Here is a 144,179-nt window from a genome sequence, read left to right as displayed (position 1 = left end):
AGAAAGTCAATTGAATTGAGGGCGCATTAATGTGATGAGTGGAAAATAGGCGGCTGGTCCTCCCGATTTCCTCACTAATTCTCGTCCACGTTTACTGGACACCTGTTTGCTGCTGCGTGCTGTGTCACTCACCTCATGTTATCTTTTTTTCTATGAGCATAACACGTGTTTCTATCTAGCATAGCTGGCAAGCCCAACCCAGCCCAGCACGGTAGTGCCACGGCGGCCAGGCGATAGCTGCTCGGTTTGTTCGGTCCAAACCCAATGATCGAACCGATCGATCGGGGCACCGCACGCTCGGTTTCATTAATAGCTAGAGACCGATCGATGCAAGTTTCTTGGGAACCGAGAAAACTAAAACACCGAAGCACCGAACCGTTTGGTTCGGGGGAACCGAATGCCCACCCCTAATTGCCGGACTCCCCTTCCCATACCACGGATGGCTTGAACAGCCTTTCCAGGAATATGTTAGGTGGGACAGGGTCGCGTTAACGCCGATGCGAGCAAGTACATCTGCCGCTTGATTGTTTTCTCGAGCCACATGGTGAAATTCGAGCCCCTCAAACCGAGCTGACATTTTAAGGACGGCATTATGGTAGGCCGCCATTTTCGGATCCTTGGCATCAAAGTCTCCGTTTATTTGGGATATTGCAAGGTTTGAATCCCCGCGCACCTCTAGGCGTTGAATGCCCATAGAGACTGCCATCCGAAGACCGTGCAATAGAGCCTCATATCCGGATGCATTGTTGGAGTCTGTGTATAATATCTGGAGGACGTATTGGACCGTGTCTCCGGTGGGAGACGTCAGGACTACGCCTGCTCCCAATCCGGCCAGCATTTTAGAGCCGTCGAAGTGCATGATCCAGTTAGAGTATGCGCCGTACTCTTTAGGGAGTTCGGCTTCCGTCCATTTGGCGACAAAGTCAGCTAATACTTGCAACTTGATAGCCCGCCGAGGCTTGTATATTATGTCGAACGGAAGGAGCTCAATGGCCCATTTAGCGATCCAGCCCGTGGCATCGCGGTTATTTATTATATCGTTTAGTGGTACTTCGAAGCCCACCGTAATCAAACACTCTTGAAAGTAGTGTCGTAGCTTTCGGGATGCCATGAAGACCGCCTATGCTATTTTTTGATAGTGTGGGTATCGGGATTTGCATGGGGTGAGGACCATGGATACGTAGTAAACCGGCTTTTGTAGCGGGAATTTGTATCCGTCAACCTCTCGTTCGATGACGAGTACTGCGCTTACCACTTGATGTGTTGCAGCTATGTACAGCAGCATAGGTTCGCCGATATTTGGCGCTGTTAGGACTGGATTATTGGCCAATAAGGTCTTTATTTCATCGAGTCCGGCCGCGGCTGCATCCGTCCACACGAAGTATTCGGTGCGCCGAAGAAGGCGGTAAAGAGGCAATGCCTTTTCTCCTAACCTGGAGATAGAGGGGCTCAAAGCAGCCACACATCCAGCTAGTTTCTGGATGTGTTTGAGGTCTGTTGGTATAGCCAACTGTGACAAAGCTCGGATTTTTGGCGGATTAGCTTCAATTCCTCTATTGGAAATGATGAAGCCCAGCAGTTTTCCGGAGGGGACGCCGGAAACGCATTTCTCCGGATTCAACCCTATGTCGTATGTTCGTAGGTTGTCGAACGGAAGCCTCAAGTCATCTATTAGGGTTTCGACGTGTCTTGTTTTTATGAATACGTCGTCCACGTATGCCTCCACTGTTTTGCTGATTTGCTTTTCCAGGCATGTTTTAATCATGCGTTGATAGGTTGCTCCGGCATTCTTGAGCCCGAAAGGCATAGTGTTGAAGCAAAAAGGGCCATATGGCATTATGAAAGCTGTAGCAGCTTGGTCGGACTCTACCATCTTTATTTGATGGTATCCAGAGTATGCCTCGAGGAAACACAGCGAGTCGTGTCCTGCTGTGGCATCGATGATTTGATCGATGCAAGGGAGGGGAAAGGGAACCTTGGGGAAAGCCTTGTTAAGGTCTTTGAAGTCGACGCACAGGCGCCAGGATTTGTCCTTCTTTGGTACCATTACTAAGTTCGCCAGCCAATCCGGATGTTTGATATCTCTGATGAATCCGGCCTCAAGTAGCTTGGCTAGCTCCTGCCCCATGGCTTGTCATTTGGGCTCTGAAAATCGCCTTAGGGTCTGTTTGATGGGTTTGTATCCCTTTAGTATGTTATGGCTGTGTTTGTCCAATTCGCGCGGGATGCCCGGCATGTCCGATGGGTGCCAGGCGAAAATGTCCCAATTCTCACGTAAGAAGTCTCACAGTGCGGCGTCCATAGTGGGGCTTAACTGTGTCCCAATGGAGGCTGTCTTCATGGGGTCCGTAGGGTGGACTTGGAATTTGACTATCTCATCTGCGGGCTTAAATGAGGTGGACTTGGGTCGTTTGTCAAGTATCACGTCGTCCCTGTCTGTGGTGGCGCGCATCGTTGTTAATTCTTTCGCTGCTAGGGCTTCGGACAGTGCTTCCAAGGCTAGTGTTGCGGATTTGTTTTCGGCGCGGAGTGCAGCGTCCGGATCACTAGCTAGAGTGATGTTTCCATTGGGTCCGGGCATTTTAAGCTTCATGTACCCGTAATGGGGTATAACTTACAAACGCGTCCCGCCCTAGAAGGGCATGGTATTCGCTGCTGAAAGGGGCCACTTGGAATACGATTTTTTTGGACCTGTAATTCTCTGGGGTGCCGAATACCACATCGATTGTGATTTTCCCAGCGCAACGTGCCTCCCAACTAGGGATAATTCTCCTGAAGGTCGTGCCTCTTTGCTCAATGCGGCCTTTATCAATTTCCATCTTCTTGAGTGTTTCTTTGTAGATCAGGTTTAATTTGCTTCCACCGTCCATGAGCACTTTAGTGAGGCGAAAGCCGTCCACTATTGCGCAAGGACCAAAGCGGCTGGTGCCCGGGCGGTCTAGAATTGGGGCTCGTCACTGGCATTGAAAGTTATAGCAGTGTGGTTTCACGAATTTACTTTTGCCACATGGAAAATTTCACTAGAGCTTCGATGAGCTCGCTTGCGCCTATTGTTTGAGGCAAAAGTCTTGAAGACTGTTAGTATCATAATGTGTTCCTTGGTGAGGTGCTGTTCGGCTTTATGGCTCTCGAGGAGATCCTCGCCACTTTTAGCTACCTGCCGGAGTATCCAACATGCCCTAAGGCTATGAGTTGGTGTTGCATCCGGCGTACTGTGAAGCTTACATGGCCCATTGAGCCATCCTTCCAATACGGTCCCACGCCCTGGGGCGGGTTTTGGTTTCTTGGGAATTGAATTGGTCGACTTACGAGAGTTCGGCCGTTTAGTTCAGACCAAGGTTCTAGTGAGGGCCATACTATCCCAAAATTCTGTTTGGGTTTTCCAGGCGCTTTCCATCGCACAATACTTCTGTACTATGGTCGCTAAGTCCGCAAAGTGTGCTATGTCATGGCGGCTTATAGCATTAAGGAGTCCTTTGTTCGTGCAGTTTTTGCAGAAAAGTGAGACTACGTCCTCCTCGTGGCAGTCCTCGACCTTATTAAGCGTGAGGAGGAATCTAGGCCAGTAATGGTGTACAGTATCCAGGGTTCCTTGCCTGATGCGGGAGAGATTGTTTAAGTCCAAGCGAGCATCGTTGGCCGAATCCGGATCTTGATCCGATCTGACACCCAGGGGCACGGAAGGTTCCGAGCCCGACAGTTCGAGGTCCGGAGTATCACCCGATCTCTTCGGCCCGATGCCCGACTCTAAGTCCGGGACTTGGGTCATGTCTTCCTTTGAGTAGGTGTTCGACTTACTGAGTTCGGTGATCCAGACATAATTCATCCTCAAAGTTGAGGGGCGACCCGTGTGTGGTTCCTCCACTACCACTATCTCATGGGTGGCCGGCGGGGATTTAATGTCCCTCTGGTCGGGTTTAATCCCAATCCGGTCATAGTCCGTAGCGACTCCCAAAGCAGCGATGCGATCCAGGAGCTCATTAAGAGAGGAGAGTTCTACCGGATCCATCTGTTCGGCAAGCTCCGAATTGAGGCGAAGGTTATGCGTGATGACCCGAGAGGCCATCGTTGGCGCGACAGCCAATGGGGCGGCCATAATGAAGCCGCCAAGTCGGAGGATCTGGCCTACAGCCAGCGTTCCTCCAGAGATGATGTCGTCCTTGACAATGAGACGAGCCATCAAGCCTTGCAGCAACGACACATAGAAACTCTCAATGAAAGCACCAATGTCGGTGTCAAAACCGGCGGATCTCGGGTAGGGGGTCCCGATCTGTGCGTCTTAGGCTGATGGTAATAGGAAGCAAGGGACACAATGTTTACCCAGGTTCGGGCCCTCTTGATGGAGGTAAAACCCTACTTCCTGCTTGATTAATATTGAAGATATGAGCAGTACAAGAGTAGATCTACCACGAGATCGTAGAGGCTAAACCCTAAGGGCTAGCCTATGATGGTATGATTGTAATTGTGATCATCCTTCTAAGGACCATCCTCTCCGGTTTATATAGACACCGGAGAGGGCTAGGGTTTACATGGAGTAGGTTACAAGGAAGGAAATATAATATCCGGATCGCCAAGCTTGTCTTCCACGCAAAGGAGAGTCCCATCCGGACACGGGCCGAAGTCTTGAGTCTTGTATCTTCACGCTTCGATAGTCCGGACGATGCATATAGTCCGGCTGTCCGGATACCCCCTAATCCAGGACTCCCTCACCTGCAAATCCTTTCTGATACCCAGGTGTGTCAAATCAATCCTAGATTTTAAGGTATCTTTCATCTTGCCTTCAATATTAAGAAGTGTGTTGATAATGCTGTCACATATATTTTTCTCGATGTGCATCACATCATGATTATGCCGCAGATCCAAATCTTTCCAATACCCCAAGTCCCACAAAGTGGACCTGCGGGTAAACAATAATCTCTCTTCTACCCTGCCACGCTTCCTTTTCCCGCTACCATTACCAGGATGGTTTCCTGGTGTAATATGCCCGACCTTCTCTAATTCCACTTGCAACTCATCGATGTTGAGACTCTTTGGCGCATCACGGTTTTCATGCTTTGCATTGAAGACATGTCTTCGGTATTTTCTAGGATGCGGCTTGTCCTTGGCAAGGAAACGACGGTGTCCAATGTAACAGATCTTGCTAAGTATTGCGTATAACAGCGGATTCCTCTCACCACAAACACATGCATTGTAACCATGTGTCGTTCTCCCTGACATAGTGCCGAAAGCCGGATAATCATGGATGCACCAAATTATAACATCATGCAAAAAGAAATCAGCTGGTGGTCTGCTGTAAAGGTCTTGAGTGAGAACACCCCTCCATAGCTGTTGAAGTTCCTCCACAAGAGGCTCCGTGAACAAATCAAAATCCTTACCAGCACTTTTTGGACCTGGGATGAGCAAGGCCATCATGTAGTTTGATTCTTTGGTGCAGACATTTGGAGGCATGTTGTAAGGGATAGCAAGCACTGGACACATCCTATATGTGGCGCTCTGGTGGCCAAATGGGTTAAATCCATCTGAAGCTAAGCGAAGTCTAATGTTTCTCGGGTCACCAGCAAACTTTTTGTGTTTATCATTGAAGCTTTTCCACTCACTACCATGAGATGGATGGCTCATTACATTCTGATCTCTGTACTCCTGGTTCCTAGAATGCCACAGTACACCCTCTCTTTTTTCAGCATCATGAAACAACCTCTGTAATCTTTGTGTAATTGGAAAATGTCTCAAAACATTATGAGGAATCCTCTTCACAGCATCACCATATTTCCATCTTGATGATTTGCATTTCGGGCATTCACTTAAGTTGGCATAATCCTTCCGGAAAAGAACACAATTATTCTTACAAACATGGATCATATCATATCAAATTCCAACTGCACGAAGGAAATTCTTCATTTTACTGTAGGTGTGTGGCAGCTCAGACGAATTTGGGAAAGATTTGCGGAAAGCAGCCAACATCGCATCGAATGATTTGTTGGTCATCCACTCAGATGTCTTCACCTGAAGAAAGGTGACCATAGTTGATAATACTGACAGCTTATTTCCTGGGGTGACAGCCACGTTGCATTGTTCCAACATGCGGGCCCACCGTTGTTCTTCTGCAGGTGAAAGTTCACGGAATGCACGAGCATTTCATAGCATTGTTTCAATGGTGGTCCAACTCACTGTCTCCGCCACCACCACCTCCTCCTCCTCTTCCACCTGAGCATCAGGCAGATCAAGATGGTGATCTGCTGCTTCCACGTAGTCCATAACATTAACGTTGACAATTTCACCATGATGAACCCACCTAGTATATGTGACCGACATCCCATACAAGTGTAGATGATTTTGCACAGTTGACTGGGGTCTTGTAACTGAATTCATACAACTGCTACACGGGCAGAGCACTTCTGATTTCGGACCACCGTACTCAGTTCTGATAAAGTTCATAAAGTTTTCAACCCCCTCGACATATGCAGCGGAGAATCTTCGAGCAGAAGTTATCCAAGTCATGTCCATCTGTTAGACATACAAATTAGTTCTTTTACTAGATATTACAGGAAAAACATATATGCTTTTTTATGAAGTACAAAAAAATACCTAGGTCGATGTCTAAAGCTATGGCAAGATATTCGGACGAGCAGATCTAAGTAACAAAATATATGTAAAGCTAATTCAGCAAACAGATTTGAGTGCTAAATTATGGCAGACTGTTTCAGCAGTCAATGAGGCCGAGCACACAGCCATCGAACTATCGAAGGCCATCGCAGCAACAAAGATCGAGTATAAAATAGTGTAGATCTATTTCACCTAACAAATTGGCTACTAGACCATGGCAATCTACGTCACAATAAATATATGGCAGGATATTTTAGCAACTAATTGGCCTTGGCATGCCATCTCAGCTAAGCAGATTGAGTGTAGAACAGGGCAAGGAAGCTTCTTAAGCACATCATATTGACAGTAAACTTCTTCGGTAAACAGTGACATTAACAGTGTCTATCAGCTAACATTCAGTGCTACACTGACATGAACGTGGTCTCAGTCTAGAATGCACGTACCGTGGGAGAAGCTGATTGCCGTGCATCTCCACACGAACGTTGCCAGCAGTGTCGGCGCTAACCGCTGTGCGCCTCCACAAGAACATAGCCAGAGGTGGCGGCGCGGCTAGAGGACGGTAGTTTACGAGAGCGTACCGTGGGAGTGAGAGGATCGCCGTGTGTCCCCTCGACAAACCGCGGTGCCGGCGTATCAGCGTGGCAGGGAGGGCGGCTTTGGCGGAGCGAATGGAGTGGAGAGGGACGGGGGGAGGGGGGTTTGTGGAATATTATTGGCTAGTTGGCCGAAGGGCGGTTGAATCGGATTTGGGGGGAATTTTTGTGTGTGTGTGGGGGGGGATTTTCGCACGGTGGGCGGCGGGGGGGGGGGGGGGTGGCACATGGTCGGTTTCTCCAAGTGCAGTCCCACGTGTCAGTGAAGAGGCAAGCCGAAGTGCGTTCCGTTTGCGTGAGCCGTGTGCAGGACCGAACGTGTGTGGGGTGCAATGCGACCGCGACAGGAGTGCTGTGAGTGTACCGCCTTTTTTCCTTTTAAACTAGGTGCTTCGCCCCCTCAAAAAAAAATTGTCGCTTCTCGCGATCCATCGATACTACTTACTAGTAATCCGGTAATCCTGACTAAAATTGCGTGGCCGGGTCTTTTCCCACGCGATATGCTGGGAGGTTGGCTTAGTTTGGTTTTTTAGGACAAGTAATGCTACACCTACGTAATCCCAGTTATGTAATTAATGTAATGTGAAACGTGTGAGCTGTTGATTGTAGACTGGGGGGAGGGAGGGGCCCACCACCATGAAAATCAGGGGAGGAGAGAGAGAGGCAATTTACGTTAACCCTTTCGTAGGTTCGCGTAGATGTAGAAATATGTGAAATGCGTGAATGTGTAGTGGACGTACTATTGGAGTGCCTAAGATAAATTGTGTATGTATAGACCCTATGTGTTTATTTTACTTCGCATGTTAGATTTGTCTTGGTTCAATAAAAAGCAGAGTTGATGATGATGGTGTGCCTGTCATCCTGCAATATAGGCCGTCCGATCTATATCTAACGGATAGGAAGGAAACTATGACAATTTACCCGCACTCCTCTCCACATTTGTAGATAAGGCTTTCCCTCGTTCATCCTTTTCTCCCACAAGATCTTGATCATCCGTGCAACGCACGGGCATCTTGCTAGTACTCCTACAATATGTACTACCTCCGTCCGGGTTTATTGGTCCTCATTGTATTTCGTGCCAAATTTGGACCATAGATTAAACTAACAAAATGTTCACGCATGTCACCAAACATTATAATTTTTTAAACTATGTTCAAATACGAATGCAATGAGATAATTTTTCTTGACATGCATTAACATTTTGTTAGTTAAATCTTTAGTCAAAATTTGGCACAAACTACAAAGGGGACCTATAAACCAGGACGGAGGTAGTATATTATTGTGAAAGTTCATATACACCGACCGAGATTAATGCAAACACGGCATATTTTCATTACATTTCGAACTTTTATAGGACAAAACAATAAAACAAACCTGACCCTAAACCTATTCTACGGCAGCGACCGACGTCCTCCATCTGCGATCTCTATGTACAGGGCGGGGTTCAAGACGTGTGAAGTGAAGGTGCGGTCTCTGGCGAGGAAGAGTAGAACACGGGATACAGACCGGCCAGTTGGCACACCATGCCCTGCCGCCTCCCATGCCCTACTCATCATAGGAGGAGTCCCCGACCTCGGCGGTGCCGGACGTTGGATGGCGGCAAATAGGACGCGTGGCTGACGGTGCTCCCATCGTTAGCCGCCAACATGGCCACCGCTTGTGTGGTCGCGTCCGCGTCTGGCTACGCCACTATTGCGTCGTGAGAGGCGACTTGAGCGAGGGCGGCAACCTCGAGCTTCATCCCCGAAGACAAGCTCTCACCAGAGCGTTCGCACTTGCGGTCATGGCAGATGTGGTGCCAGGTAGGAGGACGATGCGCTATCGTGTGGAGGTTAGCTGGGCGTTGTCGCTTTAAGTAGTGCATTCCGGTGAGGCCAAGTGTCCGGGTGCGTCATTAAGTCGCCAGAGTTGGTTCCTCGAGCACCGAGCCTGTTAACGACGACATACGAACGGACGGCATGAATGCGGGCAACTGGCGCCTGCTGGGAGCGCACCGTGCGACGGCACGAGGGACGAGGGTTTTGGTGTGCTAGGGTAGTCAACAGCGGTCGTGGCAACAAGGGAGATGCCCTTTGCTCACATGCGATCCCCGCATGTTATTGAAAAAGCGAGACGACCCGACATGGTCTCAGGTCCTGAGGATGTAGTTGGCCGCGCTACACCACTCCGCGAACGCGTCGCGGTGCCCCGTGCATCCTCGACGAGCTGGGTGTTGGGGTGTGTTTGGATTGTGGCCAAAGTGCACCTTACCAAAACTTTGGTCATGACCCAAAGATTGGTCTTTGTTTGGATGGTTGCCATTTTTTTGGCATGCCAGTGAACTCTAGCCAACTCTAGTTCATTTTTCTTGCCAATGTCGGCCAAATCATGGGCAACCAATACCTCAACCAAAATTTTGGCTACCCAATGCTTTGATGGGGAAACCTTGGGCATAAACCAAACGTATGTTGGTCATGCCACAGCACTAACGCCACCCTCGGCACACTGAAACCGACCGTGTCTAGCGACAATATGAGCGTGTCGCTCACCGCGGTCGCCGTGTCCAGAGGCGGTGTTGGTGCTGCGCCCCGTTGTTGGCCCCAACGACCCACATGAACAGTTGTCGCTGGCGAGGAGGTCATGGGCCAGCTCCTCCATTGGACTAGTCTGCGCTACATCGTCCCGACGGGTGTGCCCCACATGTCGGTTTCCTTGTTTTCCCGGCCATATTCGAGCGTCAGTGCTCCGCGTTGCGCATTAGGCCTTTCACTATGTAGGCCAAGCGAGACAAATTATTGTTTATTTGAGCTGTTCAAGTATAATCATGTGGCATTTGCTTATTTCTCATTCCTCTCCAACCCTCTTCTCCATTGATCATGTCGCCCTCCAGTCGAGTCCATCCTCCCGCATGCCTCATTTGAACATTCCGCCGAGTATCATTCGCATGTACCCACCCTAGTCCTCTTTCAAGCAATCTCCGGACCCCGAGATGAAATCGAGAGAGAACGAGTGGGGTACGTGATACCTAAGGTGGATTCAAAAGTTTGAACTGGTGATCATAGCATCCGCAAATCATATATAAAGGGTATTCAATGTTCGTTTCGTTTTTGAATGTACAATATACTCCCTCCTATCCTTTCTAGTCTACATATAAGTTTTATGTGTAGTCAAAGTATCTCTACTTTGATAAAAAAGGTATCAACATTCAACAACACGCTCAATCAATATTGTTAGATTCGTACGTACTCCTAGATTTGTACTTGAGATGGTTTCCAATTTTTTTTCAACCACGTGAATGTGCTTGTTCTTGCGCATGCTCTTCCTACTAGGATTTATCCACGTATAGCCAGTCCAATAGTAACTTTTTTAAGCTCCCTGTCCAATAGTACACGTGGAGTACTGACAACATCTGTACTCCCTCCTTCCATTTATATAGGACCTATGTGGAGGAGAGAGATGTGAAAAAGTAAGCGGAGTGAGCTCTCATGCAAGAGCCTTAGCTATATACGCATTCCTAGTTAAATACTAGTACAATAAATATGAAGAAAGAGATAGAGAGGAGATGGAAAAAGTACTAATACAATAGCCAACCTTATATATTTTTTTGCAGGAAATAGCCAACCCTATAGCCCACACTACCGTATGAGTGCATATAATAGATGATGGCTATAGATGACATGGCAGTCCCTCATAGCCATCGATTGGCTATATTATTAACCATGCTGTAATGCGTTTTTAAAACCGCATTTGACTATTGACAAGATTAATAGTACATGAGATGTATAATGTGAAAATTATATCATTGGAAACTCCTTTCACATACGAATTTGACCGTATGCTTTGTGTAACTTGCATGTCATATATTATTACTCTAACATTTGGTCAAAGTTAGCCTCGAAAAACGCATTAGGCCCTGTATAGTAAATGGAAGGAGGGAGTAGTAGTGGAAGTGGATCCTCTGACGTAGGTATCCCTGCCTTACCCTCCCTTTTGGTCACTTACTGGCGGACCCCATGCTTGCTAGGCCCCGCATGTCAGTTACTCAATGGGTTCGGCCACGTCAGGGGATCCTCATCCGTAGTATACTCCCTCTGTTTTTATTTACTCCGCATAAAATGGAGGGAGTGGTAGTATAATAAATGATGCAGGCGGGGGAGGGGGAGGGATGTCGGTTTGCTCTCAACTACAGTCCCACAAACGAGCGAAAATGCAAGACAAAGTGCATTCCATTCGGTGAGCGACGTGGAGGGTCCAGCGTGCCGGGCTGCAACGCGAACGCGACAAGAGAGATGTACAGTCAAAACCGATTGACCGGTCGTCACCGGAACCACTATTCACACCAGAACCTTCGTTGCTCGGCCTACGCCAGCCACTGCCCTAAAACCACACCTAATCTCTAGCCCATTCCCCCACCTTTCGATCCCCTAGCCCGCATCAAGCGTCCCCTAGTTCGCCAGAAAGCCATGGTGCGCCGCAAGATCACTTACTACAAGATGCTGACACCGGAGCGCCGCGTTGAAATCGCGGCGGCGGTTGGCGCCACAGTCCTCCGTTCCCAAGCTCTCTTTGCGGTGGGCCAATCCCCGAGTTCTCTGGAGCCAAGCTACGAGGAGGAGGAAGCCGATCCAATGTTCATGGCAAAGGTTGTGGCGCAGAAGGCCCCCGATGGGTATGAGATGATGGACGTCGACTTCGTGCTGGCGTCCGAGTCCCCCATGGTGCAGGCGGACCAGCGGTTCAACATGGCAATACTAAAGGAGGACCGGGAGGCAGAGGCTCAACTCGACGCGGAGTGTGCGCATGCCGTTGCCATCGAGGCTCTCCTGCAGGCGGAACTAGATGTCGTGGATGTGAACTGGGCGGCGGAGGCTCAACTTGAGACAGAGCGCGCAGATGCCTGTGCCATCGAGGCCCTCCTGCAGGCGGAACTAGACATCCTGGACTATAACCGGGCGGCAGAGGCTCGACTCAACGCAGAGCGCGCGGATGCCGCTCCCATCAATGCCCTCCTGTAGGGGGAACTGAACGTCCTGGACTTGAACCGGGCGGCGGAGACTCGACTCAACGCGGAGCGCGCGGATGCCGCTACCATCGAGGCCCTCCTGCAGGCAGAACCGGACGTCCTCGACTTGAACCGGGCTGTGCTCTCGTCCGTGCAGAGCGACCGCACGCTCCGCTTGAACGAGTAGCTGGAGGCCGAGGACAACCACGGTGCAGAGACACACATCGGCAGCTATGGCTGGTTCATGCCGACAGCCAAAGACGACGAGGCCGTCTTTTTCCACGAGCAGTGATAGTTTTTATTTATGTTGTTGTTTTTATGGATCATTTGCTGTGTAAAAACATATATTTGTTATGCTAGTCGCCTGACTTGGGTCAGTCTACCATTTCAGGCGGTTGGATGAATATCCTACGTCTCCGAACCCTTCTTTCCTTCTTCCTCACCTCTTCTTCTTCCCCAACAGACCACCGCACGGGCCGTACGGATACTCCCCAACATGCGGTTGGATAAACATACTCTATGAACTAAAATTATGTGTCAGCGATAGGATGGCCGAGTTTGGTTTGATCACATGCGACAACACGTGTCAGTGAGGGGAGCGTTCCCTTGGTTGGGTTTGCAGCATGCAGGAGCGACTGTGTGAGGGTGCGGTGCGACCGCGGTGTGCAGGAGCGACCTTGTGAGGGTGCGGTGAGACCGCGACAGCCGTGCGCAAGTGTACCTCCTTCTCATTTTGAAAACTTTAGGCAAGCTTGGCAACAATGTGTGGCGAAGTTTGGCAATGCAAGGCCTAGACCCAAACAGGATAAGTACGTACGTACTAGGAGTACTAGTGTCAAAAAAGAAAGGTGGGGTTTTCCTTCACGGGATTTAATCGATACAAATCCTCGTTTCACGTGTCAATTAATGCGTATTTTTTTCTCCAAAGACCAAAGAGCTAACCATCTCACTCCTCATCGCTTGATTAATGCAGCGCCATGCAAACCAACCTTCTCACTTCCGCATGCATGCAGGGGATATTAATGTCCTTGGTTGCTAGTATACGAGGCAAACCCCATCAATTTTGCCTCGATTAGTGTTAGTGGCCCTTTGCAAGTTGTAATTTTGATATACTGGCCTTGTGTACAAAAAAATGGAGGTAGTAACTATATTTGACTACCTTCCCCATTGCGGTGATGTCGACGATATCTTTTTTTTTGTGGTTTGGCGAAGTGCGTTCGACGGAGAACACCATTGAGGGAGACCACGGTAAGTTGTTTGCAAGTGCCGCCTGCAAGCCGAGACAACCGCCTTATTGGCATCCAGGAAGTCCGTTGAACCAAAGGACTAGTACTACTAGGAGTACACAATAGCGTCGTCCGTCTAGCTTAGTGCGGTGAGATGGTTTCTCGAAGAAGATGATGGAGAAGCGGAGTCAGCGAAGAATGAAATGATGGTTTCTTCGTCCGTGCTTTTGTGATTTGACGCCTCACTGTTTTGTGATTTGTGATAGAAGGGACATGGGAGTAGACTCTGTGCTCTATACTGTACTACATGCGTCCAAGCATGGGAGAAAGAGGAGAGACGTTGCATTTTTCTATTCCTTTAATCAATCAATCAGGGAGCTTCGGTTCCAACTTTTTGGTTTGGCAACACCGTCCACAATGGTTCCCATGATGCCAAAGCTAGTTTCACATTTGGCTACACATTGTGGATTCCCTTAACTGTACCACTTGGTTTTGCTCCTGTGTGCTACCTATACAAATCTCAATTATATTGATCTAAAAAATTATAGAATCAAGATTAGTAAAAAGGAGGTGATTTTGCCGCATGGATGGCGGGGGAGGATTCTTATTTTGGGAGGACGTTGTCCTGGTGGTTTTCTAACATGTGGTCCCACGTGTCAGTGGTTTACCAAGCCGATCCGCGTCCCATATGAGGCAAAACAACGGCAGAAGCAACACGTGGTTAAGTTGAAGAAGATGAGGGAGAAGCGGATTCAGCAACGAGTGAAATGATGGTTGTTACGTCCCTCCAACTTCTTTTTTTAGCATTATTACTCCATCCCTTCAACTTAACTATGGGAAAGGTGGAGCTTTGTGATTTGACGCCTCATTGCTCATTACTGCGCCGGCGCCATGACTGGGGTGCTTCACCCCGGCTGCTCTGCACTGTATTTCAGTATGGCACGTGGACCCGGTAGCTTGATGTCCCACATGTCAGTGAAAGAGACTAGAAGATTTATGAAAGCGAGCGCTCCACTCTTATGATGGAGGAGTACACGACACGACGGCCCAGTGAACTGTCACTTGTACCGTATAGTACTATAGTTTTGCTGTTTTGCATGATCCATTGATACAAACCCGATTAAACAGGAAATGGCGGGATTTTTTCCGTGCAGTAGATGATACTGGCCATACATTTCAAAGGCAATTTTAATGTATGCAAACTGAATAATTATAAGTAACAATATGATATCTAGTAAAACTAAAAACACATATGATTTATTGTGTTAGAGTGTAGTAGTAGTGCTGTATTGCATAGTTGTTAGATGTAACATGCGAGAATGTGTAGATATGTAGTTTTGGAGGGCCTACAGAGACAAAAGCATAATACGGTCACCGAACTTCAGAATAAGCTGATTACGGTCACTATATATGTTTTGCGGTGATTATACAGTCACTTGCTCACGATTCAGCATCGTATTACACTCTGTTGATTGGCCAAATAGTCTGCGTGGTGCCATGTTGACTAGTTAAATTGACCATGTTCCTTGTGGGTCCCACATGTCAGTTCGCATAGGGAAAAAGTCAGATAAACACAAATTTACGCAGGCGTGACAAGACTCCAACCTGTGTGCGGGAATCACCTGGTTGTGTATGTGTCTGTCAGGGCATGATGTGTGCGCATGCACGTGTAGGTTGAGCACTTGAGTGTGAGAGTGTGTGTTGGTCGTGTGGTGTACTGGTGTGTTCATGCATGTGTGCGTGTGTGCGCGTGAGTATTGCGTGCGTGCGTGGCTGCGTGTGTACGTGTGAGTGTTGCGTGCGTGCGTGGGTGCATGTGTTTGTATGAGTGTTGCGTGGATGCAGTTCATGTGCATGCGTGCGTGTGTGTATAATCACCACACCAGCTCATGTGTGTTAAAACAGACGGCTCAGCATACCAATACAAGGCCACCTTGTCCGCTGTGCCCGCGGTCATGACTTCGAACCACCGTCCAAATATTTTTTTGTCGTTTTTTTCATTCTTACTAGCAAGATGCCCGTGCGTTGCACGTAACATCAAGATGCATTTGTATGACTAGTTTATCTTGTGAGAGAAAAGGATGAACGAGGGAAGGACTTATTTGCAAATGTGGAGAGGTGTGTGGGTACCTTTTTGCAAAATTGTCATAGTTTCTTTCCTATACGTCAGATATAAATCGGACAGCCTATATTGCAGGATGGAAGGCACACCATCATCACCAACTCTGTTTTTTATAAGAGTGTATTGTATGTATTTTATAAGAGTGTAGATGTAGAGTAGATACAAGTCGACAGGTGGGCACGATGGTAGTGAGATAATGTGATGCAACACTAGAGGTGCCATGTGGAGCGTTTAACTGGTCAACTAGTCATGTCATGAACAAATACAGAGTTGTATGATGAGCCCGTGACTGTATAATAACCACTAAACGTAAATGGTGACCGCAATGAGTGGTTTCTGAAGTCCAATGTACGTATCGTGCTTTCGCTTCAAATACAATGATCGTCATTGCATATATCGCGAGAGAAAGATGAAACATGCGTGAATTTTCTGGGGGCTTACTTTTAGAGGACCTGGAGATAGTTTTGTGTGCATACGTGAAAGGGGCGTATAGGTGGGGTATGCGATGGAGAGAGAGATGCTCTTCGTTTCTCTTTATTATGACTAACTTTGTATATAGTATAAAAATATACAAATTCACAGTGCGGAACAAAAATCATTGTGGGCACCATGCAATGCAAATTAGCGTTCGTACTCCTCCATATAACTTTGTAATGTTGTATATATGTAGAAACTCTAGAATAATTTTTTGGCCACACTTTATTCAAAAGGAATGTTGTATGCGAAATAAACGTGAAGATAGGGCTTTTTAGATCAATGGGGTATGTGATGTAACATCAATGAATGTGTAGTTGATGCATTTGGCGTGGCCTAGAGAGGTATGTGTGTGTATTACGTATTCGAGAGAGGCATGGATAGAGGGGCCGGCGGGGGGGAGGCGTGGGAGAGATAGCACGAGAAAATGAGAGTGGTGTAGAGAGAGAGAGAAAAAAATATGACCTCACAACAAGAAATTCCATTCCCTTGAGTGTGTATATGCAAGGGGGGAGCGAATAGAGGCACCGAGAGAAATTTTTTGTGTGTGTGGTGTTTGTGTTGGTATCTGTGGGTGTGAGAAGATAATGAGACGTGGGGGCAGAGGGTGTGTCACCGCATGAGGTCCGGTGGGTCGAGGTGAGGCCCTTAGTTCGGTTCCATCCTGGGCCACATTGGTCGGCCCGTGACGCATTTAGGAAGACCCATGGATGACTAGTCGTACAAGACAAAGATAGCAGAATTGTGAAGGACTCTGTGTCCACTGACAAAGCCGGCTAGGATTTTTAAACCTAGGTTCTCGGACTAAGGTAACCCCTTTATCTCTGATATTAGTATTCATCCAACCTAACTTTAAGGGGCATCCTACAGAATGCTCTACTAGAATCATACTTGTCGATTAGGAAGAGAGGTGTGAGACAATGCGTGAGAGACATGCCTAAAGATAATATGCGTACATGAGACACGTAGGCAGGTCCATGTATATGAAAATGGTCGATGGGGATTGTGCATGTGTATGTTTGCGAGAGGAAGAGTGCTTGTGATAAAGGTTAGTGAAAACAGTTGTAAATGGTTATGAGAGGGAGGGAGGGTTATATCTAGAGCATGTGTGCGAGAAAGACACCTCGGGAGAGAGTGTGTGAGCATGTGTGAGAGACCACCGATGGAGAGTGAAACTACACATAAAAGACTGATGTACACATTGATTAAAGATATAAATTGTATCCAAATATTAGGATGGGATCATGATATTTGCAATTCGCGTAAGGAGCGGTCATTGATCCATCAGACATCTAGATTCTATCGAATTTGAGCATGTCTATGTTATTATTCGACACAATTGATCCACATAGTTAGTATTTTGAACTCCAGACAAGGCATCACTTTAGGAATCGAATATAAACGTGAGTATAGTTCATGTTGTGTGTGTAAAGCACATTATACATACCAAAGTTACACAATGAACATTATAAATAGCTACCTATGAACTAGCATATATTTGAATTCAACTTAAGGTGGTTTAAAAAATTGAATTCAACATGAAGTCCATTCAATTATTTGAATTTGATATCAAGGCATTTGTAAACCATACCAAAATTATGGGGGCACCAATCTTTGCTCTGATTTTGTACATAATAGCATATGTAGTCGTGTACAAAATAGATTCAAATTTAGCTCCTCCATTCCAAAATAATCGTAGTTATAGGATTTTCAAGTGTCAAAATTTCAAAAAGAAGAGGATAATTTAATGAGGTTTTCAAACATACAAGGTCAAATATAACGTTGTCTATTTAGGTCAATCCTCATAGCTCAAGAGTACTCTAAACGTGAATGCTTGTGTTTCAAAATTTCGAACGAAGCGCCAAAAGAGCCTCTACTCGCCCGAAACCACGTGAAACCAATGTTTGGTAGTACAAGGAAATTACTTTTCTAATAACTCCGACCCGTGAAACCTACCGGCCCGACGTCCAAAGGTCTAAACCGGGGTAGGTTTGTAGCTTCATCTAGACGCCACGCAACCGCCTCCGAAAAACATTCATACACAATGGCCGCCTAAGCACACATGCGCGCGGCCGAAATCTCTCCCGCCCACTATTTGGGACACCTGGGATTACCATCCTACCCTCGACCCGCAGTAGGTCTGAAATTTAAGAGGGGGGCAAAGTTTGTACTTTTCCCAAATTTCAAACAAGCGCGTCCCATCTTCTGTTCAAAAAAGCCAAAAACAAGTGTGTCCCAGACCGAAACATTGTTCCCCCCCACCCGTCTGATTCCACCACTACAAAAAAAAGTCACATCCGTGACATTTTGGGCCAAACGAATTTTTTTTCTGTCATACATATGACACTTCTATGACGATAATTGTGACAAAACCCGGTATCATCATAGATGTGGTGGGCTCCTACTTCTATGACAAACAATTATGACAGAAAATGGGCTTTTCATACTGGGCGGGCCGGAGACGCAGCTGCATGACATTCTTTGGGCGGTCCATGACGGAAAAAATCATGGTAGAAGCCAGGGGGGAATTTTGGGGAGTTGCCGGTTACGGTGGTAGGTCGGGGGCCGAGCGATGCGTGTTTCTCTCATACACGTACACGCGTGTGTGTGAGGCGTTGGCTCTAACTGAACCCGAGCAGGCGGTTGGGCTCTAACTGAACCCGAGTGATTGCACTGTTAGCTACGCGTTACTGAGCCCGGGCGATCGATCGATGGCTGTTAACTGAACCCGATCGAGCGATTCCTTCGCTATTGCTGCTAACTGAAGCCGATCGATGATGCCTCTGGGATGAACAGTGAGCGTTGGGGGGTGGGGGGTTGGATGAACAGTGAGCGGTGGCGTTGCCTCTGGATGAACAGGACCCCGTGGTGTGGAGGGCTGGATGAACAGTAGACGGTGGAGGGGTGCCCATGGAGGGGTGGTTGAACAGGACCCCGTGGTGTGGAGGGCTAGATGAACAGTAGATGGTGGAGGGGTGGTTGAACAGTAGCTGGTGGAGTAGCGCGCGGTGGAGGCTGGATGAACAGGAGCTCGTGGAGGCTGGAGGAGGTCGACGGTAGCCCATGGAGGCTGGAGGAGGTCGACGGTGGAGATGAACAGTATCCTGTGGAGTCCCATTTTGCGGTATGCCACACCCCTCCCGATGAACAGGACCCCCTTTTCGACCGTAGGAGGTCCGTTTCATCTGTTTTGCGGTACGCCACAACGCTCCCGATCAACGGGACCCCCGTTTCGACCGTAGGAGGTCCATTTCGTCCGTTTTGCGGTACGCCACACCCCTCCCGATCAACAGGACCCCCGTTTCGACCGTAGGAGGTCCGTTTCGTCTGTTTTGCGGTAGCCACACCCCTCCCGATCAACAGGACCCCCGTTTCGAATGTAGGAGGTCCGTTTCCTCCGTTCTCCGGTACGCCAGGCCTCGTTTCCATCGCCTGTTCCGTGCAAGCCCTCCCGATGAACACGATGACGCATTCCGTTTCGACCCAGCCTGTTGGCTCTCACGCGTTCCGTTGCCTCCTGATGAACACGACGCATTTCGTTGCCTCCCCATGAACACGACGCATTCCGTTGCCTTCCCATGAACATGACGCATTCCGTTGCCTCCCCATGAACACGACGACGACGCTGTTTCTCCATTCTGACCCAGCCATGTATGGATGCGCGAGTAGGCATTCGAGACCATGCCCGTATGTACGTACGTGGCCGTATTTTCTTTCTTGCACCCTGGCTACTGTACATACGTGTACATGCTACGTGCGCGCCTCTACTACGACACGTGCGCGCCTCTACATCGAACAGTATGTATGTACACGTTCGCGACCAGAATGACAAAGCTACGTACGCTTCGACCAGGTGGGTCCCGACTGTCAGGCACTTCCTTGCGTGCGAAGATGTAGCTGGTGGGTCCCAGCAGTCAGGGGGGTGAATCGTCTTTTTGCCCGGACGCACTTCCTTGCGTGCGAAGATGTAGCTGGTGGGTCCCACCAGTCAGGGGGGGGGGGGCGAATCATTTTTTTTGGCCGAACGCACTTCCTTGCGTGCGAAGGTGTAACTGCTGGGTCCCAACAGTCAGGAGGAAACATTTTTCCACAAAATACAGTGGCCCATCCAGTGGGGCCCAGCTGTCAGGTGGAGGAATAATTATTTTGCGCATAATAAGGAGGCACTTCCTTGTGGCTGCCGTGGACTGAGCTGTCAGCCTCTCCACGCACAGTACTCTTCCAATGGAAGCTGTTCCTTGACCACATTGACCACGCCACGCCTAGAGCACCACGGCGGTGGACGATGGCGAGGCCTAGGAAGGGGACAACACGGAGCCGGGGAAGACGCAGCAGTGGATGCCCACGCGAAGAGGAGTATGAGGGTTCACTGGTTCGACTGCAGTGTGAGGCTGTCGTCACCGCAGAATAACAGGGGGTGTGGGTGAGTAGAGGGATGGCCTGGCTAGCGGTGGGAGTAGTAGGGGGCGGAGAGGCCTCCGCGGTATTACAGCCAGCCACGTGAGGCAGGAGCATGCGGCACGACCGATGCTGCTTTTGGCGGCTGGAGAACGAAGACCAGAGGTTGAAGAAGCACTACGACCGTTGGATGGACATCGTAAGGTCACTGGAGTATTGACTAAGTTGACAAAGCCCTCTGTTCCCGTCAACTTAGTGGGCCCACAAGTCAGCCTGCCACTATACTGGGTCCCAGCTAGCAGGGGGAGTATTCATTTTTTTGCGTAACAAGGAGGCACTTCCTTGCGTCCGAAGATATAGCTGGTGGGTCCAAGCTGTCAGCGGCAGTAACGTTTTTCTCGCGAAATACAAAGGCCCTTTTGGTGGGTCCCAGATGTCAGGTGGAGGAATCATTATTTTGCGCATAATAAGGAGGCATTTCCTTGCGTGTGGCCGTGGACCCAGTTGTCAACCTCTCCATGTACAGTCCACTTTAGATGCATGTCGGTCGTTGACCATGTTGACCAGGCCACTCGAGAGGACCAGGGCGTTGGGCGACGGCGAGGCCTAGGAAGGGAACGACATGGAGGCAGGGAAGACTCGGCAGTTGTTTCCCACGCGGAGGGGAGTACGACTGTACGAGGGTTTACTGGTTCGTCTGCCGTCGCCGGAGAATAACAACAGGTGTGGGTGAGTAGAGGGATGGCTAGGCGAGCGATGGGAGTACGGTGGGGCGGTGAGGCCTGCGCGGGAGCACAGCCGGCCGCGAGGAGGAGGGAGCAGGCAGTCCCGCCGGCGCTTGTTTGAGCGGCTGGAGCAGGAAGAGCAGAGATTGAAGAAGCACGACGACCGTTGGATGGACATCCAACAGTCACTGCTTGTGCGTCAACCTCTTTTTTACGAAAGCCTCAAATTTGTGGGAAACCGCATATAGCCCATCTGCCATTATTTCTAATAATTTACAGCCCATTTGCTAATTCATAAGGTTTTTTAGCCCATATTCTTTTTGTTAGCATTACAGCCCATATTGTGGCCACGTTTAAAAAATTATATGAAATTTTGCATATTTCGGTGCGGTCCGAACTATTTTTAATCCCGAAATTTTGACTCACATTCAAACTGATTTTAAAAATAAATGTATATCAATATAAAATCCAACAAATTCTCCACGCATAAAAAATAATGTAATTTAAAATCTTGAAATGAAAAAAAGATATTTGAAACTAATTGCCGGTTTGATGTGTTTTAAAAATGTACAACCCATTTCTCATTACTGATGGGCCATTTTCTCAGCCAACCAAATGAAAGCTCTCCTCGTCTTGAAAGATTTGCAGCCCAACAGGCCTGACAAAGCGACTTACTTGGCAAAGCACAAAAAAACTAGGTTGTGGCCGTGGACCCAGCTGTCGGCCTCTCCACGTAGAGTACTATTTCGATGGAAGTCGTTCCTTGACCACATTGACCACGCCGCGCGGAGAGCACCACGGCGGTGGACGACAGCGAGGCCTAGGAAGGGGATGAAGCGGAGCCGGGGAAGATGCGGCAGTGGAAGCCCACGAGGAGAGGAGTACGAGGGTTCACTGGTTCGGCTGCGGTGTGAGGCTGCCATCTTCGCAGGGCCTGGCCAACGGTGGGAATAGTAGGGGCGGTGAGGCCTCCGCGGCAGCACAGCCGGCCATGGGAGGCAGGAGCATGCGGCACGACCGGCGCTGCTTTGGGCGGCTGGAGCAAGAAGACCAGAGGTTGAAGAAGCACTATGGCCGCTGGATGGACATCGTACGGTCACTGGAGCTAGAATCGTTCATCTTGACTAAGTTGACAAAGCCCTTCATCCCCGTCAACTTAGTAGGCCCACAAGTCAGGCTCCCACTAAGGTGGGTCCCAGCTAGCCAGGGGGTATTCATTTTTTTGTGCGTAATAAGGAGGCACTTCCGGTGGGTCCGAGCTGACATCGGGGGGAACATTTTTTCGCGAAATACGGTGGCCCGTCAGGTGGGTCCCAGCAGTCAGGGGGCAAACTTTTTTTTCACAAAATACGGTGGCCCGTCCTGTGGGTCCCTGCTGTCAGTTGGAGGAATAATTATTTTCCGCGTAATAAGGAGGAACTTACTTGCTGCGGCCGTGGACCCAGCTGAAACTCTCCATGTACAGTATACTTCCGATGGAAGTCGTTCCTTGACCATGTTGACCTCACCGCGTTCCATTGCATGCATGCGTCCATGGGCGTGGTGCGTCCCCACTGTCAGCCTCTCACGTACAGTCATCTTTCGATGACTCTCGGTTGTTGACCACGTTGACCACACCGTGCCGAACGCACCCAGACTGGAACGATCCGGAGATGGGGAAGACGGGGCAGTGGAGTCGCAGATGGAGAGGAGTGGGAAACTTCACTGGTTCGGCTGCGTGGCAGCACAGGAGCGGTGCTGCCCACGGGAGACATGAGCAAGAACAGAGGTTGAAGAAGGAGCACGGCTGTTGGATTAACATCGAACGGTCTAGCTGCTAGAATCATTTGTTGATTAAGTTGACAAAGCCATGCGTACACGTCCGCTTAGTAGGCCCACAAGTCAGTCACCAAATCTGACGGATCCCAGCTGTCAACGGGATGAATAATTTTTTTTGCAAAACAAGGAGACACTTCCTTCCATGCGAAGATCACTACAAAAAAAGACACAACCGTGACATTTTGGGCCGAACGAAAAAAATTTCTGTCATACATATGGCACTTCTATGACGATAATTGTGACAAAACCCGATATCATCATAGATGTGGTGGGCTCCTACTTCTATGACAAAAAATCATGACAGAAAATGGGCTTTTCATCCTATGCGGGCCTGAGACGCAGCTACATGACATTCTTTGGGCCGTCCATGACGGGAAAAACCATGGTAGAAGCGAGGGTGAGGAAAATTTCGGGGAGTTTCCGGTTACGGTGGGAGGCCGAGGGCCGAGCGATGCGCATCTCTCTTGTACACGTACGCGCGTGTGTGCGAGGCGTTGGCTCTGACTGAACCCGAGCGAGGCGTTGGCCTCTAACTGAATCCGAGCGATTGCACTGCAGGCTACGCGTTACTGAACCCGAGCGATCGATCGATGGCTGTTAACTGAACCCGATCGAGCGATTCCTTCACTACTGCTGCTAACTGAAGCCGATCAATCCTGCCTCTGGGATGAACAGTGAGCGTTGCAGGGGGGGGTGGATGAACAGTGAGCGGTGGCGTTGCCTCTGGATGAACAGGACCCCGTGGTGTGGAGGGCTGGATGAACAGGACGACCTCGTGGAGGGCGGGATGAACAATAGATGATGGAGGGGTGGATGAACAGTAGCCCGTGGAGGGGTGGTTGAAAAGGAGCCCGTGGAGAGGGGTGGTTGAATAGTAGCAGGTGGAGTAGCGCGCGGTGGAGGTTGGATGAACAGGAGCCTGTGGATGAACAGTCGCAGGTGGAGGCTGGAGGAGGTCGACGGTGGATGAACAGTAGCCCGTGGAGGCTGGAGGAGGTCGACGGTGGAGATGAACAGTATCCCGTGGAGTCCCATTTTGCGGTACGCCACACCCCTCCCGATGAACAGGACCCCTATTTCGACCGTAGGAGGTCCGTTTCGTCCATTTTGCGGTACGCCAGAGCCCTCCCGATCAACAGGACCCCCGTTTCGATCGTAGGAGGTCCGTTTCGTCCGTTTTGCGGTATGCCAGACCCCTCCCGATCAATAGGTCCCCCGTTTCGACCGTAGGAGGTCCATTTCCTCCGTTTTGCGGTATGCCACACCCCTCCAGATCAACAGGACCACCGTTTCGACCTTAGGAGGTCTGTTTCCTCTGTTTTGCGGTACTCCACACCCCTCCCGATCAACAGGGCCCCCATTTCGACCGTAGGAGGTCCATTTCCTATGTTTTGCGGTACGCCAGATCCCTCCCGATGAACAGGATCCCGTTTCGAACGTGGCCGGTCGGATACAAGGCCGTTTCCTCCGTTCTACGGTACACTAGGCCTCGTTTCCATCGCCTATTCCGTCCAAGCTCTCCCGATGAACACGACCACGCATTCCGTTCCGACCCAGCCGGTTGGCTCCCACGCGTTTCGTTGCCTCCCGATGAACACGACGCATTCCGTTGCCTCCCCATGAACACGACGCATTCCGTTGCCTCCCCATGAATACGACGACAACGCCGTTTCTCCGTTCCAACCGAGCCATGTACACGAGCCCTGGCCGTACGTATGCGCGAGTAGGCGTTCAAGACCCCGCCTGTATGTACACATACGTGGCCATATTTTCTTTCTTGCACCCTGCCCGCTGTACATACGTGTACATGCTACGTGCGCGCCTCTAGTACGACACATGCGCGCATCTACATCCACCAATATATATGTACGTACACATTCGTGAGCAGAATGACAACGCTACGTACGCTTCGACCAGGTGGGTCCCGACTGTCAGGCACTTCCTTGCGTGCGAAGATGTAGCTGGTGGGTCCCAGCAGTCAGGGGGCGAATCATTTTTTTTTGCCCAGGCGCACTTCCTTGCGTGCGAAGATGTAGCCGCTGGGTCCCAGCAGTCAGGGGGGCGAATCATTTTTTTGCCCAGACGCACTTCCTTGCTTGCGAATGTGTAGTTGGTGGGTCCCAACAGTCAGGGGGAAATGTATTTTTTCGTGAAATACGGTGGCCCGTCCGGTGGGTCCCCGCTGTCAGGTGGAGGAATTATTATTTTGCGCGTAATAAGGAGGCACTTCCTTGCTGCGGCCATGGACCCAGCTGTCAGCCTCTCCATGTATAGTCCATGTCCGATGGAAGTCGTTCCTTGACCACGTTGACCGCGCCACGCCGAGAGCACCACGGCGGTGGACGACAGCGAGGCCTAGGAAGGGGACGACTCGGAGCTGAGGAAGACACAGCAGTGGATGCCCAGGCGAAGAGGAGTACAAGGGTTCACTGGTTCGGCTGCGGTTTGAGGCTGTTGTCGCCACAGAATAATAGGGGGTGTGGGTGCGTAGAGGGATGGCCTGGCCAGCGGTAGGAGTAGTAGGGGGCGGTGAGGCCTCCGCGACATCACAGCTGGCCACGGGAGGCAGGAGCACGCGGCACGACCGGCGCTGGTTTGGGCGGCTGGAGAAAGAAGACCAGAGGTTGAAGAAGCACTACGGCCGTTGGATGAACATCGTACGGTAACAGGAGCTAGAATCGTTCATATTGACTAAGTTGACAAAGCCCTTGATCCCCGTCAACTTGGTAGGCCCACAAGTCAGCCTCCCACTATGCTGGGTTCCAGCTGGTAGGGGGAGTATTCATTTTTTGTGTGTAATAAGGAGGCACTTCCTTGCGTGCGAAGATAGCTGGTGGGTCTGACATGTCAGCGGGGGGCACGTTTTTTTCACGAAATACAGAGGCCCTTCCGGTGGGTCCCATATGTCAGGTGGAGGAATTATTATTTTGCGCGTAATAAGGAGGCATTTCCTTGTGTGCGGCCGTGGACCCAGCTGTCAACCTCTCCACGCATAGTCTACTTCCGATGGTTTCGTTCGTTGACCATGTTGACCACGCCGCGCCGAGCGCATCCAAGGTGGTGGACGATGGCGAGGCCCCGGACAGCAACGAGCCAGAGATGGAAAGACGCGGGAGTAGAGTCGCAGACGAAGAGGTGTACGAGGGTTAACTGGTTCTAGTGCGGTCTGGTTCGGCAGTCGGTGGAGAAGAACAGGAGGTGTGGAGGGGTGGAGGGATGGCCTGGCCAACAGTGGAGTAGCACTTCATAGCGAAGCGTGCTAAGCAGAGCTGCTAGCAGCAGGAGGCGGGAGGTGCTCCCTGCGGCGCTGGAGGAAGAATACGAGAGATTGAAGATGGATGCCGGTCGTTGGATGTAAATCCAACGGCAAACATGTCAGAATCATTTGTTGACTAAATTGACAACGACTTGCGTTGGCTTCGACCTATTGGCCCACATTTCAGCCTCCAAAAATGTGGCACGTATTCAACCTATTTTTTTAGAATTTACAGTCTTTTTTTGCGTGGTAGAATTTACAGTGAATTTGATCTTTTTTTTGAATTACAACCATTAGCTGGGCTGGGTGAACAAATAATGTAGCGTCCATGCGGCCCATTTATTTTATTTCCTAAAAAATTACATGCCATTTGCACTTTCTTGAAATACACGATTTTGCTGGGCTGATTCAAATTATAATGTTGGGTTGGGCCAAAAATGTTATCAAAAAACAAAAGGGGGTTGAGCATTTTGTTATAAATATATTTAAATAATAAGTGATATTATTACATTCGTCCTTAAATCTTACCAAGCTTTTGTACACAATCACTAGGATATTCGTGCCAAAACAATCCAGGATTTTATTTGTTCAGAAATTATTTTTATAAGTTAATAAGATGTGGGATATTGTTTTCTTACATATGTAAGTATCTGTTAAATATATGATGACAATAAAAATAATATATAATAACATATAAAATAATTTAAATATATATAATATGGTTAGAAGGGAAACATAAGTTGGACCTGGCATTCCTATTCTTATATAGAAAAATAGAACAGACCTCTGCGTTTTCTTGAAAAAAATACATAAATTGGGCTGCCAAAAATAAAACCTTGGATGGGAGGTCCATAGGCCGGTCAATACATGACGGCCCTAAGAAAATACAAACATGCCTATGGACCTCCCATCCAAGGTCGTGGGCTGCGCATGTTAAACATGAAAGCCTATATGGGGCAGCCCAAAACCACGTCCAACACTTGCCAAAACTTAGTCCCTCGTTTTCTCTGTGTTTCGCACACTCGACATTGTGTGGGCATTTTGACTGTGCATCATATGAAGATGTGCTATGCATGAATGTTGATCAGCATGATGTTAACTGGCTGTTAGTTCCATTTTTGACCATGAATAAAGCTTCCAACATGATTTTAACCCTGTTTGAAAAGGCCGTGTTAATATAAATGCTCTGCCTCTGAAAGTTGCAGTTTCTTATTTGAAACGGAAAGTTGCAGTTTCTTATCTGAAACTGAACTTGCAGTTTCTTATCTGAAACTGAAAGTTGCAGTTTCTTATCTGAAACTGAACTTGTAGTTTCTTATATGAAACTGAAACTTGCAGTTTCTTCTCTGAGAATCACATTGTCTGCACTTTTATACTCCTATGAAACTACATTTTTTAAGTGCTAAAAATAGATCTCTAGAATTCATAAAATACTTCATATGCTCAATACTGCAAATCTGAAATGCAAAAGACATTCATATCTGAAAGTACTCTCAAAATACACAACACAAAACACAATTCACAACCTGCAAATACTGACAACCCTAAGCTCCTCCTGACAATTCACAACCTGCCGACTATTGTGCTGGGGGGGAGGGGCAGCCCCCTCCTATTCCTCGCCGGCCGACAGGCGCCCCGTGAGACGATGTGAACGGTGAGGGAGACGATAGCGGGGAAGCGTTGTCGGGCCAACTGCTTTTATCCTCTTGCAGTTGGGTTCGATCGACGAAGACTCCACCGGCTCGCTCTGGCAGGACACCCTCACAAAACGGCACCCTGTAGATGCTCGATCCTTCAATCTCTGGTGGATGCTCCATCTGGGATCGATACTCCCACCACCGCTCCCTCACGATCGGATTCGGTGAATCTGTTTGCTCCATGGCCCAGAGGAGCAGCTCTATGTACTCCGGTGCGACTCCCTCTGGGAGTATCGCCGCCCTTTCGCTCTATTGCAGATATTTGGCCATGGATGTCGGCGTCGCCGCTAGTTGGTCCTTGTTGTCAAACCAAGACTATATCTCCAACATCCTAGCTAGCTTCACAGGGACGCCGTCTACGATCCTCACGTATCGTTTGTACTCCTCCATCGTTCTACTTCTCCACAGCACCTTCACTCACCGGTGGTGGTTTTTGAATGGAAGAGGAGAGGAGCATCGCTGGTTTTGGATTAGAACGGGAGAGGAGCGACGCTGGTTTTGGACCGGAACATGAGAGGAGGGGCGGTGGTTTTGAAATGGAAGAGGAGAGGAGCGGCGCTGGATTTAGATTGGAACATGAGAAGAGCGGCGGTGGTTTAAGAGGAGAAGAGAGGAAGAGCGGCGCTGGTCTTGGAAGTATTCTTTTGTTGTTTTGCGTATTTTGGGTCAAAGTTTGACCACGTACCCCATGCAAAATGTGAATGCATGTCACCAAAAATTGTATTGTTTGGTTTGTATCTGAATGTACTTTCAAATTATATTATTTTTGTAACGTATAACATATATTTTATGTGCAAAAATCATGGTCAATTATGACCCAGAATAAAAGGGAGACTAGTTAATCTGGGGTTGCTTTCTTAATTGAAGGGTAAATTGATTTTGATTTTGATCCAGTCACAGCGCAGCGGCCTTCTTGTCCAATCCTAAATCGCTGCCGCACGCTCCTCTCCCTCTTCTCCATTGCAAAACCACCTCCTCTCCTCTCCATCATCTCCATTCCAAAACCACCTTCTTGCCTCTCCCTCTTCTGATCTTCTCCATTGCAAAACCACCTCCTCTCCTCTCCATCATCTCCAATCCAAAACCACCATCTCGGCTCTCCCTCTTCTGATCTTCTCCATTGCAAAACCACCTCCTCTCCTCTCCATCATCTCCATTCCAAAACCACCGTCTCGCCTCTCCCTCTTCTGATCTTCTCCATTACAAAACCACCTCCTCTCCTCTCCATCATCTCCATTCCAAAACCACCGTCTCGCCTCTCCCTCTTCTGATCTTCTCCATTCCAAAACCACCCCCTCTCCTCTCCATCATCTCCATTCCAAAACCACCATCTCGCCTCTCCCTCTTCTCTATTGCAAGACCACCCGTCTCTCCTCCCATCTTCCAAAGCTAGTACCGGACCACTCAGAAGGACATCTATGGAGAGGATGCAGCAGCAAATCAGGCAGATCGCCGGCGGCGACCAGACAAAGTTAACTAGGTTGAAGGAGATCCTTAGTTGGTTTGACAATGAGTGGGAGATTTCGAGGACGGTGCGGGCCATGTGGGAATGTATGCGAAAGAGCGAGACGGCGGTGATGAGGACGACGATGTACATGTACTCCTCGGCGGCAGTCACACCGCAGTACTCCAAGTTCATCGAGTATCTCCTCTGGGCGATGGAGCAGACAAATTCGCCCGAGGCGACAGTCAGGCTGAGGTGGTGGGCGTACAGGTCGAAGGTCGAGCACCCAGAGGATCACGAATCGATCGAGTATGGTGTGCCGTTCGTGAGGGGTGTAGAGCCAGCCGGAGCCACAGGAGTATTCGTTCTCCCACCGCAAGAGGAGGCCGGATGGCGCGATGTTGCTTCCCTGTCGTTCTCCACAGTTCCCTCGACGCTCACCTCATTTCAACGGCGGCGGTAGGGTTTAAGGTAAGCTTTGCACTAACCTAATCTTCCACCAATTCATGCTTACAATCAGTGTGACAGCTAATGAAAATCATGCTTATAATCAGTCTCCGAGTACTACGCCAATCACCCTAAAATAGCTCTGGACCTTTGGGTTAAAGTTGTGACACGGTGTACAAACAAAGAAAAATAGATTGGTGCTTCTTTCAGAAAAGAGTACTCCCTAGAAAACTGGCAATATAAGCTACTAGTATTTGGTTAGAGGAATTGCTGCCGAGAAAGATCCGTCCACAGAGAGCGCCACACATCCCACTGGTGGTGGTGGATGCCAATGCGTGCATGCAGCATGGTTGGTGTTGGTAATTTTTACTTGGCACACCTCGCACTCTGCATATATGCCAGTTCCATATGTGCATTTGTGCAGTTCCACTAAAATGCAGCTGAATAACCCTGTTTGCACAGATAATGGAAAAGCATGATTACATTATAGTGGCACTAGTTGATGAAACACACAAAATAAGTAGAAGAAAATATTGCGATAGTATCATAGTATAACATGCTGCAAGGGCGAGATGGGCCCTGCGACGCCTCATACGGTATGCCTCATACTGGACATCATCCCAAGTCTCCCAGATACACCTTCTGCCAGTGATGAACATCAGTGTACAGCGGTAGTACAAGGAAGTGCCTTGAGACATTCAAATCTCTATTTTTGTACATATCAACTAAAATTAAGCACCCCAGTTTGCAGAAACGCTTAAACATTAACAATGGGACTAGTTGATGAAACATACATTAACAAACAAAAGCGCTTTCTTTATCTACATTGGAAATGAAATGATAGAGATGACACTCGCTCTATTTTAACTGTATTATTACTTCATTTTATCAGTGACACTAGGGTCGAGCAGGTGGCAAACGAGGTGTACCGTGCGTCGCAAGGATGGAGGCCGGGGGTGCTTAGACTGGGATGCTGAAGCTGGCTCTTTTAGTCACCAACATGGATGATTCAATTCATGGGACCTTTTGGTGTAGTTCACCTAAAATGAAGCAATGTCCCGTGAGCTAGCAGCTTCTTCTTAAAAAAAATTAAGAAAAGGGCCCTAGCCCCGGTTCCATTTCCATCAGAAAACAAAACCCACAGAGCTTCTTCTTCATTAGTTGCAATAAAATTAAGCAACATCAAGGTTGGTTGTGAAGCTCCTGGAATGCTCAACTATAATTTGGATATCATTTGTGCAGTTCAACTAAGATCAAGCGTGAAATGTATATCTCTGTTTGCACAAAAAAGGTGCAAAGGAGGGTGACTAACAAGTGATGAAACATGCATCAAATGAAAAGAAGCATGTTCCTTATCTGAATGGCGATCCTACAAGGACATTAGTAATTTCTAAAGCAGTGGCATTGCTAGATATTAGTGTGGGCATTAGGATTAACTATGACAACCGTTAAATACGACATTACTTTGGGCACGGGAGAGTAGGCGGACCAGGACAGTTGCATTTCTAACGAAAAGAACCAACTTATCTTAATGGGAAATTTTAGCAGGACATGTAAAGAAGTGCCATTGATTCATATTACTAGAGGCATTACATTGAAAATAACATTGCTTTAACGTGTCCTTATTTTTAATAGTGTGACTGCTACATTTTACCAGTGGCATTACATAAGAGTGGCACGGGGCAACAAACATCAGAACAGGATATCTGGGTTGGTCCCATTTTTGTTCGGTATAGCCACCTTATACTGTGTGAGGCTAACAAATCTAGTGCTCGACTTACTCTGTTGACTTGTCCCCTAGTCCCCACTTTCCTTCCTTTTTCAACCAATAGATCGGGTTTATATTGAGTTCGTACTGCGTTTCCCTTTATTTTGCTATTAGACCTAGAGACCAGTTGGATAGCCAGTCTCTGCTACTTTTCGCCCCCATTATTTCCTCTTTCGACCAAGTCCTAGATTCAGGTAACAAATCCTCCTCCACCCCCCACCCCCTTTCTTCCTTGTTTGAACCAAGTAGTACTGGATTCGAGTGCATGAACTAGTTTTACCTCTTAAACGTAAAAAAATAGGTGGTTTTCGAACAGCCGATCGATCCTATCTACGAGGGGGCCTGAGAAATAGTAAAAGATACAAATGCAGCGACGTCAAGAGCTCGGGAAGTAGAGCAAGGCCAGTTTCGAAGGAAGTTATACCTGATGGCTGCTGGGATGTCGCTAGCTGGGTGGCAGGAGGCCGGATCTGCCCACACTATGGCAGCGAGGCAGAAGGGGTCGGAGGCCCTCCCTCGCCAGCGGTGCTTGGGATAGGACGGCAAGGCAGGCTGATCGGGACGCGCCCAGCAGTGGGTAAGAGCCGTCGCCGAGGATGACCGTGTGAACGTTGCACCTTGTCACCTTCCCGACGGAGAGGATCTGACTGGATCTGTGACCAGCGGTGAGCAGAGAGAAAGAGAGAGAGTGTCCACCGCTGTCGTGTTTAGATCTGGAGAGGCCGAGACAGTGTGAAGAGAGCAACACTAGCAAGCAAGCCTGGAGGCTCCTGTCTATATAGTGGAGTAGTACTAGTTTTCTTTTGTCTACTGGAGCCGGCTTGACCTCGTCAATGACTGTCGAGAAGTCTTCATGCACGTGGCCCGGAGGCGCAGTTGTCGTCATTTTGATCTGAAGCGCCGGATTATAACATATAACACGAAAAAACGCCACATGACAAGAAATCATAACCTCACTGCCCAAAGGAGACAACATGAATCCTGACGGACAAACTAGACGAGGAACAAAGCTCAAATTAAAGATAAACTCGTAGAAAAGGGGTCCGTCAATAGATGTCCTAATTAACATAGCCGGCTTGACCTAGATGGCAGCCGAGTAGTCACTGTTCGTGCATGTGCCCCCAATGACTAGCCCAACTCAGTTGTTGCTATTTAACCCTCGCAGTGATCTGAAGCACATGACACCTAATTTTGTGAGATGACAAGAAACCTTTTTTTAGATTTCTCACCACAACTACAGCCATGTACAACACAACCTGCACGATATGTAGACAATAGCCAATCCAGGCGTGTCTGCTGGAGTCTGGTCACATGCATGGACGAACTAATCTTCCGTGTCTTGCAGGGATCGTCCAGGCACCAACGTAGTACAACACTTCTCTAGTACTATCGCTCATCTCCCTCTTCTATTAAGTCACCCGACTTGCGGGGCCAGGGAGTGTGCCTATGGTCGGTTCTCAATTTCCGTCCCACATGTGTGTGCAAACGCAATATGACACGCGTTCCATTCGGAGAGCAACGTGCGAGACCGACCGACCGTCTGGGGTGCGACACGAACGCGAGGGCATGCTGTATACTCCGTACATGTGTACCGTTGTTGTCTAGACGTTTTGCTCCATGGCGTGGGTGCAATCCATGGATACAAAATTAGTATACTGTATACTATTTAAAAGTCGAGGGCGGGGCTTTTCCTGCGCGGTAGGCGGCGGGGCAGTTCCGCCTAGTCGGTTCGACAGAGACGCGAGAAGACGAGGGAGTAGGCTGCTGCAAACATAGGGATGTGTGATTTGACAGCGAGTTACTGCTGGATAGGTGGGGCCCTGTGATTTGACTTGCCATTATCATTTTTACCGCGGAGCTACGACCGGCGTGAGTCTCCCGATTCCTGACCACCTCCATACAGGTGCCTCTCCCAATGCTCCACCTTGTAGTAGAGGCCGTCTCTTGCATGAGATCCCACTTCTCCACTTTTTCCTTGCCTCTCTTTCCTCCACATATGCAAAAATGCCATGTAAAGCGCACTATTGTACTTACTTTTACTTGCTCCTACAGGTGCTAAGCTTGCCACATAGGCATAAAGTCTGATGTGGCAAGTTAATCAAGAAGAGAGAGACTAGTTTGGTGACCCAAGGAAGAAACGGTGCTAAGCGCATGTACATAGGTGAAAAGACAATTTTGAGTCGCTAATTAAATGAAGCAAACTTAGCAACACCATTTCATTGGAAGAGGTCACTCCTTGGCTAACCTTGTAGTATGAGTGACTAAGTGATGACTATGTATGACATGCCAACATCAGATAGCCTAACGCACCGTGTTAAATCTCCAAGGGCGCGACCGCGCGAGCGACGCGACGGTCGTGGTAGGTGCCACCATGATACGGGCTGCCGGCAACCCTTGGATCTGAGATCAAACGGTCGCATGCTAAGTTGCTGAAAATTTGCAGAATAACCCTCCAAGATAGGATATTCACCCATAGGTCTAGAATCACGCCATGCAACCATTCGATCTCAGATCCAAGGGCTCTCGGAAGCCCGTATCATGGGAGAATGGAAAGCCACTACCCTGCCGTTCGCACGCTGGCAGTTTGCTCCTACTCGTCCGCACACATCCTTCAGTACTACGGCGGTTCGCTCCTAGTCGTCCCGTCCATTCACATCATGGCAGATCCACTAATCCTAACCCTCCTCCCAAATCCATGGCGTCCCAAATCTCCACAATCGGCGGTGAGTACAAGGTTAGAACCATCACCAGCGATGAGTTCGACGTCATCTACGCTTGTTCTTCCGCGATGATGAAAGGATGCCTTTCTCGCTTCAGACACATGTTCGAATACTTAGATGATGAGTGGGTCGCTGGGCTAGATGTTGAGTACACCACAGTCCTGGGATGAGAGAAGGATCTAAAGGACAAAGAGAGGAAGAAGCCCGCCGTGATCCAGGTTTGTGTGCATGACTTATGCTTGGTCTACCACATATGCCATGCCGACGTTGAGTGCCAGGATTTTAAGAACTTCCTCGAGAGCAACCTATTCAAATTCGTTACTGTAGACTTTGGTAACGACAAAGAAGTCCTGCGTCGGATAGGCCTCGTTGTAGGCAACACCTTCGACCTCTAGAACAATCGGCTGTTGTCCTCTCGCCAGCCTTCAATGTTGACCCTGGCAAGAGCCATGGTTCATCCTTCGTACGGTAAACTGGAGAAACCTCATTACACGTTTCATCGTTATGCATGGCAGCGGAATGTACTAGATATAGACCACATCCACTATGCTGCAATGGATGGCTACCTTTGCTTCAATATCTCCAAGGGTTGGATGAAGAGCAACAGCCAAGTGTGCGGTTCAAGCAAAGAAGTATCGGCCAAGAGGAAGAGGGACAAGGACGAAGTCGAGGACGTGGACGAGGACTCCGAGTAAGGTGGCAGTGTCGTTGCTCATGGTTGTTCTAATGCACTATCTACTGGAATAGTTGCAAAGTTTAATTTCAGGTGTGCTTAATTTAATTTGAGGGGTGTGTTGTGGTGAGCCCCCTAGCAGAACTATGTTATGTTTCTTCTTGTTACTTTAACTCTTCAGTACGTACATACTAGTATTTCTTACATTTCATCTTTTAGTTGGTATATTACTACCACTCTTTTCTTCACATTATATACGTACAATATATATGGCCAACATCATATAGCCAGCAGTTTAGTTGTCAAAGAATTTCAGGGTGCTTAGTTTTGTCAAAGAATTCCAGGGTGCTTAGTTTTATTTGAGGGGTGGGTTGTGCTGGACACCATTATTGTGACTAGCCTTTTTAATAGTACTATATGCATAATTTGGCGACGAGCGCTCTCTATATGTACCACCTTTTTTTTAATTTCAAGTTTTGCTCCATGGCGCAATCCATTGATACTACTGCTGTACAAAAGTATACATTTTTTAAAAGGCTAGAGGGCGGGGCAGTCTAGCTTGGTCGGTTTCACGAGTGGCGAGGGCATTTGTGATTTGACGGCTCATTACTGCAGGAAGGCGGGGCCTTGTGATTTGACTGTTCATATAAGTGCGTCGACGACCTCATCGAGGAGGAGCAAACAACCGTGCGGTATACTCAAGTTTTCCACTGAAGTAGTACTGCGACGGAGGAGCACGAAACACGGAAGCCCAATGCCATATGGCGATAAAAAATGATCTAATTTGCTAGTCATCTCATTAGCATTGTTCTATTCAATCCCTAAAAAAACCATTGTTCTATTCATGCCTCGCAGAGAACGTGACACGTGCGGCGAAACACCCGAAGCAAAAGATGAAACACAGGAGCAAAAGAAGAAGGAAGATTATCACCCCAAATGATCTAATTCTCCGCGGAGCCGTAACTGCTTCTTCATCGCCTCCACGACCTCCATTTCCTTGCGTGTCTCCTCCGCCATCTTCTTCATTCTGTCCATCACCAAGCCGACGGTCAACTCCCCCTGCTGATTGAGCTCAGCGGGCATGTCGTCGAGGCTCTCCTGCAGCAACTCCATCAAGCCTTGGATGCACTCCTTCTACTTATTTAGGTGCTTCTTGAGCTGATCGGGCATGCCGTCGAGGGATAACGACTCCAACTCCGCCGGCTCGGCATGTTCACCTCCGCGGCTAGGGCGCTCCTGGGAGCCATCGCCTGTCCGTGAGAGATCTTTCGAGGTCTCTGCGTGGCGGCGAGCCCTCTCTTTTTTTCCACAGCCTTGGTTGCCGCTCCCTTGTTACGAGTAGTTCTTGACCTAGAGCTCTGCTCACCGGCCATGGCAATGACGGACGAAGAAGAAGCACTTATGAGGAGGAGAGGTAGAGTAATTTTTGGTTCGGTAGTTCCCCTTTTTATAACCTAAGTACTAGCACTAGTACTAATACCTGCATAGTGGGAACACATTCAGGTTTGGTACGTACTAGTAGGTGTGAGCAGGCTTTCGAATGTGATGGGAACAAGGTAAAGATTAATTGATGGTTTTGGTTTCGAGGCCCGAAACAGCTCCCGATGAGTTTAGCGGAACATAAATTTCAAGTACTACACTGCTCAAATGCGTAAATATTATGTTATTGTCAAAAATTGGCACAAAATACGAAGGAGACCAATGGAAGTACTACTAGCAACCCACAATTTAACTACTCGCATGCGCGCAGTGGAGTAATATTGTTTTTCTTCCGCCCTCAACTCCACTCAATTTGCATGCGATGTATTAATTGACCATCAATGAAGTGAATGACTTTACAGGTGTCAAATTATCACATGGGGTGGATCTTGGTACAAAATAGCATCCGCCCGTGTACCCGCGTGTGTGTGTGAGGGAATGAGTGCGTGTGTGGCATGGGTGCACATCTTTGCTTCTTGCATGTACCGCCAGTATGGCTCAGGGAGGACGAGTACATTCTTCTGGAACCAGCAGCATGTCACTGTGATCAATCCACGCAAGGAGGTCGCGAGAACGCCTCCACATGTGCCACGTGGCTTCATGAACTGTAAGAGAGACACTGTTTTGCACATACTCGAAGTACTAGTAAGGTACACATGCATTGCACGCATCAGATTTTGCAACCAAATTATGAATAAATACCACACTATAGCATGTAAGCTCTGAGTCATATATGCCTGATGTAGCCCTTCGTTTAATTCTTATAGTTCATCTCATTCAAAATCAATTAGTTTTTATAAAAAAGCTAAGAACGCGGGAATAGGAAAAATATGGGATTATAGTGGAACGTCGTCTTGAATCCTACAGGATTGTATGAGTATTTCATTGTGCATAGAAAAAATGCAGAATTCTTCCAAAGAGGTTTGAGTGGATGGGATGTTTCCTATGAAATCTAGTGCAAATGAATCATATGGAAAAATTCCTATGGTTTACAATCCTACGAATCAAACAACCAAGATAGGAAAAATTCCTAATGATTAGAATCCTCCAAAATTCCTTTGAGAATCCTTTGAATCAAAGAAGCCCTTAATCTATTTTGTGATTCATGTAATTGTGCATTGTAAAGCATAAAGTAAAAACAAATAATGGCAATTCAACTAGAAAAAAAGTTTGGGCAGTTATGATACGGAAGATTCTAGAACAAAAGAGAACAACTGTTGTTTTGAGGTTTGTGCATTATGCTTAAGTTCAACCATGGAGTCTGCTAGATTGTACATGTGGCAAAATCCGGTGGGGGCTAGAATATGGTGCGAGGGGCCGAGTGGAGGGAGACTATGAAGGAATGCACAAGTGCGAGATCGATATTTAGAGAGAGGGGGCGAACATGTGCGTTGTTGCACGCAATGGCGGAGCCATGAAAAATAAATGAGCTAGGGGGCAATCATTGCTAATCCTTTACGAGGAGGGTCAGTTCATGAACTTAAACCATTTTAGCAGCAATTGTCTAATGATCACATTCATATTAGCCTTGATATATAGTGATGTTAGGGGGGGCAGGGCCCTTACTGCCCCCCGTCTTCGCCATTGTGCACGCGTCTGAGAGATGAAGCGGAAGGCATGGATGATGAGAGGGGGACGTTGGATATATAATTAATATGGGTGTATTAGCTATATATGTTAATCCCATATAGAGAGCTATAGATTGATTGATGTGGACATGGGAAAGAGGGTGAGACCTCACTGGATATATCGATTGATCAGTTTGTGTGGAAAACTATGAATGACCTAGCTATATACACACATACATAGAGGAACATAGATTGTTGCGCATGCACGTGTGAGAGATAAAGAATGCCCGATATGATGGAGAGGGGGGTGTGTGTGGGTGTGTGCCTTCATGGGAGACCGACCTGAAGAAAAAGATTGCATGCGTGCGATGGATAATGCCGACTGGTAGTGTGTGTGCATGCATGCACGAGAGAAAGTTAGTGGTACAATTATAAAGGGAAGACTACTATGTGGGTGTAAAAGAATAGGTGAGGTCATAATCAATGTAAAGTTGAATTCAAATATCTTGAATAAGAGATTCTGATGTTTGAAACCCATACATGCATGAATATAATGGAGATATGCGCGGTGTGGTTTGGAAACAAGCATGTTGTAATGTATACACATTAAACAAGGTCAGACTGATTTGAATTTGAGATACTGATGGCAGACATCATTTGGCCACGTCCCATCCATGCATGGACACACTATTCTAATTGGAGGTCATGGGCGGCTTTCGCATCGCATATCTATATCTATACCCCTATATATATATATATAATATTATATATATATTTTTATATTGTGTGCAGGTAACTTTAACTTTGAAAGATGGTCGTTGGATGAGGCGAATCCGATGGTCCAAAGATGGCAAATTTGAGCACTACTGGCCGTTGGGTATCATCTAGATTCCACCAGATTTCGCCACATGTATAATCTAAAAGACTCCATGGTTGATGTCGGTGTCAAAACCAGCGGATCTCGGGTAGGGGGTCCCTAACTATGCGTCTAGGCGGATGGTAACAGGAGACAGGGGACATGATGTTTTACCCAGGTTCGGGCCCTCTCGATGGAGGTAAAACCCTACTCCTGCTTGATTAATATTGATGATATGGGTAGTACAAGAGTAGATCTACCACGAGATCAGAGAGGCTAAACCCTAGAAGCTAGCCTATGGTATGATTGTTGTTCGTCCTACGGACTAAAACCCTCCGGTTTATATAGGCACCGAAGAGGGTTAGGGTTACACAGAGTCGGTTACAATGGTAGGAGATCTACATATCCATATCGCCAAGCTTGCCTTCCACGCCAAGGAAAGTCCCATCCGGACACGGGACGAAGTCTTCAATCTTGTATCTTCATAGTCCAGGAGTCCGGCCAAAGGTGATAGTTCGGCTATCCGGACACCCCCTAATCCAGGACTCCCTCAGTAGCCCCTGAACCAGGCTTCAATGACGACGAGTCCGGCGCGCATATTGTCTTCGGCATTGCAAGGCGGGTTCCTCCTCCGAATACTTCATAGAAGATTTTGAACACAAGGATAGTGTCCGGCTCTGCAAAATAAGTTCCACATACCACCGTAGAGAGAATAATATTTACACAAATTCAATCTGCTGACGTATTCCGTGGCGTGACACCACACCACGGCCAAGCCTTTATTCGAATCGTTTTTACTGTCCCACCTCAGCGCGTTTAGCGAGGCGGTTTCCTTGGCACGTCTTGTCAAAGCAGAGATCGTGTCCCCTTATTCCGGGATTCTCATCAATACGGGCGTGGGTAACCCAACCGCGCCATTGATTACGGCGCTTGGGAGATAAGCGAGTTTTACCAGGCTGGTGGGGACGCATAGCTTCGTCCGTCCATATAAGGGGATAAGGATCCACCTTTTACCTACGCCTTCTTCCTCCTTTGCTCATCCATTTCCGCGCACTCGAGCTCCAGCGCCCAAGTCCGCACATCCCACCTCAACCTTCTCCAGCCATGTCTGGAGCGGGAGGCAAGTGGATGGCCTCCTCCGTCACGGAGGGGCACATCAAAAAGCTGCGGAAGGCCGGATACTTGTCCAACGACATCGCGCATTGGCTCCCCGACAAGGGGCAGCTCATCCCCACCCCCAGGCCCCATGAGAGGGTGGTGTTCCTCACCCACTTCCTCCACGGACTAGGTTTTCCACTTCACCCATTTGTCCGGGGGCTCATGTTCTACTACGGCCTGGATTTCCACGATCTGGCCCCGAATTTCATCCTCAGCATCTCGGCGTTCATCGTCGTGTGCGAGGCCTTCCTCTGCATCCAGCCCCACTTCGGCTTATGGCTGAAGACCTTCAATGTCAAGCCGAAGGTAGTGGGCGGCCGCCAAGCGGAGTGCGGAGGTGCCATGGTGGGCAAGATGGCCAACGTCCTATGGCTCGAGGGCTCCTTCGTGGAGACCATAAAGGGGTGGCAATCGGGGTGGTTCTACATCACCGAGCCGCGCGACCCTAAATGGGCAGCAGCCGCCGAATTTCGATCTGGCTTCCCTACACGGCTCACCTCCTGGAAAGAGACGGGCTTGATGTGGGGTAATTCGGAAGAGCTGACCGGACTTCAAACCTGCATCCAAAACCTGGTGAACAAGAAGCTCAAGCTTGTCAACGTAGTCCAGGTCATGCTCATCTGCCGGATCCTCCCGTGCCAACAACGGGCTTTCAGCTTGTGGGAGTTTGATCTGGCACAGCACCAAACCTTGAGCAGGCTCTTCGACACTACGTATGAAGATGCCTGGAAGGTGCTGTTCAAGGGCGCCGAGGCTCCCGCATCCGCTACCGAAGATCGCGGATTCAGCTCGCAGCGTCAAGCCAGGGAGGTAAGCTACTTTACCCTTTACGGGACTCTTGTTTTCCATAGTTTGACTCTATGCGGGATCTAAACTCCCTTGCCTTTGACAGGATTGGTAGAAGACATCCGGGCAGGTTGACTGTCCGGCTCCCTTGCCAGAAGACCCAGCGGACGCTCGATTGATGGGGCTGCTGGTTCCGGCACCTCACGTGGTGCCGGAGAAGAAGGCCAAGAAGAAGGCCACGGGAACTCGAAGGAGTTCCCGACGCCAGGTGTTGTCGGGCTCATCGTCCGATGACTTCGAGGCGGACTCCTCCCGCGAAGACGAGGAGGAGGAAAAAGAGACCTCTCCCCCAGCGGGGGGAGAGAAGAAAAGGAAGGCCACCCCAACTGGGGAGGCCGGAGGGTCCAAGAAGGGAAGGACCCTCCCTCCGAACTACTCCACCAACACCGACGACGGCGAGGAGGAGTGGCCACCGAGGGCTAAGCCCCTGGCAAAATCATAAGTGTCCGGATACCAGAATAACTCATGGCGTTTCATTTATCGCACAGAATCTCCTAACGCCGAATATAACCCTGCAGCCCGCCCAAGGACGGGCTTGACGCTTCAACGAGCGGCTCCTTGGATTTGTCGGACGTGAATAGCACCTCACTTCCGGCTGCCTCCTCTCCTCGCGCTGCGGATGACGCCGAGGTGGGGTCCCAAAAGGGGACCAGCCAGGAGGAGGTGGTCCAGGAGGCGCCGCAAGCCAACCTCCCGGATTCCAGGCGCGAGGGGGATAAAACCCCGAAGGGCTCTAAGTCCGGCCCTGGGCCGGACTCCGCACCGGAACCTTCAGTGGTTCCGGAGTCCGACAGGCGGCCCCTTCGTAAGAAGGGAAAGACTGCAACACCGGTGACCTCCGTCCAACCGGAGGCACCGGATAATTTGTCGGAGGCGCTTAACGGCGCCTCCATCGACGAGGAGCATGGCACTGTTATGAGTGTGGTGATCCAGAAAGTTCAGTCTGCCAAAAACGGGCTGACTGAAGCCTGTGCCAGCCTTCTAACAGGCTTTGAGGTAAGTATTTAAGATATGTAAAAATGTTACCACATAGACAGTAGCCCCCGATGCTCAGTTTGGTGTTCGGAAAGAAAAGCCGAACTGAGGATCTAAAAGGTGTACGCAGGAGTCTAACATAGATATGTCAAGATGGGAATGCAGGTTGCGCTGCTGACCTATGCCGCACTGACTGCGGAGGTCAATGCATTGAAGCAGAGCCTCGAGCGGTCCGAGAACGAGCTCGGCCTTGCCAAAAAGCAGCTCGAGGACAGGGAAGGTAAGTAATACCTTATGGAAGTACATAAAAGCATGTGGTTGCCAAAAATGACAGGAATAACGTGAGTATTGCAGGGGCCACGAACGAGGTGGCGACCCTGAAGGAAGCGGTGTCCAAGACCGAAAGCAATGTGGCCGCGGAGTGCACCGAGCGAGAGAAGCAGGAGGCACGGGTGGCGGAGGTGCAGCAAGAGCTCCAGGCTCTTGTGGAAAACACGAGAGTTTGGAGCGTGACTCAAAGACTCGAGAGTCCGAGATCGCCTCGGCCCTTGAGAGCGCCAAAGCCGCTAAGGCCGAAGCCCAAAAAGCCCTCCAGGAAATTGAGGCATTGAAGAAGATAGCGGCGGGTAAGGCATTCTTTATGCAAAGCAAGCACATGAAAGTGAATTATCTGTTACTTACCCGAATCCGGAACTCTCCAGGAGCATTCGCAGATCTGCTCGGCAGTGTGTCCGATGCTGCCGCGTTCTACCGAGCCGAGGAGGGGAGTTCGACGAAGAAGGTGTTCTGGTCTCAGTATGCTGAGGCCGGTCACCCGGTGCCCTTGAGAGACCAGCTGAAGCAGCTGGTCGAGCTCCATAAGGTGGCCGAACAGGCCATGAAGGGCTTCATAGTTTGGTTGTGGCCTAAGGAAGCCATGCCTGGGAGCTACTTCGGGCTGGTGAGGCGGCTGGTGGACGCCTGTCCATGGATTGAAGTCGTCAAGCGCTCCGTCTGCATCGAAGGTGGCCATAGGGCCCTTGCCCGTGCTAAAGTGCACTAGGGCAAGATGGATGCTGAGAAGCTTGTGACGGACAGACCACCACCAGGCAAGGAGTATCGCAAGCCCGAGATGTATTATGAGGCCGTCCTGAAGGGTGCCCGCCTTATAGCGGGTGAATGCTCCAAAGATGTAATTTTTGAGTAAACTCGCATTTGTTATCCTGTACGCTGAAAACTTGTTCGTATGCGCTAAGCAACGCTTGTGAATTTAAAATATTACCTTCTGTGCGGCCGTTTATTAAATTTGAGAGATGGCGAGTCGTCGGCTTCTGCCCCCATGCCACGAGTGCTGGGGTGTTCGGGATAAACTTGAGCGCTCTTTTTCCCATTCTTGGGTCCTTCGAGGGAGGCGCTCAACGCAATGAACAAGGCAACCAGACTATAATGCTTGAATGCTCTCACTTAGCCATAAATTCTTTAATTTTAAATTTCGGCGAAGCCCCTAGTATTCGGAAGACCGAGTTCGGGGCGCTATCAACGTCTGGGCCGAACAAAGCCGACTCCTCGCTCTAAGCGGCATAAGTCTTTAGGGACTCGAAAACCTCTCGAACAGCGACCGGCTCTCGCCCTATCATGACGGTCAGTTTTAGCTTTCTCCACTGAGGTGCTTAACCCAGCTCAACCGGGCACAATCGTAGTGGTTCTCCCAGCACTACCTTAGCCGATATAACGGAACGTAAGGTACCAAAACATGGGAGCCGGGAAAACCCAACTATTGACCCAAGACATGATTCGGAGCCGATGCATATAATGCTATAAGTTCGGGGTGCCGAACTTGTGAAAGTGTTCGGACTTATCACACCATATTTTAGGGTGCTTAAGCCCCTAGTGTATTTGGCCGTACCAAAGTGTACGGGTGCAACATGTCATAAGTGAACATATATAGATAAAAAAAGGAATGCAATAATAGGCAGAAGCTATGTATTGTTTATTTAAAAAGGCTGCGGTAAAAGCAGGACGATACAAATAGTGCGATAAGCATGGACAGGACTATTTGACATATCCCCCTCCAGGGGCGAGCTGCGGGATGATATGTGAAACAAGTATACTGCTCGTTATAGAGACCACCTGGACACTCGACGTAGCTTTCTGCTTCCCTGGCTGTTGCATCGTGTGTTCGGTGATTCTATTGCCGGACAGGTCTTCTTGAGAAAGGAGTCCTGAAAGTAAGAGAAAAAAGAATGAGACAATCGGCAGCCCCTGGTGCGGTTGAGCCGCATTCTAGGCCTGCCGTGGTCGTGCCCCTCCCCCTATGACCATGGCATTTCTAGAGCGTAATTATGTACGCGTAGTACTGGTTTCGCAATTTCACGAGGGCTGGGGTTGGGGCCGCATTGCTACGCGTGCTCGGGACGTGCCAGGCAGTCTTGTTGTAGGTTACTCCGGGCGCGCTTGACGGTGTCCGGACATTTAATAGCCGGACTCGAGGATTGCCTTGAGAGGCTGCTTTGTACTTCTGCCGCGAGGGCCGCCGTATGCTCCTCTGTTCGGAGAGAGCGTTCGGTGTTTCCGTTGACCGTAATGACTCCTCGAGGGCCTGGCATCTTGTGCTTGAGGTATGCATAGTGCGGCACCGCATTGAACTTTGCAAATGCAGTTCGTCCGAGCAGTGCGTGATAGCCGCTGCGGAATGGGACTATGTCAAAGATTAACTTCTCGCTTCGGAAGTTATCCGGGGATCTGAAGACCACTTCAAGTGTAACTAAGCCTATACAGTTCGCCGCTACACCTGGTATGACGCCTTTAAAGGTCGTCTTTATGGGTTTAATTCTTGAGGGGTCTATGCCCATTTTGCACACTGTATCCTAATAAAGTAGGTTCAGGCTGCTGCCGCCGTCCATCAGGACTCTAGTGAGGTGAAATCCGTCAATGATTGGGTCTAGAACCAATGCGGCGAATCCGCCATGGCGGATGCTAGTGGGGTGGTCCCTTCGATCAAAAGTGATCGGGCAGGAGGACCACAGATTGAACTTTGGGGCGACTGGCTCCATCGCATATACGTCCCTTAGTGCACGCTTCCGCTCCCTTTTGGGTATGTGGGTTGCGTATATCATGTTCACCGTCCGCACTTGTAGGGGAAGCCCTTCTGTCCTCTATTGTTCGGTGGCCGGGGCTCCTCCTCATCGTCGCTATGCAGCCCCTTGTCATTGTTTTCGGCATTTAACTTGTCTGCCTGCTTGAACACCCAACAATCTCTGTTGGTGTGGTTGGCTGGTTTTTCGGGGGTGCCGTGTATCTGGCACGAGCGATCGAGTATTCGGTCCAAATTGGACGGGCCCGGAGTATTTCTTTTGAATGGCCTTTTCCGTTGACCGGGTTTAGAGCCTCTGAATCCGGCATTGACTGTTGTATCCTCAGCATTACCGTCGTTAATGCGGCGATTGTGCTTGTTGCGACGCGACCTGCCATTGCTGTCCTTGGTATCCGAATTACCAGGGCTCTTGGTCATGTTGTTAACACGAGCTAGCCAGCTGTCCTCTCCCGCACAAAAGCGGGTCATGAGTGTTGTGAGGGCTACCATGGATTTCAGCTTTTCCTGTCCTAGGTGCCAGGCAAGCCACTCGTCGCGAATGTTATGTTTGAAGGTTGCAAGGGCCTCTGCATTCGGACAATCGATGATTTGATTTTTCTTGGTTAGGAACCGTGTCCAGAATTGTCTGGCCGATTCCTCTGGCTGCTGAATTATGTGGCTTAGGTCATCGGCGTCTGGTGGTCGCACATAGGTGCCCTGGAAGTTGTCGAGGAATGCGGCTTCCAGGTCTTCCCAACAACCAATTGACTCCGCTGACAGGGTGTTCAGCCAATGCCGAGCTGGTCCTTTAAGCTTGAGTGGGAGGTATTTGATGGTGTGTAGACCATCACTGCGGGCCATGTGGATATGAAGGAGGTAGTCCTCGATCCATACCACATGATCTGTTGTGCCATCGTATGATTCGATGTTTACAGGTTTGAAACCCTCGGGGATTTGATGATCCATTACTTCATCTGTGAAGCATAGTGGGTATGCGGCGCCCCTATACTGGGTTATATCACGACGTAGCTCAAATGAGCTTTGTCTGCTGTGTTCGGCTCGGCCGGATTTGCTGTATCCGGCATGACGGTTATCGTCACGTGTAGTGAGGCGCCCACGCGATCCGTAGATCGATCATGTTTGCCTTGCCTTGTCCTCCAATATATCTCGCAGGTCTGGCGCATTTCCCCATGCCTTGGTACTTTTTGAGCGACGCCGAGGTGCGGCTTGAGTGGAGGGCCAAGAGGCCTCTCTGTCGCGGCAACGAGGTGGCCGGTCGGCCGCATCATGCGCTGGTGATGTAGGTGTGGGTGCTTCCTCCTCTAATCGGGGAAGCAGCCTGCATTTTCGGTAGCTCTTGGAGGGGCGTTCGAGTTCATACTCTTTAGCCGCAAGGACTTCAGTCCATCTGTCAGCTAGCAAGTCTTGGTCAGCTCTAAGCTGTTGCTTCTTTTTTTTGAGGCTGCTTGCCGTGGCCATAAGCCTGCGTTTGAAACGCTCCTGTTCGACGGGATCCTCAGGCACGACAAATTCGTCGTCGTCGAGGCTTGCCTCGTCTTCGGAGGGAGGCATGTAATTATCATCCTCTACCTCTCTGTCAGCCGCTCTCTCAAGAGGGCTGGCTTCTCCATCCTCCTGCGCTAAATCCTGCTGGAGGGGGTTGTCTTCGGCACTGTCCGGGGTGTTATTGTCTCCCGTGCCGGAATCACCGATTTTTCTGTGGCGGGATTTAGAGCAGCACCGCTGACGCTGGCGCTTAGGCTGTTTCTTGGAGGGGTCATCCTCCGTTGTTCCATCGCCATTCCCATCTTTTGGGATGTCCACCATGTATATGTCGTATGATGAGGTGGCCTTCTAGTGTCCTGTAGGCGCTGGTTCTTGGTCGTCTCCTGCATCGTCGTCCATACCGTTGATGTCTTCGGAGTCGAAGTCGAGCATGTTTGTTAAATCATCGATAGTGGCTACGAAGTGGGTGGGGGTGGGCTTTGAATTTCTTCATCATCCGCATCCCAACCTTCCTGACCATAATCCGGCCAGGGCTCTCCTGATAAAGAGAGAGACTTTAGCGAATTCAGGATGTCGCCAAAGGGCAAGTGCTGAAAGATGTATGCGATAGTGAACTCCATGATCGGCGCCCAATCGGATTCGATTGGCAGGGGCGCGGAAGGTTCGGAGTCCGGCACTTTGGAGTCACGAGCTTCGCAAAGGACAGGGTTGGTGTTCGGCTCGATCGCCATAGAGATAGCAGCCCCCGAGGGGGTGTCCATCCACCCGTCCTCGATCGGCGCAGTCGGCTCCGAGCTAAGGGTCGGACCGGACACTGGTGCGGCCTCCAGGGCACTGCCCGGCGGCAGAGCTAGATCATGCCCATTGTGACAGTGCGGCGCGCTTGGCTGTGGCTCGAACCCGTCAAAGATCAAGTCTCCACGGACGTCAGCCGTATAGCTCAAACTTCCAAATCTGACCTAATGGCCAGGGGCGTAGCTTTCGATCTGCTCCAGATGGCCAAGCGAATTGGCCCGCAGTGCAAAGCCGCCAAATACGAAGATCTGTCCAGGGAGAAAAGTCTCACCCTGGACCGCATCGTTGTTGATGATCGGAGGAGCTATCGGGCCTAAAGATGACGACATAGAGGAACTCTCAATGAAGGCACCAATGTCGGTGTCAAAACCGGCGGATCTCAGGTAGGGGGTCCCGAACTGTGCGTCTAGGCGGATTGTAACAGGAGACAAGGGACACGATGTTTTTACCCAGGTTCGGGCCCTCTCGATGGAGGTAAAACCCTACTCCTGCTTGATTAATATTGATGATATGGGTAGTACAAGAGTAGATCTACCACGAGATCAAAGAGGCTAAACCCTAGAAGCTAGCCTATGGTATGATTGTTGTTCGTCCTATGGACTAAAACACTCCGGTTTATATAGGCACCGAAGAGGGTTAGGGTTACACAGAGTCGGTTACAATGGTAGGAGATCTACATATCCATATCGCCAAGCTTGCCTTCCACGCCAAGGAAAGTCCCATTCGGACACAGGACGAAGTCTTCAATCTTGTATCTTCATAGTCCAGGAGTCCGGCCAAAGGTGATAGTTCGGGTATCCGGACACCCCCTAATCCAGGACTCCCTCAGTTGAACTTAAGCATAATGCACAAACATCAAAACACAAGAACTTCTTATTTGTTCTAGAATCTTCCGTATCAGAATTGCCCAAATATTTTTCTACATGATTTGCCATTTTTTGTTAATTTATGTCTTACAACGCACAATTCCATGAAGCTTAAAATAGATTAGCTTTCTTATAAAAAATAGATGATTTTGAATGAAATGAACTATAAGAATTAAACGAACATCTACATCATACATATATGACTCAAAGCTCGCATGCTATAATGTGGTATTTATTCATAATTTGGTTGCCAAATCTCATGCGTGCAATGCACGTGTACCTTACTCTACTCTAAATGGTGTTTGTGTGTGTGTTATGCATGTTGAGGTGCAAATTGTCTTTTTTTGGGTACACGTCACGTCAAGCTTGTTCTTCCGAAATTTCAAGCCGCGCCTTGTTATGCCGAAAATTCAAGCTACCATCTCTGTCTATCGGGCTGCGAAACTCCCGCCTCTTCAACCCGCGCCTTGTTAGCCCGAAATATTTAAGATATTTCTTTGTCTCGTTGTGCTCCGACAACTCCCTCCATCTCAACCCGCGCCTTGCTATTCCGAAATTACAACGCACACGAAATTCCCACCTCCTGTGAAATCCCGACACACGAAATGCCCGTGGTACCCCTGAACCGAAAGAACCACCTCAAATTGGTGGGGGTACTTTCGTAACTTACCCCACATTTCGGACAAGCACGTCTCTAAGCCATGCTTCCCCACTGCCATCCCATCCGCCCACCCATTCGTACACTGAGGCCGCGAAAACCCACGACGAAATTGCACACCCTGCTCTGTCCGCCACCTAGCCGGAGCCTCTTCCCCGATGATGTCATCCACAGCAACACCTTGATGTCCCTCATCCACCGTACCGGATGAGGATCCGTCGTCGATCTCGTGATCCAGCCAGTTCAGCCACCCCGTCCTCCACCTCCAAGGAGCTGCCCCGACATTCCCCTCGTCTTTCACGCTACCTCCATTCCCACACCGCCGTCTTCACCTGCACCACCGGAAGAGCATCATCATCACCGTTTCCTCGGATGAAGCTGCGGCCTAATTGGCGCCACCAAAGAGGTTGTACACTAATCGCTGCATTTTCTTCTTGATTCGATCTCACGGTGCTGCCGACGCTCGGTCCCGAGCTGACACGGCGCGGCTCCATCCACGGCGGTGTCGCCGGCCACTTCCTCCACGGCGTCGCTCCCTCGGCGGCGACGTCCACATCAGTAGGAGCTGCTGCTGCTTTAGCTCTCACTCGCGCTGCTGCTCTGCTCTTGCTCTCGCTCCCCTACCTGGTCTGCTCTTGCTATTGCTCTTGCTCGCGTTGCTGCTCTCGCTCTAGCTCTTGCTTGCGATGCTGCTCCGATTTGGCTACACTTCAGTCGACTGAATCGACTTTTGGGTTAGTCGATTTTCAAGGGGTGGGCTCGTCGGGGTGAAGGAAGAACCAGCCGCAGCGGGGAGAGGGGCTCGCCGGTTCAGGGGGTGGGGTGGGTGTGAAGGAAGAACCAGCCGCAGCGGGGAGGGGGGCTCGCCAGAGAGGTACCCCACTATCTATCTTAGGGCTCAGGATGGGGGCGGTGGTCGCTGGCGGTGGCGGGGCGGTGGCGTGGGGATCGCTGGAGAAAATGCTCGGCACGGGGGGGGCCTAGACGGATGGCCGGGGCAGCGGCGGACCGGCGGTGGGGAGGGTTTTTGGTGCGGGCGGGGCGGCGCACCGCCGGCCGCGGGCGGTGGGGTGCTGCTGTTTGGCCGGTGGTTGCTGGCGGCTCAGTGGGGTGGAGGTTGAAGATGAACCGCAGGCCCTTGATTTCGTATCCAACGGCTGCAAAATCGACTGACCAGAGATGAAAAAGTCAGCCGACCGACGTGTAGCCTCACCTTGCTAGTGCGTTCAGTTTCGACAGCAAAATTCAGTTTCGACAGTTAAGTTCAGTTTCGACAGTTAAGTTCAGAGATGAGCGGCTGATGTGTTTTACATGTAGCACTTTGTGGTTATGTATATTACGTCATGTATTGGAGATGCTATTAGAATTCCACTCAGGTTAACGTTGTTCGTTGTCTCTCTTGTCCTGCTTCAGCCTCGGCATCGTACAACTCACCGGAGCTGCTCCAACGATGAAACCCTCCATCACAGCGGAGCAGTACCTCGGGCTCCATCTCTAGACGCCTAAGATCTTCTGTTGGGGAACGTAGCAGAAATTCAAAATTTTCCTACGAGTCACCAAGATCTATCTATAGAGAGACCAGCAACGAGGGGAAGAAGAGTGCATCTACATACCCGTGTAGATCGCTAAGCGGAAGCGTTCAAGAGAACGGGGTTGAAGGAGTCGTACTCGTCGTGATCCAAATCACCGGAGATCCTAGTGCCGAACGGACGGCACCTCCGCGTTTAACACACGTACAGCCCGGTGACGTCTCCCATGCCTTGATCCAGCAAGGAGAGAGGGAGATGTTGAGGAAGACTCCATCCAGCAGCAGCACAACGGCGTGGTGGTGGTGGAGGAGCGTGGCAATCCTGCAGGGCTTCGCCAAGCACCGCGGGAGAGGAGAAGGGAGAGAGGTAGGGCTGCGCCAAGAGGGAGAGAAACTCGTGTGTTGGGCAGCCCCTAGACCTCATCTATTTATAGGGGGAGGGGAGGGGGCTGCGCCCCCTCTAGGGCTCCCTCCCCAGGGGTGGCGGCAGCCCCCAAATGCCATCTGGGTGGCGGCCAGAAGGGGGAAGAGGGGAGGCGCACCTGGGGTGGGCCTTAGGGCCCATCTGCCCTAGGGTTTGCCCCCCTCCCACACTTCCCTGTGCGTTGGGCCTTGTGGGGGGGCGCACCAGCCCACCTAGGGCTGGTACCCTCCCACACTTGGCCCATGCAGCCCTCCAGAGATGGTGGCCCCACTTGGTGGACCCCCGGGACCCTCCCGGTAGTCCCGGTACGTTACCGAAAAAACCCGAAACTTTTCCGGTGACCAAAACAGGACTTCCCATATATAAATCTTTACCTCTGGACCATTCCGGAACTCCTTGTGACGTCCGGGTTCTCATCCGGGACTCTGAACAACATTTGGTAACCACATACAAACTTCCTTTATAACCCTAGCGTCATCGAACCTTAAGTGTGTAGACCCTACGGGTTCGGGAACGTTCCACGATGTGCAGACATGACCGAGACGTTCTCCGGTCAATAACCAACAGCGGGATCTAGATACCCATGTTGGCTCCCACATGTTCCACGATGATCTCATCGGATGAACCACGATGTCAAGGACTCAATCAATCCCGTATACAATTCCCTTTGTCTAGCGATATTATACTTGCCCGAGATTCGATCGTCGGTATATCGATACCTTGTTCAATCTCGTTACCGGCAAGTCTCTTTACTCGTTCCGTAACACATCATCCCATGATCAACTCTTTGATCACATTGTATTATGATGATGTCCTACCGAGTGGGCCCAGAGATACCTCTCCGTTTACACGGAGTGACAAATCGCAGTCTCGATTCATGCCAACCCAACAGACACTTTCGGAGATACCTGTAGTGCACCTTTATAGCCACCCAGTTACGTTGTGATGTTTGGTACACCCAAAGCATTCCTACAGTATCCGGGAGTTGCACAATCTCATGGTCTAAGGAAAATATACTTGACATTAGAAAAGCTTTAGCATACGGACTACACGATCTCTGTGCTAGGCTTAGGATTGGGTCTTGTCCATCACATTATTCTCCTAATGATGTGATCCCGTTATCAACGACATCCAATGTCCATGGTCAGGAAACTGTAACCATCTATTGATTAACGAGCTAGTCAACTAGAGGCTTACTAGGGACATGGTGTTGTCTATGTATCCACACATGTATCTGAGTTTCCTAACAATACAATTATAGCATGGATAATAAACGATTATCATGAACAAGGAAATATAATAATAACTTATTTATTATTGCCTCTAGGGCATATTTCCAATAGTCTCCCACTTGCACTAGAGTTAATAATATAGTTCACATCGTCATGTGATTAACACTGACAGGTCACATCGCCATGTGACCAACATCCAAAGAGTTTACTAGTGTCTAAACTAGTTCACATCATCATGTGATTAAGACTCAATGAGTTCTTGGGTTTGATCATGTTTTGCTTGTGAGAGAGGTTTTAGTCAACAGGTCTGCAACATTCAGATCCGTATGTACTTTGCAAATCTCTAGGTCATATTGTAAATGTTGCTTCCACGCTCCACTTGGAGCTATTCCAAATGGTCACTCCACTATATGTATCCGGTTTGCTACTCAGAGTCATTCGGATATGTGTTAAAGCTTGCATCGACGTAACCCTTTACGTCGAACTCTTTATCACCTCCATAATCGAGAAACATATCCTTATTCCTCTAAGGATAATTTTGACCGCTATCTGGTGATCCACTCCTTGATCACCTTTGTACCCTCTTGCCAGATATGTAGCAAGGCACACATCAGGTGCGGTACACAGCATAGCATACTGTAGAGCCTACGTCTAAAGCATAGTGGACGACCTTCGTCCTTTCTCTCTTTTCTGCCGTGGTCGAGCTTTAACTCTTAACTTCATACCCTACAACTCAGGCAAGAACTCCTTTGACTGGTCCATCTTGAACACCTTCAAGATCATGTCAAGGTATATGCTCATTTGAAAGTACCATTAAGCGTTTTTGATCTATCCTCATAGATCTTGATGCTCAATGTTCAAGTAGCTTAATCCAGGTTTTCTATTGAAAAACACCTTTCAAATAACCCTATATGCTTTCCAGAAATTCTACATCATTTCTGATCAACAATATGTCAACAACATATACTCATCAGAAATTCTATAGTGCTCCCACTCACTTCTTTGGAAATACAAGTTTCTCATGAACTTTGTATAAACCCAAAATCTTTGATCATCTCATCAAAGCGCACATTCCAACTCCGAGATGCTTACTCCAGTCCTTAGAAGGATCGCTGGAGCCAGCATACCTTTTAGCATCCTTAGGATCGACAAAAACTTTCTGATTGTATCACATACAACCTTTCCATACGAAGACTGGTAAGGAAACTCGTTTTGACATCAATCTGCCAGATTTCATAAATGCAGCTAATGCTAACATGATTCTGACGGACTTAAGCATCACTACGGATGAGAAAATCTCATCGTAGTCAACTCCTTCAACTTGTGAAAAACTCTTCGCCACAAGTCGAGCTTCATAGACGGTGACATTACCGTCCACGTCCGTCTTCTTCTTAAAGATCCATTTATCTCAATGGCTTGCCGATCATCAGGCAAGTCCACCAAAGTCCATGCTTTGTTCTGATACATGGATCCTATCTCGGATTTCATGGCTTCTAACCATTTGTTGGAATATGGGCCCACGATTGCTTCTCCATAGCTCGTAGGTTCATTGTTGTCTAGCAACATGACCTTCAAGACAGGATCACCGTACCACTCCGAAGCAGTACGCGTCCTTGTCGTCCTACGAGGTTCGGTAGTGACTTGATCCGAGGCTTCATGATCACTATCATAAGCTTCCACTTCAATTGGTGTAGGTGCCACAGGAACAACTTCCTGTGCCCTTCTACACACTGGTTGAAGTGATGGTTCAATAACCTCATCAAGTCTCCACCATCCTCCCACTCAATTCTTTCGAGAGAAACTTTTCCTCGAGAAAGGACCTGTTTCTAGAAACAATCACTTTTGCTTCTGGATCTGAATTAGGAGGTATACCCAACCATTTGGGGTATCCTATGAAGATGCATTTATCCGTTTTGGGTTTGAGCTTATCACGATGAAACTTTTTCACATAAGCGCCGCAGCCCCAAACTTTCAAGAAACGATAGCTTAGGTTTCTCTAAACCATAGTTCTCACGGTGTCATCTCAACGGAATTACGTGGTGCCCTATTAAAGTGAGTGTGGTTGTCTCTAATGCTTAACCCATGAACGATAGTGGTAATTCGATAAGAGACAGCATGGTACGCACCATATCCAATAGGGTGCAACTATGATGTTCGGACACACCATCACACTATGGTGTTCCAGGCGGTATTAATTGTGAAACAATTTCCACAATGTCTTAATTGCGTGCCAAAGCTCGTAACTCAGATACTCATCTCTATGATCATATCATAGACATTTTATCCTCTTGTCACAATGATCTTGAATTTCACTCTGAAATTACTTGAACCATTCAATAATTCAGACTTGTGTTTCATCAAGTAAATACACTCAGTATCTACTCAAATCATCCGTGAAGTAAGAACATAACGTTATTCACTGCATGCCTCAGCACTCATTGGACTGCACACATCAAAATGTGTTACTTCCAACAAGTTGCTATCTTGTTCCATCTTACTGAAACCGAGGCTTTTCAGTCATTTTTCCCATGTGGTATGATTTGCATATCTCAAGTGATTCAAAATCAAGTGAGTCCAAACGATCCATCTGCATGGAGTTTCTTCATGCGTATACACCAATAGACATGGTTCGCATGTCTCAAACTTTTCAAAAACGAGTGAGTCCAAAGATCCATCAACATGGAGCTTCTTCATGCGTTTTATACCAATGTGACTTACATGGCAGTGCCACAAGTAGGTGGTACTATCATTACTATCTTATATCTTTTGGCATGAAAATGTGTATTACTATGATCGAGATTCAATAAACCATTCCTTTAGGTGCAAGACCATTGAAGGTATTATTCGAATAAATAGAGTAACCATTATTCTCCTTAAATTAATAACCGTATTGCGATAGACATAATCCAATCATGTCTATGCTCAACGCAAACACCAAATGACAATTATTCAGGTTTAATACTAATCTTGATGGTAGAGGGAGCGTGCGATGTTTGATCACATCAAACTTGGAAACACTTCCAACACATATTGTTAGCTCACCTTTAGCTAGTCTCCGTTTATTCCGTAGCCTTTTATTTTGAGTTACTAACACTTAGCAACCGAACCGGTATCTAATACCCTGGTGCTACTAGGAGTACTAGTAAAGTACACATTAACATAATGTATATCCAATATACTTCTATCGACCTTTCCAGCCTTCTTATCTACCAAGTATCTAGGGTAATCCTGCTCCAGTGGCTGTTCCCCTTATTATAGAAGCACTTAGTCTCGGGTTTGGGTTCAACCTTGGGTTTCTTCACTAGAGCAGCAGCTGATTTGCCGTTTCATGAAGTATCCCTTCTTGCCCTTGCCCTTCTTGAAACTAGTGGTTTCACCAACCATCAACAATTGATGCTCCTTCTTGATTTCTACTTTCGCGGTGTTAAACATCGCGAATACCTCAAGGATCATCATATCTATCCCTGATATGTTATAGTTCATCACGAAGCTCTGGCAGCTTGGTGGCAATGACTTTGGAGAAACATCACTATCTCATCTGGAAGATCAACTCCCATTTGATTCAAGTGATTGTTGCACTCAGACAATCTGAGCACAAGCTCAACGATTGAGCTTTTCTCCCTTAGTTTGCAGGCTAAGAAAAACGTTGGAGGTCTTATACCTCTTGACGTGGGCATGAGCCTGAAATCCCAATTTCAGCCCTCAAAACATCTCATATGTTCCGCGATGTTTCGAAAACATCTTTGGTGCCTCAACTCTAAACCGTTTAACTGAACTATCACGTAGTTATCAAGACGTGTATGTCCGATGTTCGCAACATCCACAGACGGTGTTTGGGGTTCTGCACAGCGAGCGGCGCATTAAGGACATAAGCTTTCTAGTGATCGCATAATCGCTACTGTCAACTTTCAACTATATTTTCTCTAGGAACATATCTAAAACAGTAGAACTAAAGCGCGAGCTATGACATAATTTGCAAAGGGCTTTTGACTATGTTCAGGATAATTAAGTTCATCTAATGAACTCCCACTCAGATAGACATCCCTCTAGTCATCTAAGTGATTACATGATTCGAGTCAACTAGGCCGTGTCCGATCATCACGTGAGACGGACTAGTCATCATCAGTGAACATCTTCATGTTGATCGTATCTACCATACGACTCATGCTCGACCTTTTGGTCTCTTGTGTTCCGAGGTCATGTCTGTACATGCTAGGCTCGTCAAGTCAACCTAAGTGTTTCGCGTGTGTAAATCTGGCTTACACCTGTTGTATGTGAACGTAAGAATCTATCACACCCGATCATCACGTGGTGCTTCGAAACGACGAACTTTCGCAACGGTGCACAGTTAGGGGGAACCCTTTCTTGAAATTTTAATGAGGGATCATCTTATTTACTACCGTCGTTCTAAGCAAATAAGATGCGTAAACATGATAAACATCACATGCAATCAAAAAGTGACATGATATGGCCAATATCATATTTCTCCTTTTGATCTCCATCTTCGGGGCTCCATGATCATCATCGTCACCGACATGACACCATGATCTCCATCATCATGATCTCCATCATCGTGTCTCCATGAAGTTGTCTCGCCAACTTATTACTTCTACTACTATGGCTACCGGTTAGCAATAAAGTAAAGTAATTACATGGCATTGTTTAATGACACGCAGGTCATACAATAAATAAAGACAACTCCTATGGCTCCTACCAGTTGTCATACTCATCGACATTCAAGTCATGATTCCTATTACAAGAACATGATCAGTCTCATACATCACATATCATTCATCACATTCTTCTTGGCCATATCACATCACATAGAATACCTTGCAAAAATAAGTTAGACGTCCTCTAATTGTTGTTTGCATGTTTTACGTGGCTGCTATGGGTTTCTAGCAAGAACGTTTCTTACCTACGCAAAAACCACAACGTGATATGTCAATTGCTATTTACCCTTCATAAGGACCATTTTCATCGAATCCGATCCGACTAAAGTGGGAGAGACTGGCACCCGCTAGCCACCTTATGCAACAAGTGCATGTCAGTCGGTGGAACCTGTCTCACGTAAGTGTACGTGTAAGGTCGGTCCGGGCCACTTCATCCCACAATGCCGCCGAATCAAGATTGGACTAGTAACGGTAAGCATATTGTAACGCCCCGGATCCGATGCGCCAGGTGTCCGCCAGTTATTCGCCGTCGTTGCCATGTCATTTGCTTGTGTGTTGCATTTTATCATGTCATCATGTGCATTTCAATTTGCATACGTGTTCGTCTCATGCATCCGAGCATTTTCCCCGTTGTCCATTTTGCAATCCGGCACTCCTATGCCCTCCGGCGTCCCCTTTTTGTCTCTCGTTGTGAGTGGGTGTTAAACGTTCTCTGAATGGATCGAGTCTTGCCAAGCAGCCTTGGTATACCACCGGTAGACCGCTTGTCATGTTTCGTGCCAGTTGGAGGTCATTTGATACTCCAACGGTTAACCGGGTAACCGTAAAAGCCCTCTTTGTATTGCAGCCCAACACCCCTTCCAAACTGGCCCAAAACCCATCTAACTCCCCTCCATGCTCTCGGTCGTTCGATCACGATCGTGTGGCCGAAAACCGCTCCTCATTTGGACTCTCCTAGCTCCCCCTACCTATATAAACACCCCTCCCCCGAAATTCGCGGATCAATTCCACCCCTAACCCTAGCCTCGTCTTCCTCCGCATGCCGGACACGTCCGGACGGCGCCGGACGCGTCCGCCGCCGCCTCCCTCAGCCACTCACAGCTCGCCACGTCGCCTCACGCGCCCGACCCCGCCGCCGGCCCGCGCGGCCCGCTGCAGGCCCGTGGGGCCCGTGCGTCGCCGCCGCCCGGCCCGCACCGCGCCCGCTCGCCCGCGCGCTCCGCCTTCACCGCCGCCGGCCGCCCCGTGGCCCGGCCCTTCGCCGCCGGCTCCCCGCCGCCGCGCCCCTCCGGCTGGCCCCGAGTCCGGCCGCGCCGCCGCCCTCCGCGGTCCCCCTCGCCGCCCAGCTCCTCCTCCGCCCTCCGGCCACCCGGGGCCGCCGTGCCCGCGCCCGGCGCCCGGCCCCGCAGCCGGCCATCTCCGGCACCGGCCCGCCGCCTCCATGGAGCCCGCGCGCTCCTCCGTGCCCCGCGTCGCCTCCCCGAAGCCTCCTCCGCCTTTCCTCGTCGGGATCCGGCCGGATCCGGCGAGATCCGGCCCGGATCCGCCCGTCTCCGGCGACCCCGCCATCTCCGGCGTATTTTCCGGTGAGATCCGCCTCGCCTCGAAGTCCGCGCCTGAAGCTCCAGATCTCAGATCCATTATTCGAAGGTTGACCCCGAAAAACGCCCGTCCCTGAAATTTTTACATTATCATGCCATGTTCATCGCATCATCTCTCTGCATCTGTAGCTCCGTTTTGTGCGTGTAATATGTCAAATTGTTCGCCTCAACGAGTACTTCATTTCATTCCATTGCATCATGTTCGTTTGAGCTCATCTTGATGCCTGAATCATTGTTGCAAGAGTGATTCATGATGTTGTTTGCTGTCTGTTAACAGAACGAGCTCTTTTGTCATTTTTGCCATGATTGATGTGTGCCTCCTATGAGATTGATGTCTACATGTGTTTTTATCTATGCTATCTCTTCTTTACATAGGTGCTTACCATGTATTTTTGTGATCTCTGTGGTGACTAGCACAAGCATGCAAACTAGGCATCATGATGTTACTGATTTTAGTCCCTGTTCTGCCGTTATTTTTATGCCATGTAAACTTGATGCTACAGAGAGATCCATGCATATTTGGAGATACTTCAGTAAGGGTGTTTTGAACATATGGTTATGCTCTATACATACCTGCCCTTGGTTGCAATTATGGAGTAGTCTAGCATGTCATTTTCGTGCTCTACTTTTGCTTCAAAATGGTTCCTGGCAAATTGTTTACATGTTATTCGATTTTGCCAAGGTTGTTGCTAGTGATCCATGCACCCTATGGACTTGCTCTTCCCATGCTTAGCATCATAAATATGTATTCTTACTGTTGGTTGCCTTAACATGCCATGTATTGCTCTGTGGTGAGTGGTACAAGCTCATCTACATGCCTACTTATCGTTGTTCCTGCCATGTTTAAATCTGTAATATAACTTGCCATGTTTACGTGGGTGCCATCATATTTTCTGATCCTTTTTGGCTTATGGTCAGTAAGGGACTTTTGTTCTATGCATTTAGCAGATTCATGCCATGCCTTTATTTGCCATATTAAGTTCCTGTAACATGTTGTTTGATAGCTCTAAACATTGCAACCTGATGTTAATTTCTGCAAAGTTTGAACTGTTATTATTTGCAATCTTGCCGTGTGTGTTTGAGCATGTTCTAGTGATTTATGGAGTTAGCTCAGTGTTCATGTTTTGTAATGCATTACCTGTACTTCATGCCCATGTCTTCTGTTTTCTTGTTGAGGTTCTGTAGCATATTGTTTTGATGCTTGCAATATGCCTAGTTGCTGTTTTGGACAGATTGTTGCTATAACTTGTATAGCGTGTGTGTGTGTGTTGAACCGTTGCTCCGTTTTGAGTGTGCCCTATATGAAACTTGTTTAGAATTGCAGGTAGTTTCATATTATCATGTTGCATCCTTGTTTTGAGGTGTTTGCTTGATGTTTGTATTCATTTTGCATCAATGCCATGTTTAACTTGTTTTGCTCATATCTTCTAGGCCGTAGCTCCGAATTAAATGAACTTTATATGTAACTTGACTAGAATCTCGTGTAGATCATCTTGTTGCATCTTAACTTGCTGTTTAACAACTTGAACATAAGGTTTATTCAGATCTGGACCAATTTCGAAATATGCATATGAGGACTTACCGGAATTGTTATATGTTGTTCCCGGCCTCATTTAAACTTGCCTTGATGTGTTGTTCTTGTTTGCATCATGTCTTGCCATGAGTAGCTTCATGTAGCTTTGTCATGCATCATGCTTGTTGTGCATCATGTCTTGTTCATGTGTGGTGTGTTTACCATGTTGTGTGCTTCTTCTTGTTAGTTCCTGTTTCATTGCGATCGTGAGCATTCGTTCGTCTACGCTTGGTTCGGCTCCATCCGTTCGTCTTCTTCATGGACTCGTTCTTCTTCCTTGCGGGATTTCAGGCAAGATGACCGCTACCCTGGATCTCACTACTATCATTGCTATGCTAGTTGCTTCGTTCTATCGCTATGCTGCGTTACCTATCTTTTGCTCATCAAGCCTCCCATATTGCCATGAACCTCTAACCTTTGACACCTTTCCTATGCAAACCATTGCTTGGCTATGTTACCGCTTTGCTCAGCCCCTCTTATAGCGTTGCTAGTTGCAGGTGAAGTTGAAGATTGCTCCATGCTGGACAGGATTTTGGTTGGGATATCACAATATCTCTTATATTATTAATGCATCTATATACTTGGTAAAGGGTGGAAGACTCGGCCTTTTGCCTGGTGTTTTGTTCCACTCTTGCCTCCCTAGTTTCCGTCATACCGGTGTTATGTTCCCGGATTTTGCGTTCCATACGCGGTCAGGTGATTTATGGGACCCCCTTGACAGTTCGCTTTGAATAAAACTCCTCCAGCAAGGCCCAACCTTGATTTTACCGTTTGCCTCACCACCACCTATCCCTTTCCCTTGGGTCGGCCAACCCGAGGGTCATCTTTATTTTAGCCCCCCCGGGCCAGTGCTTGTCTAAGTGTTGGTCCGAACCGAGCAGCCTGCGGGGCCACCTCGGGGCAACTCGAGGGTTGGTTTTACTCGTAGCTTGACTTATCCGGTGTTGCCCTGAGAACGAGATATGTGCAGCTCCTATCGGGGTTGTCGGCGCATCGGGCGGCTTTGTTGGTCTTGTTTTACCATTGTTGAAATGTCTTGTAAACCGGGATTCCGAGTCTGATCGGGTCTTCCTGGGAGAAGGTATATCCTTCGTTGATCGCGAGAGCTTATCATGGGCTAAGTTGGGACACCCCTGCAGGGTATAATCTTTCGAAAGCCGTGCCAACGGTTATAGGCAGATGGGAATTTGTTAATGTCCGGTTGTAGATAACTTGACACCAGATCCGAATTAAAACGCATCAACCGAGTGTGTAGCCATGATGGTCTCTTTTCGGCGGAGTCCGGGAAGTGAACACGGTTTCTGTGTTATGTTTGACGTAAGCAGGAGATCAGGATCACTTCTTGATCATTGCTAGCTTCACGACCGTTCCGCTTGCTCTCTTCTCGCTCTTATTTGCGTATGTTAGCCACCATACTATGCTTAGCCGCTGCTGCAACCTCACCACTTTACCCCTTCCTTTCTCTTTAAGCTTTGCTAGTCTTGATACCCATGGTAATGGGATTGCTGAGTCCTCGTGGCTCACAGATTACTACAACAATAGTTGCAGGTACATGTTATGCGATGATCATGACGCGAGAGCGATGTTTGCTTGTCTTGGAGTTCTTCTTCAGTTTCTTCTTCGATCAGGGGATAGGTTCCAGGTCGACAGCCCGGGCTAGCAGGGTGGATGTCATTTGAGTTACTGTTTGTGTTTCATCCGTAGTCGGATGTTGATCTTATGTATGATGATGTTGTATTCGTGTGGCATTGTATGCCTCTTGTATGTATCCCCATCTATTATGTAATGTTGATGTAATGATATCCACCTTGCAAAATCGTTTCAATATGCGGTTCTATCCTTGGTGGGACCTTCGAGTTCCTTTTGGAGAGGGTCGCATATTGGGCGTGACACATATTGAACGAAATCAACGCCCACAACTACTTTGTGTTCTACTCGTGCAAAGAATCTACGCAATAGACCTGGCTCTGATACCACTGTTGGGGAACGTAGCAGAAATTCAAAATTTTCCTATGAGTCACCAATTTCTATCTATGGAGAGACCAGCAATGAGGGGAAGAAGAGTGCATCTACATACCCTTGTAGATCGCTAAGCGGAAGCGTTCAAGAGAACAGGGTTGAAGGAGTCGTACTCGTCGTGATCCAAATCACCGAAGATCCTAGTGCCGAACGGACGGCACCTCCGCGTTCAACACACGTACATCCCGGTGACGTATCCCATGCCTTGATCCAGCAAGGAGAGAGGGAGAGGTTGAGGAAGACTCCATCCAGCAGCAGCACAACGGCTTGGTGGTGGTGGAGGAGCGTGGCAATCCTGCAGGGCTTCGCCAAGCACCGCGGGAGAGGAGAAGGGAGAGAGGTAGGGCTGCGCCAAGAGGGAGAGAAACTCGTGTGTTGGGCAGCCCCTAGACCTCATCTATTTATAGGGGGAGGGGAGGGGGCTACGCCCCCTCTAGGGTTCCCTCCCCAGGGGTGGCAGCAGCCCCCAGATGCCATCTAGGTGGCGGCCAGAAGGGGGAAGAGGGGAGGCGCACCTGGGGTGGGCCTTAGGGCCCATCTGCCCTAGGGTTTGCCCCCCTCCCACCCTTCCCTGCGCGTTGGGCCTTGTGGGGGGGCGCACCAGCCCACCTGGGGCTGGTCCCCTCCCACACTTGGCCCATGCAGCCCTCCAGAGATGGTGGCCCCACTTGGTGGACCCCCGGGACCCTCCCGGTGGTCCCGGTACGTTACCGAAAAAACCCGAAACTTTTCTGGTGTCCAAAACAGGACTTCCCATATATAAATCTTTACCTCCGGACCATTCCGGAACTCCTCGTGACGTCCGGGATCTCATCCTGGACTCCGAACAACATTCGGTAACCACATACAAACTTCCTTGATAACCCTAGCGTCATTGAACCTTAAGTGCGTAGACCCTACGGGTTCGGGAACCATGCAGACATGACCGAGACGTTCTCCGGTCAATAACCAACAACGGGATCTGGATACCCATGTTGGCTCCCACATGTTCCATGATGATCTCATCGGATGAACCACGATGTCAAGGACTGAATCGATCCCGTATACAATTCCCTTTGTCTAGCGGTATTATACTTGCCCGAGATTCGATCGTCGGTATACCGATACCTTGTTCAATCTCGTTACTGGCAATTCTCTTTACTCGTTCCGTAACACATCATCCCGTGATCAACTCTTTGATCACATTGTGCACATTATGATGATGTCCTACCGAGTGGGCCCAGAGATACCTCTCCGTTTACACGGAGTGACAAATCCCAGTCTCGATTCGTGCCAACCCAACAGACACTTTCGAAGATACCTGTAGTGCACCTTTATAGCCACCCAGTTATGTTGTGACGTTTGGTACACCCAAAGCATTCCTACGGTATCCGGGATTTGCACAATCTCATGGTCTAAGGAAAAGATACTTGACATTAGAAAAGCTTTAGCATACGAACTACACGATCTCTGTGCTAGGCTTAGGATTGGGTCTTGTCCATCACATTATTCTCCTAATGATGTGATCCCGCTATCAACGACATCGAATGTCCATGGTCAGGAAACTGTAACCATCTATTGATTAACGAGCTAGTCAACTAGAGGCTTACTAGGGACATGGTGTTGTCTATGTATCCACACATGTATCTGAGTTTCCTATCAATACAATTATAGCATGGATAATAAACGATTATCATGAACAAGGAAATATAATAATAACTTATTTATTATTGCCTCTAGGGCATATTTACAACATCTTCTTCCCCTCCTCCGATAGCCAAGTCGGCCGGAGCATCCTCACCGGCCAACCCAATCATGCTGAGATCTACATGGCTTCACCAAAGAGGTTGTACACTTGTTGCATCTCTTTTTTACTCTAAATTTTATATATATTGTCCACTGAGCACTCGTAGTAACAGGAAATACGATTATTTTATCGTACTATATGACAAGCAGTGAGGTACCAGGCAACTTAGCTATCCGTGATGGACTCTCTTGAACGCCATCATTATTTATCTCTGCGCGTTTGAGCTGTGCATTTGTCGATGGGCCTGGGAGTTGAGCTAGTATGGCAGTGGCCTGGGTCCAAAGTAATAGAAGTAGCACAAAAACATTTTTTAGTGTAGGATTTTCCTTGCTCAAGCCTGCCTACTAGAATCACCAGTGCTTGAAAGGAAAAGTGAATCGAAAATATAGGAATTGGAAAGTTTCCTATGGTACTACTTTTCATGAATTTGGTGCAAAGGAATGGAGCAAAGAAAAACTGTAGGATTCGTTCCTTTAGTGTCTCCTTGAAAGAAAAATCGTAGGAATTCTAATTTCCACTTCTCCTCCTTTTCATATTCCTATTCATCAAGCACAAGACTAAGAGATAGTAGCATAATAGCATTATAACCGCACATTTTCTTGTGGTTTGACTTTATCTCACCATGCTTTTTTGCATCCTGTGATCTTCCAATTGTTGTTAACCAAACACCCAGATTGGCAGAAATCCTATTTTTTAAAATACTCTATTTTGCACGTGCATTCCTATCCTATTCCTGTCTATTTCCTATCCCTGCATTGTTAGAATCCTCAAATTAAACATGCCCTTACTCAATTACTTCTGTTACACATATGTGTCAAATAAAACCTTGTGTGGTTTGTCCTGCTCCTGCGGCACTGTGTTCCACCCTAGCTCAGCTGCTCCAACGACGGAAGGGTTCACCACAACGGGGATCCGCTCTCCAGACTGTCTTTCACCGCCTCAGATCTTCTTCCCCATCGCCGGCAGCCACGACAATTGCATTACCATCATCAACTGAGCAGATGACCTTGAGAACTACACGGGTCCGCATGAGAGGTCGCACTCTTCCGTGTCTGCTTACGTTATGAGTCGCTTAATATGATGACATGCTACATTATCGTCGTGTTCACCTATTAGACTCCGAGTCAGGTCCAAACTAATGCTGAAACTTGAGTTTTTAAATGGTTGTGGGGTACATATTGGGGCAGCAATCAGTACTATCTATCTACTATCTGGTTAATCTCCGGTGTCTACTATGAGTTTCATGTTGGGTGCAAACAAACATTAAAGGAGCCATTATCTGTATTTTTTAACTAAAGCTATTATTTGCCTGCTATCATTGGTTTTGGGTCTATCCACAGTTTGCTACCATCACTCTGGAGTTGTGCATGCACTCCTTACATAATCTCACTATGTTTTATACCTATGCATGCCAGTTATTGTACACAATGGAACTAATCATGTAGATCAAAAGAGATGAGCCTTGCGTGGCAATAAAATTTCATGCAGACGTCGTTCCATGGTGGGTGCAAAGGCAACCCCCCCTCCACCCATTTCGGATTGTAATCAAGAGGAAGATAACTGTTCTGAGGGGGATTCAGAAGGAGAAGAGCACTCCTATTTACCCCATGAGGTCTTGGCTCTAACTTGGCATGCTGCTGTTGGTAATATCATGCATATGGTGCCTTGCATTGCTTACTGTATACATTAAAGATGTCATCTTCTTAGTTTAGACATGCTTTGTGTCAATATTCTTTATCGTATATGTGAATCATGCAATGCCATCTTGTCTAGCCAGGCATCATATATGTGAATTTTGCAATGCCACCCTGGTTAGCCAGTCATATTATATCTGAATTATATCATGCCATCATTTTTTTATTACGTGTTAAATTTGTCAACAATTCTAGTACATTCAATTAATATTCCTGTGCATCAGCCATTCGGCATGGTCATGGAAAAATCTGGAGTGGAAACAAGGTCTTTAGAGCAGACAATGCTATCTGACGAAGCACATGTCTTGCTGGTTACCGATAGCTCCTCAGAGGAGGATACAGAGACAGATGGCCAGTCATATTTCCCCCCGGGGGTGCATGCCCTAACTTGGCAGGGTTATGTTACTCATATCGTGCGTATGGTATCTTGCATTGCTATGTCATTTGCTTAGTTTAGACATGCTTTGTGTGAATGCCAACTGTTTAGTGTCTAATTACCATATATGTGAATTATGCAATGCCATCTTGTTGCAAGACATTATATATGTGAATTATGCAATGTTATCTTGTTGCAAGGCATTATGTATGTGAATTATGCAATGCCATGCTGTTTAGGCAAGCGTCATATATGTGAATTATATCATGCCATCCTTTTTTGTATTTCTCATTACTTTTGTCGACAATGTTTGTATATTCAACTGCTCTTCCTGTGCATCAGCCATTTGAATTGGTGATGGAGAAATCTGGATTGAAAACAAGGTCTTCAGAGCAGACAATGCTACCTGCTGAAGCAGATATCTTGCTGGTTATAGATAGCTCTTCAGAGGAGGATTCAGAGGCAGATGACCAGACCTATTATCCCCTTGAGGTGTATGCCCAAACTTGGCAGGGTTATATTACTCATATAATGCATATGTTGTATTGCAATGCTTAGTTTTTACATCATATACACAATATTGAATGACATCTCCTTAGTTGACACATCATATATGTGATTTCCCTCTGCTCACTTCCTTAGTATATAAATCATATATTTGAATTATGTCATGCCATGATGTTTACATAGACAGCATGTATCTGGATTATGGCATGCCAACCCATTTTCTAAAGACATAATATAGTTATATCATCTCATCCTATTTACATAGTCATCATATTTTAAATTATGTCATTCTATCCATGCATTATATCATGCCATCATGTTTCCATCGACGGCATGTTTGTGATTTATGGCATGCCAACCACTTTAATAGACATATCGTATAGTTATATCATGTCATCATGTTTACATAGTCATCATATTTTGAAGTATGTCATTCTATCCTATTTAGTTAGCCATCATACATGTGAAATTGTGTCATGCTATCCTGTTTAATTAGCCATCATATATGTGAAATTATGTCCTACTATTCTGTTTGCTTAGACAACATAAATGTGAATTATTTCATGCCCTATTTTCTTCACTACTATCCATTGCACCCGTCTATCTTACAATGTCTGTACATTCAATTACTTTTCTTGTTTATCAACCATTTCAATTGGAGGGAGTGATGGCAGTATCCATGGGAGTAAAACACGGTCTTCAGAAAAGATCGTGCTACATGACGATGCATATAGAACCACGGTTGTACTTGCCCAAGAACCAGCCCCACCACACATAACCCACACTCATGCAGATTGTACCCCTACCATGTTGGACAGAGAACTAGCTACACCCCTTCTAACCCCAACCCCAGCAGATAGACACCCAGTTCCCGTTGACACAACACCGTCTCCACCACAGAGCACCCAAACACGAGCAGTTAGTAAGGCAACTGCAGTGCCCAAATCACGAGGACCACCACTCCGAACCCGAAGTCAACGCTTAAAGCAGAAGAAGAATTGTTCTCAGGTCAGGTTCCGTAGCTATGGTTCATACTACTTTGCTCTTGCATCACTGTATTTACTGATACCAACTAATTTCAAATTTGAAGGATGCAATTGAAACTCCAATGGCGCAACAGGTATGTTTTAAACCTGTTTCTTCAACGTGTTTGGCTGTTTGCTTTTGTAACTTGCTCTATGTTGATTTCAGTTTCAATTGAATAAACAGTTATGTTCTCATGCCATGCACATTACAAGTGTTGTTATTGATGTGTAGTTTCCCACACTTATATTCTGTCTATGCTGCTTTGTCTTAAATAGATATGATTCGAATTGTATCTATCTTGATTTGGCAACATAAACTAGAATGATATATACCATACATTGACCATACTACATAGATATATGTTTGTTTCATGTTGTTATCCTGTCCACCTTACTACTGAACTGGTTTACCAAAATGAGTTTCATATACTACATTGTAAACCTGAGATGTGTTTGTTTGTTTCTCTTTAGAACGCGGATAAAATATTGGAGAAGAGTACCCTGTTATGCAATGGTAAAGGAAGTAATGTAGATAAGGTTCAAGATAGTGAGACATCCCTGTTGGTCTCCAAGAAAGCTGATAAAAACTATATTGAAGACACTGAGACAACCCCAAAGTCCTGTCTTGATGTAGTGTTCGAGTTACTGGCTACCACTGTTGGCACCAGCTCTTCGAACTCTTTACCTGAATCAGTTCAGCTTCTTGAGTCTCAACTTCAAGTTGAAAGACATCGATCAGATGTTATGCGACAGGAAGCCGAAGGACTGAGGAAGTCCCTGCAGAATTCAGATGCATACTTTCTGGTGCAACAGCAAGTGCTGGAGGACTTAAGCGCCAAACAAGAGAAAGTTAATAAGCTTACTAAGCATCTTGCCAGCATTGTGGGTACCCAGGATATTGTTTCTTGAGCTCTTCTGAAGTGGTTTCAGTTCTGGACTTGTTTTGCTCCGGTGTTTATATGCTGATGTGTTCCCTATATTTGCACTGGTGGTGAGCTTTGATGCCCAATGGATGTAATATGTGTAATAGCCGTGATAGCCTAGTGTAAGTTGCTTGCTTATTTATTTCCTTGTTGTCTTGTTTATTTGTTTGCTTGTAGTCAGTGCAGTTTTTTTCTGCGGTTTGCTAGTGGCTGCAATAACCTATTTTTTAAAACTAGGCCATAATAACCATGGGCTAATATTTACTGTAGTGACACTGCGCCACCTAAGGGTCGTAGAAACAGTGGGCCTTCTACGGGCCGTATAAGTAGTGGGCCTTCTACGGGCTGTAGAAGTAGTGGGCCTTCTACGGGCCATAGAAGCAGTGGGCCTTCTACGGGCCATAGAAACAGTGGGCCTTCTATGGGTGGTAGATACAATGGGCCTTCTATGGGCCGTATCATCAATGGGCCTTATACGGGCCGTATGATTGATTGGCCAAACATGGGCCAAACAGACCGCATTCAGGCCGTAAACGGGCTAGAGTTGGAATCGCCCGTTCATGGGCCAACCATAACGGGCCATCGTTAATAGGCCGTATTTGATGACGCTATGAAAACGGCCCAACGTATTAACGGACCACAAACGGGCCGACTGTAACCACGGGCTAAATTTGGCCCACAAGCAGAAAATGACATTAATGGGCCGTAAGTAAACGAATGCTGGAAATGAGCCCAAGATTAAATGGGCTCTAAGAAGGCCGAAAAATAACATGGGCTGGAAACGACCCACGGAATAACGGGCCATTAATGGGTATAAAGTGATACACTATTCTTTACGGGCCAGTTTCACCACGGGCCGTTAATGGGTGTAAAGTGATAAACTGTTCATTACGGGCCAGTTTCACCATGGGCCGTTAATAGGCCAAGAGTTACATAGGGCCTCATATGGGCCGAAAGACGTCATGGGCCATACATGGGCCAGAAGTGAAAACGGGCTGGAATCATATTGGATGGCCCAGATGACGCTACTGGGCCTAATTCGAATAGTGCATAATGGGCCTTGGGTTAGCGGGCTGTAAATGGGCTATATGCGAACAGGCCGTTAACAGGCTTTCCATGGGCCGGCCCGCTACCTTTTGACCAAGTGAAACGGGCCGGCCTTTTCACAGGAATGGGCCTCTGTTGGGCCGTGCCACATGTCGATGTATCATAGGCGCCTTCTGTCCAATGAGTGGATGGCATCTGTCCCAGCGATGAGCTGGCACATGTTTCCTCCAGCCAATGATGATTTTACACGTGGAAAATCCCCATTGGTCGGGGCTGTTAATGGGTTATCGGATCCAAAACCCGACCCGATAGCTTAACGGCGTTCCATTACGGTGGATGCCACGTGTCGGTCACCCTTGACGAAAGCACTTCTGTGACGCGCGATTTATCGTCATGGAAGTGGACACTTTCGTGATGATAATTTTGGTAATGTCGTGGAACACTTCTACGATAGCACAGGTATGACTATCTTGATTCTGTCATAAATTTGTCATGGATGTACATGCATGACAGAAAACGTGACCTACTGTGACAAACATGTATCATCACGGAAATGTATTTTTTTGGTAGTGGATACAGCCGGTGGGTCCTAGCTGTCAGGTGGAGGAAACATTTTTTTCAGCTTAATAAGGAGGAACTTTCCTTGCGTGCGACCATGGACCTCATGGGTCCCAGCCGTCAGACTCTCCACGTACAGTCCTCTTCCGATGACTCTCGCTTGTTGACCACGCTACACCGAATGTAGCGAGGCGGTGGACGGCGGCGAGGCCCCGGACGGGAACGACTCAGAGATGGGAAAATGCGGCAGTGGAGTCGCAGATTGAGAGGAGGAGAAGGGTTATAACTGAATCTGTTGCGGCGTGGGGCTGTAGTCTGTGGAGAATAATAGGATTATTAAATTGGTCCTTAAAATCTTCGCAAGCTTTTGTACGCAATCACCAGGATTTTCCTTGCCTGTGAGTCAAAAACAACCAGGATTTTCCTTGCCAACTTCCGTTAAACATTTACTTTTATAAGTTAATAACACGTGGGATGTTTTTATAATGTATGTATAAGTCTCTATAAAATATACGATAATAGTAATAATATAAATATATATAATGTGGTTAGAAGGGAAAACATAAATTGGACACATCATTACTTTTATAAGAGACCTGCTTTTTATACCCCACAGTAGGCATACTAACAAGTTCACACACAAATACAACAGAAAAGGTAAACATTCATATCAAACTCAGGTTCACCGGACATGTTCATATTCATAGCCAACATTCACTATCAACAACTCAAAGGATTCATATATACACAATCTCAGCATATCTATGCATCCAAATGATTGATAGATCACACGACAATACTCATACATAATTCACAAAAAGATTCAGATATACACACGTTCACTATGTTTATGCATCCAAATGATTGAGATCACAGCCAATATGATCCATGGACGAACTTTAATTACCTAGGGTACAGACTGGTAAATGGTGTTCAATTGGAGGTACATCTTGCTAAAATTAGTTCTTGGACGAGTAAACTTTCGAGTACATAAGAGGCAGCACAGACAATCTAAACTTTGCTTGTAGGTTTATCCTCAAATAGTAGCCTTGTGCCGAGGGAGGTTTGAGCAACTTGGCCACTACTTTCATCCAACTAGTTTACTGGCTCATCTTGGTCCTGTATCTCGCCAAAATTCTACATTGCAGGCGAGAAAGGAGGCGATTGAGAAAATGAACCACCCAAATTTTTTGTGCAGTTCAACTGAAATGGAGAATCCTTGGCGTGCAGATTGATTATGTGCCAGATGAATATACGCGTCAACCAACTTGTCTGGAATATTTAGAATCCATGCCATATAGTTTGCTACCATATGTGCCGATAACCAAAAGGCACAAGTTGGGACCAAAGACTGGACTGCGTTTTTCTGGGCTATGGACCAAGCAATATTTTTGGCGTTCACTCTCCTAATACTTGGAGTTTGACAATTGGTTGACGCCAGTTGATACTCGAATGAATATAGGCACTTCTTGTCAACATCGATGCTTGTCTGAGTGAACTTTGGAGTACATAGCAGCAGCATAAGTACCTCTCCATCTGATCATTTTGTGCAGTTCTACTGAAATCACCCGATGTAATGATTTGCCTGTGAGTTCAGGCTCCAAATTACTCCTTTATGAAATCGGCAAACAGTAGCACAATACCAAATTACCAATACATATGATAGGCACAATAATCAGGATAAAGACCAGTACCAACCTGTGTGAGGTAGCATATCAATTACTATTTCCTTTGACTGGAAGCCGAGATAAGCCAAGCGACTGACAGCAAAGGAAGAAAGCAAGCGAAGATTAGCGACTGACGAGGAAGGACGGAAGCTGTCAAGGCAATGAAGCACCCAAAGTTTTTTTGCAGTTCCACCAAAATCGAGCATCCCTGCTGGCACATATATTGAGAGAGTGAGATTACTGTAATAGTGGGACTAGTTGATGAAACATACACTAACAAATAGAAGCACCCTCATTATCTTAATGGGTAAACTTAGCAACGTAGTAGTCTTGCTTAAAGAGAGGTATTAGTTTACTTAATCAGTGTCAATTATCTCAACTCAACACTCAAAGCATTGCCATTTATCATAGGTTGCAAAACTTTAACGTGCAAAGATAAAGGAGTTTCTCATGACAGTAGCACGATACAAATAGAGATGACAGCAAACTAATATGGATGAAGGCCTTAGGCCCGTACCAACCTGGGGAAAAAGCTTATTCATGTAGTCCCATAAGAGATGATAAAGCACTCACTAGAATCACACAATAGTATATATTTTTGTGCACTTCAAATGTATGGTTGAAATCACTCTTGTTTACCAGTGCTGAGATTATATCGAAAGATTATCAAGAACTTCCAGCAGAGTTAAAGCACTAGCTCGGATATAGTTCATTGTATTGTCTTGTGTAGTTCCACTAAAATGTATGATTGGCACAACATGATCCCTGTTTGCACAAATAGGAACAATGTGAAACCTTCATTAGCTTAGTGAGAAAGGATAAGAAGGCATTAGCATATTACTCAAACAGTAGCATCAAATTCATGATGGACAATATGCAAAACATTGCCTCATTGAACCAATGGCAATAAATTGACATGCAAAACAATAACACTATTATGTCATGACACTAATAATATTCCCTCCCTGCTCCACCACATGATTCACCTCCATAGATAAACATACACATGTACATGATTCAGCATAGGGTCCTACTAAAGATTTGTTTAACTCCAACAGGAAAATTAGGCAGTAATAAATTCGTGGTACTGAAGTACTCCTAATTAATAAAGTGAGACAACAAAAGTGGAAGGGCTCCCTGGAGGATCATCTCACATGTAAGGTAGTCGTTGCCGGAGCCCTTGAATGGCCTCGACTGAGGCCTCTGGCTTCAACAAGATCGCCTTGGCACTGTTTATTCTTCTTCTTCTTCCTCTTCATGCTCTGTTTCTCTTTCTCCTCACCAGTTGGTGAAACCAAGTACATGATTGGCCTTCTAATTCAGAATTGGTTTTGTTAGTGAGGGAGTACAAGTGTACTAGTAAAAAACAGCATTATTTACTCATGGCAGTCGGAAAATAGAGATGAACACATGCATTAAATATCATTCTTACCTAAAGGAAGGTTATGGCGCCAATATGGACGATGAGGATTGGAACACAGATCTCCCTTTGTGCAGTTCCACCAAAATGAACCAACTGTTCCATTCTGACATTCCAGTTAAACAGCACAAAAGTCACTTCTTTTAAGAAGAGTTTTGTGCAGTGCACCAAAAGGTCACAACAGCAACCAGGTGAATTGGATATCCCTGTTTGCACAAAAAGGCACAGAGGAAACAGTCAGAGTCTCAAACAGTTGCAGGCAAAAAAAATTGGCTAAACTTGTCATGGCTTATAACAGTGGCATGGCTTCATTTTTACCAGGGATATTAGATTAAGAACAGCTAAGGCTACGTTCGGTTCACAGGTTTGGTGCAGGATTTTCATAGGAACACAATTCCTACGGTATTCTTTCCCTTCCAACCGTTCGGAACACGGGAAAGGTGAATAGTGTTTCATAGGAAAGCTGGTCTGGTAGTACTGATTCCATAGGATTAGAAACATCCACATGCTGCTCATTTTTTGGGCGGAAGCCAGAGGTAGGCGCTCGCTGCCATGCGTTAGACAGGTTGCTGTGTTGTGTTTGCCGGAATAAAAAAATCAACCTATGTGTGGTACGTGAGGTGAGGACAAGAGTCACTATGCAGCTGAATAAACAAATAGCATCTCATACTGCCAAGCATGCTACTCTAAAAAAACAAATTTGTACATTTCGTAGTCCATCCGAACACATTCTCTTGAGAGTTTCCTCCGGTTTGCTGTTCCATAGTTTTATACCTACATTCCTTTCCTATTCCTCTATTTTCATCAAGACCTATATTATCTGCCCCTTTATTCCGAACGGAGCCTAAATATTTGGTATAAGGGCATGGGACAGTGGGTGCACCAGCAGTCCAGCACCATGTACGTAAACAGGGGCATAAAGTGGTGATTCATAGTTTGTTTCCCCGAGAAACAAACATCCAAGAAACATATCTGGGTTGGTCCCGTTTTTGTTCACTCTAGCCACCTACTCCTATATGTGGATAGCAAATCTAGTCCTGGTCATACTACTGTGTACAGCGTTACCCTTATATTTCCCTTTTCGACCAAGAGACCGGTTGGATCACCAGTCTATACTACTTTCACCCCCTTTCCTTCCTGTTTGTACCAAGTCCGATGTACATACTAAATTCCCCCACCCCCACTTTATGTCTTGTTTGAACCAAGTATACAAGATTCGACTCCATGATGTAGCTTTACCTCTAACAATAGAAAAAAAAATAGGTGACGTTGGACCATCCGATCGAGAGGGGCTGAGAGGTAGAAAATGATGCACATGCAGCGACGTAGCGAGCTGGGGAAGTAGAGCTAAGGCGGTTTTGAACGAAGATATACCTGAAGGTCGTCGGGATGTGGATAGGTGGGCGGTGGGAGGCCGGATCCGCCCACAGGCAACAACAAAGGGATCGGAGGACCTCCCGCGCGGCGCTCGGCCAGAGATAATGGTACGGTCGGCAGTGGGTCTCCTGCCTCACTTTCCACGACGGCCTAAACGTTGCCCCTCCTCCCCTTCACCGACGGAGGAGGATACGTCCGGATCTGTAACCAGCGGTGAGGATAGAAAGTTAGTGTTTTTTGAAGGGAGAAAGACAGTGTTACTACCCCTATCTTGTTTAGATCTGGAGAGGATGAGAGTCTGTGAATAGAGCAACCCTAGCAAGCAAGTGCGGAGGCTCCGGCCTATATATATGTAGTGGGGTAGTTTTCCCTTTTCACTCCATCAAAACAATCGTTTAAAATTGTGTACTACTCCACTACATGCCATGTCGCGGTTTTTTAGTTGTTGATTGTTTTTTGAGATAGCTACCCGCTTGTTCCAAGTGGTGTTACAGTGTGCCAGGTCGCACTTTGTATCATTCAAGTCTGGTACTACAAGTCCCTCCATTAAATGAACAACCACCCCCTCGTAAAAGTTGTGAACAAGCCCACGGCTAAAATTAGCGGAAACGTGGGTTGCCCCAACATGCATTATTATTTATATTTTCTACTCCCTCCGTTCCTAAATATAAGTCTTTTTTATTAGCCATACCTAAGACAAGAATTTTTTTATTAGCAGTGAACCCCACATGTCATGGACACAAAAATTGTGGCAAGATTCCCTTAGGCAAGCCAAAGTGTGTCTAACAGTTTGAGCAACTCAGGTTAGGCAAGTGTGGCAAGTGTGGGAAAAATAATGTGGCAACATAAGACAAACATAGTCACAATCCAAACAGCCCCGTAATTTTTTGTGACATGCATGAAAATTTGGTTAGTTAAATTTATAGTCAAAATTTGGCAAGGTGCATCAAATCAACACATGCAAGTATCAAAAGGAAAGTCATGGCATGCACGCATGCATTGTAATCCCTCTGTTTCCAAATATAAATCTTTTTAGATATTGCAACAAGTGACTACATACGAAGCAGAATATGTCTACTCCTACATACGAAGTTGCCCATTTGAAATGTGTAAAAAGACTTATATCGAGTGCAGTGCTTTGATGTGTCACGTCAACTCGTACAAGACCGAGAAATTTGATTACTACAACGCCCTCTCCCTCGCGGACTGAGCTCCGGAGCCTTAACTGCACCTGCCTTTGGCTGCATGACAGGAGGGCCAACCACCTGTTAGGCCCACCTGTCATAGACGCAAAGGTAGGAGCAGTAAGTAGAAGCTTTCGCTACACGCTATCCCTCCCGCACGAGGTGGACGGACATACAGTAGTGGATTCGATATTGTAGAAGTAAGAGTAACATCGTTGTTCGTCTTCTCGAAGAGGCAAAGAGCCAAGCGCAACCCGAACGCTCGCGTGGTGCGGTTCCTTGGAGCACGCATATACTAGCCAGGCTCTTGCATGAGACAAAATTGCTATTGTTTAAAAATTAAACTCCATTATCCATTGGTTGATACTCATTCTGCATAGGTCCACGCGCTTAGCACCATTTCCTCCTGGGGTTACCAATGTTTATTTGCTAATTAATAGCATTGCATGCAATGAACTAGCCATTGCAAGTCATTAAAAGCATGCACACCTCTCATCTCTTATTGGTTGATATGTCAAGAAACAAGAAACAAGGTAGAAGTTAATGCACTGCCCCTAAGTGTTTTGGGACTATTTGGTTTTCATAAGATGACTTACACACCTAGACAGAGGGAGTAGTATAGCCCTGTAAACCGGAAAGGAGTATTTGCCTTTCTAGAGATTTCAACAAGTGACTAGACTACACCGTGTGCAGTACTCCCTCCCTTCCGGTTCATAGGGCTCAAATCTCAAATCTCATGAACTAAGGCATTTTGCGATTGGAGGAATTTATCTCGTACTTTACAAAACTACCCTAATTAAACGCATGCATTAATTACGTAGTTCTCTTGTTTTCCTCTCCGCCTTGGTCGCGGTGCACAATATTGAGCACTCCTATATGACTAGCTACTCTATCTACATGTGGGACATTTCAAAGCATCCGGGCCCGCTTGCCATCCACCAAATCACAGCGAGGTGCTACAGTCGAGACTCACTTGTCACCCCGGTGTGGCCGTCATGACCCGTCATATCACAAAACCCACACCTTTACCAGAAGTGGTAAGGTGGCCTCCAAGTTGGACTAGACGAAGCAACCATCATTTCACAGCTAGAACGCTCGTTGAAGCCCTTTCTTCCCTGTCTTGAAGAGAACCTCACTCCAGGCTACTCACTTCTGCCATTTTTCTTCTGTACCGACGAAGGAAAGGTGGGCGAATCAGTTATGCTGCTATATTTTCATTCCAATAATCTTCTTTTTGCGAAGCACCGACCGATTCTCACATCCTATTCTTTTCCCGTTTTCATTGCGATTGTGGTTTCCTTTCGATTGCTTTTTGGTTGTCAGTCCATTGATGGATCCTGGAGCACTAGGCAAAGAGTTGTCGGCGGACAACCCACTAGAGACATCGATCTCCAAGAAGCGAGCACCGACCAACGAGTTGACCATGTTGGCGGGCCAACCCATGGAAACGAAGAACTCCAAGAAACAAGCACTGGCCAAAGAGTTGAGGACGTTGGCGGACGAACTCCTCAAAGAAAGTTGGAAGAACAGCAAGGGCCCCACCGTGCCTACCCCAGGAACTCTGATTTCCACCTATGTGAGGCTCAAGACCGAGTTTGAGGAGATAGTCTCCGTTGAGAAGCAGTATTCCCCTGGCAAGGTGATGGCCCCCATCGAGGACGAGGAGATGGCCCCCGGAGGGATGAGATCCCCGGTGAGCTGCACAAGGTAAAAAATAATGGCTTATTACCATAGTTGTGGTTTTTGATTATTTGCAATGTGCTTGCTAATATGTTAGGGTTGTGCAGGTGCCGGTGGTTGTCCTTGATGATTCCGATGTCGTGGCCCGTCCTGTTGGCATCGCCCCGGAGATCGATTCCGATGCCGCTGTCCATCCTATGGACATTGCCCCAGAGATCGATTCCGATGTCGCAGTCAGTCCTGTGGACATCGCCCCAGAAATCAATTCCCATGCTGTTGTCCGTGCTGTGGTCATTGCCCGAGAGATCAATGAGAAGAAATAGTTGGTCGTGCTAATCCTTCAAGGTAGTTTGCATTGTCCTGTGTTTAATTACTAGAATGATGCGTGTTATCAAACCATCGTAGGGCTAGTGCACTGTCTTGTGTGGGAGTATCTTGCTACTTTTGTTTGATAGTGAATCATGCGATGAATCATGCGAACCCTCTCCGAGTTATGGAAACAGATGTATCCTCACCAGCTTTTGATGTAATATATGGCATGCTTAGATGTAAGTTTGAACTGTTTATCATATCAGCAGGGCTTGTTTGATGATTCTTGGGGTTAGTAGGCTAGCTATTGTGCGAGCTATAGTACTTGCAAAACACCCACCGAAGAGAAACGTTGGGGCTGATGAGCTTGTGGTACGCTTATACTTATCCCTCGTCGATCGACCAATAGCCCTAGCTCCTAAAATTGTAGGCTTAGCGATAGATCAGACAATAGTCGATATACATTCAGGCCTCATTTGGTTCATAGGGTAGGAAAATCGTAGAAAAAGTACAGAGAACATGCAATACAAAATCATAGCAGTGCAGAGACGTACTCCCTCCATTCCAAAATAGATGACCTAGGCGGGCTAGTTTGGCCTAGTGGGTTTCAGTGATATGACGTGGTACAGTGTCGTCCAGTCTTCGCGTGTGGTAGCAGTATTGCGGGTACAGTAAGTTTTCTTGAAGAAGCGGAATTCAACGAAGTCATGATGGTTCCTTCGTCCGAACAACTTACAGTGGGAAAGGTTGGGCCTGCGATACGATCGGGGTAGACTAGGATAATTTTGTCCATGACAGGTGGACCAGGATGGTCAATGTCCCACATGTCAGTGAATGAAAGCATTCTTTCCTTTATAGAGGACAAGCAACAAGTATTCATTGTTTATTTTTTTATGAAAGCTATTGTCTCTAGTGCTACTCCTTGACTTTGTAAATGTCTCTCTCTCCTCCACATAAGCGGGGACTACTTGCTATGCATGCGACGAGCAGCAGGCGTCTTGAGGGGCCAGGGCGGTCAGAGCGGGCTCCAGAAGCGGTCCAGACTCCAGCATGGCCCACCTCACATTATCACCATATATTTCTTGGAGTCCGTGCACGGCGGGTGGGCGATCGCTTCTCCCTCCCCCATTTCTCTCTTCTCAGCCGACACCCGCCGAGCGATTAGATTTCGGCTATCAACGGTTTATTCAATTACAGTCCCACATGTCAGTGAAACTGTAAGACACGCGTATCCCCTCTGGTGAGTGGCGTGCGAGCCGGACTGTCGGGGGTGCGACGCATACGAGTCATAAGTGTGCCTCCTTTTCCTTTAGACTAGCCACAAATGGAGAGTAACATACACTAGTAACATACACATATCTCTAGACTATGTTACTACCTCAATAGTGGGTAGTAACATAAGTGTGGTAACATGCAAAGCTTTATTTATTAGGTTATAGACTCATATTGCATTGGGACATGTGATGTTACAGTAACTAGCTAAGTTACTAGTACTACATCTCTCCTCATTAACTCATTGCCACATAGGCAAATTTGCTAAGTTGGACTCGATGTTACTACCGAAGTTACTTCCACTGTGGCTAGTCTTAGAACTTGCGAAGCGTAACATTTTCGCGCGATCGATCGATAAAATGACAAGGGCGGTGCTTTCCCGCTTGTTAGGCGGGCTAGTTCGAGTGATATGACGTGCTACAGTGTCGTCCTCTTGCTCCATTTTATGTAAGCAAGATAAAAATGGAGGACTGATAGCGATTATAGCATGATAGTTAGGGCATCTCCAGCGCTGGCCCACAAATTTACACCGGCATCTATATGACTCAACCGGATGAAATTCGTGCTAACAAAGCAAATTTCAAATTAACCGGATGAAATTCATTACATTTCAAAAACTTTTCCTACAAACTAGACGAAATTCATTACATATTTCGCACCTACTGTAAACCTAATCTAAACGATTGCCGGCGCCCGACCACCATGTCCGGCCATGAACCCGAGAAAGCCGGCCATTGCCTTTGCCTCCTCCTCATCCGCCTCGATAACCTCCTCCTCTGGAGCACAAGGTTCTGAAGATTTCTGCCTCCACGTCGCTGTTAAGAGGCTGATCGGCCGCCGATGTTTACCCCACCAAGCTTGGCATCGACTGAGTGGAGTAGCGGTGGCCTTCCCGGGACCAGAGCAGCGGCGACCTACCGTGTACTACTCTTCCTCGCTGCCGGCTGCGCCCGCGCACGTGCGCCCGCTTCGTGGTCGTGGCGACGGAGGGCGGCCGGGGGGTGCTCGCGATCTCCTTCGTTTGCTCCTGCGATAGTACGTCGAAGGGAGCTTTGGAGCGCGCCCGGAGTGGAGCCATTGATGTCCCTCGTCTGCTCCGGCGACAGTATGTCCAAGAGAGCTTCGGAGCGCCAGGAGGCCATGGTTGAAGTGGTGCCGACGGAAGGAAGGGATCGGAGGAGAATAAGTGTGGGTCTTTGGCTATGGCTGGGAGCTAGGGCTCAAGTTAATATAGAGAGCGAATGGCAATGAGTCGCGGCAGACGGATGGACAACTGGCGCAGGAGTAGGTTCATTGGGCATGAATGCAGACGCTGCTTCAGTGACTTAACTGCAGATGCGTTTGGGTTACTGACATGTGGGCCCAATAGGCATCTGGCCCGCATGTGAGTGACACACCAATTGCACCTACAGTTAAGTCCGGTGAATGCGGCATTGACATTCTGGAGAGACGGTGACCATTTTAGGCGGGAAGCACGCGCTAGCGATGGAAGGGGTTTCGATGTGCAGTGGCACTAAGATCGGTCTCTCATGATAGTACATACTCCGTACCATACTACCATAGTACCCTCTCTAGCTTAGGTTGTTTTATAGATTGTCGTTGTGATGGACGATATACATGAGCAAGGCGGTTCGAGTATGACCGTTGGTGTTGAGCCAGGTGAATACATACTCGGCGTTCGCGTAGGCCTCCATCAAACGTCTAAACAGTAATGTCAGGCACCGCCGGGGCGCGCAGGTGATGGGCTTGCCGTTTGCGTTGCGCCATGAGCAGGACTTTGATTTAGAGGGCGACGTGCATGCATTAGCATGCTTTGACAGCGTGAGCGTGAGTGTCTGACGCGAAGTATTTCATTTTCATTTGGCCGACAAGGGTGCATTGCAGCGACGAGTCCGTGGTTTGGTTCCCCACATACGCATAATTTTGGTTTTTACAGTATTTCTTTCTCATTTGACAGGTAGGCCCGCGTAGTTAGATAAAGAACACGAGCTAATGAGGCGCATGCGGACTGTTTGACTGGTCAACTAGGCAAATACGGAGCTATACGCTGAGCCAGTGACCGTATAATCACCATATCCCGTATACAATAATCAAAGTGAGCTATCAAGACAAGTTCGATGACCCCCAATGCATTCTACTCAGTAATAAATGACCAGGATTGAAGGGGAATCCAAATTTGCTTAGTCTTCTGTCCTTGAGCTCTTGACAAACCAATGCACTATATGGTTGTCCGGCCACTCCACCCCAGAGCTCTCACCAAGTGTCGTTCATGTCACCGCGCCGCACACTAACCGGTAAGGCAGCGATGCGTCCTGCCGCGCCGAGTTCCTTGCCGCCCACGACCGCACACAAAATGGTAGGGAAGCGATGGCATCCCGCCATGCCGAGTTCATCGCCGCTCGCGACCTCACAACTATGTGGGAGGAGTTTGAAGATGCCAAGGCCGAATGGGCGGTAGAGCAAGAGGCGGCCAAAGCCGCACAGAGGAAGCGGAAAAGTCAAAAAGCACTCAAGAAAAGAGAGGCCCGTCACCGCAAGAAAGAAAAGGACGCACGCGCTGCTGGGGAGAGGTCGGCGGAGATCCAAGCACGGTGGGGTGTCGCCGACAAAGCCGGGAAGGAGAACGATGGCGTCTGGCCAGCATGTGAGAAGTAGTAGTACTAGTAGTTAGTGTGTGTGTCGTGTCTGAGTACAAGCATGTACCAGTACTACTAGTTACTACTGTAGTTTTTAGAGAAAATTACCAGTACATTAGCCTAGACTAAATGGAAAAATTCCTATCCTAAGCATCAAATGGCATCTCTTTCTCTATAGGAATTGAGATGCATGTCATCTCACTTCCTATGATTTGCATATTCCTATCCTATGAACGAAAGGAGGCCTCTGTTGGAGTAACTACTGTAGCTAGCAGTACTGCTGGTACAGTAGTTTTCTTCAAGAAGCGGAATTCAACGAAGTCATGATGGTTCCTTCATCCGAGCAACTTCAAAGTGGGAAGTGGGCCTGTGATTTGACAGATCATTAGTCATTGTTACTGCGGTGCGACGACCTGGGTGACTCTCCCTTGGAGTTCTGCGTGCATGGCAAGTGGACCAGGATGGTCGACGTCCCACATGTTGGTGAATGGAAGTATTCTTTCCGATATCAAGGAGCAAGGAAACCGCGTGGTATAGTATCATTGCTGTGGTTCGCAAAAAAATAGTATCACTGCCGATTTATAATTATTTTTTATTTCTGATGAATGCTAGCGTTTCAACTCTTACGATGAAGGGTGCCAAACACGGCACGTGCTGGATGTCCCACACGTCAGCGAAAGGAGTGGGACATGAACAGCGTGGTAGAGCCCAGCGTAAAAAAACAGCGTGGTAGAGCGTCTCCACTTCTTCCACTTTTGGGACGGAGACCACACGTAGTAGTACTTAGTGGTATGAACGATACAAAGTGCGACCTGGAGAGAAAGACACGTCTAGTTGGAAGGTCTCGGGGCATACACATAAACAAATATAAAAGTTAATATGTGCCTCCAACTAATATAGTAGTAGTAGATTACTTAGGCACGTACTCCATAACATCACTGTGCATTGCACGTAGAACATTTAGTGGTAGTACATAGTAAAAGACAAATGCCGCCCAAGAGTTCCCTTCTCGGCCTACTTTTGGGTGTTTGGTAGAGTGTATGGAGGGTGCATGAGTCCACACTAGTTTAGCACAAATACACTAGAAGCATGCGTGAAGAGAGCATGCATGAAGAGGGGTGTTGAGTTGAGCATGCATGAAGAGGGAACAACTATGCTGAGACGAGAACGCAACCAAACACACCCTATATGCCACGCATGTTCATACCATTTGTGTCTTTCCACTTCACTTACTGCGCTACATTACTTAGGTTCGTACGTCCACTCCTGGGTACATGTCCGTCTCGTAGTTCCAGTCCCACGTGTTCTTCATATATATCGAACGATCCTTGCATAACACGTGCACCTTGATGCTAGATGTCTCGCGTGTTGGCAAAAGGATGAACAAAGCTCACGTAAAAAAATAGAGTGGAAGAACATAGATTCTGGACGATCGAGAAGGAGCAAGGAACCTTGTGGTGGAGCGTCTGCACTCACAATATTTAATATTATTCAGTGATATAAAATTAACCAATCATCTCCACAATGGACTGGAAGAGTACGAAACACGGCAGCCCAGTGTAGTTACATCATACTAGTACACGGCTAACCCATGCTATCACCATATTTCTTGGCTTCTGTGCGACACCTATCTCTAGTAATCCAGCAGCCTGTATCGCTTCTCCCTCCTCGTCTCTATCAAAGTGCGGCGGGCTGGCGTTTCTGCCGTCTATTGAGGTCGGTTAACTATCACATGTTAGCGACATGCCAAGAGCATTCTAAAAAAATTCCTTTCACGTTCCGTTTTCAAAAATAAAAAAATCCTTTCACGTACGAATTTGCCTGTATGCTTTGAGCAACTTGCATGTCCTATACTGCTCATGTTTGATACTCTAAGTTAGCTAGAGGTTAGAATAACTCCTGACTAACCCTGAAGTAACTGTAGCCAAAGAGGTGTTTGGGTGACAGGGTTAGATTGACAATAAATGCACTTCATGGAGAGAGAAAAGTGATTTTTCAGTGGTCCCAATGAGAACTATCTCTAGTTAGCACCTCTTGGATGGGATAGTTTTTTTGGTGGGTTCGGTGCAACTTGCTCCAATTTAAACCCTCATGCTTGGATACTTTAGGGCTATTTGAGCCCCAACTAGCTCAAACTAACTCTAACCCATGGATCCAAACAGGGCCCATGGCCAGTCTTGACGCGGAGCAGTCGCTTGCACCGGGAAGCGGCGCTCTCTGGGAAGTACTGGTAGTTTGCAAAACTACACAATTACTGCACTCGGTTTCCTAAGAAATTGTGGTAAAAACGTTACTCCACAGCCCACTTCCCTTCTCCTTCCTCTTCCACCGCCCGAGCACGTCTACGGGAAGCAACCAGTCAACCCTTATATAGGAGTGCTAGCACAAAAAGATGCATGCATGACCACTAAAATTTCCATATTAAAGCGCCGCTCTGGCGGTAGTATGTTATTACCTTCGGCCGGCCCAATGCTACCGGGCGACGGCGACCAGAGAAGAGGCGGTGGGAGGGGAATGAATGCAGCTACTATTTGGGTTCGCCTTCTGGCTTAAATAAATGTGCAGTATCACGTGTACCCGCGGGTGCACAAATTGTAACATACGTGTCTGCTTAAGTGGGCGTCACATAACTGGTATGTGTGTGTGTGCGTGTGTGTCAAAGATTCTGAGAGACAGAGTGCATGTGTATGACTCTACTCTTCGGACATGTACTCAACCTTTTGCATTGGGATATAAGTATAATGGTATTTACTTTAGCTAGTGATTTATGTGACCATGTTAACATGGTTGTGTCAAAAAAATGTCACTTCCTGCTCGTGATTTGCGTTATATAATTACAAGCAAGATTCCCGTGCATTGCACGGAACATCGATATGCATTTTTTTACAAAACACCTGTTGTGATTGACCCATGCAGGAGTAATCCCATGTGTAAAAACTAATGATATCTCGAGAATTTTATCCGAAAACCGGTATCTCGAGAATGTCATCGAAAAAATGAAAGATGAGAGATAAGGCGAGGAGGAGTGGAGCGTGGTGGTGACTGGTGGTCGAAATGGGCGGAGGCATGGGGATGGACGCCGCCGGCAGGCAGCAGCGGCCACCATGCATGCTAGATTGTTCCAGAAACTTATTCCTTTTTCAATTGCTGAGCAATGAGGTTGCGGGAGATAATGATGTGGAGAGAGGTGCGGGTATCTTTTGTAAATTTCTCATAGTTTGCTTTCTATCCGTCAGATATAGATCATACGGTCTGTATTACAAGATGGCAGGCACACCATCATTGCCAACTCGTTTTTTTATAAGTGTACAGATGATAAGTTTGCTAACTACTAAAGTAAAGTGGAATTTGTCCATGTTATGCAAGTAAATAAAGGTGATTGTCTATCATACGGGTAAGTTTGGATGAAGGGTGGTAGGAACAAATGCTTCGCCTGGAGCATGTGTGTGTGAGATGGAGTCTTAGTGTGTGTGTGTGGGGTGTGGGTGTGTGTGTGTGTGAGAGAGAGAGAGAGGTGGAGTCTTAGTGTGTGTGTGAGAGAGAGATAGAGAGATGGAGTCTTAGTGTGTGTGGGGGGGTGCGTGCGTGTGTGTGTGTATGTTTGTGTGTGTGTGTGAGAGAGAGAGAGAGATGGAGTCTTAGTGTGTGTGGTGGGGGAGGGTGCGTGCGTGCGTGCGGGTGTGTGTGTGTGTGTGTCGCGGGGTCCTCTGTGGCAGATGTAATTTAAGTGTGCATGGCTTCATCATAGAGAGGTGATGTGTATGGCAGAGGCCACCAACGATGGGGTACGAGAGAGAAAATGCTCGTAGAGAGGGAAGAGAAGGTGTGTGCGCGTGAGAGGAGTCGACATCGAGAGAAAGTGTTTGTTCAGGAGACACCGAGGAAGACTACTATATATCGATGGTGCATGTAGGCGGGAATTAAACAAATGGATGGTCTTATTGGTTTCGGGGATATAGGGGAAGACTGAGAGGCGGGGGAGTAGCTAGAAGGAGATTGTTAAGTGTGAGTGTGTGTTTTACCCATCCAGCTGGAATTTATGTGCACAAAAGAGGAGAACAATTCGATGTGGCGTTAGGATTGAGGGTAATTAACTATGTATGGAGACATAGAGACCTTGAACGTGCATGTGTGAGAGGTATACATGTATACGTGGGATGTGTGTGTCTGCGCGAGCGCATGATCGAGATAAAAGAAAGAAGACATAAGTCATAAGATCAACGACATGGGAGAGACGGATCGGTATGACAATATGCATGCATGTGAGAATGCAGGGAAGAAGGCCCGACAATTGAGCATGTGTTTTTGTCTTTAAGAGATAGTGGCGTGGGCTGGAGCATGCATCTATGGCGAGCAGAGGGAGTGAGGCGCAACGATTGTGCAAAAGAGATCAACCTATAAATGCATATGTATGGGGAAACATATATAGTGTGGGTGATAGGAAGCAAGACTCCGTGCGAGAAGGAAATGTTGACGGAGAAACTACAGATAGATACAGAGATGGAGATGCTAGCTAGAGGGACATCCGCTAGTTTGGGTGTTGGAGATGACCGTCGGGTGGTTCAAAGGGTGAAGTTATATATGAGTGTGAGAGGGCACTTGACTTCATGTAGAGAGAAACATATGTAGTGTGCGTGATAGGAATCAAGAGTGAGGGCGAGAAAGAAGGTTGATGGAGAAATATATAAATAGAAAGATAAAGATGCTAGCTAGTGTGCGTTAGAGATAGGAGTCGAGTGGATCAGAAGGCTGGGTTATGTGTGTGGGTGTGAGAGAGATAGAGAGAGGGTGCATGTGAGTCAAATACAAACAGATATCGGAGAGAAATGAGATCCAGAGAGACAGAGTTTTGTGTCTGCGAGAGAGAAAGATATTTCACAACGAGAGTGATAGCTAGAGAGACATATGAGGGAACGCAAGATATCTCTAGGGAGAGAGGGTGTGTGTGAGCGACATACAAGAGAACAATGGATAAATATGAGACCCTAGGAGACAAAGTTTGTGTTTGTGTGTAAGAAAGAGATATTGAAGAGGAAGAGTGGCAGGTTCTCATATCTAAGGAGCGAAAGACATCTCTGTACGAGGGTTGTGCGAGTGGCACACATGGGAATAGTAGAGAGAAATGAGACCCGGGGAGACAAAGTTTGTGTTTGTGTGAGAGAAAGAGATTCCACATGGAGAATCATAGTTAGAGACACATAGCAGGGAGCGAGATATACTTAGAGAGAGATGGAGTGATGAAGGTCGAGGAAGAGAGTACCGTCAGTGTGTTACGAAGATAAAAGATCATTGTCGACATACAGGTAGCACGAGAGATACCTGAGAGACGATGAACGCGTATAGGTCCAGAGAGATAGTCCTATATAAGCATGATTGATAGCTATATGAGACGAGTATCTGGATTAAAGGGGGTTCAAATATTTAAACTGGAGATCACGACATCGATAATATCATAACGCAAATTGGTGTATCAAACATGCATATTCATTTGAATTTGGGCACACGTGTAATGTTATATAGTTTATCAATATTGGTGATCCATAGATTCTTTAATTACAAACAATGCATGGTTTATATGCAATTAATGTCTAAACGGGATTACACTATATGTTGCGTGTGTGAAACACATTATACATGTTTGAGAAGTAAAAAAACGCATGAAACACACATTAATTGGAGACAGTTAGCGAGGAATGCATCCATTGGATTTCAACATAAAGTGGTTTCAAATATTTGAAAATCCAAATTGATGGATACAACCTTATGAATCTGAGATCATGCCATTTGTAAACCATATTTATGTATAAATGGTGTTGTGCTTTTGAAAGTATATATAAAAAAATGATGTATATAGAATGTAATTCCAATTGAAAATGGATCCCGCCCGAAAAAAATAGAATACAAACAGGATTCGAATTGAGTTGGCACGGTAAAAGTGCACTCTACAAAATTTGAACGAAGCGGGGAAGTCGCAGTAACCGCCCGAAACCAAAATCTGCGAGATGGAAATCACTACTGCCTATCCCCGCCACGCAAAGCCTATCTGCTGGATTTCTATAGGTTTCGATAGGGGTAGGTTTGTAATTTCACCCAAACGTGACGTAACCGCCTCTCACCCGGATTCATACACGGTGGGCGCCAAAACACGGTGTGTCCTCGGCCGAAATCGACTCCCTCCCCGATTCATATTCATACACGGTGGGCACCAAAACAAACTCTCTCGGCAAACATTTGGTGTATGCGAGATTACCGTCCTATCCCCAACCGACTAATGTTACTGTGATGTAGTAGAAATTTGAAACGGGGGCTAAGTTTGTAAATTTCCATGCATTTGAGACAAGCACGCCCTGAATACATGGTTCCCCCCTTCCTCTCTACCTCCCTTTTCCCCAGTCGTACTCCGTGGGCGCCAAAACACCCTCTCCACCCCACCCTCCTCCGTCCGCCGCCGTCCGCCACCCCATCCACCGCCGTCCTCCTCCACCACGTCGGAGCTGATACCCCGACGCCGCCGTCCATTACAAGAGATCGGCCTCTCTCATCCACGCCTTCGAACCGGGATCCTTGCATCCCATCCTCTCGCTTCATCCCTGCCGTCGTCCACCTTGTCGACGCCGCTCCTACGACCGTCTCGTCCACCGCGCCTCGCCGCCACCGTCTACCCTCCTAGATCTACTTCCACGCCGCCAACCGCCATCGCTACCGCGGCACCGTCAAATTCTCAGCAGATGCGTACACGACGCCGCACCAGAGGCGGTACTCTTTCGTATCTGCTCAACTTATTTATCGCAGCAAGAAAATAGATCACCACTGCTTTACTCTGATTTCTTGTCTTGGTTGTGAAGTTGCCTTTGTCCGGTTTGCACCTTCAGATCCGCCATGACAGGCTCAACACTATACTCACAATGCTTATGGTTTTCCCCTTTTATATTCCACACTAGTTATATCACAGTAGATTAAATAAAAAAAATTGGTCAGTCAATTTTTCAGAGCTCGCCGGAGTTCGCCGGTGCGATCGAAGGGGCTCGGGTGGTTGTGGGGCCTCGCCGAATGAAGAAAACTCGACGCAGGTGGGGGTTGGGGCGGGGGTGGGGGTGGGGGTGGCGGAGGAACACATGCGATGGGGGTCGGTGGTCCGGCCGGCGGCCCGTGCGGTGTTCTGTATGGGAAGAATCAGAGACGAGGAAGAAGAAGGGTTAGGAGACGTAGGATCTTCATCCAACCGCCTGAAATGGTCGAGAGACAGCTGTGAGTTGCATCCTTAATGCGCTCTAGCTCATCATGTGTGGGCACTGCACAACCAACATTTTATTATCCAAAATCGGCTTGCTCATCTTTACCATGTTCGATAGAGCTGGCCTGTACGTGATCGATAGGCTTTCAATTACTAGCGGCAATACAACACCGTATTTTCAAGCCAGTTCCACTTTCCCGATTTATATATCGTGGTTATGGTGTACCCCTGTTATGTACACTATGATCTGCCTAGTTGCTGTGTGCTCTTGTTATCATGGTTTGGCAATAAACTCTCTATACATTATATTATGAATCTATCATCTGCCAGCTATCCTTACTTTTGGAGCCTATTTTTTGTGTACTTGTGCCAGATTATATAAATGCATGCACCATATTACAGCACACATGAGCTCTCTCATCAGAATCCAGTGATAGCACACAAGTGTTTACAGGGGCGCCCCTATATTAGAATATCATCTGCATTACAAAGATAATCTCCCAACTATTTATGTTTTCATGGTTCTCAGATATTATACGCAATTACAGTGAATATCAGAATACGCGCATCAGAAGATTATTGTGGAACACTGCAATGACTTACAAAATTAGCACCAAGGCATTGAGTGCCATTCTGGAAGCAATGAAACTAGTACGCTCCCCACCTGTTGATTCTTGTTCAGAATATCATCCTAATGACTATTCTAACCTCGAGGAGTCAAAGGCAGATGGCCTGTCCTGTTCACCCATCAAGGTGCTTGTTCTAATTTGGCAAGGTTTTATTGATTGCGTGTATCTTGCATATGTTGTCTTGCATTTCTTCTACTTTGTTGCACCGCCATCTGCTTAGTTTACTCATCATATAACTCGAGATGCCTTGCCCATCCATTATCAATACATATTCCATCTGTCATCATACCATGTTTTCCACTCAAATGTTGTTCTTGTGCATCAGACATCAAAAAGGAAGAGGGTGATTGCCAAACCTAAAGGAGCACCAGCAAAGTCCTTGAAAAACGTGGTGGTAACGGAGAAATCAAACAGCGCCCCACTTATATTGGTTGTACAACCAATGACACAAAACATAGGACCGACTCTAGCAGACTGTACCCATACTTCACAGGCCACACCACTAGCCCCACCACACAGGACCTGCACTCCAGCAAAAGGTATTCCGATTTCATTTACCATAGCACCAGCCGTACCACAAAAAAATCCCACTCCAGCAAAAAGTACAGCAAGTCCACCGGCCGAAGACCTATCCCAACTGCAGAGACGGCCAACTCCTACAGATTGGACCCCATTCCATTTATTCCCAGTTTAAAAGATAATGCTTTCGATGTTGTTAGGGACTACATGCATATATTCCCGTCATGGGAAGATTATAGTGAAGACAAACACCATTTTCACATCTTCCTGTCCAACTTACAAGTAAGTTCTATTATTCATGGTTATTATTTTCCTAATTTCTGCTGATCGAACACATCAATGATTTACATTACATTGTTGTAACTAGGCGAGGGTCAATCTGGATAGTCATGACGAGCAAAGCTTGCTTGTACTTTTCAAGGAAGCATTGCAGCAGCATCGGTGTTACCTGAGGAAATCACACTTTGATGGCAAGTCTATAAACGAATTTCCGGTGAAGTCTCCTGAGCTAAATTTAGAAGACATTGAATGGAAAAACCTTGTTATGCACTGGTCTTGTTCCCAGGATGAGATACTGTCTATGAAATCACATGACAATTCGAACTTCTACTTTTCCGCATGTGCCTTACGGATCTTTTTTGTAGGAAATCTGCTCGAAGAAGAATTCCGGTTTGAAAACAACGAAAGGATATCGCAAATATGCTGCCCGTTGCTATAGGACCTTGAAGTATGTCTAGAGGGGGGTGATTAGACTACTTGACCAATTAAAAACTTAACCTTTTCCCAATTTTAGTCTTTGGCATATTTTAACTATTTTAGCACAAGTCAAGCAATCTTCACACAATTCAAGCAAGCATGCAAAGAGTGTATGAGTAGCGGAAAGTAAAACATGCAACTTGCAAGAATGTAAAGGGAAGGTGACGGTGTCCTGGACTAGGGGGTACTCAACGCGTCGTCTCCTGATCAGTTGGATTGGGCCGAGGACCCCCATGGCCGTATACTCATGGGCCAGTCCGGACAGCTGCCACATACAAGGAAGAATCAACAAGACTTAGCGATCAAGACAAGGACTCCTCCCCCACCGGCGTATTCGGCTAGGACTCTTGTTATCCTAGGCCTCTGGTGCATTATATAAACCGGGGCCAGGCTAGTCGATAGACATATACAACAACAATCATACCATAGGCTAACTTCTAGGGTTTAGCCTCCTTGATCTCGTGGTAGATCTACTCTTGTAATACCCACATCATCAATATCAATCAAGCAGGACGTAGGGTTTTACCTCCATCGAGAGGGCCCGAACCTGGGTAAACATTGTGTCCCTTGCCTCCTGTTATCATTGATCCTAAGACGCACTGCTTGGGACCCCCTACCCGAGATCCGCCGGTTTTGACACCGACATTGGTGCTTTTATTGAGAGTTCCGCTGTGTGATCGGCGAAAGGATCAATGGCTCGACTGCAGGTCAACTGCGACGTCGGCTTCTTCGTCACCAGCTCGACTAGTCACCTTGGCTTAACCGAGGACTGCGCCCTACCTCCGATCGTCATGTTCGGATGAGGGCCTTCATCAACATCAACTCCGATCTCTATCAAGATCATGGAGGAGTCATCCATGGAGCTCGGGGGCTCAACGTCAACATTGCCCTCAGGCGACCGTGCTATTTTTCTGGACAACAAAGGTGTATCCGCCGCCACCGCCTCCTCGAGTGTCTCCTAAACGATTACTTCAGTGTAATTATGCAGAATTAAGTCTACAATAACCCTGCAAAAATTCCGTCGAGTTCCGATGGAGGAATCTCCGGCAATCTCCGATATACCGGAGCCCTGTTGAATCTGAACGAGAATCCGGACGAGTTTAGGGCCTGGTATCCAGCATCTAGGTCAGATGTCCTTTGGAGGATCCAACCGTTGATTTGCTGCGGAATTCCCATATCTACCAGCTGCCAAAACTTTAGCTCGATCCGACCGTCCAAACTCCGGGAAACTTCCGATTAGTGCATCACTTTTTGGATCTGTTTTCTGCGTGAGAACGAATCCGACCCAAATTCATCTTCTTTATGAACGGGATCTCGGACATCCTTTTTGAAGGAAGTTTTCGTATGGGGTGTTGTGTTTTATTCTCAAACACATCCCAGTAGTATTAAAAGTATTCTTGCAATACGAACTTCACCGTCACGCCGGTGTCAAACCAGCCCGACAACATCACTCCACGGCGGCCTACCTACGTTAGACACGTCGTCGCTTTGTTGAGCCAAGCTCAATTTCTTCGGATCATCATCTCGGCTAGCCGAACAATAGTTCGGCATCGCGAAGGATAAATCGTTGCCAACATCGCCGCCCCACGGATTACACGGAGCGGGCACACCTGCATCGCCACATGGTCACTTCATCAAGCCGGCATCGACCACGTCACGACCTGCATCGCTAGACCGGGGGCTTCATCATCTCTTCATCAACCTACTCCAGAGACTTTGGCGTCGCTGGCCGACCAGCTCCGTCACATTAGCTGGACCGAGGGCTTTGCCTCAGCGAGCCAACCTTTGCCAGCATCGCCATGCCGTTGCTTTATCGCCCATCAGGCGATAGGTGTGCGGATCGAGTCCCAATTTTTGGAATCACCTTTCTTCGGATTGCTACAAAAAATAAGCCAGGTCTATCAAATGGTGGCCGCATTAACGACGGACGCATGGTGGTTCGGTCAGTTTCCGTACATAGTCCGACGAACACCGCATCCGGAACTCGAACCAACCTGTGAATTCAGGCCTTGCCATGCCTTTACCGCATCACGTCGCCGCCCTGCATCGATATTGACTTCGGCTCCAGGCCATATTTCTTTTACTACTCACTTTGCATAAATTATTTGTTATGCAACGAATTTTTTTTATTATTACTATTATCTCCGATTTGCACTATTTTTTGTGCACAGGAAAGTGATCCAGCCAGACTATATCCTTTGGCGTCACCTCGGCTGGACGGGGGGCTTCGTCAACACTTCATTACCCCATGTCGGGGACTTCCGCATCACCTTGTCATCCCGCATTGACCGTGCTAGGTCACCACTTCGGAGTGCCGAGCTCTTTGCTCCGCCACCTCGGGACCGGCTCGGGGATGGAACCTTGTCCCGCATCAAGCTTGGACCGCGTCATCAATACCGAACACATTAACCAGCTAAGTTGTCTTCATGCTCAAAGTTTTAAATTTTTAACTTGTGTTCGGCTCGGCCAAGCATTATACTTTTTTGGAAAAAAGTTGCTTGTAAAAATTTCTTTGTCCAAACTTTGTTTGTGACGCTCAAATTCAAATACCCCGTTTACCTGGGGGCTTCCTTCATGAAGCTTTTTCCTCTTGCATATGGTTATCCTTGTACGGCTTCGTTCCTTGTTCGTGTATTACGCCACAATATGCACCATATTGACTTAAGCGATTTGCAAGCTGGGTTGCCTGGCTCCTGTGCTTACCCCTACGTTCCCGATTGTTCGGCTAGGGAGTAAAGGGAGCACCTCTGCAATTGTCACGATCGGGTCAACCGAGCCGGACCTCAGATTGGGTGAAGCCAAAAGCTAGCGCTCTTATTGTTTTCCATCATGGTCGGCACACAACGGAACTCATGAGTACAAAAAATCTATTACACAAGTCTCATAATAACAATGAGCACCGAAGAAAGGTATCGGTGGGGGTACTATTTTCTTCGAAGATGCTTCTTACTCTTCGCAGTAATATAGCATAAGCACTACTAGAAAAACCCCTACTAATGGCGCACCTAATATGGCCATTAATGGCGCATCTGTGGTGCGCCATTAACAGCACGCCATTAGTAATTTTTACTAATGGCGCACCACCTGGTGCGCCATTAGTATCTGGTATACTAATGGCGCACCGCGGGTGCGCCATTAGTATAGGCCAGCGTGCGCCATTAGTATGCCTCCCAGGGGCCATGTATACCCAGGTGCTTTGGCATACTAATGGCGCACCACCACTGGATGCGCCATTAGTAACCGCAGCATACTAATGGCGCACTACCCAGTGATGCGCCATTAGTATGCACTGTCATACTAATGGCGCACTGTCCTGTGATGCGCCATTAGTATGAATATTAGGTTTTTTTTATCTTTTTATTTTCTGTTTTTTGCACAGGTTACAAAATGTATAGTTTGACAAAATATAGACAGCACACATCAACAACAGATTCATCGAATACAATAGAAGATTAGTCTTTGAATACAATTCATCATATTAGTCTCCGAATACAATTCATCATATTAGTCTCCGAATTAAAAAGACCGAACAAAGATAGAACATTATATTACAAGTCTCGAGACCGCGAGTAGCGAGTTTGTCTTCACATTACAAGTCGATATCGATCATCTAAACTACCATCACATAGAAGAGAGCTGCGGTCATCACGATGAGCATCATCACGATGAAACTCGTCTTCATCCGGTTCCTCCAACGCTCCCTCCCCTCTCCCGCTAGATAGCGGGCGTATCTAGATTCGGCCTCGGCCCTAGTGGTGTACCCTTTGTAACTGTTACCGCTGAATCGGTGAACCTGTCTCCGACACTCCTCCCAGTCATCGTAGACTCCGGGAACCTTACCCTTGTACACGACATACGTCGGCATCGCTATGCACTAGCCAAACGAAACGTTAGTACCAATTCACAGACAATACATAAGCAATATATAATTATGCAACAGAACGATCGGAAGAGAAAAGGAAGACATTAATAGCATCGATTACATCTAAGTTGAACGACTCTCGAAACCAAAGAGACATACTACAAGTTCATTAAAGTTTAATTACAACATGAGCCAATCGATGTTTCAGAACTAGACAACTCGACTCAAGGGACCGGAGCGTGGATGAAGCCGCCGTCTATCGTGGGAGTCATGAAAGAACGGGCGTTGTCATCCTGCATTTGTAGCATTGTGTCGATGTCACTGTTGGACGGTTGATTTCTGAGGTAGAACTGCCCCGAGGTACGAAGGACATCTTGATGGATGATTTCCGCAAACTCCGACTGGATGCGAAAGAATTCTTGTCGGAGGTCCGCGTCCTGGATTGCCGACACGCTCGCGGCCCAATCTTTGAGTTTACTCGGTAGCAGAAGTTGATGATGGTCCCGTACGATCGCCCGCATGTGATGGATGGCGTAGTAGGCACCCTTCTGACCGCCAGGCGGCTGCTTGACGCAGCAGAACGTCGTATTGTGGGAGAACACGTGCTTGCCGTACTTACGAATAGGCCTGGTGAAGGTGCCTCCAGATTGGGCGTAGCCGGGGAGAACATCATCAAGAACCTTCTTGACATTTGTGTAGTCTACGTTCGACTGACGGTCCGGGTCGAAATACGTGGCCATGGAATATTTGGGGCTTAGGAGGATGAGCGTGCAACGTGTGTCACTGCAGAAAACACGGAATGTTAAAAGAAAAACGATCGAAAAGTAAGAATTCATATGTTACGGGCCGGTTGAGGGGAGGACTTACTCGGGAAAGTAAGGCACGAGGAAGTTATCCTTATCTTGGTTTGCCAGAATGACGCCTTCGAGGTAAGAACTCGCGACTTGCCGGTCCCCAGCGCTGCCCAAGATCTTGGCACGCATGTAGAAGGGGTCGACTATCACGATGTCCGGGGTCTTGTCGCGAATGATCCGCATCTCCATACTCAGCGAAAATAGCCGAACGAAGGTGTAGTGCAGCGGATGAAGGTTCAACATAGCGTGGATGTCATCAAAACGCAGGACGATCGTACGCCCGATGGAGTTATCCACAAAGCCCTTGCCCTCTGGCACCTTGGCCGCGAAAACCGGGTATGCCACATCCTTCTCCCTGAGACGCCGCTTCTCCAAAGCAAGAACACTGTCATGCAGACTCCGCATAGCACCGGTTGCAGCATTGAGCATATTTGTCGGTAGCATCGCCCTACCCGCCACATGCACCCTCCTCGAGATATCCTGCGGTGAAGGTGGCCCGTCCTGAGCACGGATCGTACTCGGTGCCGGCTGGCTCGCACCCTTCTTAGTCTTTCTTTTGCGTGCCTTCTTCTTCTCCTGTAATGGGACCGAGTTCTGCTCACAGACCGCCTTCTTGAGTGTGTTGGGGCTGATAATATTTCGCACCTCGCCTATCTGAGGCTCGGTGAAGTCGGCAGCTGGAGGCGTCTCCTGAGAGCTGAACGCCAGACGGCGCCTGTTGCAACTTGGCTTCTCCGCGGTACGAGCTAGATCGCACACGTCTTTTGTTGGGTTTGGTTCTTGAGAAGGAGGCCCCATGAAGTCGCCATCGTACCCATGCTCGGCAAAGTACTGATCGACGTTGCCAAATGTATCATCGTCGTCGTCGTCGTCGTTCTGATCCTGTGCCATATGCATGTTTGGATCCAGTGGCATAGGGATGTCCGGCACCGTTACGGCGGTCTTGCCATGGGGCCGACTTGGCGCCGGCACGACTGGCGGTGTTGTCTTTGGGGTGGTGTCCCCCGCCCCCAAACGAATCTGGCTCTTCGGCCAAAGCAGGGGCCAGCTCAGGCAGGCGCTGAGGGTCATCACGTCATCATCGTCGGCCCCGACGGGTCGAATCGGAGGTAACAAGTCGTCGCAGCCTGGCAGCACCCGAACCAGTTGAACCCTAAACAAGTTGGGTGGCATCTGGGTACCGTGGAACAAGGGGTTGCCCGGTTGAACGATTTTGCCCTTGGCGACATCGACCAACTCGTTGTTCACGAAGTGGAGGAGAGTGCACGGAACGTCGGCGGCGCCCTGCGAAAACATGTAGGGCGTCAGGGATGCCCAGTCAAAGGCAAGGAGATGAAGTCCTCGGCCGAGAGAGGCTTAATTAGTTACCGTGATGATGGCGTCGAGCTCGGCTAATGTCGAGGCACCGCCAACGGCGGGCGTGCAGTTGACGGAGCGGCCGCTTGCTGAAGAGGTGCCGGCCGGCGTACACCCGGGTGCATTAAGCTCCCGTGCCGGCGTCGGAGACACCAATGCCGCCTCCGCCGGAGGCACCAATGGCCCCGCCATCGCATTATGCGAGTTGCTGGCCGTGAAGCTAGGAATCGGGGGCGGCCCCTGTTGGCCGCCCGCAATCCACGCACTCAACCCCGAGATCAAGGTAGGCACAAGGGCGGTGATCGTCGCTCCGAGTCGTTGTTCCACTTGCTCTTGGACAATCTCCGGAATCCGCGCCACCTGTGCCTTGAGTTCTTGAACCTCTCGCGCCTGGCTTTCCGAGCTGGTCTTTTTCTCCTTCCGCACACCAGCGGTATAGTATGACCCCCATTTTGTCGACAAGCCTTTGCCGGCCACACGACCAGCTGACGTCGGCTTACTGAGCTTATCCTTGTTCTTCATTATATTCAACCCCCTATTTAGAGTGGTGTCCCAAGGGTTGCTCTTAGTCGACCCCGCGCTACTGCTTTCAGTCGCCTGCGGAAGGAATGTGAACCATTTAGAAATTCGGCTTCATTAATTAGAATGCAACCATATGGAGCTAATTACGCGGGGGTGTATTCCTTACCAGAACAAGCTCAAGCCGCCTGGTCTTCGGATCCGTGGTAAGCTCCTTTGTTTTCGGGTCCTTCTTGTACCGGGCCCTGACAAAGTTCCTGGTCTGCTTGTCACCGTATTTATCGAAGAGGGGCGGTAGGCCTTGCTCGGCACGGTCCGCCTCCTCCTTGTCCCATATAGGCTCCGCCACTCTGTAACCGCCGGGACCGAGTGTGTGTTCCCCTATGTTCAGCTCCCGCATTTGTTTCCCCCACTCACTTGATTGGGAGCTTGCGGTGCTCGAGCAATTGATCTTGAAGTCGTTGTAGTCATCTTCGGTGATCGAAGGATTTTTCTCCTTGATCTTCTCATAACTCTCACCTTTCTCGATCATTCTCTTCACATTGCTTTTCCAAGTAGACAGGGCCTTGCTCATCTTCGTGAGGGCAGCATTGTTCACTTTATTCCCTTTGAGGCTTGTGTTTTCGAATTCAGCGGGGAACTTGTATCGTTCGTGCAGCTTCGTGAAGAGGAGGTGGCGCAAATTCCCTCGGTCAGGATGCCTCAGGTTCTCGGTGTTGATCGAGACGGTGCTCCGGACAATGCACCCGAGCTGAAGCGAGTACCCCTTGACTATTCGTTCGGGCGCCGTTGGATTCCCGTTGGAGTCCACTTCAGTAACTTCCTCCTTGAGGGTGCGGAGCACGATCGGGCGCCGGTCCTTCCGTTGCCTCTTCGGCTGGCTGCTATCTGTGCGTGCGCCGCCATCATCAGTGGTGGCATCCTCGGCGGCACCATCAGTGGTGGCATCAGTGTGGTCATCCTCGGCGGCACCATCCGTGGTCTCAGGATCGGTGGGGAAGGCGGCGGCCTCATACAAGTGAGGTTGTTCCTCCATCTCCTGGGACAGCTCCCAGAATGCCTTGCCGCCCGAACCCCCGGCCTCATCGTTGTGGGCCATGTTTCTCTCTAAATAGAAACAAAGTTTGGTCAAAAAGTTGGTTATTGTCAAGGAACAAGATCATGGTCTCATCATTTAGGGTTTGTCGACACCGAGGCATCCTAAAATCTAAGCTTTTATCATTGAGGGTTTTTCGACGCCAAGGCACCCTAAAAGCCTAACTTTTCATCATTTCGGTTTTTATCGACACCGAGGCACCCTAAAAGCCATGCATTAGTCACAAGTACGCCGGGGCACTTGATCCTACTTAATTAACTACTAAGATACCCCGGCCTATGCATTAGTCACAAGTACCCCATATGTCCTATTTTTAGCAAAGTCATGCTAAAATTCACGGAAAATTTCAGCATGACCTTTGCTGAAAATAGGACATATGGAGTACCCGAATTTGCCGGAACGGAAGTTAATCGACATTCCGGCAAACTCAAGGGCCTCTCGGGGTACCTGCAAAATCATCACGACACGATGGTCGGAGACAAAACCCAGCAAACTAGCAAAATCATCACAAATTGTTTTCTGTTAAAGATGATCATCATCTTTACAAGTCTTTCTCAATGTGATCACAAGTAATTCAGAGGCATCACAAGTAATTCAGAGCATCACAAGGCATTAGTAGTTCAGTACATGAACAAGTTTTACAAACCCATATAAGAACAAGTGAATTCTAGTCCCATTGACACTCCTGGTTTTCTACAAACACCAAGTACTAGGGCACACAAAAGTTCTGAAATTTGTGTGCCTAACTGAATTAACTGAATTTTCAGTAACCGAATAAACTGAATTTTCAAAACTGCAAGAAGCCAATTAAAAAAAATCCAACAGCACTAGAACTGAGCTGATTGACAGTAGTTTTGTTCACTGTTATGAAGAGAAACTTCTTCTTGTAAGAAAGGACTTCGCGTGTGGTTTGGAATATTCAGAAATCAAGTTGAAATATAAAACCATATAGAGGTAGGTATGCTACAAGTCTACAACATATATACTAATTAATCAACTGCAATCAGGAGACAGTTTCTTCTTCTAAGTCCATCTCACGGTTCGCTGAATTAAGAAAAATACATCATCATTTCAGAAAACTTACGCAAACTACTCAAAACAGGAAGAAGAAGAAAAACACATTTCAGAAGGAAAAAACTTTTGTATAGCTAGAATTCAGAATGCATTCAACAATCCAAACTTTTGTATTTCCTGGATAACAAACTTTTGTATTTCCTAGATGGACGGTGAAAGGAGGGGAATCTCCCGTGCGCTTTGTGTTTTCTCTCCTTGGCTCCGGCTCGTGCTCGGCCGGGCCTGTGGTGGTGGTGGTTGTTGTGGTGTGCTTGCGTTGCGTGACAATGACACGTCCCGATCAGAAGGAGATGGAGGACAAGCCGTGGTGGAGGGGAGGACTGGGGAACTGGCAATCATCATCACAAGCCAAGGCTGCGAGCCTTTTGGCCACCCTATTGTGCTGTGTGGCTTTGTCAGTGACTCATCAGCGCCCTATGCAGCATTGCTTGCTACCTTCCAACTGTTCCAGGTATCTCTGATACAATACATAATTAGTTTCCAACAAACAAATAAAGCTAAGTATCTCTGGTAGGACACAATCCCAAAAGTTCAAATGATTTCTTGAGTAGTACGTACTAGTTACAATGCCCACATTGTAGTTTTTAATTTGCAACAGTGTACTTTGCAGTAGTTTATGCTTGGCTATTCCTTTTGGATGTGCAGATAGGAGTATAGGACGGTCATCTAACCATCTTCACCACAACAAAAAGCTTTGGATGATTTCTACTCCATTGGCCGGCCATGTGTAAGCTCAAAGAAAAGCAATCATTTTCCATGGGAGTGGTACATCAAAGAACCATGGGAGTGGTACATCACAGAGCCTTTGTTTTGAAGCCAAGGCATGGCGAGATGCAGCGTGGAGCAGAAGTTGGCAGAGGCATGGAGATCGAGCAATGTGTGCGAGGTAGGTGAAATCATGCATGACCCTAATTTATAACACCAGATTGGAATGAATATTTTGCACAGGAGAGGGTATGGTCAAGTAGTGTGTACTTTGAGTGGAATCAAATCTGCCACCAAGTCAGTGCCACCCTAGCACACCATTCATCAGCACAGCGCCGTACGCTCACCCCTGCCCCCACACACAATAGTTTGTTCACTCAATGTGGTGTAGCAATGCCATATGATGCTTCCCAGTCCCAGCAACACTTGTCAAGATCAATCAATGGTGGAAGCATTCTTGATCTTTTGGTCACACAGCTAGTAGTAGAACAGAGCTTCTGATCCATTCACATGAATGAAGAAGAGATGAACATGGTCGTACCTTGGGCGTCTAGTCTAGGTCCTGCGGCGCCGTGGCGTCGAGGGAGGCGGGTCGACGGTGGTGTGGACGGGGCGGGGTCGAGGTGGGGCAGCGGCGTCGGGGCGGGGTCGAGGCGGCGTCGGGGCGGCGGGGCAGCGTCCGGGCGGCGGGGTCGGGGCGGCGTCCGGGGCGGCGTCCGGGCGGCGGGTCGGGGCGGCGTCCGGGCGGCGGGGTCGGGGCGGCGTCCGGGCGGCGGGGTCGGGGCGGGGTCGAGGCGGCGTCGGCGCGGCGTCCGGGCGGCGTCCGGGCGGCGAGGAGAGGGCGAGGGAGGGAGAGGGCGAGGGCGAGGGCGAGGGCGAGGGCAGCGGCGGCGGCGGCGGTGGATCGAGAGGGAGAGAACTGGCGAGGGGGATCGGGCGAAGGGGGATCGGGCGAAGGGGGATCGGGCGAAGGGGGCCACAATACTAATGGCGCACCTCACCGTGGTGCGCCATTAGCATGTCCATACTAATGGCGCACCTCACCGTGGTGCGCCATTAGTATTTTTTTTATTTCAACTCGAGCCAAAAGGTTATGTAGTACCAGAACCTATCTATGTCAAGCCCACTCTACTAGCTCGACTGGTCAGCAGCCAGTTCTCACACCAGGAGGTCCTGGGTTCGACTCCCAGGCTCCACAAATTTTTTTTAGCATTTAAAAAGCTGTTTGATACTTATTTATGTTTAAATATGTTCAAACTTGTTTAAATAATAACAGTAATATTTTTTTATAAGACAGTAGCATTTAAAAAGCTGTTTGATACTAATTTTTTTATAAGACGGTGCGCGGGGTGCGGGGGGTCGGCGGCGGCGGTTGAGTAGGGGAATCGAGGGTGCGGGGGGTCGGCGGCGGCGGCCGGTGGACTGGGGGGGTGCTCGGCGGCGAGGGGGGCCGGATCTGGCGAGGTGGGATAGCGATCGAGATGGAGGGGGATCGAGATCGAGTGTCCATGAAATTTAAAAATATTCATGATAGTTCAAAAAGTACCCATGAAATACAATCGAGAAATGAAGGCTACGATTTAAATACAATCGATCTTAGCTAGCTATCTGTTCACAATCTTCTTGCCCTTCTTTTTCGCAAATGGAGTTCTTCTGTGGAACGGACGTCCTTTAGGTAGGGTGGTCCTGCTTCTTCTTGTGGTGTATGCTGCTACTTCATCATCGTCGTCATGTTCGATCCTCGGGTCGCCGTACTTGTCGAAGTCTTGCTCATTGGCTACTCCATCCATTCCGATGATCTTCCTTTTGCCTCTCCTCACGACAACACGACTGGGCTTTGGCGGGTCGGTAATGAAGAAGCATTGGTCCACTTGGGAAGCCAGTACCCATGGCTCATTTTTCGCGGTGACGTTTGCGCCCGCGGTCTTGGATTTGGCTTCGGGTATAACCATGGTGGTGAAATACCGGTCTTCTTTTATGACGTTCTTGGCCCATCTGACACGGAACATCGGGACCTTCTCTCCAGCGTAGCTCAGCTCCCAGATCTCCTCGATCCTTCCGTAGTATCTGTCCTTGTCGTTACCGGTGTAGGATTCCATCGTTACCCCGGAGTTCTGATAACCATCGCTCTTCATGTCCTTGGCCTCGGTGTAGAATGTGTAGCCGTTGATATCGTACGCCTCATAGGTCATCAGGTTGTGCTCGGCGCCCTGTGACAAGGCGAATATGAGTTGTTCTTCCGCGGAAGAATCCTCATGTAAAGGGTACGACAGAAGCTTATGCTTGAACCAACGCGTGAAACATGAGTTGTGCTCTTTGAGTGTATCTCCGTCCGTCCTCTGTTGGCCTCGGTCATTGTACGTCTTTTTAATAAAGGTTTTGTGCTCTACCACCCAAGGATCGACCACGTCTATGTGTTGTAGCGCGACTAGGTTTGCTCTTTCAAAGTCGGCGAGTCGACCCTCGAAGTCGACATGCATTTCGCGGCGACCCTCACGGTGACCCCATCCAGCGAGCCTGCCGAGGTGCCTGTTGACGGGCAGACCAACGGGGTTCTCGATGCCTAGATAATTCGTGCAGTAGGAGATGCACTCTTCGGTCAGAAAGCCCCTGGCTATGCTTCCTTCTGGACGTGACATGTTGCGAACGTATCCTTTGATGACACCATTCATCCTTTCGAACGGCATCATGCTGTGCAGGAACGTCGGCCCGAGTTGGATGATATCCTCCACTATATGGACCAGCAGATGCACCATAACGTCGAAGAATGCGGGCGGGAAGTACATCTCAAGCTCGCATAGTATCACCACGATCTCTTCCTGTAGCCTTCTGAGTTGCCTCACGCCAATCGACTTCCGAGAGATGACGTCGAAGAAGTTGCATAGGCCAAATAGCGTTTCACGGACGTGCGCGTCCATGATCCCACGGATTGCAACTGGAAGTATCTGCGTCATCAGCACGTGACAGTCGTGAGACTTCATCCCGCTGAACTTCTGCTTCGCTGGGTCTAGGTATCTGCTTATCTTCCCCGCGTAACCGTAAGGAAGTTTTACTCCTAGGAGGCAGGTGAAAAACTGCTCGATCTCCTCCTGACTTAGAGTGAAGCACGCGGGAGGGTAGTCATTTCCGGTCTTCTTGGCCTTTTTGCCTTTGCGACGACTTTCTGTGTCCTGCTTCGCCTCATCATCATCATCATCATCATCATCATCATCATCATCATCATATATAGCGTGAAGCTCCTGCCTGATGCCCATTGATTTCAAGTCTGCCCTTGCTTTCGGCCCATCTTTGGTCCTCTCTGGCATGTTGAGCAGGGTACCAAGCAGACTCTCGCACACGTTCTTCGTGATATGCATGACATCAAGGCTGTGAGGCACACGGTGGATCTTCCAGTACGGCAAGTCCCAGAAAACAGACCTCGTTTTCCATACCTTCAGCAGCGGCTCTGGCGCCTTTCGCTTCTTTCCCGGCTCTGGCGCCTTTTGCTTCTTTCCCGGCAGTGGGCAGTCTTTCCAATTTTTCAACAGCTTGTCTATTTCCTCGCCGCTCCTCGTACACGGGCGTTTTCGGGGTTCGGTTTCACCATCGAACAGATCCTTGCGTTTCCTCCACGGGTCATCGTCGCGAAGCCACCTTCGATGTCCCATGAACACGGTTTTCGAAGACCCGGGATCTCTATCTAGCTGGCGATACGTTGTGTCATCCATGCACCTTACGCATCCAGAAAATCCGTGGACTACCTGCCCCGCAAGATATCCGTAACCGAGATAGTCGTGCACCGTCGTGAGCAGTGCGGCTCTCATAGGGAAATATTCTTTCTCTGCGGCGTCCCACGTATTGGCTGGCGTTTTCCACAGCGTGTCAAGCTCCTCTTTCAGCAGCCCCAGATACAGATTGATGTCGTTCCCTGGTTGTTTCGGCCCTTCAATTAGCATACTCATGTGAATGTACTTCCTCTTCATGCACAACCAGGGGGGAAGGTTGTACATCCACACAAACACAGGCCAGGTGCTATGTGTGCTTCTCTGGCTGCCAAACGGATTGACTCCATCGGTGCTCGCGCCCAGCACGATGTTCCTTGGATCGTTCCCAAATTCTGGGTATTCGAAGTTCAATGCTTGCCACTGGCTCGCATCCTTAGGGTGACTCAGCATCTTGTCTTTTTTATCTATCTCCGGATCATTTGCGTCATCTTCTCGCTTCTTCTCCTCCCTATCCGCGTGCCAACGCAGGAGCTTTGCTACCTTAGGATCCGCGAAATACCGCTGCAGACGAGGAGTGATCGGAAAGTACCACACCACTTTTCGAGGAGCTTTCTTCCTCTTCTTGTATCGAGTGACACCGCACACCGGACATATTGTAGACTCCGCGTGCTCGTCCCGATAAATGATGCAATTGTTCATGCACACATGGTATTTCACGTGCGGTAAATCCAGAGGACACACGATTTTCTTTGCCTCCTCCAAACTGGTCGGGCACTTGTTCCCCTTGGGAAGACGTTCGTGCCAGAATGACATGTTCTCGTCGAAGCATGCGTCGGTCATTTTGTGTTTTACCTTCATCTCCAGAGCCATGAGCGTTACTTTCAGGCGGGTATCCTCGGGCCTGCATCCTTCATACAACGGAGTAACCGCGTCTAACTCAAGTTGATCCATCTTGGCTTTCTCTCGGGCGGCAGCTCTTGCGTTATCCGTCTGCTTGAGAAGCAGCTCTTGAATATGAGGGTCCTGCACCCAGCCCATCGATGGTCCAACGTCGTCTGCTCCGCCGGCATCATCATCATGTCCTGCATCTTCTACATGATGACTGTGTACAGCATCACCGTCGTGATCATCTCCTGGGGATTCTTCGTCTTCTCGCCCCCCCGAGCCGCGGTGGTTGTCTTGCTGCCCTTCCTCATTTCTTGCCCGGCCCCCATGAACGACTTCGTAGTCATCATCATCACCTTGCCACCGATAGCCATCCATGAAACCACGCAAGAGCAGGTGGTCCCGCACCTGCCCGGAATCCGGGTCCGCAATAAGGCTATTCAGCTTGCATCTTCGACACGGACATCTTATCTCCGTCTCGTTCTTTTGAAGCATCTCGGCCTTCGCGGACCTCAAAAACCTATTCACGATGCCTTCGGTCATCGTGCGGACCATGGTCGCCTGCGGGGTAGAGCAAAACGATATTTTAGAACCAAGAAAAAATTTGGCATGACTTTCCCTAAAAATAGGACCAAAAAGAATGCTTAATGCCAAAATTCTCGCCGAAACGGAAATGAATCAACATTCCGGCAAAATATTGGCAACTATCGCATTTCAAATACCGGTACACCTCCAAACACAAACACATATGCAACACCACAAACATATGCAACACCACGAACATACATAGATCTAGCTAGGCCATAAAAAGTGCATGTGCACATTGTTTGTAGGGAGAACAACATAAATATAGCTTCCCCCCTTACTTACCTAGCAAAACAAGGTAACTTAACCACTTAATTTGAATGAATCTATGGTGGAAATGAGGTGAAAAAGAGGAGGCACCCGAGACAAGGAGGAGGCGGTGGAGAGAATGAAGTGGGGAGAAAGTGAGTGTGGGAGGAGAGGCTGTCCAAAATATCTTGTTGCTGCCCACTTACTAATGGCGCACCAGCAACAAATGCGCCATTAGTAATCCAGGTTACTAATGGCGCACCCCCTGGCGGTGCGCCATTAGAACTTTTGCAAAAAAAGGAATAAAAGCAATAATAAAAAAAATAACATTAGTGGCGCACCTCCTGGATGGTGCGCCATTACTAGTTACAACTAGTAATGGCGCACCACCAGGGGATGCGCCATTAGTATGTTTGGACAGGCGCACTAGTTCAAAAAAAAATTTGGTACTAATGGCGCACCGTGGTCAGGGTGCGCCATTAGTAGTTTCAACACTAATGGCGCATAAGAGGGTGGTGCGCCATTAGTATATACTAATGGCGCACCACTTGTCTGGTGCGCCATTAGTGTCATTTCCATCTATAGCCCTTTTCCTAGTAGTGAAGTTCCCCGAGCGCGCTTTGTCTGTTACAGCCTTATGGTCTGATTGCCTGGTTATTGGAAACACTGTCGATATTCTTGACAGATGGAGTACATAACACTTTTCGGTCCTTGACCGAAGAGGGAGAAGCCGACGGTCGGTTAAGACGCGTTTAAAGTTCGGTTGAACATAGATATGATACAAGTACTTCGGTACATGCAATCATTCTTTTACCCAAGTCACTTGGGGGCTCTTAAATTTATATGAGCCGTTTTATGATAAGTGTTTTTCTTCTTGGTCGTTGCAAAGTTTTTATTATTATTTATCACTCCTTTATTCGACACAAGTGTGCGGTCACTAGCCAGGGAGCCTAATTTCTCTCTCAAAGCCGCTAGAGTTTAGTTTGCTAAACTGGCCTAGTAAGAAGTACTCCGCCTTCGGGATAGGAGGTTGAAGCCGTAGGCTGACCCGCTTGAAGTTTTGAGATAGGATGTGTCATGTCAAGGCACGGCAGAAGCACTTTTTTTCTAAAAGTCCAATTTTTGGATTGGCACCGAACACTTGATCTAGTTCGTACATTAACCTTTTGAATAAGTTTTTTGGCTTTTCAAGCCCATGGCACTTTTAAACTATTTGTGTGTTTTCAGCACAAGTCTCGCAGTGCAACGCCGGACACCTTTAGAGATTCGGCAAAAACATTCTCGGATATTGCTATATATGCATCGGTTTCGAATTGTGTCTTCGTCAATAGTTGGGTTGCCTGGCTCCTGCGCTTGCCTCCTATGTTCCGCTTTGTTCGGCTAGGTGTGCAAAGGGAGAACCACTGCGATTGTGCTTCCAGCTCACATGGTTAAGCACCTCAGTGGAGAAAGCCGAAAGCTGACTATCACAATAAGCGTAAAACTGGTCGGCGATCCGATGACAGCGTTAAACGGCGGGCCATTCATAACAATGGCCGAAGTGTTTATGGCTTGACCTCAACTGTCGCCGAACACTACCAGGGGCTATTAACTAGCCTCCCAAACTAAATCCTCGATATTTTGCTCTTACATTGGAGCTGAGGTTTCATGCCCATGCTTAGCATGACAACCCAAAGAAAGGAACCGATAGTGGGACTATTTTCTTTGGAAGACATTTCTTCTGTTAAACAGTAATATAACATGTCTCTCCATGTACCTTTGTTTATAAAACAGTATGACCAGATTGCCTTGTTTGTTGTAAATCTTTGCCCTCATAAAGGCTTTATAAAGTAGGACAAACACTCCTCGACTATTGGCCGAGGAGGTGGAAGCCGATGGTCGGTCAACAAAGTTTTGTACAATGCGGATCCGAGCATTAATGACGTAAAGTACTTGGATACATAGAGTCATTACACATCATTTGTGATTTTACTATGGATATCGATCCTTAATTCGGCCTCTCGGGCCCGCATTAAGGCTCGGGGGCTACTGGGCTCCGGGCTTATTATTTACAAATATTAAAGGGGCACATCGATCCCCTGATCTGGTGTTGCCACCCGACCAGTGTCTCGGGGGCTACTGCATTGCCTGTTCTATGCAGAAAATTTTAAGTGCAATACAGTTTCCGAGGAGATTTTGATCCTCAGGTTGGTCGGCCGCACCCAACCTAAGTCTCGAGGACTAAGCACGCCGCTTTTTGTGTCCCTAAGTATTCTGCCGAGCTAGGACTTGATCCTCAGACCGATTTTACAAATCAACCTGAGTCTCAGCGGCTATGGGGATCAGCGGTCTTATGTCATCCTTCATGTGCATCTCGGGTTTTAGACCGATACTCACCTTGAGGGCTACTGGCTATGTATCTCGGCAGACAATAAATTGCACCAATCAAAAATATTGAAAAAAATCAGCCCATGACCGAGGTGCTTAACCACCTCGGAAGCAGTTCGGCATATAGCTTGGAAGCAAGTGGCTGGCTCCTTAGAGGGCATTTCCGACATTAAGCTTGGCTAAACTCCTTCAACTTTTTTGGACCAAGATGATCTATGACATCTTGGATATAGTCTGACGTTGGAGCTTGGACACAGTCCGGCGTTGGAGTTCGGATACAGTTCGGTGTTGGAGCTCGAAAGCAGTCCGGCATTGGTGCTCGGCTGCAAGAGATACCTTGAATGCAGTCCGGTGTTAGAGCTCGGACGCAAGAGGACACTGCCTCCCGGGAACAACTTCGAACCCGAGGTGTGGCATAAAAATAATAAGGCATTGATAAAGGCCGGAAACTTAAAGGGGCTCCTCGGATACCCAACGCGTAAACTCGTCGAATGCATTTCGGCGATCCTCAAGATAGAAGATGAGAAGATTTGTTGAACCAGTTTTCAAGACCGGCAACCGAAGATAAAGAACAGTTCAGAAGAATCGAGGAGCGTCCCTAACTTGAAGACCGGTTCAGGGGGCTACTGACGGTGTCCTGGACTAGGGGGTACTCAACGCGCCATCTCCCGATCAGTTGGATTGGGCCGAGGACCCCCATGGCCGTATACTCATGGGCCAGTCCGGACAGCTGCCACATACAAGGAAGAATCAACAAGACTTGGCGATCAAGACAAGGACTCCACCCCCACCGGCGTATTCGGCTAGGACTCTTGTTATCCTAGGCCTCTGGTGCATTATATAAACCGGGGCCAGGCTAGTTGATAGACATATACAACAACAATCATACCATAGGCTAACTTCTAGGGTTTAGCCTCCTTGATCTCGTGGTAGATCTAATCTTGTAATACCCACATCATAAATATCTATCAAGCAGGACGTAGGGTTTTACCTCCATCGAGAGGGCCCGAACCTGGGTAAACATTGTGTCCCTTGCCTCCTGTTACCATTGATCCTAGGATGCACTGCTTGGGACCCCCTACCCGAGATCCACCGGTTTTGACACCGACAGAAGGGTTTGGAGAATTCAAACGCAATTGGAGACATGGATGTTTTTGTCGTGGTTCCGATAGGTGGTGCTATCGTACATCCACGTTGATGGAGACTTCAACCCATGAAGGGTAACGGTTGCGCGAGTCCATGGAGGGCTCCACCCAAGAAGGGTCCACAAAGAAGCAACCTTGTCTATCCCACCACGGTCGTCGCCCACAAAGGACTTGCCTCACTAGCGGTAGATCTTCACGAAGTAGGCGATCTCCTTGCCCTTACAAACTCCTTGGTTCAACTCCACAATCTTGTCGGAGGCTCCCAAGTGACACCTAGCCAATCTACGAGACACCACTCTCCAAGAAGTAACAAATGGTGCGTTGATGATGAACTCCTTGCTCTTGTGCTTCAAGTGATAGTCTCCCCAACACTCAACTCTCCCTCATAGGATTTGGATCTGGTGGAAAGAAGATTTGAGTGGAAAGCAACTTGGGAAAGGCTAGAAATCAAGATTCATATGGTAGGAATGGAATATCTTGGCCTCAACACATGAGTAGGTGGTTCTCTCTCAGAAATGGTAAGTTGGAAGTGTAGGTTTGTTCTGATGGCTCTCTCCACGAATGAAGAGGAGGTGGAGGGGTATATATAGCCTCCACACAAAATCTAACCGTTACACACAATTTACCAATCTCGGTGGGACCGAATCAACAAATTTGGTCTGACCGATTCAGTAAACCTAGTGACCGTTAGTGATTTCGGTGGGACTGACATGCAACTTGGTAGGACCGGTATGGTTAGGGTTAGGCATAACATAATCTCGGTGAGACCGATTACACAAACTCGGTGAGACCGATTTTGGTAATTAGCTAACCAGAGAGTTGGTCAGGTAAACTCGGCGGGACCGATTCGCTCTTTTCGGTGAGACCGAAATGTTACGAAAGGGAAACAAAGAGTTTACATTGCAATCTCGGTGGGACCGATTGCTCACTTCGGTTAGACCGAAACGTTACGAAGGGAAACAGAGAGATTACAATCCCATCTTGCTGAGACCGAGATCCTTATCGGTGAGACTGATTTGCCTAGGGTTTGTGGCAATGGCTATGACATCTGAACTCGGTGGCGCCAGATAGAAAGAATCGGTGGGGTCGAGTTTGGCTTGAGGTTTAGGTCATATGTGGATATGAGAAAGTAGTTGAGGGTTTTTGGAGCATATCACTAAGCATTTGAAGCAAGAAACTCATCAAGCAACACCTCATCCCTCCTTGATAGTATTGGCTTTTCCTATAGACTCAATGTGATCTTGGATCACTAAAATGTAAAATGCAGAATCTTGAGCTTTTGAGCTTGAGCCAATCCTTTTATCCTTAATATTTTGAGGGATCCACTTTCATCATCCATGCCATGCCATTCATTGAGCTTTCCTGAAATATTTGTCTTGGAATAGTATTAGCTCAATGAGCTATATGTTGTTATGAATTACCAAAACCACCTAGGGGTAGTTGCACTTTCAATATCCCCCTTTTTGGTAATTGATGACAACATATAGATCAAAGCTTCGACAAATGATAATAAGATTGAAAAACATCGTCGCTTTGAGAAGTATGTGATAAGCAAGAGCTCCCCCTAAATTTGTGCATAGATTTAAGATTTGCTTTGGACTGCAAATGCACAAGGAATTAGGCTCACGGGTTACTCTTCCATGTCACATACATCTTGGTGGAGCGCTCAAAATAATAAAGATTGAATACATGCACTCATGACCAAGCAAAGTGAATGATCATATAAAGATAAATAAGATAATATCATCCAACAAGCATAGGTGTAGCTTATGATCAAACACATGATCATCAATGTCTCACACAGGCAGTAACGTAGTATCTCAAGCAAGCAAAAGCAAACAAAGTTCAACCAAGAAGACAAGAGAGAACAAAAGCAAACTCTCTCTCTCGAAGCCTATGATCTATACATTTTTATTCCCCTTTAGCAACAAGTTACCAAAAAGTTCCTAGAAAATGCATAGTACTATTTCGTCTCTCAGGCTTGGTCTTCAGTTGGTGGTGTAGAGATGACGCCAAGGACGAAAGCTTCAGTAGAGTGGATGGAGCTGAAGGATTGGTGCTGGAGTTGGTTGCACTGGAGCTGTAGCTGGTGCAGATGAAGTGGCTCTGGTGTCTATCACTGGTACTGCAGCTAATCTCTGAGCTCGAGGCACTCTGGCAAATGCATCAGTAGTTGTCCTGCCCTTCCTCTCATGCATGTCTTCCTGTAGCTGCTCCACAACTGACTGAATCTCAGTTACTTTGACATCTAAATCATAGAATTTTTGTTCCATGATTCTTTCCAGGCTCTCCTGGTTTTGAGTTAGGGTGGCCAACCCCTTCTCAATCCTCAGAGTTGATGCTATCAAGTAACCAAGTTGGTCCTGCTTGCTCTTCAAAAAGTACTCAGATGCCTCCTCAAGTGTTGGCATCTTGGCAGCCTTCTCCTTCTTTGCCTTCTCCTTCTTCTCTTGAGCTTGCACTGAAGATGGTTCATTCTCATTCATCACAACTTGATTGTCCTCAAAGTCTGGATAGAGAACAAAGTGTTCCTTATCCAATAGATATTTGCATGTGCCCATCTTTGAGTTGATCACCTCCTGAATTTGTGGGGCATGCCCACAACTTCTCTTTTGGTCTGCTGCTGTCCTCTTGATAGTCTCAACCATGAGGCTCATGACCTTGAATTTCTATGGAACATCAAATATGTGTAGCAAATTAATTGCATGCCCTCTGATCATGTTGTGGTCACCTGATTTGGGCAAAAGAGTGTGCCTTAGGATCCAGTTGATCGTTGGTAGCCCCGACAGAAGAAAATGGACAGACCCAAACTTGAAAGTCTCAAGTGCTCTGTCTGGGATCTCCTTGTACATATGTGACATAGAATTGTGATCTTTTTTCTTCTTGTAGTAGACATCCAAGTCATCTTCTTTCTCCTCTGGGGCATTTATCAGATTGGCCCATTCCTCAATAGTTGATTGGTATCTCGTACCTTCAGACATCCAGACTATTCTGCCATCAGGATAAAAGTGAGCTGTGGAGTAGAATTGCATAACTAGCTCATCATTCCAGTTTGTGAACTTCTGTCCAACAAACTCATGAACTCCACAAGCCTTAAAGCTATCAAATACTCCTGGGTAGTGATCCTCATTTTCCTTGATGAATTTCCAGTCTACCTACCTCATGTCACAAACTATGGGCTTCTTATCCAACAGCACAGTCTCATAGAAGTCATGTTGTTCCTTTGTGTGGAACCTGTAATCAACAGCAGTTCTTCTTCTGATTGCATAATCAGACAATCTCCACTGCCTGAGCCCTGCATCTTTCCTCAGCTTCATATTCTCAGCCACTGGATGAGCATCGTTGTGGTCTGGAATCTTGGGTTTGAGCTTCCTTAGGACTTGTCCTTCATCCTCTTCCTCAGCAGCAACTTCAGGCACTGGGGCCTTGTTCTTATCAGCAGCTGGTATACTCCTGGTATTCCTCTTAGGTGCAGTCTTGGCCTTGGAGGTAGCTTTGGGTGCTTCTTTGGGCTTTGATGATGTAGCCCCTGACCTTATAGCATCACCCATCAGCTTTTGTGCCTTGGGTGCTGGTGCAGCAACCTCCTCTTCCTCCTCCTCTTCCATCATGGAAGGTTGTCCAACAACTTTGGCCATGGTCTTCTTGACCCTTTCCTTCCTCTTCTTCCCTTCTGCAGCAGCCTCTTTGGGTTCAGGTGTCTCTGGCACATGAGTAGAGGCTCTGGCTTTGGACATGGTAGTTCTCTTAGCAGGCACCTTCCTATTAAGTCCAGGCTTTGTGGTCTTTGCTGACCCATACTCCTTTTTGAGCACTACCTTCTTGGAAGTAGCCTCATCTTTAGCTGCCACATAGTCCTCATCCTCAGAGTCTGAGGTTCTCTTCCTTCTGGCTCTTGTGGCTGCTTTGGGAAAATTGCTAGGAGTGCTTCTGCTGCCATCATCTGAAGTGCTAGAGGGACTAGTGCCCTCACTTATGTGAATCTTCTCTTTTGACTTGTTCTGACTATCACTTTGGTCTGACATGCTGCAAACACTGACTGCTGACCCTGTGAATAGTTATAGATGAGATAGAATGGATGAGCATCACAAAATGCAGAGATTTTTGCAAAAGAATGATTCAAAAACTTAGTTTTAGTTTTCCACAGAAAGCATTTCGGATCAACCGATTTTCAAACTCGGTGATACCGAAGCAGCTTTTGGAACCTAAATTAGTGATCTCGGTCAGACCGAGTCACAGTTCGGTGGCACCGAGACTGCTAGGGTTTCACTGAGTTCTAAAATCGGTCACACCGATTAGCAATTCTCGGTCAGACCGAGAGTCACTTCTGCAATGGCATTAGCCGAATCGGTGGGACCGAGTTTTTCAAGCCGGTGGCTCCGAGATGGTTTCGGCAGAAACCTAACCCTAAATTTTCAAATCGCATCTATTCTAAGGATTGTTTTGACTGGATAGAGGTGTTTCAATTGTGGCAAGAATCATAATGAACACAATGTGCTAGAATTTGGACGGGGATAGCACTGTGATCGAGTCCATACCCTAGTTTGGCGATGAACTCGCTACGGTGGCAACAGTGGGGATGATTTCCGTTGACGGCGGCGGAGACCAGCGACTGGAAGTAGAGCGAGCTATGCGCGGGCGAAGTGGTTTGGAGAAAGTTTTCCAAATTTTGCCCGTGTGAATATATAGCCCGACCCTGTCGGTGTGACCGAGTGGAACAACTCGGTGGCCCCGAGATGCATAACTGTTGACAGTTACAGCAACTTAGTGAGACTGAAAAGTTCAAATTGGTTGCACCGAGATTGAAAACCTAGATCGACTTAGTGATCTCGGTATGACCAAAATGGAAGAATCGGTCAGACCGAAACACACAAAGAAGTTTTGGAAGTTTAAGTCCATGACAAATCGGGGACTCCGAGTGCTCCTCACACAGAGTGGTTCGAATCTGACTTGATCAAATTTTGTGATGTAGCATGAATAGAGTTTGAGACAAGAAAAGCATAAATAGCTAGAGAAGGTTCTTAGGCATTCTTGTTCATCCACTTGGCAAAAGAAAAAGAAGCCAATCAATCAAAGCAACAAGTGGATGTCCTCGAATGAGTAAAATATGCAACCAACATGCTCACATAATACAATGGCAAATGAAATATGTGGCAAAGCATGCACAATCAATTCTAGCATCTATCAAACAATTGGCGATGACTAGGTCATCTATATATGAGTATATTGACTTAGGAGTCAAATGAGAACATTTGATCATAGGTCATACTCATCGTTTAAGCTCAAGTGGGGTTACCACTTTTACAGAATGCATTGATGTGTTCACACCATTAGAGTTGCTTTGACTCAATTCTTAGAGTTGAGCTCCCCCTAGATGTGAGATACCCCCTTAGAGGGATGAACTAACCTTGGGTTTTGTCGATGATGACTTCATGTAGGTGTTGAAGAAGTGGATGCTCAATGTTGATGTAGATCATTTGGAGCAATCCTTTGGAGTGAGTTGCACATTCAATACCTACATGGGTTAGTCCCACAAGGAACAAACAAGTATATCCATAGACATAGAGTGATGTTCACACAAGATGATGTCCATGAAAGCATTGGGTTACCTTGTCCCTTTCCTTACCAACATGAGGGTTTGTGACTCCTTGAACTAGTGCAAGATGTGGAAGTTGATTGCACTTGTCCTTGCCATAATGATATGAGTGAAGAATGTTGGCGGAGTCACCCTCAAGAACTCTCTAGTTCTTCTTCTTCGGGATCCACATCATCTTGATGGGAATCCTTGGAGTTGTAGTTGTGCTTGATGAAGTAGAAGTTGACGTAGTCTTGGGAACCCACTTGACCAAGGCCTTAGGAGCTTCTTCAAATGCATCTATCTCCTCTTGAAGCTTGTCCTTGCCTTTGTTCTTGTGGTCTTCTGGTGGAAGATCATCTTGAGCTTGTGTTCCCTTGAAGGAAGTAGGATCATACTTCTCTTGTTGAGGAACAAACTTCGTCTTGGGATATTGATCTTCTTCCCACTCAACTCCATTGGCATTGAACTTTCGTTCAAAACCAACACCTTGATTCTTCCGGTGCCTTCCTTGCTTGCGTACAATTTCCTCGAATTACTTACTCCCGGCAAGGCTCTTGTATACACCTTTCTCTATAATTCCCTTCAATAAGCTATTTTCTTGCTCAAGTGTAACTTGGCTAAGAGAATCATTAGTGGAATCAAGAGAACTACTAGAAGCAACAATATTGGATTTAGCATGATTATTGTTACTACTAGAGGAAGAATCCTTTTTGTTCTTGTTATTGGAGTTGACTTGAGGCATGTAAGTAGATAAGAGTAAACGCTTGGCAATGTAAGAAGAACTTTTCTTACGGAGATCATCATTGATTGCCTTTAAGAACTCATGCTCTTGCTCAAGGTTAAGCTTTTCAAAGCGTAACTTTTCATGAGTCCTTAAAAGTTCTCGATGATCCCCTAAGATAGTTTCATGAGCTAACTTAAGAGTGTTTGGTTCTTTAGTTAGAAGCTCAATCTTCTCCTTGTCTTTGACATTCGTTTTATCTTGTTTAGCATGATTAATTGATGTTTCATCATAGTATTCATCACTAGAGTTGTCAACAAGTAAATCATCATCACCTAACAAGTCATCTTCATCACTATTGAAATCAACATACTCGGGGTGAGTTACCTTAGGTCCTTTAGCCATGAAGCATCTTCCAATTCCTTCATTTGGTGAATTAAATATGTCGTAGGAGTTGGTGGACACAAGTGCTAGACCAGAAACTCCTTCATCTCGAGTATGTTCGGAGTCAGAGTGATAGCTTCTCTCGGAGTGATGTTCAGAGTCTGAACCGGATACCCATTCACCAACATGAGCTTGATGTCTTTGTTTTGTATAGCTCTTTGATGACTTGTCCTTCCTTTCTGAATCCTTGCTTCTCCGGGATGTTCTTCGTTCATAACGATCATCTCTACTCCTTCTCTCTCTTGGCGGTGATTCTTCTCTTCTACTTCTTCTCTTGGGAGAATCTTATCTTCTTTTGTAGGGTGTCGTACACTCATTGGAATAGTGTCCAGGTCTCCCACAATTGTAGCAATTGCGCTCTCAACTGGAAGAAATTTTGTCATTGTAGGACCTTGACTTGGAGCTTCTTTCTTTGCTCCTACTCTTGTAGAATTTGTTGAAGTTCTTCACCATTAAGCTCAATTCTTCATTGAAGGTTTTTTTCTCATTTGATGATGTAGGGGCTTCACATGAGGCTTTGTGAGCACCACTTGACTTGTTGTGAAGTTCCTCTTTATCCTTGAGTGACATCTCATGAGCAACAATTCTTCCAATGACCTCCGTTGGCTTGAGATTCTTGTAGTTGGGCATCATTTGGATCAATGTGCACACGGTATCATATTTTCCATCCAATGCTCTTAGGATCTTCTTGATGATGAATCTGCCGGTCATCTCTTCACTTCCTAAGCCGGCAATCTCATTTGTTATAAGAGCAAGCCTAGAGTACATTTCAGCGACACCTTGACCATCCTTCATTTTGAACTTGTCAAGCTGACTTTGGAGCACATCCAACTTGGATTCCTTGACGGAGTCGGTACCTTCATGCATATCAATCAAAGTATCCCAAATTTCCTTTGCATTCTCAAGACGGCTGATTTTGTTGAATTCTTCGGGGCACAATTCATTGAAGAGGATATCACATGCTTGAGCGTTGTACTGCAGCATCTTCAACTCATCCGCGCTAGCTTCACGGTTTGGTTCTCTCCCATCAAAGAATTCACCTTGCAAGCCAATACACACAATAGCCTAAACAGCGGGGTTATGTCCGAGAATATGCATTTTCATCTTATGCTTCCAACTAGCAAAATTAGAACCATCAAAGTAAGGACCTCTACGGTGATAATTTCCCTCGCTAGACACCATACTCTCCTAGGTTGTGAAACCAAGGCTATGACCTCCAAAATATATGGAAATCAAAGCAAATGGAGACCAAAGCTCTAATACCACTTGTAGGATCTTAAAGTATGTCTAGAGGGGGGTGATTAGACTACTTGACCAATTAAAAACTTAGCCTTTTCCCAATTTTAGTCTTTGGCAGATTTTAACTATTTTAGCACAAGTCAAGCAATCTTCACACAATTCAAGCAAGTATGCAAAGAGTGCATGAGCAGCGGAAAGTAAAGCATGTAACTTGCAAGAATGTAAAGGGAAGGGTTTGGAGAATTCAAACGCAATTGGAGACACGGATGTTTTTGTCGTGGTTCCGATAGGTGGTGCTATCGTACATCCACGTTGATGGAGACTTCAACCCACGAAGGGTAACGGTTGCGCGAGTCCATGAAGGGCTCCACCCAAGAAGGGTCCATGAAGAAGCAACCTTGTCTATCCCACCATGGTCGTCGCCCATGAAGGACTTGCCTCACTAGTGGTAGATCTTCACGAAGTAGGCAATCTCCTTGCCCTTACAAACTCCTTGGTTCAACTCCACAAACTTGTCGGAGGCTCCCAAGTGACACCTAGCCAATCTAGGAGACACCACTCTCCAAGAAGTAACAAATGGTGCGTTGATGATGAACTCCTTGCTCTTGTGCTTCAAGTGATAGTCTCCCCAACACTCAACTCTCTCTCATAGGATTTGGATCTGGTGGAAAGAAGATTTGAGTGGAAAGCAACTTGGGGAAGGCTAGAGATCAAGATTCATATGGTAGGAATGGAATATCTTGGCCTCAACACATGAGTAGGTGGTTCTCTCTCAGAAATGGTAAGTTGGAAGTGTAGGTTTGTTCTGATGGCTCTCTCCACGAATGAAGAGAAGGTGGAGGGGTATATATAGCCTCCACACAAAATCTAACCATTACACACAATTTACCAATCTCGGTGGGACCGAATCAACAAATTCGGTCTGACCGACTCAGTAAACCTAGTGACCGTTAGTGATTTCGGTGGGACCGACATGCAACTCGGTAGGACCGATATGGTTAGGGTTAGGCATAACGTAATCTCGGTGAGACCGATTACACAAAATCAGTGAGAGCGATTTTGGTAATTAGCTAACCAGAGAGTTGGTCAGGTAAACTCGATGGGACCGATTCGCTCTTTTCGGTGAGACCGAAATGTTACGAAAGGGAAATAGAAAGTTTACATTGCAATCTTGGTGGGACCGATCACTCACTTCGGTTAGACCGAAACGTTACAAAGGGAAACAAAGAGATTACAATCTCATCTTGGTGAGACCGAGATCCCTATCAGTTAGACCGATTTTCCTAGGGTTTGTGGTGGTGGCTATGACATCTGAACTCGGTGGTGCCGGATAGAAAGAATCGGTGGGGCCGAGTTTGACTTTAGGTTTAGGTCATATGTGGATATGAGAAAGTAGTTGAGGGTTTTTGGAGCATATCACTAAGCATTTGAAGCAAGAAACTCATCAAGCAACACCTCATCCCTCCTTGATAGTATTGGCTTTTCCTATAGACTCAATGTGATCTTGGATCACTAAAATGTAAAATGCAGAGTCTTGAGCTTTTGAGCTTGAGCCAATCCTATTATGCTTAATATTTTGAGGGATCCACTTTCATCATCCATGCCATGCCATTCATTGAGCTTTCCTGAAACATTTGTCTTGGAATAGTATTAGCTCAATGAGCTATATGTTGTTATGAATTACCAAAACCACCTAGGGATAGTTGCACTTTCAGCTGCTTTGCTCTTGTTAGTACCTGTTATCCTGTATCACTATACTTGCATACATACCTGGTTCATTATGTGACAGCAGTATGCATGATAGCTTGCTTATCAATTGTTCCCTCCAAATTATCTGATTTGTATGAATGGTTACATTAGTGTAGAATATATCCAATGCCAATGAATTTTTTTAGCTCTGCATTGTTCTTGTAAGTACATGCTGTCCTTTATCAGTGTACTTATATTGACAGGTAGTTGGTCATTACCATCACTCTGCAGCTTATTTTCCTTTGCCCTCCATTTTCTACACATCAGATCTATATTTACTCTTACCATAAGGTTGGTACTAAAGAAGTTTAGCTGTGCATTACTCTTGGATGTGCCTTTTGCCTGTATCGCTGCACATACATTTATAGCTACCTAGTTATGTAGCATCACTCTTCATCTTATCTTAAATATTCTCCATTTTTCGTATATTATCACTACTATATTTACTCTTAACAAAATGTAGAATAAAGGCAATGCTTATGAAGAAGATTATGTGCTAAACTTCTTGAATTGCCCCCCCCCCCCATCAGCATGGACAAGGGCTTTATAGAGCCTGTCTTCACCAGTAATGTAAGTTTGTCCTTCTCAAGCCTTCAAAATTTGTTGTGTATATTTGGTTAGGCATGACTGCAACAGCTGTTTATTTTTGGTGTTTGCATCAAATTGCATGTTTAAAGTTTATTATGTAGTTCACAAACAAAAGTTTGTCCTTCTCAATTTAAGTTTTCAGTTGTACAACCAAGTTCCTTCTTCATTCCATGTAAATTAAACTATATAGAGCAAGTGATCTTCTTTTGCACTGCATGTATGCTTCTGTTCTTCATCCGTAATCCAGTGGTGTGGTGAACCTACCCACTACAGCACAATGTCATATTCTGCAATGTCTTAACTATGAACAATGTCATATCATTCTACTATTATTTAAACCGTCTCTTTATTTGCCAATCTGAAATGGGATAAATTGACAGCACACTAACCATTGATACTTATGAGTTCTTGATCTGTAATCTAGTGGTGTCGTGAAGCTGCCAACTCCTTCACAATGTCATTTCCTGCCATGTCATGACCTGAACAATACCATATTGTGTTAATGCAATTTCAAACTATGTCACTTTATTCGTCAGTAAGAAATGTGATGAATTGTCAGCACTAATACTTTTATGTGCAAAACCTATCATCTGTTTGCTTGTTTATCTTTCAGAGTGAGGAAGATATAAGTGTTGAACAAGCACAGTCTCATCATCTTGCTCAGCTGCTTGTGCTGCAGCTCCCCAGCAGGGCTAACCTTTCTTGAACTCTATTGAAGTGTTGTTGGTTTTGTATATTATTTTGTCGGCGTGTTTATTTGCACTGGTGGCGATCTTTGATGCCCAGTGTATGTAATCTGATGTCTGCTTGTGCTTTATTATCATAGTGGCAAACTTTGATGCCCACTGGATGTAATATGCCGTAATTTCTTTATTGTACAGTCTAGGTTTTTTCTTATTCACGATGCTGCAGTTATTTTACTGTATATATATATCTTGTCTTCACAGTAAACCGGCCAAACCGTAAAATTACGGTACATAATCAGGCTGTCATGCAATCACGGTGTATGATCCGCATCATGGGCCCCGTCAAACTGGACCACTAGTAGATTCGGGCCTTTAATAGGCCGAGTAACCCTCGGCCCTCTTTTCGCAAGAAAACTCAATGGGCTTTTAGGAGGCTGAGAAGTAGGTTGGGCCTGAAACGTGCCGAATAGCTCACGGGCCGGCAGCAGCCCGAAATGGACCCCGGCCCATGATTATGCGAATCAAATCACGGGCTTTAAACAGGACAAAGTTGTCTCGGTCCTTATTTGGCCCAATCAGATATCGGCTGCGAGCAGGCTGGATGCAAACCGGGTCGTAGTTAGGCCCAACTATATGACGGGCTTTTAACAGGCCGAAATTAATATAGGGCCGAAATGTTAAACGGGCCCTCAGGATGAATTACTAAATGGGCCTTTAGCAAGTGGGCCCAAAAGCATAGCGTCCAGTTAACGGGCCGAATCTGATACGGGCCATAATTGAGCCCAAAGCCTCTTAAAAGGGCCGGACCTGATCTGGGCCGTGATTTGGCCCAGAAAGTGGGAGGCTTTTAACGGGCCGGATCTCATATGGGCCATTATTAGGCCCGGAACATGGCAGGCCATTAATGGACCGGATCAAATATGGGCCGGCATTTGACCCAAAACATGGCAGCCTGTTAATGGGCCGGCCTACTAGGATCCTCAAAATCTTGTGGGCCTACAGCTGGGCCGGCCCATTAATGTCGGTGAAATCTCATGGGCCTTTAGCTGGGCCGGCCCATTAGGATCCGCAAGAATTTTGTGGGCCTTTACCTGGGCCGGCCCATTATGGCACACAAAAATCTTGTGGGCCTTTACCTGGGCCGGCCCATTATGGCCCACGAAATCTTGTGGGCCTTTAGCTGTGCCAGCCCATTATGGTCCGCAAAATCTCGTGGGCCTTTAGCTGGGCTAGCCCATTATGGCCCGCAAAATCTTGTGGAGTTGGGCTGGCCCATTTAAACTTGATGGGTCGTGCCACGTGTCGACGTATCATAGGCGCCTTCTGTCCAATGAGTGGATGACATCTGTCCCAACGATGTGCCGACACGTGTTTCCTCCAGCCAATGATGATTTTACACGTGGAAAATCCCCATTGGTCGGGGCTGTTAACGGGTTATCGGATCAAAACCCGACCCGGTAGCTTAACAGCGTTCCGTTACGGTGGATGCCACGTGTTGGTCACCCTTGATGAAAGCACTTCTGTGACGTGCGATTTATCGTCATGGAAGTGGACACTTCCGTGATGATAATTTTGGTAATGTCATGGAACACTTCTACGACAGCATAGGTATGACTATCTTGATTCTGTCATAAAATCGTCATGGATGTACATGCATGACAAAAAACGCGACCTACTGTGACAAACACGTATCATCACGGAAGTGTATTTTTTTTGTAGTGCACATTCGTACTCCGTGGGCGCCAAAACTACCTCTCCACCAGCCGCGAAACCCCGGCGTCCTCCGTCCACCACCCCATCCCACCCATCAACCGCCGCCCTCCTCCATGCCGGAGCCGATACCCCGACATCATCGTCCACCGCAACCTCAACCGCAACGCCCTCCACGACTAGTAGTTGAAGCCGAGGCCGAGCCGTCCATACCCGAGCCAGTTCAACCACGCCGTCCTGCGCCTCACCACTGCCGCTCCAACTTCGCCACCCTCCACCGCACCGGAGCTGTTCCTGCTACGCCGTCCTTCGCCACCTCGGATCTGCTTCCCCTCCGCTGACATACGACCACGGCAACACAGCCAACAATTTGGCCATCGGTTCGTCCAAGCATGCACCCTCCAGAACATCGGTTTCCCCGGTAAAAAGAAGAAGATCGGCGCGACATGTGGAGGTGACCACACCGGCAACTGAAAATGGTACTCCTCTTCCCTTATTCGTGCAAATCTTACGTCTCTGCTTGCACAGTATTCATCCCACAGAAGACACTTGCTGACCACTTCTTCTTGATACTAGATGTTCCTAGTAACTCGCGATGCACAAGGTTTCTCCTCATATACTATTTCACCTTAGCTAGAGGTCCGTCACCCCCCCCCCTGAATTTCAATTTCTGGCCAGTTGATTCCCAATTAACGAAAGCATTCCCCGGTGTAACAGGCGCTAGTACGCCTATTATGCCAGGGAAGCAGCGCCTTGGTGTTTATATTTGGGGCGTGTGCGGCCTAGAGCTACTGGCGCCCGATCTGGAGGTCGGCCGGGTTAAAGGGATGGCCTGGGGGTGCTGCCAAGCACGGCGGTGGTGTGAGGTCAAGGGGAGGGCGGGGCGGCGGAGGCAGGGGTCTGGGCCGGTGGTCGCTGGCGAGAGATCGTCAACAGTGACTGGCAGGAGGTAGACGAAGGCATCTGCCCGTTCCTTATAGATCGGACGGTTCATTAAAAAAATTGACTGGCCTATTTATTTTTAGTCGACTGTTATCTTAGATATGACCACATGTGGTGGTGTGCTGGAGGAGTACCTGCATTTCCTGTGCTCATATACTACAAAGTCATACAGAGTAGAATCTAATTTTGTTTGCCATGCAATGTTGTAGAGCTATCATATGTCTCCTGTCATTTATTTTTCAGCCACCTGCTATCAGCTACTTTTATAGTGCACTAGTTCTTCACACACTTCACCCATACTCTCACTATTGTGTTTTTATGCAAGGGTATTTCAGAGTCTGCCGAAAGAGAAGCATCAAAGAAAAGAGAGAAGTCGCGCCAGCTTTCTTCGTGGGTAGGCACAACACGTTACAGCGCTATAAAGGGTGCAGTGTCAGCAGATGGAGACGGTAAACATAGCTCTGGAGTTGATGACCTCGCTCGCAATGAACCACCATCCCAGGTGCTTGCTTTAACTTCACGGTGTCATATGTGGTTGCATGTTCCATTTGGTGTCTAGCTTGTATTCGAAAGGCCGAAGTTGGTCTTTGATAAGGAAAGATATTTTTTTACATGAACCACCACCCCGTGAGCACCAGAAGACAAATAGCTAGTCAGGGCACTGGCCGAGCCAGTGACAAGCCCAGCAAAGATAGGCATCACCTGGAAGCCAACTAAAAAGCTGCGATGGTGGCGAAGTAGCCCGCCTCCCACCAGGCTCTCAGGTCCTAGATGATCATGCTCACCACTCCAGCCGGATGTCTAGCTTGTATTGCTTCCAATTTGGTTAAATTGCATCTACTTAGCTTACACATTATACCTTCGAATATGACATGTCTTTCTGTTTTTGGCACATACTAGTAGATATGTGTATTAACCATGTTCTTACATCAAACTAATGTTCTTGTGTATCCCTCATCAATCACTTATGATGAGGCAGGCAGGCAAGGGAACTACTCCTCATTTAAAGAATGCAGCGTCAGCCTCCCGACATGATTCTCAAGAAACAGAAATGCTAGTTGAAGATAGTGAATGTAGCTATGTGGTTGATTACAGCATTTCCCCTACACTAGCATCGTAGGTGCTTGCTCTAACTTGGCAGCATGATATGTGGTTGCATGTTGCATATGGTGTCTAGATTGTAATTCTTTCAATCTGGTCAAACTGCATGTGCTAGTCTGCTTAGCTTATACATTATACCTGTTAATGTGACATGCCTTCCTGTATTTAGTACATAGTACATCTGTCTATTAAGCATGTCCTTACATAAAACTATTATTTTTTTGTATCCTGCATCAATCAATATGATGAGACACCTTTAGTATATGCAGTGCAATATTAGTTGCATCTTTCGTATGATTTATAGCATGCGCTGCTTCTAATTTGTTGAAATTCCATTTATGATGGGACGCTTTTAACTTGGTAGAGTCATATTAGTTGCATCTTTCATGTGGTGTCTAGCTTGCATTGCTTCTTATTTGTTGGAATGGTTTCTGCTTAATTTACACAAACAGTTGTGAACATGCCATGTCGTCCTATTTTTCATACATATTCCATCCTGGTATCATGTGTTTGCCTTACATCAAAGTAGTGATTGTCAGTATCATGCATGAATGAGTTCTGAAGAGAGAATTTTATTGCTTTTTCTTGTCGGTTTTACTTGACAATTCAAAAACAATAAAGCGGAAGGAAGTTAGCAAGGCAGCGGATAAAGGTGCTCCTTTCGAACGGAGGGCCTCTGCAGTTTCTACTCCTCCACACCCCCAAGATGATTTCCAAGACAACACATGCATAGACACTCAACGAAGTTGTGTTTATGATGAGCACATCTCCCCTAGTGCACCATCACCAGTGCTCCCTCTAACTTGGCACTGTTATATGTGGTTGCATGTTATGTGTGATGTCTAGCTTGTATTGCTTCTAATTCTGTTGAATTCCATCTGCTTACTTTACACATTATACTTGAATAAGACACGTGTTCCTATTTCTAGAACATACAATATCTGTCTATCACACCATGTTCTTACATCAAATTACTACTGTTGTGTAACCTGCAACAATCACTTATCATAACACACGTTTGACTTTGGAGTGTGATATAGGTTACATCTCGCATTCTTTTCTAGCTTGTACTACTAATTTGTTGAAATGGCACTTATGACGAGACAGTTTTAACTTGGTAGAGTGATATTCGTTGCATCTTTCATATGGTGTCTAGCTTTCATTGCTTCTAATTTGTTGAAATGCATTCTCCTTAGTTTACACATCATAAGCTGTGAATATGCAATGATGTGAATATGCAATGGCACTAATGACGAGAGACCTCTAACATGGTAGTGTGATGTTGTTTGCATCTTGCATATGATTTATTTCTTGTACTGCTTCACATTTGTTTAAATGCCATTTATGATGAGACACTGTTAACTTGGCAGAGCGATATTTGTAGCATCTTTCATATGGTGTCTACCTTCCATTGCATTGCTTCTAATTTGGTGAAATGTCTTCTTCTTAGTTTACACATCATAGTTCTTGTTATCTCTTCCGTCCTGTTTTTCATACATATTACATCCTCCTATCATGTGGTTGTCTAACATCAAAGTTTAGTTCGTCTGCATCAGCATCAATTTGTTCTGAAGAACTAAATTATTATTCATTTTTCTTGTAGGCTTGACTTAACATGGCACAGAGAAAGAGGAAGAAACACATAATGGCAAGGAATGAGAAGCAGATGAATCCTGTAAATTCTGCTGGTACTGATGGTGCAATAGAAGGTCAAAGTCCAGCGGAAAATTCTACAAACACAGCATCCCATGCTACACGAGCTGCAAAAAAAGCCAAACAGAAACAAATACCTACCACCAAACAAGCAGAGACAGCCCTAGTTCTTGCAACACCTACCATAGTACTACCAGCTGCACGACTTACTCGTGCGTCAACTGAGCTAGCAGCATGTTCCCAAGCTCCCATGCCACCTGACACTACCTCCCAAGCACTCTTGACACAACACGAGTTGGCAATATCATATGAACCTTGTGAGCTTCAACAGCAAGAAGGTAGTTGCTGGAGTCAAGTTACAGTTGAATGCTTCTTTATATGTAGTCTCACAGTTTGATGTATACTAACACTTCCTATGTTCGTTGTTGGACTAGCACCTAGGTGCAAGAGGAAACAAACATCAGGGATAATGCTCGATAGGTTAACTAAATCTAGAGGAGGAAGAATGGAGATCCGTTCTGAGGCAGGTTTAAAAAGGCCACGTGATGCTATAGAGTCAGCCAAGTTAGTATCAGAGGCAACGGTTGCCGTTAGGTGTCATGTACGTATCCTCCCAACATGGATTTAGTATAGGAATGACAAAGATGAAACCCAGTTCAACACCTTCCTCGACCATTTATCTGTAAGTATGGTTATGTATGGAAACTAGTAATATCGTCTTGTTCTGTCCCATACTTTCTAGGTTGCTAATAATGAGACTCCCATAATTTTCAACAGATGAGGTTCAAGTTGGATAGCCAAGATGATGCAACCAGACAAGCTTGCACCCATGTTTTCAAGTCTGCTCTGCGATAGTATCGGTATAACTTGAGGAAAACTCACTTTGAAGGCAAGGCTAACAGTGAACTTTCCCAAACATCTCTAGTGGAAAATATATCGGATGAAGACTAGAGGGGCCTTGTTAAACACTGGTCTGATCCGAAGTATCAGGTACATTATATATATGTGATCAGATCACATGTTGAAGTCCTATTTACGCATATGCCACACAAATCTATCTTCTTGTACTGTTCAAAGAACAAGGCCAACCGTACGAAAGTGAAATTCCAACACATGACAGGATCTCGTAGCTATATTGCACACTGCGAGGCTCTTGTAATTATCAGATCTATATTGACTTGTTCAAAATGCAGAGGAAAGCCCGCAAGGACCAAAAAGTACCTGAACCAAATGATGTGGAAATCTTCAAGGACTGTCACACCAGCAAGAAGAAGGGCATGACTACACCAGTCAAAGCCGCTGATGTAAGTCCTTAATCCTCATGCCTTTTAACTACTACTTACTCTGACTTGTGCATTGAACTGCATGGTTTGCAGCCAATGTCTATTACTCTTTTCAATTTTATACACAATTTTCTTAGCATATCATTGCACCTTACAGGGTTTAAATGAGAGGAGTGATGTTCCTTTGATCTTGACCCGTAATCTAGTTCCGTGCTGGACTTGCCCACACAACGTTACAATTGCCTGTTTGTCTGTTCTTAGTTGTTTTGTGATATGAATGATGTCATACTATGCTTACCGTATTATAAACTTCGTCTCTTTATCCTTAGCCCTCAATACAATGTGAAGAAATAGACAATACATTAGAGATGGTACATGGTCATATGTTTGGAACCTGGTTTTATTATGTACTTTGCAATAAAATACAACTAATATTTTACATGGGTCCACCAGAATAAGTTATGTATATAGACCAAAGCTATTTTGTTTGGTTTTGCTGCCTCCTTAATATCTTCTGTTCTGGTACTACTAATGTAAAACCTCAACTTTTCAGCGAGCTATGGAAAAAATGGTGGAACCGCCACCTTCTGAAGGTGGCGAGGCAACTATAACTGCAATGTCAGCTCTTGCTGCAGTGGGTCAGTACTTGTCCGCTAACAATGCCAAAAGCAAGTTCCTGCGTAATACTGGTTTGGTTGTTAAGGCAATATTGTCCAAACTGCCTCATGATCAAGATATGCAAGCTCAAAGCAATGTTGTATCTGCGCTCCAGACACAAGTCCATTCCTTAACAGAGACAATACAGCATGAAAACGTAATAGTCAGGTCAAATGAACTGAGCTTCTGAACTTCTGGTGGTGCATTTATCTGGTAGATTGTTAAGTTTTATGCCAACCTTCCTTTTGTTATATAGTTGTAATTTGTTTTGGTGCGATACAAAATTTATTCTTAACGTGCAGCCACCGGCTGAAGAAAACAGCAAGCCATTTTTGTATAGTCTAGGGTGTTCCCTATATTTGCACTGGTGGCGATCTTTGATGCCGAGTGGATGTAATCTGTGCAATCACCTTAATAGCCTAGCGTTAGTTTCGGCCTTATTTATTTCCTAGTCTTCTTTTTCCCTAGTTTTCTAGTGGCCGCAACAACCATGGGCCATATACGGGCCATAGGATCCATGGGTCTCCTACGGGCAGGATCCATGGGTCTCCTATGGGCCGTAGGATCCATGGGGTCTCCTACGGGCCGTCGATAAATGGGCCTCCAACAGGGTCGTAGAATCGGTGGGCCTTGGGCCATCGGATAAATGGGTCTACATGGGCCATAAACGGGCGTAATTGGTATCTGCCCAGCACGGTAACGGGCCGTTAACAGGTCGTAGGACATCAAAGGCTTAATTCTGCTACAAGCATAACGGGTCGTTAATGGGCCAGAATATAGGACGGGCTGGAAACAGTGCAACAGGTTAACAGGCTAGAAACGGGCCGACTCTTGCCATGGGCTAAATTTGGCCCATTAGGGTAACAGGCCAGAAACAGGCCGACTCTTGCCATGGGCCGAATTTGGCCCATTAGGGGAACAGGCCAGTAACGGGCCGGAAGTAATCGAGGGCCAAAAAGGAGCCCAAGAACGTATGGGCCGTCAATTGGCCAAAAGCTAACATGGGCTGGAAACGGCCCATGTAAATCACGGGCCGTTAACGGGTACAAAGAAAATTACTATTCATTATGGGCTAGAGTAACCGTGGGCCTGTAAAGGGTCAAAAGATACAAAGGCCTCATATGGGCCGAAAGACGTCGTGGGCCATACATGGGCCGAAAGTGAAATGGGCTGGTGTTATATTCGATGACCCACATGACGTTGTTGGGCCGATTTCCTTTATGGCCTAACGGGTCATGAGTTAACGGGCCGTAAAATGGGCTATTTGCGAAGAGACCGTTAATAGGCCAATAAGAATTTAACACGTGGAAATTTCCCATTGGTCGTGGCTGTTAACGGGTTATCGGATCCAAAACCTGACCCGATAGCTTAACGGCGTTCCATTATGGTGGATGCCACGTGTTGGTCACCCTTGACGAAAGCACTTCTGTGACGCGCGATTTATCGTCATGGAAGTGTGAAAGAACATGCGGTGCCCCCATGTTTGGTTTTGGTAATTGATGACAATCTCTATGGACTAATGGTTGTCTTGAGTTATATTTGAAGGATTTGTCCATAGGCTTTTCTTGAAGTCCATGTGTTGGTTTCAAGGAGTTTATGAGTTGACCAAGGTGCTATTAAGGAATTATCCAAAGATTGGTCATGTGAATGTTGAGCTTATTGCAAGCATGCCTTGAAGAAGAAGGTTGTGTGATCATTCATGTTTACCTTCAAGACATCATCCAAATGAAGAGAGTTGCAAAGATTCAAGGTTGATCAAGACTAAGTCAAGAGTGAATCAAGTTGATCAACTCACAAAGAGTAGAATATGTACCGAGAGGGACAAGTGATCCCATGGTATGGTAAGCATTGTCCATTATGCTTTATGTGCTAACCCATGGTCTTCGTGAGAGTTCTTTGTGGGGTTAGGTTGCGGTGTGCAAGTTCAAGTGATGCATCACGAAGAAATCAAGTGCTTGAAGCTTGTCGTCCATTGTGGTGACAATGGACTTGTGAAGATGGGCGGAAGAGGGGCTCACCCATAGTTGAGTATGGTGGAGCAATCAACTAGTCTTCATCGAGCCAACGCAATCAAGAAAGGTGGTCCATCTTGAGGAGGAGTAGATCGTCATCAACTAGCTCAAGTGGACTTTGTGCAAGGCAAAGGTTTGCCCTTGATAGGTTTTCTATTTTACCGGTCTCATGGTAGTTGTGGGAGACCGGGTTATAGGATCGATTGCCGTACTATCAAGGGGGGCTCTCGATGAGTTGCTTGATCGTATCATTCGTAGAGAGCTCAAACCATTGCATCCTTGCATCATCTTTACTGGTTCTTGTTTGGTTCTTCTCGTTGTGAGTTTTGGAGCTTATGGTCATTTTTATGACAAGCTCGAGTTCATCGAAAACGGAGTTTGCATGCATCTTCTATGATGTTTTCGATGTTGGAGGTTCTGCCGGTTCTTCTCTGTTTTGATGCTACTCGTTGTCTTGTATCCAACAAGCTTGAGTTTGCTCAATTCGGAGCTCATTTGCAGAAGTTATGGCAGTTCTGATTTTATTGTTACCCTGTGTTGTCTTCTCTGCAAAATGAAGGACTCCTAGTGTTGCTGATCTGGGGCATGCGGTAGTACTGCTTTCCGGAGCGGTAGTACCGCAGGCCCTTACGGTAGTACCGCTCTGTGGGAGCGGTAGTACCGTGGCCTCAGACCAGGCGCAGCTGCTCGAGCGGTAATAGGGGCGGATGTAATTTTTTACATCCACGCCGCAAGCGCGGTAGTACCGTGGGCTCTGGCTAGGCTTAGAAGTACTTGGGCACTCCGTGTGCCCTTGCCATTGCATTTGGTGCATCGGTTTGAGTTCTCCACGTGATACGTGGAAGTTACAAGTTGAGAAGCTTATTACTCTTGGGTGCTTGGTGCCCTTGAGCTTGTTCCTCTTGGGTGCTTGGGCGCCCTAGACGGTTGGTGGTGTTCGGAGCTCAATCATTGTGGTCTAAAGCTCCGGGCAAGCGTCGGGGTCTCCAATTAGGTTGTGGAGATCGCCCCAAGCAATTTGACGGGTACCGGTGACCGCCCCCAAGGGTTGCCAAAGTGTACGAGTTCGTTGACCGCCCCCAAGGGTTGCCATTTGTACGGGTTCGGTGACCGCCCTCAAGGGTCCCTTAGTGGAATCACGGCATCTTGCATTGTGCGAGGGCGTGAGGAGATTACGGTGGCCCTGGTGGCTTCTTGGGGAGCATTGTGTCTCCACACCGCTCCAAACGGATATTAGCATCCGCAAGGGTGTGAACTTCGGGATACATCGTCGTCTCCGCGTGCCTCGGTTATCTCTTACCTGAGCCCTTTACTTATGCACTTTACTTTGTGATAGCCATATTGTTCTTTGTCATATATCTTTCTATCACATAGTTGCTTATCTTGCTTAGCATAAGTTGTTGGTGCACATAGGTGAGCCTAGTCGTTGTAGGTTTTGTGCTTGACAAATTAACCGCTAGGTTTATTCCGCATTTGTTCAAGCCTCTACCGTAATTATTTTAAAACGCCTATTCACCCCTTCCCCCCTCTAGGCGACATCCACGATCTTTCAAAGTGGACACTTCCGTGATGATAATTTTGGTAATATCATGGAACACTTCTACGACAGCATAGGTATGACTATCTTGATTATGTCATAAAATCGTCATGGATGTACATGCATGACAAAAAAATGCAACCTACTGTGACAAACACGTATCATCATGGAAGTGTATTTTTTGTAGTGACATCTCCCGTGATGTTGTTTTTGATGAAACAAAATTCCCTTTTGAATCCCTTCATCCAAATGTCGGTGCCCTTCTCAAACAAGAAATACTCCGTCTTCCACCTTCCCTTTCCGGCATTGATCACGGGGGTGAACACAATAGTACTGATCAACTTTTGACTACTCATCATGTTTTGCCTGAGTTTATTGCTGCAGATTCATCCTCAGGAGCAAATTTGGGTCCAAATGGGCGTCATTTCATGTGCCCCCAGTAGGAGACACCAAAACACGAGGCGGATTCGCCTCCGGATCGCTTCTGCAGGCGGCAGACCGATCTGCTTCGGGATTTGGTGCTGCAGCGCCTGACCCTGCCTCCGTGCCTGCGCGCCCGGTGGTGGACAGCAGCGTCACGGGCAGATGCATGCAATCCTCCATCCCGCGCACACCAGACGATCACTACTAGGGAAAAGCCTAGCAGCAGCGCGGGTTTTAGGCCTATCAGTAGCGCGGGCAGGAGCGCTACTGATAAGGCGCTACAGCTAATGCTTAGCAATAGCGCGCCTAGACCCACGCTACTGGTAAATTGACTTAGTAGTAGCGCTTCTTCAGAACAACGCTACTGGTAATTAGTAGTAGCGCTTCTCCTCTCCCGCGCTACTACTATTATTTAGTATTTTATTTCTTTTTTATTTCATGTTGTATTCATACACCTTTACACAAGTTTTCATACAACAGGAATTTAGAGATTGTTTTTACATAATAATGAGTTATTACATCATGGGGTGAAAGAACCATGGACTAGTTTCAAGTGGATGTCCATCCACTTGAAACTAATCCGCGGTTCTTTCACCCAATGATATAATAATATCATCATCATCATCATATCATTAACAACTTATCATCATAATACATCATGGTCATATAACACCTCCTCAAGATCATCGTTTTCATCATTGACATCACATAACACCTCCTCAAGATCATCATTATCAACTCTAACACATTACCACATAATAAACATATTGTACCTCATAGGACCTATTACATTTGATTAAGACCTACTACATTTTCTAAGGTAAAATAGCAAAAAACAAGATAGCCCCTGACTCTCCATTATGGAGAATGGAGATTGGCCTGTCTCCAATTCTTGCCTTTCGCTGAATGTTACTTCCAAGAACCTCCTTGCGAATGTCCATACATTTTTTCCATTCTTTGATGAACATGTGTTCACGGGTTTTAGAAATCCGATATGCACAGGTGAGCTCCGTAGATTTACCTGGCAGTATGTTCAGAACTGAGAGGCGACCATGCAGAGACATCAGATGATACATACAATCCATCGGGAGTTTCTGTTGAAAAACATAATAATAACTTCGTAGTTAGCAATGATGTACTAGTTTTAGAAGTATGCAAAAGATGCACGGATGTTGTAATACTAAAAAATCTTACCAGGGTATCTCCAGAGAAGTTACCGTGGCTCAACACATGCACTAGTGGCATGTATTCACCATAATTTGGAGGAGTTCGATAATAGTCATTGTAATTCTCAAGAAGAGTACAAAATGCGATCAGATGATTTTTCTCCTTATACGTTAATTCGGTGCCATCAGTGTAGTGGGTTTTATCTACCATCTTCTGCATGGTCTTTGAAGAATCAAAATAAGCTATCAATGGAAATAAGCTATCAACTATTTTGAAATAAACAATATAAATTAGTTAATAACTATGTTTGAGAAACTCACATAGCGGTACAATCGGAAGCGTATCAACAAGGACCCAAATGTCCATATTGTCTTGCTTGATGTCAGGATCACCAAGATCCATGGTGACAATCATACCCTCATAAAAACCATACATTTTGCAAAGTGCTTCCCAATTTTGGCCACCAAAATGGGTTACGCTCTGAGCATTGCACAAATTTACTTCAAAATCCATATCATGATGGGTCCTTAGGTGTATTTTCTTTGTTTCGAAATTTTCATGGTCTTCAAAACCCATCCTCTCCAAGACATAGCGTCTTGCATGACATGGGATAATCTAGTAGAATTGTAAAATATGAAAATTAGACGTTGAAATAGTTGAAGTCATGCTTAATTACAAAAAAAACACTTGTCGGTGTTGCGTACCATTTCACAATCGAAGGTCTCCTCGAGCTTAATGCTGAAGCGCCGATCTTCGTCCAGCCGAATGAACCTGTCACACATACCTCGATCGTCGTGGCACCAGCTACACTCCCCCGGGAGACTGTCGTTGTCCGAGTACGACATTTCCTACAATCATAATTCAAAGATTAAACTTGTACATATTCTAGCACAAGTCATGCCAAAATTCATGAAAAAATCCGGCATGACCTTTGCTAAAAAAGGACATATCGAGCGCCTGAAATTTGCCGGAACGGAAATTAATCAACACTCCGGCAAAACATAGGCCACTCGGAGATGTAAACTGAACATGAACGGCCACTTGGGAAACCACATATCCTATTTGAGCAACAACACAAGATATACAAGGATATTTGGCTGGTCTCACCTCGATGTCGGAGGGGGTCGATGACTGGGACGACGGCGGGGATGTCGGAGGGGGTCGGTGAGGGGGACGACGGTGGTCACCTGAAACCATATAAGTTATCACTAATACATCCCGAATAATTGCTTAAACTAAAAAATAACAACAAATATGACATGTTCAACTAGTGTTATTAATTCAACTAGTTCTTACTAAATATAAACTTACTATAAATAGAAGAAAAAAAACTAGTTCTTTCTAAAAATAAAGTAGTTCAACTAGTTATATTAATTATCTTACTAAAAATACATTAGTTCTATTAATTAAACTAGTTCAACTAGTTTATTAATTTACTTACTAAACTAGTTCAACTACAACTAAAGTAGTTCAACTACCACTACTACTACTAAAAATCTAGTACTAACTAAGCAACATCTAGTACTAGCTATGAACCCTAAATTAACATCTAGTACTACTAAATCTAGTACTAACTAGTGGCAGGGGGTGGGGGCGACGAAAAGGTAGCTAGGGGCGGCGAGGTCGAGGGCGGTGGGAGGAGGGCTGCCGGCGGAGGAGGGAGGAGGGGCGGCCGCAGGCGGAGGGAGGAGGGCGGCAGCGGAGGAGGGAGGGGCGGCCGCAGGTGGAGGGAGGAGGGACGGAAGGAGGGGAGTACCTCGGCGGCGGACGGACGAAGGCGGCGGCGGCGGCGGCGACGCACGACGACGGTTATCGGCATGCGGGCGAGAATGAGATCAGTGTGAGTGAGGGCTGGTCGTGCACGTGGGGATAAGGTAGGGATAGTTGTAGCGCGTTTGCCAAAACGCGCTACAGCTAATCTGAATAGCAGTAGCGCTTTGCATATAAACCGCTACTGCTAAGTGTAACTATACAAAAAATACATCAATGCAAAAATACATTGGCCATCAATGATCTTTTTGTGTACAATCTGAATTGTCAATATGAGTCCCCTCCGGTAGGAACTAGAGAGGACTCATATTGCGGCCACAAATTTTACACATAGAGTTCAGTGAAGACCAACTGGTTGTGGTAGTTTCAGAAATAACAAATTTAAGGTGGTAAACACCCTGTTCACGGAGCGAGGTGGGACTAAACTTGTGGGCTGATCTTAGCAGTAGCGGTTTTCCTAGAAGCGCCCTGCTGCTAACTTCTATAGCAGTAGCGTTGTTCTGTACAGAGCGCTACTGTTATAACTAGCGGGGGGCGAGGTCATGGCAATTATAGCAGTAGCGCGGTTTGTGGTGGACGCGCTACTACTATTTTCCTGTTAGCAGCGGGTTTTGGTGAAACGCGCTGCTGCTAAATAGCAGTAGCGTGGTATTTTGAGGAGCGCTGCTGGTATGATTCTGTGTATCGGCTTTTCCCTAGTAGCCCGAGAACACGTGGAGGGGACCAGCAGTAGATTCATCCGGTCCCACATCGTCTGGCCCCGCCAGGGCAGATCGGTTGCCCAGCCCGCGGTCGCCTGCGCCAGTGACAGGACCCCCCTCGGGATTGGGGTCGCCAGCCCCTAACACTGGCGTAGGAGGATCTTCACCTCCTGGATCACCCGTGCAACAGCAGCCTGTGGCCTCTCCTGTGGCACCGCGCACTAGACTTCAAAGGGGAGTTACCACTCGCATGAATTACAAAAATTTCTCTAAATTTGGCATGTTATGTACTATTGGTGAACCTAACAACTTGAAGGAAGCTCTTGATGACCCCAGGTGCGAATGGGCAATGGAAGAAGAGTTCAAGGCTTTGAAGAAAAACAAGACGTGGCATCTTGTTCCCCCTTGGCAAAGAAGAAACTTGATTGACTGCAATTGGGTGTATCGAATCAAGAAGAAATCTGATGCCATAGTAGATCATTATAAGGCAAGACTTGTGGCCAAGGGCTTCAAGCAAAGGTATGCCATAGATTACGAGGACACGTTTAGTCCAATTGTTAAAGCTACAACGATACGCCTTGTACTGTCAATTGATGTGTCTAGGGAATGGAGCCTTCGACAGCTAGACGTACAGAACGCGTTTCTTCATGGTGTTCTAGAAGAGGAAGTTTACATGAAACAACCTCCTGGGTTTGAAGATAAAGATGCACCTTTCCATGTGTGTAAACTTGATAAGGCCCTGTATGGATTAAAACAAGCGCCTAGAGCATGGTGCTCACGGTTAAGTATGAAACTGCAAGCACTTGGTTTTATCCCATCAAAGTCTGACACATCCTTGTTCATCTACAATAAGCATCAAACCTTCATATTTGTCCTCATATATGTTGATGATATTATTGTCACCAGTTCTTCAAATGGAGCAGTGTCAGCTTTACTCAGAGACTTAGGGTCAGAATTTGCTCTCAAGGATTTGGGGGACTTGCATTTCTTTCTAGGCATTGAGGTAAACAAAATCAGTAATGGTATTCACTTGTCACAAGCAAAATATGCAACGGAGTTGTTGAGCAGAATTGGCATGGCAAATTGCAAACCCTCACCAACACCTTTGTCTAGTTCAGAAACTTTGTCTTTAACAGAAGGAGAACCTTTGACTCAAGAGGACATTACTGGGTACAGAAGCTTGCTTGGTGGTCTACAGTACTTAACTCTTACCAGACCATATATCTCTTTTGCAGTTAACAAGGTGTGTCAGTTTCTCCATGCACCTACCACAGCCCACTAGATAGTAGCCAAAAGAATTTTGAGGTACATAAAGAATACTTTAACCACAGGTCTTACATTTCGATAGTCATCTTCCACACTTGTGAGTGCTTTCTCAGATGCAGACTGGGCTGGTTGTTTGGATGACAGAAGGTCTACAGGGGGTTTTGCTATATTTTATGATCCTAACCTAATTTCATGGTGTGCTAAGAAATAAGCCACTATTTCTGGGTCAAGTACAGAAGCAGAATATAAAGCATTAGCAAATGCCACATCAGAAGTCATTCGGGTTCAATCTATGCTTAAAGAACTTTGAGTACCTCAAGTTCAACCTCCTTGTTTGTGGTGTGATAATCTTGGTGCCACTTATTTATCTTTTAACCCATTTTTTCATGCCAGAACCAAACATATTGAGATAGATTTTTATTTTGTGAGAGAACAAGTTGCAAATAAACAACTTGATGTTCGGTTTATTCCTTCCAAAGATCAGCTTGCAGATGGCTTTACAAAGGCCTTACCAACCAGAAGCTTTGAAGAATTCAGGCGTAATCTCAACTTGAGGCCGTTGTGATTTTTTTTGCATCAAAATTAGGGGCTTTATTGATCAAGTAGCATGAGGTTACAATCCGTTCTTAGACAGGAACGTAGGAATTCAGGACTGGAATCAATCCATCTTTCAGTGCCATCCAGTGAGCACGCTAGGCGGGCACACAGATGGGCTGGTACATTGCAAGATCTACCAATATGAGTAACTGTCAAAGAAGCAAAACTAGCACTAATCTCCTCTAATTCCTCCAAGATAGGCACTGCAATTGAACGAGAATTGCCGCGCGATTTCCACATGTTGACTAGCTCTAAGCAGTCAATCTCCATTACCACGTGTGAGAAGCCACGAAGTTGTGCAAAGATCATCCCCTCCCGAAAAGCTGAAAGTTCTGCAATGAACGGGTGGGTGACACCCGATAGGGGCTTCCTCCATGCTCCAAAAAACGAGAGGTGCAACCGCGCCACCCCTCCCGCTCATGCCTTCATGTTCTCAATACTGACAGCAGCATCAGTGTTTATAGTAACCCAACCTGCCTCGGGAGGGCGCCAACACTGAGCTTCCGAGCCCTTCTTGCGCGATGGTGGAAGGTCCAGAATAGCCAAGTTTTCATGAATCCACTTCAGGGCTTGAACTGGGTCATAGCCATCACGATCATGAGTCCAACAGTTGCGTGAGGACCATATACTATGCATGATCGTGAAAATCCTGCAGCGTTCTTCCTCTTCAAACTGAGAATCCATAAGAATATCATGTGCCCAAGTATCCGGATGCAAATGAGGTAGACGAAGCTGAAATCTATCTGCAGCTGCAATCCAGAACTGCCTTGCATGCGAGCAGTGAACTAATGCATGAAGCAAGTCTTCATCCATTGCTTTGCAGATATCACACCGGTGCAATGGCTTGATGTGTCGGTATTGTAAAGTGACTGAATCTAGTAGTATTCCCCAGAGAACTCTCCACCAGAATACACAGACTTTTGGAACCACATGTAGTTTCCAAAGGGCATCCCACATCTGTTTGTTAGTTGATGAAGTTTCTGTAATCGTCCCTTCCTCTAGAGCGTGGTGCTCGTTCTGAGTCACAAGAGAGCAATACGCGGATTTTACAGAGTAGTTGCCAGATTTCTCTAAGGCCCATGCCAAAGAATCTTGACCACCGTTGCTGTTAAGAGGTATATTGAGGACAGCTTCAACATCCGGTTGCAAGAAATTTTCTTGAATGATTTCCACATTCCAACTGCCTGTGTAATCATCTATCAGTTCTGAGACCGTGGCAAGTGTGGAAGAGCCAAGGCGCCCCATCGGTTTCAGAAAAAGATTGCCAGGGATCCAGGGATCTGTCCAAGTGGAGATAGTGGAGCCGTCGCCAACTCTTTTGATAAGCCCGACTTCAAGGGCCTTTCTCCCTGCAATAATTGCTTTCCACGTAGCCGAGGCTCAAGCAGGAACACTCGCATTGAGGAAGTCAGTGTGTGGATAGTATTTTCCCTTAAGCACTCATGAGCACAAGGACTTCGGTTTAGTGAGAAGATGCCAGACATGTTTCCCGAGCATTGCGAGATTGAACACCTGCATGTCATGGAACCCCATGCCGCCCTTCACTTTGGGTGTCACAAGTTTATCCCAAGAGAGCCAGTGGAGTGTACATTTGTCTATGGAACTCCCCCACCAATATTTGGCCATGCATGAAATAATACTCTTGCACACCTTTTTTGTGAGCAGAAAACAGCTCATACTGTAGGTAGGAATGGCCTGAACCACTGTTTTGAGCAAAACCTCTCGTGCCGCACAAGCCATGTTCCTTTCAGAATGGCCGTGCAACTTTGCTTCGACATCGATCAACAATATGATCAAATGTCCCACTAGTTATCTTGCCAATAGCTGTAGGTAAGCCCAGGTAGCGCTCCGAAAAGGCCTCAACATGTATGTCCAAAGATTGCTTGAGCGCCTGCCGTGTGGGTTGATGTGTGTTGGCACTAAAAAATATAGAGCTTTTTCTCCCTATTCACTTCTTGTCCGGAACAATCGGCGTAAATTCGGAGAATATCGTTCAATCTATCCGCACTCTGGGTTTGCGCATTCATGAAGATAAGACAGTCGTCAGTGAAAAGCAAGTGATTGACCCAAGGTGCATGGATACTCACCCTAATTCCTCGATCAATATGTGCTCCGCCAAAATTATTCAGAAGTGAGGTAAGTCCTTGAGCACAGAGCAGGAAGAGGTACGGCGAGATGGGGCATCCTTGCCGTAAACCTTGTGAAGGAGTGAAATACGGTAGTAGCTCGCCATTCACCTTAATCGTGAACCGAACAGAAGTGACACACTTCATAACCAGCCATACAAAAGCATCTCCAAAGCCCAGCCTGGTCAGCATTGCTTCGAGATAGTGCCATTCCACTCTGTCATAAGCCTTGAGCATGTCCAGTTTAATAGCACAACAACAATTATTTCCCTTCTTCCTCCGCTTAATAGCATGAATAGTCTCATAAGCCACAAGTACATTATCTGTAATTAAGCGACCAAGTACAAATGCACTTTGCTCTTCCCGTATAGTCTCGTCCAGGATGTCACGGAGTCTATTGGCAATTGCTTTGACTGCAATTTTGTAGAGCACCGGGCATAAACCGATGGGACGAAATTGTGAGATTTTCTGTGGGTGTCGTACCTTAGGGATCAGCGTGATTGCAGTATCATTCAAACCTAGAGGTAACTCTCCCCCATTCAGAAAGGCAAGCACGACCATTGTTATATCCTCACCTAGAACATTCCAATGCCGTTGATAGAAGCCAGCCTTGAAGCCATCCACCCCCGGGGCCTTGGATGGTGCCATATCAAACAACGCCTTTTCACCTCCTCCGCTTCATAAGGTCGCTGGATAAAGTCGTTCATAGCATTGGTGATACTAGGTTGTACACAGTCAAGTAACTCATTCATCGGCCGAAAACCCTGTGTTTGATACAGGCCTTGAAAGAAATCACCAACTTCTTTTTTCACTTCCTCTGGCTCTTGCAATATCTGGCCGTTGGAGTTTTCCAGAGAAGTAATGCGGTTCTGTCTCTTACGCTGCGCGGCTTGTGCCTGAAAGTAGCCCATGTTGTGGTCTCCCTCGCGTAGCCAGAGAACCCGCGAGCGCTGTTTGAGCCATATTTCTTCTTGGCGTAGAGCTTGACGCAGCTGAGATGAAACGGACAGCTCCTCCTACGAAGGGTTGCGCCCCATCGAAGAGCTTCTCAGGCGTTCTAGGCGCTTTTGGAGTGTGCGAACTTTCTTTGAGAGATTGTCGAACTCCCGTTCACCCCAGGCTCCTAGGTCTTTTTGGACGATGGCCAAAGCATCGACCACTCCTTGTAAGCCTTCTTGTCTAGCGCCGACCCACCAAAGATTGAGAATCAGTTGATCATATTGGGCATGGCACTGCCAGACGTTTTCATATCTAAAATACCTCTGCTTCCATTGCCACTTGCTTTGTTCTGAAGATCTTGGCTCAGCGACTACGAAACAGTGGTCAGATTCCACACAACTGATATGCTTCACATTCGTTGCTTGATAAAGATTTATGAACTGGGCATTAGCCAGGGCACGATCGATGCGAGCTTTCACATTTGACACACCATCTTGTCTGTTATCCCATGTAAAGGGAACCCCTCTCCACCCCAGGTCTTGGAGCGAACAATCCGCCACCACATCCTGGAAAGCCCGAATCTGGTATTCCGGTCTGGGGTGAGAACTAAAGTGCTCGTCCGCATGCAACATCTCGTTGAAATCGCCCATGCACAACCATGCCTGATGTGGGACAGCAAATAACGTACGAAGGAAACGCCAACTATGGTGTCTATTTTCCACCCGTGGCTCTCCGTAAAAACCAGTAAAACGCCAAGCTTTATTGCCATGTTTCACAAAAACATCAATGTGCGATGGGCTGTAATTTTCAAGCTTGAAATCAACATCTTTGGACCAAAAAAGGCCAACACCACAACTAAGACCGTTGCTATCAACGGCAAAACAACCGGAAAAACCTAAAGAAAACATTAAATCTTCCACTCTTTTGCCCTTTATCTTGGTTTCCATTAAGAACAAGAGGGCGGGTCCTTCTTGCTTTACAATCTTGCGAAGCTCATGAACTGTCTGAGGGTTCCCAACCCTCAGCAGTTCCAGCTTATCACACTCATTTGGCAGGGCAGCGCTGCATAGCAGACGCCGCCGAGTTTTCTGACGAGGGTGGGGTGGGCTTCTTTTTCTTTGGGTGTCTATCAGCCGCCACTCCATCACCCTCCTCCCCTTCAGATGTCGAAGCACCTGTAACAAGGTCCATTGCTGCAGTTTCAGTTCCTTGTTCCCCTTGCTGAGTAATAGCCAACACCAGCATCTGAATCACCGGTCTGTACACCTGAGCCTGCGGTCCTCCTTTCCTCTTGTTTTGGACAGGTTTCTTAGGAGAGTTGACCTCATTGGCAGTAGATTTCTATTGAGGCATCGACGTGCGGGATTCCCTTGTGCTGTTTTGCTGCTCGAACTTCTCCTTCATCGAGCTATCTCCAGAATTAGGTTTTTTCTTCTCATCCGGTGCCCTAAGCGAAGAATTGAAAGGCAAACCACCCTTCTCATCTCTCTTCCCCGGAGTTGGGCACTGGAGGTCGGAGTGTCCAAGTCGGCCACACGAAAAACAAAAGTGAGGCACATGTTCGTATTGAATGTCATACCAGTCTGCTCTGTTCCTTCTGGCCGACTCGATTGCTATCCATCTGCGGAGAGGCTTCTGTACATTGATTGAGACTCTGGCTCTAAGGAAGCCACCCACCGGATCTATCTGCACTGCAGTTGCCTGGGGATCAATCTGTCTGGCAATAGCTAAGCCCCATTTATCATTCCTCATGTTGTAGGGCAAGTTCACAGCCCTAGCTCATAGCTGAAGCCGGTCGAAGCGAAGCTCTGACGGCTGCATATGGGGCTGGAAGTCCTCAAGGATTATCGCATGCTTGTTAATGTGCTAAGGTGATCCATCCCAAATCCGATCTCGATCCCGTTTTGATTCAAATTCCGCCACAAACATGTTCTCCCCCAAGGGCCGTATGGATAAGCCTCTAGGGTTTCCCCATGCTAGGCGAAGGGCGTTAGAGATCGTCTGGATGTGGAAGAGATTTCGGTGCAGCACTTTGCCAGCCAGAAGCCACTTCGGCGGCGCACCATCATCCTCCAAATCGTTGATCACCAGAGGAGTTGCTTCCTCCTCCGAGATGTCGAGTTTGCCCAGCGCTTCCTCCATTGTCGCCCTGACCGAGCGATCTTTAGAGGAACCGCCGGCCGGTTGGTTGTCGGGAGGGTTGGATGTCGCCATCGATCCCCCCCCCCCCGCCTCCGTTGCGCCCCGTCGATCAGATCCACGGGCGCCGCCAAGTCCACCGCCGCCCTAGTCGCCCGAGGGTTTTAGGGTTTGCGTGGAAAAAGGTTATTCCGTAGTCGCGGTCTGCCTACCAGAGTAGACAGTGCGGCAACGATGAGGCCGTTGTGATTGAGGGGGAGTGTTAAACATTGGATTATACACCCATGCTATGTCACATACGCATACAGGCCACCTCTGGTGCTAGGGTAGTTAGAGGAGATCTCTTTGTTTTATTTCATGTTTATCTCTTGATGTAATCCTCTCTATCCCCATGTATCTCTCTGGTGGTCCCAACTACCTCAATGTATGCCTCCTGCGAGAGCTGGCCTCGCCCATATCAATATATATACGCGGGCTCCCATGTTACGGGAGTTGAGACGCTTCTACAAAACCTAACAATTATCAGTTTTCAAAGGAAAAGAGAAGGTAAATGATGTTAGCATAGAGCAACGGAAGGCAAGATTTACAAGAAATAGCATCAGAGAAGTAGAACATTTTGATTTCATTCATTCCGAGTTCATCTGTAGAAATTTACACTTAGATTTAGACATAAGCCGTGAGCATCATGACATGGATATCACCATTGAAAATAAAAACATCCAATGCATGATAGTTAACCATTATCATTGAGGTGTTTACAGCAACAGGCCAATTGTGCCGACCATCAATCTTTGGAAGTTGAATTTCCACCTGTTATATTTGCAGTCAATGTAAAGGGCCCACGACCAATTATCTTTGTATATACGATGTACCTTTGTTTCTAAATATAAGAATTTGAACTGCCAAAACATATTATATTTAGGAACATAGGGTGTATATAAGCGAAAAATGAGCTCACGTCGGATGTTATCCCGTGGTATTGTGTCAAAAATTTAGGAAATGATTCCTTTCCTAAAGAACTACTGCCGTTATTTCCTTTGTTCACCACAAAAAGGAAAATATTCCAACGAAAAAAATTACATTTCCTTTTGGACCGATATTTACAGGAATATTACAAGGAATGAAGGAAATCATGAGAAACAAGCCCATGCATATATAGCACACACACGAACAGTAGCCCTTTTTAGCACGTACGCACGTATCTTTTTTTTGCGAGAGCACGTACGCACGTATCTAGCTAAGCAATACTCCTACCAGCGCGCAGCGCACTCCTTCTCCTCCTCCGGCGTCCGCGCTCGGCCATTGATCGGGTCCCATCTCTTCCAGATCGACGGCTACAAGCTCGCCCACAGGATGGTCGACGGCCCCATCATGTCCCGCAAGTTCCGCGTCGGCGGCCTCGAGTGGCGGGTCGCCTCCAGCCCAAACGCCTACGCCCACGGCCACTTCGTCGGCACCGGCCTCCACCTCGCCGCCCCGAACCACACTGGCAAGGACCTGTCAGCCATGTGCCAGCTGAGCGTCCTCGACCGCGCGGGGGTGCCGGCTGGCTTTCAGCCGCCTCATCGAGCCGCGTGATCAGATCTACAGTTATCGGTTGTGGTGGAGCGCCGACGCGGACGACTTCGTTAGTAGTGAGGAGCTCCTGAAGTGGGTGGAGAACCACGTCGACGACGACCGCTTGTCCCTCCGCTGTGACGTCCTCGTCCTCCGGATGCACCGTACCCCGAATCTCACGTCTTGAAAGGGGGAACACTTGACGAAAAAGGGTTTTCCCCCGCTTTGTATTACAAAGCAACTACAGATACATCCAACGATAGGTGCTGGGGCCGCAGCACAAATAAGCCCAAAGAAAAACAAAGAAGAAAGGAAGAGAAACAAATGCCAACAACGGCAGATCGACGAAACGAAGATGACCGGCGACCGCTGCACCCTCCGGAGAAGTACCACCACGTTCCCAGCACCCGAAGCGCCGCGTACCAAGCAACACCTTCAAGAAGGAGGCGACGATGACGCCGCTGCTTCCCGGACTAGTCCTAGGGTTTCCCCCGGTACGCAGGAGGGCAGTGAGGGGAGGGGTGTACCCGACGCCCTTCAGGAAGGTCCGACGGCACCCACAGGTGTCGCCGCGTCGGGGCCGGACAAGCCGCCAGAGATTTCTCCCAACCCAAACCCCCACCACCACCCTAGACGAATCATAGTGCACCGCCCATCGCGCCGCCCACCAACATGTGCCACCATGATCACCGGATCAACTCCGCCGTCTCCCAGAGGTCACCAACACGAGACCTGGAGGATGGGAGAAGGGAGAGTGTCCTTGGGGGCATCCGCAACATCACCGACGTGAGGGGACAACCACCACCGCCACCACGGAGCCGACCGGACGCGCGGACAAGG

The sequence above is a fragment of the Triticum aestivum genome, chromosome 5B, assembly GCF_018294505.1.
Source record: "Triticum aestivum cultivar Chinese Spring chromosome 5B, IWGSC CS RefSeq v2.1, whole genome shotgun sequence".
In the NCBI taxonomy this organism is placed as follows: Eukaryota; Viridiplantae; Streptophyta; class Magnoliopsida; order Poales; family Poaceae; genus Triticum; species Triticum aestivum.
Note: the sequence above shows the minus strand (reverse complement) of the source record.